General features: G+C 39.5%; 1 protein-coding gene and 1 non-coding gene across 3 annotated transcripts; one reads left to right on the top strand and one right to left on the bottom strand.

Annotated features, from left to right (window-relative positions):
- Window positions 1-7,957: 7,957 nt before the first annotated feature.
- On the bottom strand, window positions 7,958-120,033 carry SCP2 (sterol carrier protein 2). Of its 2 annotated transcripts, XM_004774435.1 has the most exons (16): window positions 119,853-120,032; window positions 110,397-110,454; window positions 109,694-109,765; window positions 106,485-106,616; window positions 103,759-103,823; window positions 77,981-78,107; window positions 64,142-64,205; window positions 59,116-59,202; window positions 57,530-57,680; window positions 55,786-55,933; window positions 51,795-51,902; window positions 37,188-37,341; window positions 27,012-27,114; window positions 18,454-18,583; window positions 12,109-12,188; window positions 7,958-8,936 (listed from the first exon to the last, which is right to left on the bottom strand). In XM_004774435.1, the coding sequence occupies exons 1-16, from the start codon at window positions 119,919-119,921 to the stop codon at window positions 8,841-8,843; spliced, it is 1,644 nt and encodes a 547-aa protein (XP_004774492.1). In that variant the 5' UTR covers window positions 119,922-120,032; the 3' UTR covers window positions 7,958-8,840. The 2 variants fall into 2 exon arrangements, with proteins under 2 accessions (XP_004774492.1, XP_044920469.1); XM_045064534.1 differs by lacking the exon at window positions 18,454-18,583 and having other exon boundaries at window positions 119,853-120,033.
- Window positions 71,564-71,695, top strand: LOC123387430. Its single transcript, XR_006601883.1, has one exon. It is a non-coding gene; the product is annotated as a small nucleolar RNA SNORA63 (small nucleolar RNA).
- Window positions 120,034-122,937: the final 2,904 nt, after the last annotated feature.

Raw genomic sequence — 122,937 nt, 5'->3', positions numbered from 1 at the left:
ATGAGGAAGGAGGGGAGATAAGATGTTGTTATACCTTCATCATTGGAGAAGAAAATGATTCCTCTTACTCTGAGCAGAGGGCTCAAGACCTTTCCTTATTAAACAGCAGAGTCCCAAATGCTGAGCTCTGGTAGCAGCTTGTTTTGGGGACATTTAGAGATCAAATCACATGGTGTTTTGTGTATATGGATTCCATCTGAAGGATCTTGAGAAAAGATGAAACACCAAAGATCAAGCAGGGTCTGACGGAAGAACCGCAGGCTGAGTCAGATACAGATAAGGTCTTCTGGACTCCTAGAATGTCCCATAGAAACTCTTTATTATTGGACTCTTTTTGCTGTATGTTTTTCATCTCTTTCCCCCACTGGATTATAAACCCTCCCGGGCAAGAACCCAGGAGTTCTTGTAGAATTTCGTGTTCTACAAGGGCCCTTTCCAGCCCTAAAGTACCATGACTGTAGTAGGCAGAATGAACCCCCAAAGACACCCACACTCTAATCCCTAGAGCCTGTGACTGCTACATTACGTAGCAAAAGGGACTTTGCAGATATAATTAAGGTTGTGGACTTTAAAATGGGAGAGATTATCAGATTATCCGGGGAGCCTAACCTAATCACATAGCTCTTGAAAACACAGAATATTCTCTGGCTGGAGGTAAGAGAGAGGAGGCAGAAGGGGAGATCAGAGAGATGTAAAATATGAAGACTCGACTAGCGTTAATGATGAGGGAAAGGCAGGCAGCCTCTACAAGTTGAGAACCCCGGGCTGCCAGAAAGCATATGGGGACTTCACTCCTACAGCAGCAAGTCACTGAATTCTGCCAATGTCCTGTGGGAGCAGGCAAGCAGATTCTCCCCTCGAGCTTCCAGATAAGAGCTCAGGGCAGCCAATGCCTTGATTTCAGCCCCATGAGACCTGGAGCAGAGAAACCAGCCAACCCCCAGCCCCCTCCCCCAGACTTCCAAGCTGCCCAACTGTCAGAGAAGTCAAGGTAAGCCACTACACTTACGGTAATCTGTTACAGCAGCAAGAGAAAACTAATACAAACATCAATAACTAAAACCAGTACATAGTACAACAGCATTTTCCCATACATCATTTCACTTAATCTTCAACAAGCATAATTGTATTATTGCCGCCCCATTTTAGGAAACTGATGCTCAGGGAGGATAAGTAACTTGCTCAGGTGACCAGCTAATGAGTGCTTGCGTCAGAATTCACGCTTAGGTTCCAGCGTTAGGGAGCGCGGTCACCTACACTGCAGCTGTTATTCTGTGGTTCTACTGTTTTCAGCTAAGTAAAAACGGACCTCAGAAAAGACAAAGACACAGACAGACTCGGGATCCTTTCCCACGATGAAAACTGAAAAACTTTCAATACTCATTTCTCTGTTTCTTTCAAAGATATCTAGTAAGTCATGGAGCAAGTCAAGTTAAAAAGTATAAATCAGGGCACCTGGGTGGCTCAGTGGGTTAAGCCTCTGCCTTCAGCCCAGGTCATGATTTCAGGGTCCAGGGATCGAGCCCCACATCGGGCTCTCTGCTTGGTGGAGAGCCTGCTTCCCCCCCCCCCCCCTCTGCCTGCCTCTCTGCCTACTTGTGATCTCTCTCTCTCTCTCTGTATCAAATAAATAAATAAAATTTTTAAAAAATACCAAGTCTTTCTGACACAGAGAAGAAAGAAGATTTTGATAAATGGCAAAAGGAGAAATCCTCGAGTGGCTGTCAGTGAAGTGTTTTCTGCCATTCAGATGCTCCACTAGCCACTGTTAAGGCCCATCTGCCACAGGTGCCCTGTGTTGCCAGCCTGGTTCAGGAGCATCTCTGTGTTGGAGCTCAGTTCACTCTTGACCAGTTTTTATTGTCGGGAAGTTCAGCGGATTTTTAGTCTGAAATTCCCCTTTTATAGTTCTTCCCATTAGTTCTAGTAACTAAGCAAAATAACCCCTCCCTCTCATTGGTCTTTCCATTTCTCAAACATCTGTGAACTGTTATCACACCCTGTCCTTGGGCATCACTTTGCCAAGCTGAAGGCTCTTGTCTGCTTGCCTAGTCAGTCTTTCCCTTGTACTGTTGTAGCTTCACATCTGAACTCTTCCATGTATTTCTGTTCAAACGAAGGGTCTAATCTTGAACAGTGTACTGCACACTCAGAAGGTGCTGTATTCTTAAAAGGTGAATTACATAATATTTTATGAAGAAAAAGGAAACGTATTGGTGTTGGTAGTTGGTTAGAAAACTGTAGCACTTACACTTCTCAGCCTGCAATTTAAAAGAATAGTGGACTACAATGAATTTTCCCCAGTTTTGCCTAAAAGTTTAAGGCCACAAATTCGGTAAATAAAAGGTCTATTGCTTACTACATGCTGCTGAAAACAGCGCTGTGAATATTTACAAAGTATTTAAATAACTATTAATAGAATAGGTTAAATGGACATCACTCTTTGCAATAAATTTTGGATATGATACATTAAAAGAAATATTTCTTCAAGAAGTCTGGCTAAAATTCCATGCCAGATTAAACTTCCTGCCAAACAGAATCAGACGCCACATTTCTTAAGGGCCAGAAATCTGGCTCTATATTCTTTGTTCTAACCAAGAACTAAAGAGCTGTTTGTTTGCAACAGTCTCCAGATAGATATTAATACTGGACGTTTCCAGTAGATTTTGTAACTCTCTATTGAGAAAAACTCTTAACGTTTGGCCAGACGCAGCTGTGGTTCCTGATAGCACATAATTCTTTCAGGGACCTTATTAGCTGTTTAGTACCATACCCCCAACTCCTAATTCATATCAGTGTGGTCTCTAAACAAACCCAGTCCCACAGAGTAATTTACCCAGTAATTTACAATCTGACTGATGACTGTTTTTTTTGGTCAATAACATCCGGCAAAGTCTTTGTGTTCAGAAAGCAGCTATGCCATGGGCAGCTAGAACTGTAATCTTGGCTGAAATGCAAATCTTCCATAAGTCAAACTCAACAATTCTATATCCATTCACTAAGTTACAGAGACTATTAAATTTTCATGAAAATGTAAGGATGTGGACAGTCCATAAAAATATGCAAACTGTCCCCAATCCTGAAGCTAGCATATTATCTGAACTCAAAAGATTGTCACAAAATGTCCCAAAGAATAAATTCCTTCCTGTTAAAAAAAAAATCCTCAAGTATCACTAGGAACCATCTACTGAGTACCTACTGTGTGGCTTGTCATTTTAAAGCTAAAATTGCTAATCCTCACAGCCAGCAAGGGAGAATTATTATTCCATTCTTACAAAGGGAGAAGGAAGCTCAGAGTCCTTACTTATTATTAGCTCAATGTCCCACAACTGTTTAAGTGCCAGAGCTAGAACCAAAACCCACATCTGATGGGTCCCAAGTTTTCTATACCAGGCTGCACTGAAGTGTTATTTTCTGAAACTGCTAGAGTTTCAGAAGATTAAGCTATTAATTATAGGATTTAATTTCATATTTCTTTTCATTAGGGTGACATGTATGGGGAAAACAGAACGGGTTTATATTTATATGTGATTGAAACTTTCAAAGGGATTTTCCATTTAAAAAGAACTTTAATGGGGTGCCTGGGTGGCTCAGTCTGTTAAGCGTCTGCCTCCAGCTCATGTCATGATTCCAGGGTCCTAGAAATGAGTCCCACATTGGGCTCCTTCCTAGTCGGGGAGCCCGCTTCTCCCTCTGCCTCTGCCCCTCCCCCCTGCTCATTCTCTCTCTCGCTCTGTGTGTGTGTCTTAAATGAATAAAATCTTTTATTTTCTTAAAAGATTTTATTTATTTATTTGACAGAGATAGAGATCACAAGTAAGCAGAGAGGAAGGCAGACGGAGAGAGGGAAGCAGGCTCCCCGATGGGCAGAGAGCCGATGTGGGGCTCGATCCCAGGACCCTGAGATCATGACCTAAGCCGATGGCAGAGGCTTAACCCACTGAGCCACCCAGGTGCCCCGAATAAAATCTTTAAAAATAAAAATAAAAATAAAAATAAAAAGAACTTTGATGATCACTGTCTAAAACTCCAGAAACTTGACTGATGCTCACTCTGGTGGACACTGTATTAAAGCAAGACACAGAGATGAATAACATAGTTTCTACCTTCAAGGAGTTCACAGTCTAATGAGACAATTAAAAAAGAATTAACAATGTCCCCCTTTTGCAAGAAACTAAAGACTGGTGAGGTCTAAGTGCCTTGCTCTGACTTAGCTTCCCAGAGGCAGACGGACCTGATCCGATTCTTCTGATCACACCTCAGTGACTCTTCCACACCCTGCCCTCCAAATTCACTTCCTAGTCATACTCTCCATTATTGTTTCTCTATAAATTCAACAAGGACTGCAGAAATTGGAGAGTCCGAATTCACTGTACAAGCACAGCAACAAGGCTGATGATTTCAATGCTCACAGAACCCACTGGGCCACTTTCTTTTTAAAACTGTAATAAACCCGCAAACTGACTTTTATTATTTGGGCTGCTTCAATCTTAAATGGAAAGACTGCTCTGAGAAGCTGTGAGTATTTCGAAGAAAGAGCAGGGTAAGTCAGGCTAAAAGGAGAACTCTTAATGTCCTCTTTCATCATTAGGGCAACTGAAGGTCATTGTAATAGAGAATGCATTTCTGTGACAGGATTCCTATACTCAGAAATGCCCTCTGTGAATTGTTTTTAAATTGTTAACTTCTTTCATTCGTTTATGTAATGACAGCAAGCCAAGACTTAGTGCTGGGGGGATCAAAATGGACACATGAGACACAGTCTCTGTTCAGGCGAAACAGAAACAAATTACTACAAGGGAATGATTAACTCCACTTATGGCAAACAGGGATAGCTTCCTGAAAGCTAAGTCAGGAAAAGGATGAAAAGGAATTTGCCAAGTGGATTGGGGTGGGAGTAGGGAGAGAATGGTGAGGGTAAGCACAGAGAACAGCAAGATGTTGTTGCAAAATGCATGATATGCAAGATGACCTAATTTAGGACTGAAAGTATTAGCTAATGTGCTTGCTCTGTGTTAATCATTTGGACACTGAGCATATCACTACCAAATGGAACTCTTCTGTTCTTATTATTCATAGCTCGTTATGAAACCAACTGCAATCTATGTTTTATCTCTACTACTCCACTGAAATTGATTTTGTAAGTGATCACCAGTGACTTCCTTGTTGCCAAATTTAATCCAGTACACACCTTCAGACATCATCCTACTTGACCTTATAGAGCAAAGGATACAGATGACAACTCCCACCTTTCGACTATATATACTCTCTTCTTGAGAAATGTCTCTCAACCTCTCTAGTCCTTCTTCCTCATCCCCTTTGCCAGATCCTCCTCCTCTATCTGATCTCTAAAGCGTAAGTTCCTCAAGGCTTACTCCACTCCACTTTGCCTCCCCAGATGACAGGAGCTATCCCTATAGTTTAATACCACCCAGATGCCCATGACCTCCAAATGTGTATCTCTAAGCTGACCTCACCTCTGAGCTTCAGTCTTTTTTTTTTTTAAGACTTTTTATTTACTTATTTGACAGACAGAGATCACAAGTAGGCAGAGAGACAGGCGGTGGTCAGTGGGGAAGCAGGCTCCCTGCTGAGCAGAGAGCCCGATGCGGGGCTCAATCCCAGGACACCAGGACCACGACCTGAGCCAAAGGCAGAGGCTTTAACCCACTGAGCCACACTGGTGCCCCTGAGCTCCAGTCTCGTAAATCCAACTGCCTCTCTGCTATCTCCTCATGCCGATCTCTCAGGCATCTCCAAGTTAACAAGTTCAAAAGTAGACCTTATTATTTCTCTCCCTAAAATCTGCTTGTCCCCTCATCATACCAGTCATGACATGTGGAAGTCATTCTTGCCCCTACTTCCAGTCATCAAATTCTGTCAGCTCTCCCTCTGCTGACTTTTCCATGTCCATATTTCTGCCACCAACACCCCAGTCCAGGACACCATCTTGTTGCACCTGGACATCCACTGTCCAGCCCCCTTCCCCGAGTAAAGGGGTACATTCCCCACACAGCCGCCACAGTGACAGTTTAAGTCATTTCACCCCCCTGCTTACAGCTGCTTCTGTAATGGTCATAGTTCTTTCACAAATATTTTAACTCTATCCTCTCATTCTGGTAAGATTCTGAAGTTGGGTGAGGCACGTGACTTTCTTTGGATGATGAAATGGGAGCAAAGGTGGTATGTATCACTTTGGGGTGGAAACTCTAAGAGCCAGAGAGAGGGTACGTCACCTTTTTCTCTTCCTCTGCCTTGACGATCACAATGCTCCAGGTAATAGCTGCTCCGTGAGCCTGGGGCCTAGACTTAGGATATACTGGCAAAGTGGATATGCAGCACAAGTGAGACATGAACGGATATAAAGCTCATCTTCAGCAGATCCCAAGTGCCTTACCACAATGAACAAATTCCAATACAGCTAGTTCCTCTATGCCTGCCTAGGCAACCTCATCTTGGACCGCCCTTCCAGCTCACTAGATTCCACTCACATTGGCCCCCTTCCCACCCTCTCACACACTGTTCTTTGCATGGTTCACTCCTCAACCTTCACACCTCACTTCTCAAAGGGGTCTCCCTTGATCACTTTCTCAAAGAAGACCCATCACTGTGATTCTGCATCCCAGCACCCTGACCATTTCCTTCATGGTACATCGGTCTGTAGGAATTACCCAGCTCTTTGGTGTGAACCATCTCTCCCGCTAGGCTGTAAGCACCACGAGAGGAAGAGCTCATCACCACCTCCAGTGCCTAACACTGAACCTTAAATATATTACCCTGTATCTGGTAGGCACTCAAGAACTACCTGTTAAGTAAGTGAACAAAGGAAAAAAGATTCAAAAAGTGGGACCTAAGAAAACAACATAGACGTATCACCTATCCCAGAGGTGAGAGGTGGCAGTTGTGGAACAGTAAGGGAACTCACATTTACTGAGTGACTATGTCGTACGTAACACTAATAGGTGCTTTGCTTATGCTCTCTCTCGAGATTCTCAATAATCCTAGGAGGTCAATATTAGTATCTTCACTTTATAGATCAGGCAACTGAGACTCAACCTGCTCAAGCAGCAAAACCAGTAGCAGCAGCAGTTTTAGCCCAGACCTGTTAACCTTTCCTTCAAACCTTGATGCTCCCTTCCCTAGAAATTAAACTGCTACTAACTAGATTTCATCATTAAGTTTCTAGTATATGTATAAACTGCACATACACAAATATATTTCTACCCCAAGAACCAGTTTTTTTCTGTTTATCTTTTTTTTTTTTAAGATTTTATTTATTTATTTGACAGAGATCACAAATAGGCAGAGAGGCAGGCAGAGAGAGAGAGAAAAAGAGGAGGAGCAAAATGCTGACTTGGGGCTCCATCCCAAGACCCTGGGATCACAATCTGAGCAAAGGCAGAGGCTTTAACCCACTGAGCCACCCAGGCACCCCTGTTTATCTTTCCACATGTTTCTTGTTATCTGGGACAAGTATAACAGGATGATAAAATAAAACCAAACTAAAGATAAATCAGATATTCTTTTGGACCTTTTTTCTCAAATCTTTTTCTTCTCAGAGTAAAGAAACAACTACAGTTGAGAAGGAGGTCTGAATTCTATTCTGAGTTCATTTTATAGAATTTGAGATTGGGACACCTGGGTGGCTCAGTCATTAAGTGTCTGCCTTCAGCTCAGGTCATGATCCCAGGGTCCTGGGATTGAGCCCTGAATCAGGCTCCCTGCTCAGCAGGAAGCTTGCTTCTCCCTCTCCTACTCCCCCTGCTTGTGTTCCCTCTCTTGCTGTCTGTCAAAACAAAACAAAACAAAACAACTTAGTGATTCTATGAGAGTAACCAGTAGATACCAGTAGATATACCTAGATAACACGGACTGTAAATCCCCCAGTGTTTCTTTTACTCTCTATCAGTGAGAAGACCCTGAACAAAAAGGACATACACAATAAACACAAAGGAGATCAGGAAGAGCTATTTTAATTTTCTATTAAACATTCTTCCAAAAGCATTATTTTACCCCGTATCTTACTAAGTTATAAGAAATAACATTAGCATTAGAAAAATCAGGAAGATAAATTAAATGTGGATAATTAATTAAACTAAATTTATATGAAATAGGAAAATGAGAACAAAGGACTGAGCACTTGAGATAGTTTAAAAGCTGTGCATCTCAAAGCGAGCTTTATTTGTTCAATTATTTTTAACAACAGCGTTTTATGACCAATACACTGATTTTTTTTTTCAAGAAGGAAAGTCATTTAAAAAATGTTTTTATTTTAAAAATAGGCCTGCATTCAGTTGTAGATTTTTTCCCCCAAACTCTGATCAGATTTATTTTGATTTGGGAAAAAATATCATTCGGTGGCATGAAATGCAAAATTTCAGTCTTTTTAAAAATATCTCTGAACAGAGTTTTAAAAACTATTAATGGAAAATAGATTAAGTGCTCAACACTAATTACTGGCTAGCTCCTGGCATTCAGTTTCTTCCTTAGTTCTCCAGAGGAAAACTTAAGTTGAATCTTCAGCAGAATGATCTTTAAATATACTTTATAAGCAAAATGAGAGTTTTTGTTTACATAGTTTTTAGATTTTACTGTTCCTAATTTTATTCCGAAACTCAATGTTACCCCAAACCATAATTACCATATTAACTTTGTAATGCACAGTTGTATGTAATTCAGCTAGCAGTAGTACATCATCAGGCTCTGTCCGCCCAGAGCTTTGGAAACAAATTTAAAAACAAATCTCACGCAATTTGCCAATGTGTAGTTTCCGTCTAAGTTCTGACAATGAAGTATATAGACAGATATCTATATATCTCATCTTAATTTGCAAAAGTTCTTCACAGCTTAGCTTTGCCCGGCTGAAGCTGAAGATTTTGTAACTTCATAGCCAGACCCATGTTGCCAGTGATTTTCAATTTGCCTTGAAAGAAGGCCTGTAAGAAGAAAGAAAATTTATTACTTGGTATTTTTTTGTTTTGTGATTGCTTATATTTCTAGACGATCCAGCCCTGAGATCATTTGACTTATCTAGGTTTTTTAAACTTTCTTCAAAATATGAAACTTGGCTTGCTGGGTCAGATTTGAAACTAGATTCCTCAAAAGGAAGGCTTTGTAAAAAGCATACTTTACAAAGAGCAGTCAAAAACCACATCTTTCCCAGATGTCTTCTCTTAGAAATTGAGGCTACCTTTATCTGCCTTTGTCACCGATGGTACATTCTCCAAATAGGAAGTGAAGTGGGTTCATACTAGATGGTTTGTTTAAAAATACTACATGTGTGGGGTGCCTGGGTGGCTCAGTGGGTTAAAGCCTCTGCCTTTGGCTTGGGTCATGATCTCAGGGTCCTGGGATCGAGCCCCGCATCGGGCTCTCTGCTAGGCAGGGAGCATGCTTCCCGTCCTCTCTGCCTGTTTCTCTGCCTACTTGTGATCTCTCTTTGTCAAATAAATAAATAAAATCTTTAAAAAAATAAAAATAAAAATACTACATGTGGATCAAGAATATGAACTAAGGGGTGCCTGGCTAGCTCAGTCAGTGTAGCATGTGATTCTCGATCTCTGGGTTGTGAACTCGAGCCCCACAGTGGATACAGAGATTACTTAAAAATATAATTTTAACAACAACAAAAATATGAACTGAAATTTTCAGTAGTCTGCTGGGAAAAAAAAGCACATGAATAACACACTTAGATACTCTTGGGATTCAGCACAATGTGGACGAAATGTCACCAATTTTGTTTCCTTTTTTGGTCTACATGATAAAGGACTGATCCCTACAGAGGGAGGACAGGCAGCCTGCTCAGACTGAGGGGCTGGTGTCAATCTTTGGCTTAAGAAGAAGAATCAAACCAATCCGAAGTGCAGAGCCACAATTTGTTCCATTTAACAAATGCCTGGGATTAAATCACTTGATGCTTGCTAAATTTATCATGTAATGAAATCCTGGGAAAACTTTAGAGAAATAATAGCAAATTTGGGAACAGAGGATGATTTCCCTGCTATGATCTCAGTCTTTTAACTCAACTGTTAAAATAAGGAAAAGCTAGATGAAAAAAGTTTCCAGTAGTCTCAGCTTTTTAAGCACATATATTAAGAAATTAGGAGCTCTTCTGCCTTATCCACGCAAATGCACGGAACTCTGCTTTTTCTACACCTTCTGGTAAGGGTGACTAATTCCTTTTTTTTTCCCCCTCCTCTGTCTGGACAAACTAAATATTTCCTTTCTATATGGCACAGAGCCTTCTGTCTGATGACTTAAAGGTCAGGTGTCTCAGAACACAATATATTTAACATATGTCCTTAAAAAAATATGGACCAGCAGTACCTAAAAGAGAAACTCACCATCTTTCCTTTTTTTTTTTTTTTAAATTAAAAGAGAAAATGACTTCTTATTTACTAATTATTATAGAGAAAACACAAGTCTTCTCCCTTTAGGGCATGCAAACATAAGGATCATTTTAATCTGGCCCCTAGGTGTTCTTCGTGTGTGCTTTACACTGGAGAGACACTGCTTTGTTTCAACTGTAGCCAAACACTGAAAATATAATTTCCAATGCATTTAATGGTTTCCAGTCAAATCCTCTAAGCAGAAGGGAAGACCATTAGCATAGTAACAGAAGTATCTGCCGATTTTTATCTTTAATTCCTTTGGGTGCCAACAGGTGTTCAAGAAAAATAAGCTGATTCTTCGCTCCCCCAAATGGGTGGTAAATAGATAAACTGGGAACGAGGGCAGCTGATGTGTGAAGTCTGATCACCCTGCCAAGGAAGTGCCTGGAGTGCACAGTGGAACGAGGAGCAGTGGGTGGGAAGGAGGAAGACAGCCAGCTCCTATACTGGTGGCCTCTGTTTTGTCCAGAATTTTGGAGCAGGCTCCGTGGGTGGAGATGTCCATGCCAGTGGTGTCAAGTAAGTTGAAACATCACAGATGCAAGTCTCTCACTTGTCAAAGCATCAACTGAAATAGGCTCAGTTGCTTAGAGAAAACATTTTAAAAAGGAATACTAGTGTGCGTCAGATTTAGTTATTTTATCCAGTCTTTTGGATTACCAGGCGGCTGTAAGAATGAGACCTAAAACAGATCAGGCTGAGGCAACAGAAAAATCAGTTCACAATGCAAAGCAGCATCTCAATTTCTTTCTGTTTTTTTTTTCTCTGGCTAAAGAAAGCTAAATGTATCAAGTCTGTTCAACACTGGGTGACTAACGAGTAGAAGACCCTCGATGACTGGGGACCAGGAAAACCCATACATCAGTACACTTCAAATACAACTTAATCCAGCAACTGATTAGTGAAAATCTAAAAATGTCAGGCACTGTGCTAAGTTCTGTAGACATGAGGACAAAAAAAGATGTGGTTTGTTCCTTTGAGACACTCATGATCTAATGTTAAGGAAATACGCGCATTGTGACTAATCTAATGTGACAAGCGCTAAGCTTGCTTCCAGTAGATGGCCCAGAAGGGACTGGCCACAGTTCTTCTCAACTGGTAAGGTGGTCTTTGGGGATAACATCTGAGCTAATTTTGAAAGAAAAGGAGTTTGTCAGGGAAGGCCGTTCAGACAAAAAGAGCACGGGCAAAGACAGGAAATGTAAAAGGTCATGCGTTTGTTCGCATCGCTCTACTCCGGACTGCTCCTGCTCTCCACCTGTGCACTGCTAACTTCTGGTCATTCTTACGAACTCAGTGTAAGTGTCACTTCCTCTGTGAGGCTTTCTCCGATGGTTCAGGGAGACACGGTGTCCCACCGCCCCACGCCACCGCCACCCACAAGCTAGGCACGGCACCCTGGACTGGATATTCGGATACACTCACTCTTTTACAGAATTGCCTCATACCACATGGTGAATGCCCTGTACAGGAGAACTCTTTCTTATTCATCTGGGTACTTCCGGCACACAAGACAGAGCCTGGCACACAGCCTGTACCACAAATGTTTGTCATTTGTTAAGCATCATTTGAACGTGTCATTTGAACGTTTTAGGGAACACTGAGTTTTGTGGGTTTGACCACTTTCCACTTTATGGTATGAAATGAAGCTGAGGCAGGACATGAAACAGTGGACTAAAAGACCCACCAACTAGGAAAGAATCTCCATCGTACTTACCGTCTGAGGATTCATTTTACCAGTCATCAAAGCCAGTAAGTCGGAGTCAGCCATAGTAATTGTGCAGTCAGCCTTCTTATCTAAAACAGAGATATGCAGGACAAGAAAAGAGAAAAGGGGAGTATTCAGTTTCATGTACACACTTCAGTCAAAAGCCACCAACTGCAACAGCTTGCCTCCAGCACCGGAGCAGTGTGGGGAAGAGGGTACTCACGAACTCTTCAATGGCAGACTGGTAAAATGTGACATAAATTACAAGCATCCTCAATATTTAACAAGAGGGAATCGATTAAGTTAATTACTGGGGCACCTGGGTGGCATAGTCGGTTAAGTGTCCGACTCTTGTTTTCGGCTCAGGTTGTGATCTCAGGGCCGTGAGATTAAGCCCTGTGTTGGGCTCCCTACTCAGCATGGAGTCTTCTCAAGATTCTCTCTCCCTCTGCCCCTCCCGCTTGTGCTCTGTCTCTAAAATAAATAAATCAATCTTTGAAAGAAATCAGTCATCATATTCACATAATGGGATGCAATGCAATCATTAGATGATGTGGAGCTACATTTACTGACCTGAAAAGAGGTTCATATTATACTGTATCATGCATGATACTGTTATACAAGCCAGTTATAAAACAAACTGTGAGCATGGTCCCACTTTTGCTTAAAAACAGATATTCATATGAAAAAACATCTATAAATACATAGACACCACTGTATTAATAGTAGTTATGGTGGTGCCCAGACTCTAAGGTGACCCCTGTGATGCCTGCCTCCTGTGTTCATGCCTTTGGATGTGCCCTTGAATATAGGAAGGACCTGTGACTTGTTCTAGCCAAGATAATCTGGTAAAGGAGATGGGATGTCATGCTTGTGGTTCTGTTATGCTATGTAAGAAGACTCTATCTTGCTAGCAGACTCACTCTCTCTCCTGCTGGCCTTGAATAAGCCTCACCAAAAGTGACCCAGCTGACACCCTAATCTTGGACTTAGGTTCCAGAACTGTGAGAAGTAAGTTTCTGTTGTTTATAAGACTGCTAGCAAGATAGAGTCTTCTTACATAGCATAACAGAACCACAAGCATGACATCCCATCTCCTTTACCAGATTATCTTGGCTAGAACAAGTCACAGGTCCTTCCTATATTCAAGGGCACATCCAAAGGCATGAACACAGGAGGCAGGCATCACAGGGGTCACCTTAGAGTCTGGGCACCACCATAACTTGTTACAGCAGCCCAAATGGACTAAGATAGCAGTAAGTTATTAAAGCACAGCATGCCCATATTATTAAATAGTTAAAACAAGACTGGAAGGTAAAAGTTTTTTTGGTTTTTTGAAGATTTTATTTATTTATTTGACAGAGATCACAAGTAGGCTGAGAGGAAGGCAGAGAGGGGGGAAGCAGGCTCCCTGTTGAGGAGAGCGCCGGATGCAGGGCTCAATCCTAGGACCCCGAGAACATGATCTGAGCTGAATGCAGAGGCCCAACCCACTGAACCACCCAGGCACTGCAAAAGCTAAAAGTTTTTATTGTATGTCTTCGAACTTAAGGACAGACCCTAAAAAGACTGAGATTCAATGGCTATTCCATCTTTGCTTCTAACAAAATTTTCTTATTACTAGGGGAAAAAAAATGTGTGAAGATTTGAAAATGAAGGGATTTATAGTCCAAAAAATTTAGTTCCCATGTAGATATATATCATTAAAGAGCAGGGTAGAAAAAAAGCTAGCAAACAGAGTGCTGGGCGTGATTTATAGTAGTATAGTAGTATTTTAAGAAAGGACTCTCAGTCATTGAAAAGTGAGTTTAGGGGCACCTGGGTGGCTCAGTCAGTTAAATGTCTGATTCTCCACTTCGACTCAGTTCATGATCTCAGGGTTGGGAAATCGAGCCTCACGGAGAGCTCCAGCGCTGGTCATGGAGCCTGCTTAAGGATTCTCTCTCTCTCCCTCTTCCTCTGCCTTCCCCTCATTCCCCCTCTCTTTAAAAAAAAAAAAAAAGGTTGTTTAGGAAAGTCTGCTACTTCTGTAATTATCAGTGCTTATTGCTCACTTGTCTTCCATGGACTCACTGGATCTTTGAACAACTTCTGAGGATGAGAGAGCTCAAAGAACTTGCTCGCAATCACAGAGCTGAAGAGTCGAGCTACATCTGAAAGCAGCTAAAGCCCATTACTCCCAAGCACTATGGCTTCTGATTTGTTACGGGAAGGATACAAAGATTGAACAGCTCAGTTTGTTGTTGTTAAGAAGGCTCCATGCCCCAAGTGGGGCTGAACTCACAGCCCTGAGATCAAGACCTGAGCTGAAATCAAGAGGAGGATGTTTAAACAAATGAGCCACCAGGTGCCCCAACAGCTCAGTTTTAACCAGGCCTTCACCAGTTCAATAGTATTTGATGAATCTAGATGCCTTCTCTGTTCCCCAAGCCCTTTTGCAGAGTTTCAAGACAAGTCTCACGTGTTCAAGCAAAATTAATGTTTAATATATGTACTGGGGAGAAATCAATGACTTACTAAGCACTTACTATGCTAAGGTGCTTTATGTATCTCATTTAATGCCCACAACAGCTCTATGGATAGATATTATTCTCACCATTTTCTAGATGAGACAAGTGGACTCAGAGAGGGTATATACCTAATAAGTGGCAGGGCTGTGGTCTGAGCCCAGTTTGGGTGTCTCCAAAGGCTATGCTCTTTCTACGATATCTTGGGGATACAAGATGCTGAGGCCTTCTATATCATGTTGCCCATAAAGGGGCAGGGTTGAGAACTCAAGTTGATGCAGGGCAGAATAAAGGAATGAAAGCTAATGTGTCATGTTAAGATTAATCAAAGTTGGCTTCCTAGAGATATGCTGTATGAGTTGTTTTAAAGGAGAGGAGGGAGGGGCAGAATTCATAGACAAAGACACCTAGGCAGGAGGAAAAGAGTATGAAAAATGCATATTAAATCTAAAAATCTTTAATCATCATTACCAAACTCTTAGAATATAAACAAATGAAATACTTGTAAGGAAATTTTACTTCGTCAGCAGTAAGTAAACCTCTCAACACTGTGCACATGCCAAAAGAACTAGCAATTCTCTTTAAGATGCTAGTTCAAACTAGGACAGGTTATTAATGGTTTAACATAGCTGATCTCTAACAAATGGGCATTTGTTGGCTGATGTAAACGGAGCTGGCTATTTCCAGTGGTGGCTTTCACTGGGTAAGTCCATATTTCAACGCCACTCCCAGCTGCCAACAAGTATCAGTTTCAGCAGAAATTACCTTGCTCCAGGATAAAATCCCTTCAGGTCTGGGATGGGGCACCTACTATGGGAAGAGCTCACGGCCAGATATACAGGGAATAAGGTTTTTTGAAATTATTTAATAGCTTTCCATAAGCTTATTATCTTTCATAACAAACAGTAATAAAAAAAATAGGAGAATTTTTTTTTAAATATCACCTTATCATCTGCCTGGGAGTATCAGAATATAATCCTAAAATAACTATTTTCTAAAAGTTCTTTTTATTTTTAAAAGCTTAACTCTAGATTAAGCTTCAGTTTTTCTTCCTACACCACATTAGAGTGGCAACTCATAAAGTGAAAATTTATAGTTATTGTTCTGCCTACTCATTTTGAGGGGAAAAAAAGCAACTATATGTACTTCAGGAACTTTCTACCACATTACCATCCTGCCCACACAAGATGTCCTTACTACTGTCTCTTCCTTCCTGAATCTCTAGTTGATTCCTTACTCAGCGCCACTCAACATTTTCTCGTGTCTCCAAGCTCTAAACTCTATTCCAAGAGCTCTGCCAACCTCCCTTCTACCTCAAAATGCCCCTGAATATGCCCAGAGATGCCCAGAGAAAGAAGTATCATCCCTCCTTGCTACTTGCTAAAGCCCCCCCTGTGCTCCTGACATCATCCACTCCTCCAGGACCTCCCTCAATAATGTATCAGTAACAAAACTCTCTCATCTTTAAGAGACTTCCTTCTCCTACATAGCTACTAGGTCCCATCAACTTTACCCTGAATACCCTGGTAACTACAATGTAACAGCATCTTCTTTTACTACTGCCAACATTCAGGTTATCCTTTCTGCTCACTCAGATGGTGGCAACATCCATCCTCCAAACTGCTCCCTCTGCATCTAATTTCTCCCTTTCCAATTCATCAGTTCTAATGCACCAACTTCATCCTCTAAAACACAGTCCTGACTTTCACTTTGCCACTTACAAAGCTTTAATTGGATTGATTATATATCAAATCACTTTCAAAGTTCATAGCATGATATTTTAAGCTTTCCAAAAAGGTGGTCCCAATACATCCTATTTTTTAACTGCCCCAGGCATGCAATCCAACAAGAGAAATGAACATAAAATACAACACACAAATGTAACCTGCTGAATACTTACTAAGCATCATTCATTCATTTTAGTTATTTATTTCACTGAAAGCCTACCATGTATCAGGTGCTACTGTGGGCAAGGGGAATGCAGCAGTGAACCTAACAGGCAAAAAGCTCTGTCTTCATGCAGTTTACAATTCAAGTGGAAGAGAACGACAAAAAGGAAACAAGTAAAATATAATAGAGTAGATCAGATGGCAGGAAGTGCTATAAAGAAAAATAAGGCAGCAAGGGATAATAGGGAGTAGTTAACAGGGCTGTGATTTAAAAGCATTAAGGCTGGGGCGCCTGGGTGGCTCAGTCAGTTAAGCATCTCGTCTTTGGCTCAGGCCATGATCCCAGGATCCTGGGATCAAGCCCCACACTGGGCTCCTTGCTCAGCGAGGAGCCTGCTTCTTCTCCCTATCCCTCTGCCTGCTGCCCCTCCACTTGTGCTCTATCTATAAAATAATTAAGTAAAATATTTTTTAAATAAACAAATAAAATAAAAGCATTAAGGGTAAGGAAGGGCTCACTGAGAAGGTGACATCTGGGCGAAGATCCAAAGGAAATAAGAGAACAAGCCATGAGAATATTAAGGGAAGACAATTGCAGGCAGAGCAAATATAGTAGAAAGCCCCTAAACTGGGAACACCCCATGTTTCAGCTATGGCAAAGAGGCCAGGGTGACTGGAGCAAAGTAAGGGAGAGAAGTAAAACAAAAAAGTGGGGCCAGATCACATAATGCCAATATAAGAACTCTGGCTTTTACTGAGTGAGCTAAAAGCTTTTGGATGGCTTTGAGCAGAGGAGAGTCACAGTCTGACTTAAGTTTCTAGATAGACAGATAGACAGACAGTAACTCCAGCTGGTGCATGGAGAAGAACCTGTAGGGGGCAAGTTTAGAAACAGGGAGACCAGGCAAAAAAATGATGGAGGCTTAGACCAAGGTGGTAGTAGTAGAGGGAAACAGAATTTGACTGTGAAAAGAGGAGTTGATGAGGACAAGGTTTTTGTACCAAGGAACTAGTAGGACGCAGAACCGATTTATGGAGATGGGGAAGATGATGGGAGGAATATATAATTAAAGGGGAGTAGGAGCAAATCAGGAATTCAGTTTTATACATATTAGCTTCAGGATACCTGTCAAGTATCCAAGTAAACTTGTCAGTTAAGCAATTGGTTATACATCTGGAGTTCAGTGGCTGAGTCCATGCTGAAGATACCCAGGAGTCAGCAGTGTAGGGATGGCTTTAAATCCCTAGAGGGATTTAGAGGGGATCCCCAGGGAGTGAATGGAGATAGAACTGAGCCTTGGAGCATGCCAACACTAAGAAATCTGGAGATGAGGAGTAAACAGTAAGGGAGGCCAGGAAGGAACGTCCAGTGGGTAAGAGGAAAGACTAGAAGCCTAATATGAAGGCTGAGAATGAGCCCCTGAATTTAGCATCATGGTGGTCACTGGGGATGTTGACAAGACAGTTTTGGAACAGGGATGCAGATCAAAGCTGCCTGGAGTGAGTTCAAGAAAGGCTGGGATGAGAGGAAGTGGAGACTGAGTATAGACAGGACGTCTGAGGCCCTGTAACCATGTCCTGGAAGCATGTGCTTTACAGGATACTTGAGAGAGAATTCTCTTAATCTTGGCATCAACCCTATGAAATAGATACCATTTATTATTCCCATCTCCAGTTCAGAAAACTGAGGCTGAGGGAAGTTAAATAATTTGTTCAAAGCCAGAATCGGTGAATGGCAAGGCCAGGACCCCAACCCAAGTTTGTCTAATCCTAAAGACTAAAATTGGCAACTCTATCATGGAGCTTCCCAATCTTTGGGAGGAGACAGCTGTAACACTAGTTTCTTTAACAAGGTCCTACACCTCTGAAGCCAGCCCTTTTAGGAAACACCAAAACAGACCCCCATCTTCCCTTGCGTACATCAGGGCTTCTATAAATGAAGGTGTCACTGCACTGACCTGAGTTAGGAAGCACTGACCCTTTGCCATTCTTCACATCCACCACCCAGGTGGCTTCTTTACCCTCAGGGCCATCCTTCACCTTGAAGGCAAAAATACCACCGATTTTCTTCACAAACTGTTCCCCTTCCTGGAAAGGAAAAACAAAACAAAACAAAAAACACTGGAATTATATTGTGTTTGTTTCTCTGGCTTTTTCTCTAAAGTTAATGTTTAAACAGACACATGATGTGGGCAGCAGGGCCAGCAGCAGTCCCTAAGCTCCCTCACGATCTTTTACCCAGAAAAATCTGAACCGCAAGAGGTGACAACCCCCTCGTCTGCCAAATCTTTTGTTAAATTCAGCTTTCCGGATACAACTGGTGGAAGAAAAGGGAGAATGCGGGTTGCACAGCAGTAGGTTCTGTAAGTAGTTTCCCTTATATGAGCAATTTCTTAAAGATTGACTCTGGACTGTCTAAATGTGGGAACCCCCCATTCTTTCTTTTTTAAAGCAGGTAAATTATTTTACATGTGTTTCTGGTTTCCCACAATCAAAACAAAGATAAGGAGTTCTGAGAGCCGTCTTTTATTCTGAGGGGGGTGAGGGAGCTGACAACGTTTTTTCTGGATTAGTATAAAGAATTATACAAGTAATACACCAACCACCAATTGCTTTTGAATCTTAAGGGAATGAAACTGAAAAGATAACTTCAGATCCATATCTCTGTAGGCTGGTTTCCTTTCTCCCTCCCTCTTCTCTTCATTCCTACTTTTTCTTTCATCGCTCCTTACAAAAATACTTATTGATCACAACAATGATTGGCACCAGACACTGATCTAGGTACTGAGAATACAGAAGTGGGAATTAGAAGGGTAAATGATCAATATGATCACTACAATCATTACGACAACACTGGGATAACTGGAAGCACAGGGGACTAACTAACGATGACAACAAGCTCACATATGTTTCCTTTTTTGTTTGTTTTTTTAGATTTTATTTATTTTTTGACAGAGAGAGATCACAAGTAGGCAGAGAGGCAGACAGAGAGAGAGAGAGAAAGAGAAGACTCCCTGCTGAGCAGAGATTTTTTTTCCCCCCAGGATCCTGAGATAACGACCAGAGCCAAAGCTGAACCCACTGAGCCACCCAGGCACCCCTCACATTATGTTTCTTAAAAAATAAATTGAAAATGGTAATTCTACTGAAATTACTTTCTTTTTTTTTTTTTTTAAAGATTTTATTTATTTATTTGACAGACAAGAGATCACAAGTAGGCAGAGAGGCGGGCAGAGACGGAGGAAGAAGCAGGATCCCTGCTGAGCAGAGCGCCCAATGTGGGGCTCAATCCCAGGACTCTGGGATCATGATCTGAGCCGAAGGCAGAGGCTTTAACCCACTGAGACACCCAGGCACCCCTGCAATTACTTTTCTTTAAAGAAACACATTTTTGGGGTGCCTGGGTGGCTCAATCAGTTAAGCAGCCAATTCTTGATTTCAGCTCAGGTCATGATCTCAGGATTGTGAGATGGAGCCCCATATCGGGCTCCGTGCTGGGCATGGAGCCTGCTTAAGATTCTCCCTCCCTCTCCCTCTGCTCGTCCCCTTGTCCCCTCTAAAATAAATAAGTAAATCTTGAAAGAAAACACACACACATTTTCTGTGGAAAAAATAGGGTATGTTGATAAGCAAAAAGAAAATACAAATCATTCATGATTTTATTACTCAGAGAAAATAATATATTGATATAAATCCCCTCCATCTTTTTTCTCTGCATGTTTTCATAAATGGGATCATATTTATTACATACATATTTTATAATCCACTTCTATGTTTCCTATCACTATCCTAATTTCTGTGTCATTAAATATTCTTCTACATAATTTTAAATAACATACAGTCTTCATTTGTGTAAATGAACTATACTTCATCTAACCAATACTCTTGCTTGATATATTTTTTTTTAAGATTTTATTTACTTATTTGACAGAGAGATCCCAAATAGGCAGAGAGGCAGGCAGAAAGAGAGGGAAGCAGGCTCTCCACAGAGCAGAGAACCCGATGTGGGACTCGATTGCAATACCCTGAGACCATGACCTGAGCTGAAGGCAGAGGCTTAACCCACTGAGCCACCCAGGCACCCCTCTTGCTTGGTATTAGATTCTTACTTCTGGGACTTGTAATAATGCAAAGAATAATATTCTTACATCTAAATATTTTTACATAGCCTCATTAATTGAAGCTTAAATTCCTAGAATTAAACACTACTAATTAATAACACTGCATCTGAAATCAACATTGGTTTGAATTCCTGCTCTGCCATGTCCTTCATAACCCAGAGCAAGTTACTAACCCTCTCTGAACCTCAGTTTTCTTCTTATCTGTGAAACTGAGAAGACAATAGCTATTGTCATAGAATTGTATGGTATTTAAAGACCCACAAAGCACAGCGTAACTTCTCAATGTTAGCATTTTGTTGTTGTTGCTGTTTTTATTTTACTGTATGATCTGTGTGCTATTCCTATGCCAATGTTATAGCTTTATAATGTACTTTATACTTTGGTAAAATAAATCCCTGTTAGAATTCCTTTCTTCCAAATATTTTTAGACTTGTTTTGGACATTTTTTCATACACGTACATTATAATAATTTAGTTAGTTCTTCTCCCCACCAAAATGCTGTTGGATTTACATGGGGTTACATAAATCTGTTAGATCAGTTTGGGGGAGAACGTATTTACAATATTAAGTCCTCCCATCCATGAATATGGTATATCTTCAAGTTTTTTTTGATGTCTGTTGGCAATATTTTGTCAATTTTTTCCCATACAGGCTTTTGTACATTTCTTACCAAGTTTATTCTTAGGTGTTTATATTTTATATGGCTCTTAATATTTTTATTCCATTTCATGAGTGGGTTATTGCAAATATATAAAAAACATATTAATCTTAGAATGTTTATTTTAGAACTATCTTTTATAATTTCTAATGGTTTTTATTCCCACCTTCTTTATTTCAGCCTTACATTCCTGCAATTAGACACAAGATTTTTGCTTTTAGTATAATATCCATTTATTTTTTTAACTTATTTTATTTAAATTCAATTACTTAACATATCATTAGTTAATAATTAGTTTAGTTAACATATCAATTTCAGATACAGAGTTCAGTTATTCATCCATTAGATATAATACCCAGTGCTCATTATATCACATGCCCTCCTTAATGCCCATCACCCAGTCACGCCATGCCTCCACCCTCCTCCCCTCAAGCAACCCTCAGTTTGTTTCCGAAGAGTTAAGAGCTTCCTATGGTTTGTCTAATATTCATTCTTTTTAAAAAGATTTAACTGTTTGATATGTTTAGGCACTATGTTATAAGTACCTGAAATACTCAAATAAGTATTATCGTCGAGAAACTTGCATAGACTGATTATCAGATACCAACCTCTGTTTCTATGTGAGGACAGAGACTGGCCTAAGCTCGTTCTTTCTTTTTGTTGTGTTTTGTATTTTAGTATATTCAAAGTTGTGCAACGACCACCACTATCTAATTTTAGAATGTTCTTATCACCCCTAAAAGAAACTCACAGCCACTGGTAGTCATCCCCCTTCTCCTCTCCTGCTAGCCTCTGGCAACCACCAATCTACTTTCTATCTCTGTGGATCTGCTTATTCTGGACATATCATATAAGTGGAATCACACAATACAAGGTCTTTTGTGATTTTACTTAGCATCTTTCAATTAACCAAATGTTTTTAAGGTTCACCCAATCCACGCTGAAATATGTATCAGTAATTCATTCCTTTTTCATGACCAAATAACACTCCATTCTGTGGATGTGGCATATTTCATTTAGTCATTCATCAGTTGCTGGCTGCTTTCCTTTTTAGCTATTATGAATAATACTCCATGGACATTTGTATACAAGTTTTTTACATGAACACAGGCTCCAATTTTTCTTAGGTATATATTTAGAAGTGAAATTTTCTGGGTCATAAGGTAATGTTTAACTTTATGAGAAACTACCAAACTAAAGTAGCTGCACCATGTTACAGTCCTACCAGCAATGAATGAAGGTTCCAATTTTTCTACATCCCACAGACTTTTGTCTTTTTATTTAATTTTCTATTTAATATTTTTAAATTTATTTAATTCTTTTTTAGTGACCTCTCCATCCAGTATGGGGCTCAAACTAATGACCCTGAGATCAACAGTCACATGCTCTTCTGACTGAACCAGCCAGGCACCCAGGCTTTTGTCTTTTTAATGTTAGTCACCCTAATGGATGTGTCAATCTTTTTCATATACTATATAACATACCTGAACCTACTCAGAAACAAGAAGCTATTCTAAAGCTATTCTAAAAATATTTACTCTAGGCCTACTTATCTCAACAATCACGGGGGCATTTCTTACATGTGGGTGTCCTGGAATTAACTCTCAATATTTTCCAGTTAAACCTAGAAAGCTAAACTTCTTGTGAGACTTTTTTTTTTTAAAGATTTTATTTATTCATTTCTCAGAGAGGGAGAGAGAATGCACAAAATGGGGGAGAGGCAGGCAGAGGGAAAGCAGGCTCCCTCCTGAGCAAGAAGCCTGATGTGGGACTCAATCCCAGGACCCTGGGATCATAACCTGAGCTGAAGTCAGACACTTAAGGACTGAGCTACCCAGGTGCCCCTCTTGTCAGATTTTTAAAGAGAAATTCTCTTATTTTGGCTTCCCTTAAAATATCTCACTCAAATTATTATAAGTTAGCTTTAGGAGAAATTATTAATGACAATAATAATCTTTTTAGGGCCATAAAGTTTTCAAATCTTTTTATATACATTATTTCTTTAATCTCCATAAAACCTTGTAAGTAGTTGGGCAGGTACTAATATTAGCTCACTGAGCAGAAAAAACAAGTGAGGCTCATAAAGGTTAAGAACCCTCTTTGGGCTATTCTTTATCCTGTTTCCAAGTAACCCATCTAATATAACCCATCTAACAATAACATAAGCCATCTAACACTTCCAGGTGTGAATTTCTTAAATGTGATTCCCAAGAGCCTACAGGAGGGAGGATTTTACACATCATTCAGGAGTCTTCATAATCTGAGGGGTATGTATCTGTTCCTATCCTCCCACTTTTTTCATCCTCCTCAGGCTTTATGTTCCAACAATACCGATCATCTTGAATTCCATAAACATATGTGTCTCCACGCCCTCACTTATGCCCTGTCCCAGCTCACTCACCTCCTCCTACTCACATTCCCACCCCAACTGCATCAAGTCCTCACTCACTTTCTAATTCTCCTGGGAAGGCTTTTCTACCTGTACTGGACAATTTCATAGCCCTCTGCCCATGCATCCATGTTTCTTATTAAAACAGTATTTTTATTTCCTGGGGATATCTCTCCCTGTCTATCTTCCCACTGAACTGTGTTCCCTGAAGGGCAGGGACATACAGTTAGTAAACAGTACAACCAAAACTCAGTCCCAGTTTGGTTTAACTTCAAATTCAGTGCTTATGTTGTTTGACCATACCACACTGCAACGTAGATTACATTAATACTTCCAATTTAAGCCCATGAAAACAGTGTATTTTCATAAATGAATTTTAAGTTCAAGTGTTCTCCACATTCCTTGAGATCTTTTATTCCTCAAGTTTCTTTGAAGATAATCTAGAAGAATAGGTTAATAATCCTGGTGTGGTGGGCCATCCAAAAGCCAGGTTCCTTTGAGGCCAGCAGCTCATGAATGACTATTTCTAGGTGTATCCATGCCATCTGCATGCATAATGCCTCAGAAACAGACACCAACAAGTCAGAGCAGGAAAACTCCAGCAAACATTCAGAAATTCTACTTGGCATACTTATGGAGAAATTCCTCCCACCTCCTTAAAACCGATGTAGATTAATTTTACACTTGCTGTTACTTTTAAGATCTGATCCTCTTATAATATTTTTCATCGAAGAAGTGAGACATGGTAAGGAAATGGACAGGGAGAGAGTTAAAACAGGAAAGAAAATACACATTTGTTACGAAACTAAAGATCATTAATACTAAGAAAGTTCTAAGTGCCTCCTTGAGTGAAAAAAAAAGTATTTCTTTCTGAGTAGGCAAAAGGTCAAGGAGTAGGTTCTGTCTCAAACTTAACTGGAACAAAAAGTTAAGGCAGAATTCAAAGAAGGGCAATGGGTATTGCTAACAGACAAAAGTGGAAATAAAATCTCTGGCCAGATTTCCTTTGCTAATGTAGAAAATGCATGAATTGACAAAAGATTTCAAGACTTTCACTTTCTAGTCTTCACAAACATTTAGGAACCTTACAGTCGTGGGAAGGAAACAAGCAGACAAGGTCCCCACCAAGTGAGGTTACAGAGGGAGGAGAAAAGAATTAAAACAGGAGCTGGAGGAATGAATTGCAAAGCTAAAAGAAGACTGTGAAATAAAAACAGCACTGCTTTGTTAATCTGAATAATGAAGTAGTCCATGATTGACTTATAGCTTACCAGATACTCTCTAATTTTTCTAATTTTTTTTTATTTTATTTTTTTGGACAGAATAAAGTTGGGGGGGAAAAAACAGGACAACTTGGCAGAAGCAATTATCCTATGGGTTGCTCTGCAGGCAAATATTGGTGGCGAGAAAAAAAAAATCAAGCCGAGCCCTGATAGAGTCCAACTTCAGTTCAGTGGACATGTATAAATAAGTAATTAAACAATAACAAGAGCGGCATCTGACTGGCTCAGTCAAGAGACCATGTGACTCTTGATCTCAGGGACAACTGTTTAAGCCCCATGTTGGGGGTAGAGATTATTTAAAACAAAAGCCCAATAATGAGAGGTTTTTTCTCCTATTAGATTGGCAAAGATTTTTACTTTTTAAATTTTTTTAATAGATTTTTATTTATTTGATGGAGAGAGAGAGCACATCAGGGGGAGCAGCAGGGGGAAAAGCAGGCTCTCTGCTGAGCAGGGAGTCCAAAGCAGGGCTCAATCTCAGGACCCTGGGATCACGACCAGAGCCTAACACAGATGCTTAAACAACTGAGCCACCCTGGCGCCCCAGACATTGGCAAAGATTTTTTTTTTTTATGGATTTTATTTATTTATTTGACAGAGATCACAAGTAGGCAGAGAGGCAGGCAGAGAGAGAGGAAGGGAAGCAGGCTCCCTGCTGAGCAGAGAGCCCAATGCCAGAATCGATCCCAGGACCCTGAGATCATGACCTGAGCAGAAGGCAGCAGCTTAACCCACTGAGCCACTCAGGTGCCCCTTGGCAAAGATTTTTAAAAGACCAGCCAATACACAGAAGGTATAAGGAAAAAACAATCACTCCTATGAATTGTTATTAAGTCTGTAAACTAGTACCCTCTTTTGGTGGAAGCTTGGCAATACATACCAAAATACAAAATACATGTATCCAACAACTCAATAATTTCCCTTTATTTATGCTATGATGATCATGGCATTAAGTACTTAAAGATGAGTAAAAAAGAACATTTACTATACCACTATTCAACTTGCAAAATTTAAATACAAGCAATGTTCATTATAGGAGGCTAGTATAGATGACACATAAATCAAAGTGTACTAGGTGGTCATTAAAAGCAATGGTAAAGGGACGCGTGGGTGGCTCAGTCAGTTAAGCTGCTGCCTTCAGCTCAGGTCATGATCCCAGGGTCTTGGGATCAAGTCCCACATCTGGCTCCTTGCTTGGCAGGGAGCCTGCTTCTCTCTCCACCTCTGCCTGCCACTCTGCCTGCTTGAGTGTGGTCACTCGCTTTCTCTTTCTCTGACAAATAAATAAATAAATAAAATCTTTTAAATAAAATAAAAGTGATGGTAAGGATTTATATTTATGTGGATGGAACACTGTCAAGAGAATAAAGCAGGTTCTAAAACCCCCATGGTATAAACCCCCATGTAGGTGTATCCCTACAAGATGGTGACAGGACAGATCTGTAGCTCCCGGACCAGTGCCTGCCTGCCCAGAACCCGCAAACCTGTTCCTCTCTACCACAGGAAGGTCACTGATCATGAAAATCCTAGAAATACAGGGTTCTTTGTGAAGACACATCAGTTGCACTGTTTTCCACTCACAATGCAACCACTCACCTTAGATGTTAATAAATTCTTTATGCTACAATGAAGGAGTTATGTCATATGCACAATGTATGCCTTTCACACTGTAGCACAGATGAAATACACAGCTCGACTGTTCTGAATTCTTTTACTTCAGCCCACTTTGGTCAGCTTAATAAATGTATAATTGGAATTGTGTGACTGTGGTTATTACACAAAAAAGGGAAAAGGACTAGTCTTTCCTCTAGTTCAGATTGTCACAGCATTTTACCAAAGTTCTTTTCAGAACTCAAGTGTGGAGATTAGTACATCCCTGAAATGCACTCTTATCAGAATTACAGAGAAACTATAAAAGACACTCAGAAATCTAAAATAAACTCAATACTTGACAATATCATATAAATTTTTAACTTGTATCATTTCATGACAACACCAGAAATCTATATCTACTTTCTCTAGCCTCAAGGTCCTCTTGACAGTATTTTGTATAAATCTCACTTACCTCTTCAAGCTTCTTCTCAATCTCCTTGAAGACAAAATTTGCCTTAAATCCATCAGCCGCAGAGCTGGTTGGAACAGCCTCAATTTGATGAGTTCTAAAAGAACTGGGGGAAAGAATCAATTTCAATCCATGGAGTCATACAGATACTAGGTTTTTCAACATTTAAGAGTAGTAATTTCAAGGGACGCCTGGGTGGCTCAGTTGGTTAAGCAGCTGCCTTCGGCTCAGGTCATGATCCCAGTGTCTTGGGATGGAGTCCCACATCGGGCTCCTTGCTCACCAGGGAGCCTGCTTCTCCCTCTGCCTCTGCCTGCCATTCTGTCTGCCTGTGCTTGCTCTCTCCCTCTCTCTCCCTCTGATAAATAAATTAAAAAAAAAAAAATCTTTAAAAAAAAAAAAAAGAGTAGTAATTTCCAAAACACTCTAAGAACAGAGGTGTTGTATTTCTTACCCAGAGAAAATCATAATGAAGTCCACAAAACAATTCAGCTTTTCTTCCCATTTTCTTCAACAAACACTGAATGCTCACTAGGTACAAGGCATTATCCTTAAAAATACAGAAAACCAGGGACACCTGGGTGGCTCAGTGGGTTAAGCCCCTACCTTCAGCTCAGGTCATGATCTCAGGGTCCTAAGATCGAGGCCCGCATTGAGCCCCACATCGGGCTCTCTGTTCAGGAGGGGGCCTGCTTCCCCCCCTCTCTCTGCCTACTTGTGATTTCTCTTTGTCAAATAAATAAATAAAATCTGAAAAAAAAAAATATATATATATATATATCAAACCAAAGAAACTTACCCTCATGAAGCCTATATGCTAGTTGGGGAGAGGGACAATGAAAAAGCTAAATAAATAAATAAATAAAGGATATAGGGGCACCTGGATGGCTCAGTTGGTCGAGTGTCTGACTCTTGGTTTCAACTCAGGTCATGATCTCATGGGTTTTGAGATCCAGCCCCTGTCAGGCTCCCAGCTCAGCGGGGAGTATACTTGAAGATTCTCTCCCCCTGCCCTTCTCCCTACTCCTGTAGGCACGCTTACTCTCTTTCTCTCAAATAAATAAATCTTAAAAAAATAAAGAAAGAATACAGTTACTATGAAAAAATAATGGGGCATCTAGGTGCCTCAGTCAACTAAGCGCTCAGCTCTTGATTTTGGCTCAGGTTATGATCTCATGGGTTATGAGATCCAGCCCCCACATCAGGCTCTGCACTCAGAGCACAGCCTGCTTGCTCCCCCTCCCTCTGCTCCCTTCCAGTCAGCACACACCCTCCCCCCCCAATTCTCTTTCTCTCCTTCTAAAACACTGTGAAGAAAATAAGGTAGGTTAAGAGGATACAAAGAGAGTATACGTGTATGTTGGGTATTCTATGTATTTTATTTAAATTAACATACAGTGTATTGTTAATTTCAGAGGCAGAGGTCAGTGATTGATCAGTTGTATGCATCATTATATCAGGTGCCCTCCTTAATGCCCATCATCCAGTTACCCCATCCTTCCACCCACTCTCCTCCAGCAACCCTCATCCTACAGGTAAGAGTATCCTATGGTTTGTCTCCCTCTGATTTCGTCTTATTTTCCCCCTCCCTTTCCCTATGGAGTTTGATTTTAGATAGCCTGGTCAGATAGGCCTCTCTGAGGAGGTGATATTTAAATTAGGTCTTCAATCCCATAAATGAGCTAGCCATGTAAAAATTTAGGTGGGGAAGCCAGTCCTCAAGTTCTAGTATGAAAAACTTGAGGAAAAAACTAGCTTTGCAGTTAAAGGAACTATAAGAAAGGCCAGTATGACTGGTACAGAGCAGAGACGTAGAAGGATCTAAGGTCACAGAAACATGCAGAACAAAATAATAAGGAGCTTTAGAGATTATGGTTAGGAATCTGCGTTTTAAATATAATGAGAAGAACCGTACAGTGTAAGATACAGAATATCAAGATACAATTTATATGTTTTAAAAAAACAAATCTGGCTGCCAGCTAGAAAACTTAAAGGCTGCAAAAGAGGGCAGCAGGAAGACTGGGGAATGGCTATGGCAGCAGCCCAGGCAAGAGATAACATGATTAGAACAGTTGCAAGAAGAGGCTGGACTCAAGATTTACATTTTACCTGTGACACAGAGAGGAATTTAGCAAACATCTGCCTATTGGTTGTCTGATAGTTAGGGAACAACTATAGATAAATGACCTGATATAACAAAAGTGATAAGGGAACAGAAGACTGGCTGATGAACCTTCCCCTACCCTCACCCCTACCCTTACCCCTCACTCCTGGGTGGGACATATGTGACATTCTTTAAAACCTTGCTAGAGGGAAAAACCTTGACAATGGCAAGGACTCGAGGCCTCACATTAAAGTTCTTTTGAAACCTCCCTTTTTCCTTACCGCCTCCAAGCCGGTAGTATAACCTGCCATTCCTCACAAGCCCATAGTATATAACCTGCCACCTCTCGCAATGTCGTCGGGGAACAACAGCTATTTCCTCCACGGGTCCTGTCCCAGGGCTTTAATAAACCACCACTTTGCACCAAAGATGTCTCAAGAAATCCTTCTTGGTCATTGACTCCAGACTCCACCCCACTGAACCTCTTCACCCATTATTCTAAAACTTCATCAGAAGGAACATAGTCTTTATAGCTACAAAGACCTACGTTTGAATCCCAAGCTGCCTCCACTCACTAGCTATGTGATTCTGAATAAATTACTTCAGCTCTATGCACCTCTGGTGGGGAGGGAGGGAAAAAGATAGAGAGGGCCAGTGACTTGGCATAATTAATTACCTGGGACAGGGGAGACACCTAGCAGAGCCCCTGGCCCATGGTAAAAAGCGACAGCATGACTGGTATGGGCTCCAAAGCCTCATGTGTTAGATACAGATAGATGAGGGGTCTGAGGAGGAGGAGGGTGTTAGGTAATTTCTCTGACAAACCACAGGCAGGCTGGTGGTAGCTGGCACCCAGATGGGGACAACACAGGAAGGATATATTTGAAGGAGTCAAGAGTACAGCGGTTTCTCGGTAAGTCTGTCTCTATTCTTTCTCCTTCCTTCTGTCTCTTTTTCTTATCTCCCCATCTGCCCCATCCATTTCTCCTTTCTCCTTCCTTTCCTTCCTTCTATCATTTCATAAATATCTAATAAGTGCCTGCTACATCCCAAGCATTGTTCAAGGTAGCGGGTATGTAAGGGTAAACAGGTCAGACTTAAGCCCTGTTCTGAGTTGATATTCTTCTAGTGAAGGAGAAAAAGAAATAAATAGACAAAATAACTCCAAGTATTAGGAAGCAAACAAAAAGAGGAACCGACTTCAGGGAAAGCAGTCAAGGAATGAAATCTCAGAGCAACTGAATTTAAGCTAAGACCTTATTTAAACAAGAAAAAGAGCTGGCTATTCAGAGGAAACTGCAAAGATCCTGAGAGAGAAAGGAGCTTAATATGTTAAAAGAAAGTAAAGCAAAACCAGTCACTAGAACACAGTAAGTTGGGGGGAGAGTGATAGGAAATGAAATTGGAGAACTGGGCAGGGGCCAGATCATAGAGGCTAAAGTAGGGAATTTGGGAAGCTACTGAAACGATTAAGGAAGTGAAATACAGTTGACTCGGGCGCCTGGGTGGCTCAGTGGGTTAAGCCGCTGCCTTCGGCTCAGGTCATGATCTCAGGGTCCTGGGAGAGTCCTGCATCGGGCTCTCTGCTCAGCGGGGAGCCTGCTTCCTCCTCTCTCTCTGCCTGCCTCTCCGCCTACTTGTGATCTCTCTCTGTCAAATAAATAAATAAAATCTTTAAAAAAAATACTTAAAAAAAAAAAAAGAAATACAGTTGACTCTTGAACAACACGGTTATTAACTGCATGGATCCACTTAGATGTGGATTTTTCCCATAAATATAGTACACTACTGTAGGTATATTTTCTCTTCCTTATGTTGTTCTTAGTATCACCTTCTTTTCTCTAACTCACCCTAAGAATACAATATATAACACATATAACATACAGTATGTGTTAACCAACTTTTCATGTTATCGGTAGGGCTTCCAACCAACAGTAGGCTCTTAGCAGTTAAATTTGTAGGGAGTCAACTGCTTCGGGGAATGTTCAATTGCACAATGGCTCAGCGCCCTTAACTCCCATAGTGTTCAAGGGTCAACTGTAGTTTGTTTAGTGTTTCTTAAAACAGAATAAAGAATGAACTGGCGAGAGGGGATGGGTAGATGTGAGAACAGAGGTGGAAATAATATTTAGGAGGCTGCTGGAATAGTCCAGATAAGAAGTGAGGGTGGTCTGGACTATAGTGGAGGTAGTCCACTAGTGGAAATGGAGAAAGGAAAGTAGATTCAAGTATATATATATATTTTTAAAGATTTTATTTATTTATTTGACAGAGATCACAAGTAGGCAGAGAGAGAAAGGAGGGGAAGCAAGCTCCCTGCTGAGCAGAGAGCCTGATGCAGGGCTTGATCCCAGGACCCTGAGATTATGACCTGAACTGAAGGCAGAGGCTTAACCCACTGAGCCACCCAGGTGCCCCTCAAGTATATTTTACAGATAGAATCCATAGCCTTTGTTACTGAGAAATGAGGGGGAACTAAAGGTGAAGGGAAAGGACAAGGATAATTCGGGTGTTCCTGAATAACTGAGGGAATGGCAGTACCATGCAATGACCAAAGGAAGAACGTAGTGGGAATAGAGGGGATCAAAGTTCCACTTTAGGTACTTTAAGATGTTTGTGAGACAAGAAGGCAGTTGGATATGAGACTGGAGCTCAGAGAAGAGGCTGGGGCTGGACTAAAGGGGTAACCAAGTATATGATTCAAGTATTTAAACCCATGGGAACTGATAAATTTGCCTTGAGGAAATTACAGAGAAAGAAGAGAAACCAGGACAACACCCTATGGAAGGAGGAAGCAGTAGCCAATGGATTCAAGTATTTAAACTCAAGGGAACTGATAAGTTTGCCTTGAGGAAATTAGATTAAGGAGAGAGCCCAGGACAACACCCGATGGAAGGAGGAAGCCCCAGCCAATAGATTCAAATATTTAAACTCAAGGGAACTGATAAGTTTGCCTTGAGGAAATTACAGAGAAAGAAGAGAGCCCAGGACAACACCCTATGGAAGGAGGAAGCAGCAGCCAATGATACAAAAGGAAAAACCAGAAGAGCGTGGTGTTGCGGAAGCTGAGGAGGGAGAAAAAATCTGGGAGAGAGGAATAAACTGTATCAGTTGCTGTCAACAGTCAAATACCCTCCTGGATTTGGCAGCAAGGAGAGTACAGGTGACTTTGACAAAAACAATTTGAAGAAGTGAGGGAAGGTAGAAGTCAAATTATATTGGAAGAGTGAAGACGAAAGAGAAATAGAGACATTTTGAGCTGATGACATGAGAAAGAAATGAATTTAGGGGGCCAAGGACAAATTTTGTTATAGCAACTTGAACAGACTCAATTTATGAGTCTCAGCAGGCCTCAATTTATCCAAGATACAGCTCAAAACCAAAAAGTTGTAGCAGAAAAAAAAAAAATACTGTTCAAAACTGATCTAAATTAAAGTTTAACTCTAAATTAAATGCAATTGGTCACAGCTCTTAAATACGACATCTCCTCATTTTCTCAGTTCCTACTACAGCTCTGAACATTTCTTATCCACACTGTTGCAACTGCCTCCTACGGATTCCTGGCCTCTGGTTTCTCCACCATTCAGTGCAAAGTTAATGCCAGACTGATCTGCTTAAAGGGCAATATAACCACATGATTTTTTGACAGAATTCATTCTGTGGGCTCCGGTCCAAACTCCCCAGTAGATGATTTGAAGGTTTCAAAACCATAATCCAATCTAGTTACAACTCTATCTCCTGTCACCAACACACTACTGACTCTGCCCATCTACCAAGGCACACACAAAATAATCTACTCCGTACCACACAGTACACCACTCACCCAACCCTGTACCTCAAATCTCTGTGCCTGAAGTACCCTTCCTTTACCTTTCTGCTAGGCAATCCAAGTCACCTGGTTTAAATTTACCTTCTTTGTAATAATTTTTCCTCTGGGTTTCTTCCCCCTCCCCCTGGGGTTTCAACAGCATTTTGAAGAAACTATGTCTGCTTTCCCCACATACACAGAGGACCGTTCTTGAGGGCCTAAGCATGTAGCAGTTGCTCCATCAAAGCTAGTTAATTAGAAGCTAAGTAAATCAGATCATATGCAAAGGTTACTGGCAATATAATGACTTATAAGAAATATTATTTGGTCATTCAGATGAATAAAATGTATTTCTCAGATTTATTTGGTCTTCATTCACAGTTCTGAAAATGCTCCAAAGCCATAAAGGTGAAATGAGTATCTTGTTATAACTGAAGGTGACTTATGGACCCCATCATACATCACTACCTCCAGGGAGGAGAGAGGAGCTGGAGACTGACCAACCAGCGGCCAATGGCTTGGTCAATCATAATTATATACTGAAGCCACAAAAACAAAAAAACCCAAAGAGGACAGATTTTCAGAGAGCTTCCGCACTTAGGAAACCAGAACCCTCCCTCATACCACCAGGCCGGGCCCCAACCTCTCTTGTTTGGGACCTCACCCTATGTATCTCTTCATCTTATTATTGATTTGTACCCTTTATCATGTCCTTTAATAAACTGGTAAAATATAAGTGTTTTTCTGAGTTCTGTGAGGCACTAGGAGTCGTCACTGGAATCTCCAACCTGTAGCCAGTTGGTCAGAAGCACTGGTAATAGTCTTGAGGTTTGTCACTCATGTGAAGTGGTGGGTGGGGGCCAGTCTTGTGGGACTGAACCCTTAACCTGTGGAACCCGATGCTATCTCTGGGTAGAAGGCGTCAGAACTGGGCTGAATTCAGACCCACAGGTGTCTGAGAATTCCTTGGTGTTTGGGGACAGTTAGTGGGAACTCCCATTCCCCATGATAGAACTGGATCTGGGAACCCTGAAAGAGTACCTTAAATTGACCTTGTGTAAAACAAAACCACAACCTTACTTTAAAATATTTGCACCATTAGATTCAGAATCATTTTCCCAACTTTGACCTTAGTAGTGAGTTATGTTGTATCATTAAGACTCTCAATAACACCTTCAGTATTTTCTTATTAGTCATTTGTACAGGTATCCCTGGCTTTTCAAAAGTTCATGTTACACCACTTTGCTTCTACAAAAGACCTACATTAGTATCTGTTTTTGCTAAACAAAAGAAATCCAAAGAGGATTTTGGTTTTTACAAAAAAAAAAAAAAAAAAGTAAGAAGAGGTAATAGGGCTCAATGTTAGTTTTGCAGGAGCCATTTTAGATGCAGTGTGTAGATGGAAAGTGGCACCTCCCCCAAGTTCTCTCCCCAAGAACTACACTCAGTAGGGAGCCACAGCTTTGAACTGTGCCTGTGAGCATCTGTGCTTTATCTCAATTTATTTTGTCCATCCATGCTTGAAGTATCAGAAAAGCACGAGAGAGGTTATTCCAGGGGTCTGGGAAACACTCAAGAATTTTTCCATTAAGTTAATGGTAACTGCTTCTTTGCTTTACACCATTTGGGCTTAAGAAAAATTTCATAGGGGGGCGCCTGGGTGGCTCAGCTGGTTAAAGCCTCTGCCTTCAGCCCAGGTCATGATCCCAGGGTCCTGGGATCGAGCCCCACATCGGGCACTCTGCTCGGTGCAGAGCCTGCTTCTCTCTCTCTCTCTCTCTCTCTGCCTGCCTCTCTGCCTACTTGTGTTCTCTGTCAAATAAATAAATAAAATCTTATAAAAAGAAAGAAAGAAAAATTTCATAAGAATGTTCTACTTTTGGATAGCAGGGGAAACCTGTGTATCATCTGGATTTTTTTCATACTTCTGCCTTCCCGCAAATATCACTGTAGCTATTTTGAACCAACTCAATCTCCTAATTATTTAGTCTCCTGAAATTAAAAAAAAACGATGAGAATTCCATGTTTAAAATAGAATGTATTGGGCGCCTGGGTGGCTCAGTGGGTTAAGCCGCTGCCTTCGGCTCAGGTCATGATCTCAGGGTCCTGGGATCGAGTCCCGCATCGGGCTCTCTGCTCAGCAGGGAGCCTGCTTCCTCCTCCCTCTCTCTCTGCCTGCCTCTCCATCTACTTGTGATTTCTCTCTGTCAAATAAATAAATAAATAATCTTTTTAAAAAAAAAGATTAAAAATAAATAAATAAAAATAAAAAATAAAATAGAATGTATTGCCCCAAATTCATAAACTTCTAATTTGGGCAAACTGGATACTATAGTAATATGCTGACTCCAGTCGCTCTTTATAGTTTGTGTTTTACTGAGGGTTTTCAACATCAAATATGAACTGGATGAAATTCTAGAAGACAGTATAGACTGATGATCACCGTTAGGAGGAAACTCGAAAATTCAACATTTTAACACCTTTTTATCTGATTCAGTTCAAGGAACATTCACTATGTCAGAGATTTTTGCAGGGGTGGAATGAAGTCACAATAGCCTTAGGCCTCAAGGATTTCATATAAGGGGAATAAAAATGTGGATATACTACAACTAAGCCAGGACTGGGTATGGGGTCCAGGAGGTACAAAGTGTTGTACCAGCAGAGATGGTACCAGCAGAGATGGGCCTTCAATGACAGAACTTTCACAACAGAAATGATATTCCAGGCAGAGAAAGAAAAGTGAAAGGGCAGAAAGAAAAGACTCATGAGCCTGTAAAACATAGAAATATAATGGATTCTGAAAAGAAGTGTGTCAACATATCCTTTGTGGAACCAAAAGTGTGAATAAATAAATAAATAAATAAATACCAAGAATTTCAGAAGGAAAAAGGAAGCCAATTAGTGTTGACAGATACAGCAAGGTTAAAGAGAACAAGAACAGAAAACAAAAGACAGGAACATTTCATAATCAGATCACTGTTAGCCTTACCTGACCTCTGTGGTGAGGTCAAAAACTAGATCCTAAGATAAATATTTTAGCATGGACAAAAAAAATAGTGGCCCAGTATAAAAGAATAATCATAAAAGAAAATAAGGCAATAAAATTTTGTCATATGTAAGACCTGACCATATTTGCTAACAGAAGGAAAGGCGTCAACAGAAAAGCAAAATTAAAAAGATTCAAAAGGGGGACGCCAGGGTGGCTCAGTTGGTTGGACGACTGCCTTCGGCTCAGGTCATGATCCTGGAGTCCCGGGATCGAGTCCCGCATCGGGCTCCCAGCTCCATGGGGAGTCTGCTTCTCTCTCTGACCTTCTCCTCGTTCATGCTCTCTCTCACTGTCTCTCTCTCAAGTAAATAAATAAAATCTTTAAAAAAAAATAATTAAAAAAAAAGATTCAAAAGGGAGAGGGTATACTTAATATTTGGAACAAAGTTACAGAACTTGGTTGGAAACAAAAGCAATCCAGGCCTTGGAAAGGAAGAGGGACATTTTGCCTATGGGAAGGATGAATGAGCACTTCTGAGACAAGAGCAAGGAAGTTCAGGGATTCTGAACAAGGCTTGGGCAGAAAGTGCTTGGAAATTTGAGGAGCACAGGCATTTGGTAAGGACAGGAAGAAAATGAGCAAGAGACAAAAGGTATTCTAGCAGCACTGAGGGCTTAGGGCCATTCAGAAACATAAACGTGCAGAGAGCCAATTAGCATATTTAATAACTTTCTCCAAACAACCTCAGAAGCTTAGGAGGCTATGCAGGGAGACAGCAGTTTTGAGAAAGGAAACCAAAAAGTGAACTTGCCTAACTTAGAATCACTCTGTCTGGCAGGTCTAAGAGAAGTAGTTTTAGGTCAGCAGCACTTTGTTTTGACTCTGCTCTCTCTGCTCTCTCCTTTTTTTTTTTTTTTTTTTTTTTACCCACCTTAAGTACACCTCTCAACCAACACGGAGCCCAGCGCGGGGCTTGAACTTAACACCCTGAAATCAAGACCTAAGCTGAGATCAAGATCAAGAGCCCCTCGCTTAAACCACTAAGACACCCAGGCGCTCCGATAGTACCTCGTTTTTGAACAAAAATTTCCTAAGGCTGGTTAAGTTTAAATGCTAATTGTCGGTTTAAAGGCTTTTTAAAGCCAGACTACCAAAGCAAAGTAATGAGATATTTACGGAGTACTAAAACAATAAAATCTGGACTATATACTTGTACAACGTCATCAGCTGTGAAAGGTCAGGATTCATCAACAGACAAAACCCAGAATGCCACTCACCTGGCAGCTTCAGGAAAGCCCATCCTGTAGATCGTCACAACCACAGCTCCTCCGATGCCTAAATTATGCTGCAGAGCAACCTTTGCACCGGGAACTTGCCTTTTTCCGGCTTCCCCTCTCAGCTGCCAGCAGAGTTCGGCGCACTGAGCCAGACCTAACAAATCGAACACAGAGCACTCAGGTTCCGCTGCTAACGAAAGCTGCCCCAACTGGCTTTCTCAACCCAGACAAGAGCTTACACTGAATCACTGAATCGTGACTTTAATTCAGCCAAAAGAATGTCTGCATAAATAATAACTTCTCTTAAAAGCCATGAGGGTTAAAAAAAAAAAAAAAAAAGCCATGAGGGTTTCTGCAGCCAGTTGTCTTTTTTCCCATCCCAACTCCATATTTAGACAATATAGAGGCTTAAGAAATTCCCTGCACTCTTTAAAAATCCAACCTGTCATTTTCTTGGTGATGTTAAAAAAAAGAACACTGAAGAACAGTTCTCTGGCTCAGGCAAAATGGCATAAAATACATTTTTAATGTATCTGTAAAGTTTTTTCCGGCGAGATAAACACAACACCAGGCAAAGTGGGTGCAAGGCAAGATTTATTAAAAACGCTCTCCGGCGAAGTTTCAGGGCTCAGGAGAAGGGGAGCCAGGAGAAAAAACCTTACAGTATCAAAAGAAAATCTAGGATTGGGGAGTTCACTTTCCATAAAAAGTTTAGCTAGCATGGGTAATTTTCCTATTATTTTCCCCAAATGGATCTCAACATGAATGGACCTTCATAAGAACAGCATATGTCCCCCTGGATAATAAAATCAAAGGTTTTTAGAGCTGGAAAGAATTTAATGATGTCAGACTGAGAAAGTGTAAGATTAAATAATTAAATATTAAGTAATAATAATAAAGTAGGCTAATCTAGAGTTGTCTCCTGATTTACACTTGTCTTTCTACCAGACCAGCTATTCCAGGATACCTGAGTTAAGAATCTTTAAACAGGATAGACTGGTTTCACCATTGTGAAGTCGGAGCTATGCGAGTCTACCTACAGTATCTGTTCTTCCACCTACAAGCCCAATCACAGCTTATGATTCCTGAGTACCTGTGACAATTTCCTACTTATGAACCTGTTAAGAAGAAAAAACACAGGTCCAAAATAGGTCATTTAGACTGAATTTCCAAATCAAGGCTTAGATCCTCACCTAATTGTAGTTTCAACCTCCCCCAGAAATGCAGTCTTAACTGGTCAGGAATTTTTTGGTCAATGCCACTGAGTCTACCACCTGTGCCGTCTGCACCCCCAGAAGATAAGGTAGCCGGCAGGATAACACCCCTTGCTTTTCCACCTAAAGGAAATCAGCTTTGCCTGGAACAATTTTTTTCTTTTGTTAACAACTTTTTATTTATTTATTCACTTACTTACTTACTTATTCTTTAAGATTTCATTTATTTATTTGACAGAGATTACAGGTAGGCAGAAAGGCAGGTAGAGAGAAAGGAGAAGCAGGCTCCCTGCTGAGCAGAGAGCCCAATGCCGAACTCGATCCCAGGACCCTGAGATCATGACCTGAGCCACGGGGGGGGGGGGCTCTAACAACTTTTTTTTTTTTAAGATTTTATTTATTTATTTCATAGAGAGAGAGGACAAGCAGGGGGAGAGGCAGAGGAGGAGGGAAAAGTAGGCTCCTGCAGAGCAGGGGAAGCCTGATATGGGACTCCATCCCAGGACTCTGAAACCATGACCTGAACTGAAGGCAGTGGCTTAACCCACTGAGCTACCCAGGTGCCCCACCTTCTATTTTGTACAATCCTACAGAGCCTCCCTCCACTTGCTAAATGGAATGCTGCCCAGTTCATGAATCATTTATTAAAGCCAATTAGGTCTTTAAAATTTACTCAGTTGAACTTTTGTTATTTAACAAACCCCAACCTCAAGAAATTTAACTGCCACTTCTTATTTCCAAGCAGTATGTACGTATTTACAGAATATATATCTTAAGCACTGTTTTAAAAATAGGTAATTCCACAACCTATTATGATTTTTTGAATTGTGAACATTCTGAGCATTAATGAAGAAGATCAAAGTGAAACTTTGGGGCAGTTAACTTTACTAGAAATCTGCCATATAGAAAGCTCAACCACTTAATGAATATATAAGAGGCAAAAAGTATTCACACCACTCTTACATACACATGGGAAAGACACTACAGCAATTTTCTTAACAAAACAATAAATAGACATAGTTCAAAATTTTTGAGAAAATACTCAACCTCACCTTGATTAAATAGAAAAAAAATGCCATTTTAAACCAAACTGGTAATGGTGCTTTTTTATTTGTTTTCATTTTGATTTGTTTTGGGTAAGGATGTTTAAAAACAGGACTAATCAATGCTGGGGAGAGTACAAAGACAGTCACCTCCATACAGTACTAGTGTAAGTTCAAATCAGTGCAACCTTTTTGGAAAGCAGTGTACAAAATTAAGAACCTTGAAAATGCCTGAAAACCATTCTATAGAAAAAAGCATAGGCAAAGGTTTACACAAAAAGCTATCTTCATCACATTGTAACAGTGAAAAACTAGATAATCTAGAAGTGAAATAACTGGGGAATGGTTATATCAATTGTGAATTATTCATACAACAAAGTACTATGTTTCTATTTAAAACATTTATAAAATGTTTAACAATCTAGGAAAACTATGATTATGATATATAATCTTAGTAAAACATACAAGGAACCAATATTTATCTACCCATCCACCCAACAAATAATTTATGGCCTATTATGTTCTAGACACTCCTCAAGGCTCAGAAGATCCGTCAGTAAACAAGGAAGGCATAGTTTTCCCTCATGAAGCTGACAGTCTTGCAATATAAAGAAGCAAGCATTTATAGTGCAGTCTGCTGGGGGTGGGTAGCCTTATGATAATGCTACCATGGAGTAGAGGTGGAGATAAGGAGGCAGGCAGAAAGAGGAAGAGAGCAGGAGAAAAAGAAGGTCTTGTCATTTATTTGCTTTTGATAAAAGATGAGTGTCAGTAAGAAAGCATACTGATTATTTAGCTTTCTGGTTGCCTACTTTCAGAATAAACTAGCATTTCTTTCTTGCATTTCTAGAATTTGGATCTGTGAAAGGTGGCAGTCAAAAGTTGGACTCAGAAATCTACCTGCCAAGAAGGCGCAGTAGTTATGAAAGCTTTAGCCTAGGACTTCACTACATATAGTCTGGCTGCTACTAGAAATAAACCATTCAAATATGTACCAAGGACTCCACTAAATACTAATATATAAAGAACTGACAGTGTAATGGAAAGTGCTGATAAAGATGAGTACTAAGTGCATTGGAAAACCTCAGAATGGAAAAAACTACAGGGAAAAACATCTTGAGATATTACCTGAACCTGCTTCCTTGAACCCATCACTCTTCCTTATACCGTTAAGACAGTAAAGTACAAAGAAGTTGTAATTGTTTTACATTAGACATCTAAAGGCCTTATCATAAACAGCATTAAAAAAAATCAGTACCCAGGTGGCTCAGTGGGTTAAAGCCTCTGCCTTCAGCTCAGGTCATGATCTCAGGGTTCTGAGATCAAGTCCCTCATCAGGCTCTCTGCTTGGCAGGGAGCCTGCTTCCCCCCATCCCTCTCTCTGCCTGCCTCTCTGCCTATTTGTGATCTCTCTCTGTCAAATAAATAAATAAAATCTTTTTTAAAAATCTACACATTCAAAAGTCCCCCCAAAATCCCAGGAGGGTTTTTTTTATTGGAAATCAACAAGCTGATTCTAAAATTCCTATGGAAATGCAAAGGAGCTAAAAGAGCCAAACAACTCCAAAAAAGAAGAATAAAGTTGAGAGCTAAGGCTACCTAATTTCCAGAAGTATTATAAAACTATAATAATCAAAACATGTAAAGACAGACAAATAGATTACTGAACGGAAAAGACAGTCCAGAGATAATGCCCACATATATATATGAACAATTGATTTTTGATAAAGGCAATCTATGGAGAAAATATAACTTTTCCAACAAATGGCACTATATCTGGAAATACATTAAGTAAAAAATGGACTTGGATTCATACTTTGTGCCATACACAAAAATTAATTCAAAATGGGTTATAAGTCTAAATATAAAAGTATAAAACGTCTATAAGAAAACACAGGAAAAGGTCTTGGTGACCCTGGATTAGACAGAGATTGCTTAGGTAAAAACCAGAAATAAACCCATAAAAGAACAAACAGATAAGTGGGAGTAAATAAAAATAAAAAACTTCTGCTCTTCAAAAGACACTACCAAAAGAATGATAAGGAAGTCACAGACTAGGAGAAAACTTATGCAAAACATACATATATCAAGAACTTTCAAAACTCAGTAAAAAACCAACCAGGGGCACCTGAGTGGCTCAGTCAGTTAAGCTTCTGCCTTTGGCCCAGGTCATGATCAAGAGCAAGGAGCAAGGACGGAGTCCCAAATAGGGCTCCCTGTTCAACAAAGAGTCTATTCTCCCTCTCCCTCTGTCCCTCCCCTCTGCTCGTGCTCTCTCTCTTTCAAATAAATAAAATCTTAAAAAAAAAAAAAAGTTATGTCCCCAAATAGGCAAAATACTTGAGAATAGACTCTTCAAAAGAAGGTATACAAATGGCAAATAAGCACTTGAAAAAATATTTAACATCATTCATTAGTCATTAAGAAAATATAAATTAAAACCACAAAGAGATGCCACCACACACTGGTTAGAATGGCTAAAACTGGGTGCCTGTGTGGCTCAGTGGGTTAAAGTCTCTGCCTTCAGCTCAGGTCATGATCCCAGGGTCCTGGTATCAAGACCCACATGGGGCTCTCTGCTCAGTGGGAAGCCTGCTTCCCCTCCTCTCTCTCTCTGCCTGCCTCTCTGCCTGCTTGTGATCTCTGTCTGTCTAATAAATAAATAAAATCTTGAAAAAAAAAAAAGAATTTCTAAAAAATAAATAAATAAATAAGTTTTTTTCAAAAATAATGACTAAAATTAAAGACTGACCATACCAACTGTTGATGAGGATGTGGAGAACTGAGAACTCTCATACACTGCTAGTGGGAATGTAAAATGGTATAACCACTTTGGAAGTCAACTTGACAGTTTCTCAAAAGTCAAATTATGGAAAGAGTCAAATGATCATTGACTGGTAAATGGATAAAGATAGATAGATACATATATACATATATACGATGGACTATGACTTGGCCAGGTACCTTAAATAAAATATCTTTAAAAAAAATAAATGCTATAGGAGATTCTGAATTAGTATATCAGTAGACACTATATTTGAGAACCAATTAAAGAGGCACCTGGGTGGCTCAGTGGGTTAAGTATTTGCCTTCAGCCCAGGTCATGATCCCAGAGTCCTGGGATCAAGCCCCACATCAGGGTCCCTGCTCAGTGAGGAGTTTGCTTCTCCCTCTGGCCTGCCCCCGCCCCTGCCCCCCATGCTCTCATTCTCACTCTTTCTCAAATAAATAAAATCTTTTTTAAGAATTAAAAAATAAAAATAAATTAAAAATAAAAAGGAACCAATTACTTAGATCACCTAATGATAAAGTGGGCACACAATAAGCATTTGTTAAAGTTTCATGGACTGAAAAAATGAAAGATCAGCACCTAAAACTAGGTTGAAGCCATACTAGAAAAGCACCAAATGCCAGGTTTAACTGGCACAGAAGGCCAAAGAAAATAACCAACATTTTAGCTTCAAAACAACAATCCCGGGCGCCTGGGTGGCTCAGTGGGTTAAGCCACTGCCTTCGGCTCAGGTCATGATCTCAGGATTCTGGGATCAAGTCCCGCATTGGGCTCTCTGCTCAGCAGGGAGCCTGCTTCCCTTCCTCTCTCTCTACCTGCCTCTCTGCCTACTTGTGATCTCTCTCTCTGTCAAATAAATAAATAAAATCTTTAAAAAAAAAAAAAAAAAAAAAAAAAAAAACAACAATCCCTTGTAAGAAGCTGTATCTCAAATCACTTTCGTGGTCTTTCAGATCACAAACATTAATAAGCATTTTCAAAAATCAGAGATAGCCAATAATAAGCTAAAGTCAAATTTTATTTATTCATTTTAAGTAAGTGTTCAGTAAGCATTAATGATTTATTATTAATAATTTATTTATTAACATATGAAAGCACATTAAAAATTGAAATAAAATATGATACTACTTGGGTGCTAAAAAATTTTTTTTAACATTCTTTTTTTTATTTTTTAAGATTTTATTTATTTATTTGTCAGAGAGCGAGAGAGAGAGCACAAGTGGAGGGAACAGCAGGCAGAGGGAGAAGCAGGCTCTCCGCTAAGCAGGGAGTCCGATGCGGGGCTCCATCCCAGGACCCTGGGATCATGACCTGCGCCAAAGGCAGAGGCTGAACCAACTGAGCCACCCAGGTGCCCTGGACATTAACAATTTAAAAATCTAAGTTTCAATGTGATTCTTCTAATTGAAAAATCTAAAAGGGAGGCGCCTGGGTGATACAGTCAGTTAAGCATCTGACTCTTGGTTTCAGCTCAGGTTATGATCTCAGGGTTGTGAGATCAAGCCCTGCAGGGGATCCACACTGAGTGCAGAACCTGTTTGAGATTCCCTCGTCCTCTCTCTCTGCCCCCACACAACTTTTCTGTTTCTCTCTCTCTCTCTCTCTCAAATAAATAATTTTTAAAAGATTTTAGTTATTTATTTATCAGAGAGAGAGAGAGAGAGTGTGTACACTAACAGGCAGAGGAGGACAGAGAGGTAGGCTCCCTGCCACAGGGAGCCTGATTCGGGACTCGATACCAGGACCCCAGGATCCTTACCTGAGCCGAAGGCATAGGCTTAACCGATTGAGTCACCCAGGCGTCCCTCAAATAAATAAATTTTTTAAAAAAGAAAGAAAAATAAAAGGAATTCATGATTTTAAACTAACAATAAAATATTCACTTCAAATGCTTAAATCTATCTTTCTATTACAGTTACTGTTATGGCAACTAGAAGCTTTTTTTCATCCAGATCTGGAAAGTTAAAATTGAAAACCATATCATGAAGCTTTAATTTTAAAGCTAATTTTCCAATACTGAGTTCCCACCAAAGCAGCAATATAAACTAACATCATTTGTAGAAGAGAACCTTACACTGTCCCCACTCCATCATAAGTTAGTATGTTTTGGAAGCACTTGACCATTTCTGATTTTCTAGAATCCTACTGCAATTTGTTATCCAAGTAACCAGGGAAAAATATTTAAACTACTCAGGGCTGTCACTCTGATATATTTTCCAGGAGTCTGAATTCTTTCTTGGACTACAGCTAAACGCCATGTGTCAGATTTACTTGAAGTATATCCAAATCCTTAGTATGTAGCAAGTAAACATTTACACTTCAAGAATTCCTCATTCCTATTCAGGCTACTAATCAAATCAGCAAGATCTGTAAGTTTTTCCCTGAAAATGCTACCCCACCACTAGACATTATCCTTAATGACTGATGATAACAGGAAAATATTATCAACAGTGTAGACTAAAATATTCGAAAGGGTGCCTGGGTGGCTCAGTTTCTTGAGCATCAAACTCATAATCTCAGCTCAGATCTTGATCTCAGGGTTGTGAGTTCAAGCCCCACATTGGGGTTCATGCTGGACATGTAGCCTACTTAAAAAACAAAAACAAAAATAAATAATAAGTAAAATATTGGAAAGGGTTTTCAAAAGATACTGCAGAAGGTGTGACACTCTTTGAAGTATTTAAAAATTGAGTAAATTCTATCTTCCCAGGGTGTTTTAAAACAGGTTAGCTTTTTTTTTTTTTAAGATTTTATTTATTTATTTGACAGACAGAGATCACAAGTAGATGGAGAGGCAGGCAGAGAGAGAGAGATAGAGGGAAGCAGGCTCCCTGCTGAGCAGAGAGCCGGATGCGGGACTTGATCCCAGGACCCTGAGATCATGACCTGAGCCGAAGGCAGTGGCTTAATCCACTGAGCCACCCATGCGCCCCAACAGGTTAGCTTTTTAGTGCCAGGGAAAGTAGATGACCTGCCAAGACTGACATAATTGTTTACATTTGATAAAAGAATCTAGGGTTGACAAAATTATTAAAAAAGAAGGATTCTGGGTGCCTGGGTGGCTCAGTTAGTTAACTGTCTGCCTTCAGCCCAGATCACAATCTCAGGGTCCTGGGATCAAGCCCTGCATTAGGTTTCCTGCTCAATGGGGAGTCTGATTCTCCCTCTCCTTCTGCCACTCTCTCTGCTCATGTTCAAGCTCACTCTCATTCTCTCAAATATATAAAATCTGAAAACAAAAACAAAAACAAAGCAAAACTTACTAAGTTGACTAATAAAATACTACACTGTTTTTTAAAAAGTACTCTTACACTCTGTTGTTGAGAATATGCATTGTATTATCTTTTTTGAAAAAAATCTGACGCCTACCAATTTTTAAAGATATACTGTCCTTTGACATAGTGAGTCCATTGTTTTGAACTCATTCTGAGTATACACACAGAGGTATGCAAACACACAAGGAGGCTTACCGCAGCATTGTTTATAATAGCAAAATTGACACCACATATATGTCAACTAGGTATGGCTAGGTAAATTTCTTATAATGAGAATACTGTGCAGGCATTAAAAAAGAATAAACAATATCTCTAAGTGATAACATAAAAAGATTTTTAAGATGTAAGTAAGGAAATCTGTCTACAAAGTGGTAAATATACATATATGACACATGCAACACATACACATAGAAACGTTGTATATAGCTAAGATATGGAAGCAACACATGTGTCCATCCACAAATGGAGAAAGAAGATGTGGTACATGTATATACAATAGAATATTACTCAGCCATAAAACAAGATGAGATATTGCCACTTGTAACAATACCTAAACAGTATTACACTAAGTGAAATAAGTCAGACAGAGAAATGCAAATACCATATGTATTCCTTATATAAGGGGAACAGAGGTTCCCCTTATGTAAGGAATCTAAAAAACAAAACAAATGAACACAAAAAGCAGAAACAGACCCATACACAGAGAGAACAAACTGATGGTGCCAGAGGGAGGGTGTGGGGAGATGTGCTACCTAGGTGAAGAAGAATGGATTCCAGTTACCAATGAACAAGTCATTGGGATAAAAGACACAGCATGGGGAATGCAGTCAATGATACCATAACAGCATTATATGGTGATAGATGGTAGCTACACTTGTGGTACGCATAGCAGAATGTATAGACTCATCCAATCACTATGTGGTACATCTGAAACTAATGTAACATTATGTGTTAACTATACTTCTTAACAAAAAAAAAAAAAGGAAAGAAAGATTATATAAACACACATATAAATATACATCTGTTAAAGCATAACAATTTGGGGGAAAATACCCCAAAAATACTAAAAGAGGTTGACTCTGAAGAATAGAACTAAGGGTAAGAAAGAAGAAAATAACCTGTTAAATGTTAAAATTTGTCATTCTACTATAATATTAAAAACCATATGACAAGCCTTTGGAGAACTATTTGGCACCTTCTTATAAATTTAAACATACATCTGCCCTCTGATTGAGCCATTTTGCTCTGAGTTATTAACCCAAGGAGAAATGCAAAAGGTATGTCTACAAATAGACTTGTACAAAAAAGGTTCATAGCATCCTTATTCATAATGACCTCAAACAAGAAGTAACTCAAATGTCCACCAACAGGAGAATGGACAACAAAGTGGTATATGGGATCCTATTTAGCAATAACAAAGGACAAACTACTGATACAAGAAAAATTCGGATCAGTCTTAGCCTGACTGAGGGAGAAGGATTTGGAGAATGGGGAAGATGTTTAAGGGAAGTCAAGATTCCTCTGTTTTGTAGCACCTGTCAGTACTTCATTTCTATTATGGCCTAAGAATACTCCGTTGTATGAATATATCACATATTATTTATCTATTCATCAGCTCATGATAGACATCTTGGTTGTTTTCACCTTTCTGGCTATTATAAACAAGCTGCCATAAACAATTGTATTTTGTGAGAACTGTGTATTTTATTATATGAAAATTATACCTCAATTTTAAGAAAGGATATGGATATGAAAAATCATATTGTTACTACAAAGCATGATTACTGAATGTTTCAGTGAATGGAAGAACACAAATACCTCAGAATGGCAAACAAGTTAATTATATTACAAATACATTCCTTCAGAGGAGAAAAAAGTTACTTGTCAATAAAAATAACCTGAAATGCCACATTCATCTCTTCATGAAGTTTTTTTTTTTTTTTTAAGATTTTATTTATTTATTTGACAGAGAGAGATCACAAGTAGGCAGAGAGGCAGGCAGAGAGAAGTGGAAGCAGGCTCCCCGACAAGCAGAGAGCTTTGCAAAAACTTGCCAACATTTGGTGTTGTCACCACTTTGGATTTTGGAGATTCTAATACATATGCAGAGGCATCCTGTGGTTTTAATTTGCAATTCCCTAATGACATATGATATTGAAGATCTTTCCATATGCATATTTGCCATTGTATTTCATCTTTGGGGAGTTTTCTGGGTTGTTTGTCCAATTTTTAATCACATTGTTCATTTTCTTATTGTTTAGTTTTAAGAGTTCTTTGTGTATTTTAGATAACAGTCCTTTAGCAGATATGTCTTCTGCAAATATTTTCTCTCAGTCTGTCTTCCCATTCTCTTAAAATTTTGTCTTTTTTAAACCCTCTATTTATTTTGCTGTTATTTCCTTCTTGTGTGTTACATGGGTATTTTCATTCTTTATCATTTTAGTATATATTTTTTCACTCTATATCTTTACTCTATATTTTAAAGTTATTTTTTAGCAGTTGTTCTAGGGATTACAATTAACAATTTACCACAACCTACTTTGGATTAATACCAACTTAATTTCAATGGTATACAAAAAAAGGTTAGCTTTGTTCCCTTTACCCTCCTTTGTGCTGGTGTTGTTTCTGTCATACAAATTATATCTTTATGCACTGTATGCCTATTGACTCAGATTATTGCTTCATGCAGTTTGATAGGAAGGGAGAAACATGACAAAGAAAAGTGCATTTATATTGTTCTTTAAGTTTATGAATATAATTACATTTATTAATGCTCTTTATTTCTTCATATGTCCTTTATTCTACTGTCTAGAGCTCTTTCATCTCAGTTTGAATCACTCTCTTTACAAAGAATTTCATATAGGTAAATTCTCTCAATTTTTATTTGGGAATGTTTCCATTTATCATTCATTTTTAAAGGGTGTTTCCCTGAACACAGAATTCTTGCTTAGCACTTTTTTTCACCACATTGCCCAATGGTTTCTGAAAAGAAATTTAAGCTTTACTGAGGAATGCTTCTACAGGATGAATTTTCTCTGTTGTTGTTTGCAGTATTCTTCCTTTTGCTTCCAACAGTTTGATGATGATGTGTCTAAGTATAAATCCCTTTGAGATATTCCTATTTGAAGTTTGTTGAACTTCTTGGACATGTATATAAATGTTTTTTTCCTCAAGTTTGGGGATTTATCAGTCATCATTTCTTCCAATATCCTCTCTGTCCTTTCTTTCCTCTCTTCTGGGGCCATTATTATGTGTATGTTGTTAGAGTTGCTGGGGTCACACAGGTCTCTGAGACTGTTCATTTTTCTTCTTCTCTCTCTCTCTCTCTTTTTTTTTTTTTTTTCCGGTTCCTCAGCCTGGATAATTTCAATTGACTTACCTTAAAGTTCACTGATGTTTTCTTCTACCTGCTCAGATTTGCTGTTGAGCCCTCTAGTGAACTTTTCATTCCAGTTACTATAATTCTCAATGCCAGAATTTATTTGGTTCTATCATTTCTACCTAGTAATTGATATTCTCTATTTGATGATATATTGTGATATTTTCCTTTAGTTCTTTATATATAGTTCCCTTTAATTCTTTGAACATACGTAAGTAGATGATTGTCTTTGTCTAGTAAATCCAATGTTTGAGCTACCTCAGTTTCTAACTGCTTTTCCCACCGCATATGGGCTATACTTTTTTCTTTGCATGTCTCACAGTTTTTTTTTGAAAACTGGGTATTTTAAATAATGTGGCAACTCTAGAAATCAGATTCTTCCCTTTTCCCACAGTTTGTTATTGTTGTTGACCTAGTGACTTTATCAAACTGATTCTGTAATTGACCACTAAATTTTCCTCTTGGTTAACTTAGTGGTTAGCTAATGGACAGAGATTTTCTTAAATGTTTGGAACCAGAAAGTCTCTCAGTCTTTGCTGAGGCTCTGCTAGGCAGTTCACTTTACCTTAGCCTCTACTTCCTGCTTGCACAAAGCCTCCAGGCTAGCCAGAGATAAAGGTTAGGACCTTCTCAGGTCTTTTCTGAACATGCAGGCAGCTTTGAACATACATACAGCCTTATGTATATACTTGGTGTTCCAGATTCCCAGGGATATGTCAGATCTTTTCAAAGACCCCTACAGACGTCTCATTCCTCAGTTTTTTCTTTCAAAGTTTTTGGTTGGGTTGTTTGCCCCAACTGTTATCAGTAGCTCAGGCAGGTATGTTGTTAAGCCAGTTGTTACTAATTGTTCTCAACAAATGACTCTGAAGAAAATGCTGTTTGCACTGGTGCAAGTTCTCTGTCAGGTTACATAATGATGAGCCTTTTAAGAATGGTTCACCAGGGAACTGTCAGGCATCAAATAATGACAATTCTCTGAGAATGGGGCTTTGAAAGAGCTCCAATTTTATTTTGACTCTTCCAGTGCTGGCTAGGCTGCTGGGTTTGGTTTGTTTGTTTTTTAAGGTCTCTTAAGATTTTATTTATTTATCTATATTTTATTTATTTATTTATTTATTTATTTATTATTTGACAGAGTGAAAGAGAGAGCACAAGTAGGGGGAGCAGCAGGCAGAGGGAGGAGGAGAAGCAGGTTCCCCACTGAGCAGGGAGCCAAATGCAGGGCTCAATCCCAGGACCCTTGGATCATGACCTGAGCCAAAGGCAACCGCTTAATTCATTGAGCCACTCAGGTGCCCCTAGGCTGCTGGTTTTCACCAGGATTGCAGGCTCTTGTTTTCAAGTCTACCATGGAGCAGGGGAAAGGGGGAGCGGCATTAGAGAAAATCAACATGCCATAAAGCTTAGTATTCTTATGGAGATTCACCTGAGTGTTTTTAAAAAAATGTTCCCCCTGGGCGCCTAGGTGGCTCAGTGGGTTAAAGCCTCCACCTTCGGCTCAGGTCTTGATCCCAGGGTCCTGGGATAGAGCTCCGCATTGGGTTCTCTGTTTAGTAGGGAGCCTGCTTTCCCCTCTCTGCCTGCCCCTCTGCCTACTTGTGATTTCTGTCTGTCAAATAAATAAATAAAATCTTTAAAAAAAAATGTTCCCCCAGATTGTTGTAGACTATTTGCCAGATGTTGTTATTCCATCACTCCTGATGACAGCACTCTCACTCTCCTCATTTTCAGATTACTTTGAAATATATTAAATTGTTTAGAGAAATAATAGCAATAGTATACTGTAAGGTTAACAATATATTCAGAAGTGTATGGATATATGCTGTTGTAAAAACCCCTTACATCACATGTGAAACAGCATACCATTAATTGAGGGTAGATTGTGGTTAATTTAAAGATGCATATTGTAGATCCTAGAGCAACCACTAAAAAACAAGAAAAAGAAATAATTCAACAGAAGAGAGAAAAGAAAATACTATAAAATACCCAGTTAATAAAAAGATAGTATGAAAAAAGAGAAAAGGCCCAAAGAACAAATAAGACAAAATCAGTAACAAGGTAGCACATTACACTACAACAATCTATGCATGCATATCTATCTACCTGTCTCTTTTTTGGGGGGGGTCTACCTATCTCTTACTCTTTATCTGTTTTCCCTACCAAATTATAAACTTACTAAATTTCACCATAAACAGAAAGAAACCAAAGTTAATTGCTGCGATGAATACACTGTTAATTCTAACATCTCTATTCTGGAATTTGCAATAATTTATAAAAATTTTCATTAATATCTAGGACAATATGAAAAAATATAAAACTCACCTATCTTCATAACAATAAATCCCAGATTTTAGTGCTAAGTTATTTTATAAACTTCTTTGTACAATTTCATCTTACAATTAAGGAAAATAAGAGTCAAAGTAATTAACTGACTAATTAATCAAGAATCACATGGCCAGTTAGCAGTAGAGCCACAGTAAAATTCTTATTTCATAACTTTTAGTCCAGCTCTCTCAAGAGAAAAAAATTTCCATGTAACACCAACAACATATACAACTATATAAATAATGTGCTCATTTCAAATTATTCTTATCCAGCAGATCTAGCAAGATCTCTATTTAGAAACATTTTAAGTTAAATTGTATACCTATTTGAAAATAATAAAACTTAAAATATATATATACTGTTGAATTTAGAGTTTCAACTAATCCAAATTCTCATCAGTTATCACTGAAGTACACTACACTCAAAGGAAAATTTAAAATATTGTGACTAAACAATCACTTACAGCACTGACTACCAGGTTCAGAGAATACAGTCTTTCACAAATCAATGACTAAACCATTCATACTTATGTAAAAAAGGATAACAAAAAAATTAAGAAATCTGTGTATAGTATTACCTGTAGCTCCCAGTGGATGTCCCTTTGAAATCAACCCGCCACTAGGATTTATGACCCACTTTCCTCCATAAGTATTATCTCCTCTATCAACCAGTTTTCCACCTTGTCCTAGAGAAGGAAAAATAATATTCATGAAGGTTAAAAGTAACACTGGACCAGGGGCACCTGGGTGGCTCAGTTAAGCATCTGACTCTTGTTCTTAGCTCAGATCTTAATCTCAGGGTTGTGAATTCAAGCCCCACACTGGGCTCTACACTGGGCGTGGAGCCTACTTAACACACACACACACACACACACACACACACACGACCAAATGATATGTTTTGGTTTTTTTAATTTCAAAATAGCCAAGATTTTCTTATAGCAAACATTTCTTAACAGCTCCAACATTAAATTGATATAAGCACTTCTAAAAGTTACATAATAGGGGCACCTGAGTGGTTCAGTGGGTTAAGCAGCCAAATCTTAATTTCAGCTCACATCATGATCCCAAGGTTATGAGATTGAGCCAGCAACAGGCTCCACACTGGGTATGGAGGCTGCTTAAGAGTCTCCCTTTCCCTCTTCCCCAGCCCCTCTCCCGTTGCTCATGCTCTCTCTCTAAAAAAGAAAAAAGTTACATAATAAATATTGAGTAATAAAGGTTTATATTTTCAGAAAATTTCATGTGTGGGGCGCCTGGATGGCTCAGTGGGTTAAGCCTCTGCTTTAGGCTCAGGTCATGATTCCAGGGTCCTGGGATTGACTCTCGCGTTGGACTTTCTGCTCAGGTGGGAGCCTGCTTTCTCCTCTCTCTCTGCCTGCTGCTCTGCCTACTTGTGATCTCTCTGTCAAATAAATAAATAAAATCTTTAAAAAAAAAAAAAAAAAAGAAAATTTCATGTGTGAAAGAAAACCCTTTTTTTTTTTTTAAAGGTTTTATTTATTTGTTAGAGAGAGAGAGAGAGATACAGAGCGCAAGCACAGGAAGACAGAGTGGCAGGCTAGAGGCAGAGGGAGAAGCAGGCTCCCTGCCGAGCAAGGAGCCCAATGTGGGACTTGATCCCAGAACGCTGGGATCATGACCTGAGCCGAAGGCAGCCGCTTAACCAACTGAGCCACCCAGGCGTCCCTGAAAGAGAACTCTTATTACTTCCTAAGAACTCTCTGTCTTCCAAAATTGCTACAACTATAACAGATTCAGATACCTAAAGAATGAAACTAAATACAATACTATAACTAAAATAATCATATCAGCTTTAAAACTCCGTAATATTGCCCAATATATTAATTTCCTTTTTCTTTAAGATTTTATTTATTTCCTTGAGAGATAGAGAGAAACAGAGAGAAAGAGCACAAGGGGCAGAGGGGCAGAGGGAGAAGCAAACTCAGATACCCCACTGAGCAGGGAGCCCTACAGATGTGCAGGGGAGCAGGGGGAGGTTTCAATCGTAGGACCCTGGGATCATGACCTGAGCCAAAGGCAGATGCTTAATGGACTGAGCCACCTAGGTGCCCCCATTTGCACTTTCGTTTTTTAAGATTTTATTTATTTATTTCACAGACAGAGATCACAAGTCAGACAGAGATCACAAGTAGGCAGAGAGTCGGGCGGGGGGGAGGGGGGTGGCGTGGGGGGACAGGGGTGGAGGGGAAGCAGGCCCCCCACCAAGCAGAGAGCCCGACGAGGGCCTCGATCCCAGGGCACTGGGACCATGACCTGAGAGGAAGGCAGAGGCTTTAACCCACTGAGCCACCCAGGCACCCCCACCATTTCAATTTTCAATTGTACTGTTATATGCTATATAAACATTCCTAGTAAACTAAACGGAGGGGAGAGTGTAGGGAGTGGGGGAAGGGCAGGGATCATGAAATGAAGGGAAGTGTCTGAAAATACTGTTCAGCCATAAATGTAAGCTTAAAAGAAAATGAAAATTATACACTGGGTGATTTCAACATTCCTATGAATTCTCTGGTGATTCTTCCAGGTGGTTAAGAAGTAAATTAAAATGCATGCATTGCATAAAATATTCTTCTCTCCATATAGTGAAATGGAATCTCCAAAGAAAGATGATAAAGGTGGTTGTGGTGCTGTTAGAGGTGGCTAGTAACTTCTAAGTACACACTCAGTGTCAGGCCTTGTTCTAATTATTTTCCATATATTTATATAATTTAATCCTCAACCCTGAGAAGTAGGTATTATCATTCCCATTTTATAGATAAGTAACGAGTCCAAGGCAACAGCAGTGGATTGATCTAGGATTAATTACCAGGCAGCCTGCCTCCACAGCCTATGTTCTTAATCAAATATTTTACTGCCTTTAAAAACAAGAAGTTCTCCATTCATAAACTAAAGCACACTAATCACAGAATTTTTTGTGAATGATACTTCTTTTTATTTTGTGGGTTTTTTTTTTTTAAGATTTTATTTATTTGACAAAGAGAGAGCAAGAGCAGGAACACGAGCGGCGGGAGTGGGAGAGGGAGAAGCAGGCTTCCTGCCAAGCAGGGAGCCAGATGTGGGACTTGATCCCAGGACCCTGGGATCATGACCTGAGCTGAAAGCAGACACTTAACCACTGAGCCACCCAGGTGCCCTAAAGATTTTATTTTTAAGTAGCCTCTCTACACCCTATGTAGGGCTCAAACTCACAAACCCATGATCAAGGGTCACACGCTCCTCTGACTGAGCCAGCCAGGCGTCCCTGTGACTATCACTTCTAATTTTACTTTAAATCTAGGTTGTAGGTTAAAAACTATCGTGGGATGCCTGGTGGCTCAGTGAGTTAAAGCCTCTGCCTTCAGCTCAGATTATGATCCCAGGGTCCTGGGAGCAAGCCCCGAATTGGGCTCTCTGCTCAGCAGGGAGCCTGCTTCCTCCTCTCTCTCTGCCTGCCTCTCTGCCTACTTGTGATCTCTGTCTGTCAAATAAATAAAATAAATAAATAAATAATGAGAAATAAAATATTTAAATAATCCAAAAGAAAGCAGGAGAGGGAGAATAGAAGAACAGGTTCAAGAAGAGAAGACAACAAATAACAGATAATAGTCAACCCAAGTCATAGTTTATCAATAATTACATTAAATGTTAATGATCTAAATAACACTGTCAAATAAATATAAAGCAAATTACACATGCACTTTGAAATTTTTCAAACATATATTTTGTTTAATGTATTATTTTATTTAACACTATATCCAAACCATTTTCAACATGTAAACAGTGAAAAAATTATAAAATACCTTAATTCTATTTTTCATATTAAGTATTCAAAACCCAATATGTATTTCATATAGCACATCTCAATTTGGACTAGCCTCCTTTGAAGGATTCAGTGATCACATATAGTTAATAGCTAATATATTAGCACAGGTTCAAAGACTCCAGTTAAAAGGCAGAAATTAACAAAGGATAGAAAACAATATAGTACTCCTTACAAAAGACACACCTTATGCAGGTAGATAAATAACATATACAGGTTAAGAGCAAAGGAACAGAAAAGAATATATCATGCAAACAGTAAGCAGAAGAAGATTGGAGTGGCTATTTTATTTATTTATTTATATATTTATTTGAGAGAGAGTGTTTTAATGATATTAATGAAAAATAACAACCATTTTGGAAATGAAAAGAAAAAAATCCTGCAGATCTCAACAACCAGTTTTTCCATTTTCCTTTCTATAAGTCTATATTCAAACACAATATGAAATATTTGGAAGTACCTATGTAATTTTTATCTCCCCCCTTTTTTTTACTTAGCAATTCGTTCTAAGTACTCCTGACTTACATAATACAGTTTATTTGTATAATCTGTGATCTCAGTGTCAGTATTGTCCAAGACTACATGTTCTAGAAAGTCTTGTATCAAGATAGCTTACATTTCACTTTGCACAGTACAGCAGAGCCAACATGGAGGTAAAGATGATTAGTGAATTCCTCTTTTTAGTGGCAAAAATGAAATTTCCTCAGCGAAATTTACTAAATTAATCTGCATCTCACCAAAGATATTACCTTCTGGACAGAGTCCCAGTGCTTCGTAAGTAAGGAGTTCATTGACAGAAAAGCAATCATGAAGTTCTATAACATCAATATCACTTGGTCTCAGGCCAGATTTCTCATAGCACTTTCTGGCAGCTTCTTTACTCATATCAAAGCCAACCTAAAACCAAAACCACACATAAATAAATTAAGGGCATCAAAACTGGGACTTTTATATAAGATTTATAAAAGATTAATATGGATAACCTTTACAGCTAAAAATTGAGTGCAAGTATTGAGATCTCAGTTCATTCTATATCACATAGAAAGTCCAAATAAAAGAATATTCAGGATGGAGAATGTACATATAAAATTCTGTACTACAAAGAACAGAATTTTATTTTTTTTTAATTTTTTAAAAGATTTTATTTATCCATTTGACAGACAGAGATCACAAGTAGGCAGAGAGGCAGGCAGAGAGAGAGAGGGGAGGAAGCAGGCTCCCTGCTGAGCAGAGAGCCCCATGCCGGGCTGGATGCCAGGACCCTGGGAACATGACCTGAGCCGAAAGCAGAGGCTTTAACCCACTGTGCCACTCAGGCACCCAAGAACAGAATTTTAAATAATATATATAAAAAGGACTTACAATTCCTCAGGCCATGTCTTGTGCATTTATAAAAACTCTTTCAACCCACAATATGTTGTTGTAGTAAATAGGTGGGAAAAGAGATTGATCAAGAGATCATTATGACTCAGATACACTAAAAACTATGAGGAATTTCTATCTGGAAATAAACCAATCTTCACTTTAAAAACCCTTGCTCTTAACACCCCTTTGATCTCAGATAATAGCAAGTTAACTTTTCTCCAAGGAAAAAAAATGTGATGTAAATACTATAATCAGAAAATCTGAGACACACATCCCAGCTTTGTCATTTTAGGCAAGTTAGAGAGACATTTTCAAATTCAAAGCATTCTTGTAGTATCATTTGTAAACTCTAATTACCTTATGATTGTTATATATGTGTGCATATATGCACCTTTGCATTTCTTTAATATATATGTGTGTATCTTCAAATATTCAACTAACTCTAGGTCTGAATTCTCAATTTTTTAACTTCTTCCATATACACTCAATCTTTTATCAGGATTTTTAAAGTGCTAAGCATCAAGAAAGATCTCTGAAAATATCTTTGTTTTTCCCTTAACTGTGTAACAAAGGACCTCTGGGCATATCCAGTCAATTCAGACAGAAAAAGCCCACCAAAATAGCATGTTTTAGTAAGTTAAAAATGCATTCATGGCTCTATTACAAGAAGCATATGTTCTCATTGTTTTTTCCCCTTAACAGATTCTTAAGGGTGGGTTATAATATTAAATTTTCTGGATTGATTTTTTTTTCAAGTAAATAACTTCTAGAGTGAATGACAACATGAGGTCACCTTGAAATTTTCAAACAGAAATTTCTCAACTGATAAATAAAATAATAATGATAAATAATGATAAATAATCTCAGACATACCCTATATGTTGGCTAATTGAACTTCATTTAAAAAAATCTCATACATACCATTTTTTTAAAAAGGTTTTATTTATTTATTTGACAGAGAGAAATCACAAGTAGATGGAGAGGCAGGCAGAGAGAAAGAGAGGGAAGCAGGCTCCCTGCTGAGCAGAGAGCCTGACGCGGGACTCGATCCCAGGACCCTGAGACCATGACCCGAGCCTAAGGCAGCGGCTTAACCCACTGAGCTACCCAGGCGCCCCTCACACATACCATTTTAATAATGCTGTTCTCTTTAAATGAGCTTGGCAAATCAGTTACCATCTCTTGTGCCAAAATTTCCACAGCTTTGGATTCCAGGCCATGCTTCCGTACAAACAGTTCACTAGCCAAAACTGCCGCTGCAGCACCATCGGAAGTGGGACTAAGAGAAGGTAAAAACAATTATTTACACCCAGTCCACCTCTATCCTAGGATTACAGACTAGTTGTTCTTTCTATGTGGAAAGAAAAACTAAGGATGCTTGCTAGTCATTGCACTCTCTTCACTGTAAAATCCACAGTTAAAAATTATACATGCTTCCCACTTGAGGACTGAACCTCCATCAAGAACTTAAATGCACAGGAAGAGGGTGCCAAAGCTCAGCTCACTGCTTGGTCTCCACGAGTCTCTCCCCTAAACTTCATTTGCAAAGAATCCTGGATTAGCCTCTGCAGATGCATAAGGCATCTTATAGTGACTTCTGAGGAGTCCACAATGTTCTTCCTATCCCAGTATAATAAAAATTCTACTCTAGGCCTAACTAGTCCAGCTTTGCTATCTCCCAAATAACCAGTCATGGAATACTTTTGAAAACTGGAAAAGGATGGAATAAAGAGACCACAAAGTCCAAACCAGAAAGTGGTTTAGTTAAGACTTGGGTGATCCCCTCAACGAGGAGATCTCCTCTTTTCCTTATAGCAAGCTATGAAGGAAAGTGGCAAACTCAAAAAGCCTTCTCTGAGTTCAGCTGGACTTTATAAATGGACAGACCTTTTTACTGCAACAGATAAAAGCTGGCCCCATTTGTTCACTTGCATCCTAGCCAGTATCTTCCAGGTGACAACTGGGCACAGGCAGGAGCTCTGAAGTACTAATTTCATTTTGGGGGAGACAGATATTAACAAGCAATTTTCAAGATGTAACTGTTACCATTATTAGAGCTATTTTTTTCTTGTTTTTCTTGTTTTTCATTTTTCTTATTTCACATTTCCTCTAAGTTACTGTAATTGAGTAATGTTTCCTAAGGTAGAAGCATGGAGCAGAGAAAACAAAATGCTTAAGAGAAAAACTCTGGACTCCACTGGCCTCCTGAGCCACATTTACATGAATAAAATATAAGTTTTTAAAAGTAGGTAGAACTCATGAAAGAAGGAAATAAAATACAGAATTTTCCAAGAGAAAAGATAGTCTCTAGATATGAATAGGAAATATGGGTTCTCCCTCCAGAATGAGGACATTAGCAGGAGTGCTACAGAAGCAAACATAAATACAGATTTACCCAGACACAAAGCCTAAGGTTTACCTAAGGTGGTGGGAGGGAGCAATTATTTTTTCCTATTAAATATTAAAATGTGGGGGCGCAGAGGTGGCTCAGTCAGTTCAGCATCCGACTCTTGGTTTTGGCTCAGGTCATGACCTCATGGGTCTGGGATCTAGCCCCACATCATTGGGCTCTGCACTCAGCAGGGAGCCTGCTTGAAGATTCTCTTTGCTCCTCCCTTCTCACTCCCACTCTTTCTCTCTCTCTCAAATAAAGAAATAAATCTTTTTAAAAAATAAATAAATGAATGAATAAATATTAAATGAGGTTTTCATACCAACATTGTAAGACAGTCAAATAATCAAAAACTTCTCGAGATGTCATCACTTCATCCAAACTGTATTCCTGCTGGAACTGGGAATTCCTAAACACAAAATAAGTAGTTACAGAATACTCGAGGTAGCAATTACAATTTTGTTGAAAATATTCTGATCCAGAAGTCAGAGAATAATATGTAAATTTAACAACCAAAAGACAGTCTTTTATGAACAGTTTCAACCTTAATATAAATTGTTTGTCTGAACTGAAGTTTTTAATTAAGGCAAGAAATGATCATTACTGTCTTTGTTATGCTAATAGGGTGACTCATAGTGGGCCCTTGTTAAGGGGGAGTGCAGGAAGAGGGGCAGCAGGGGGCTGGTCATCAGAAACATCAACCATGTGAATACAGAGTTAGGACTTTTGAACCACTTTGACCCCTGAAAAGAAGGGAGGGGCTGGAGATGGAGTTCAGTTATGTGGCCAATGATTTAATCAAGTGTGCCTGCCTAATAAAGCCCCAGTAAAAACTATGGACACTGAAGCTTGCTGGAGCTACCTGATTGGTGAGTACCTTCATTTATCCAGAGGGTGATGTGTCCTGACTCCATGGGAAGAGGGTGCCAAAGCTCAGCTTTAGGAACTCTCACAGATTTTACCCTATGTGCCTCCTTATTTGCTGTTTCTGAGTTGTGTCCTTCATAATAGTACTGTAATCATAAGTACAACACTTTCCTGAATTCTGGGAATAAGTCTAGTGAATTATCAAACACAAATGATCATGGAAACCCCTGAATTTATAGTCAGTTGTTCGGAACTGCAGGTGGCCTAGAGACCCTACTTGCGGTTAGCTTCTTAAGTGAGGGCAGTCTTGTGGAGGACTAAATCCTTAATTCAGGGGGTCTGCATCAACTCAAGTGATTAGCGACAGAATTGAATTGCAGTACACCTAGCAAGTATGTCAGATCAGTTGGGGGTCAAAATAAAATACCATTTTTTCCCCCCGAAGAATTATTTAATACTAGCTCCTTGGAAGCAAAACAAGGGTGCCTGGGTGGCTCAGTTGGTTAAGCAACTGCCTTCAGCTCAGGTCATGATCTCAGAGTCCTGACATCGAGCCTCATGTCAGGGAGTCTGCCTCTCCCTCTGCCCCTCTATCCCATTCATGTTCTCTCTCTTGCTCTCAAATAAATAAATAAAATATTTTTTAAAATAAAAAATAAAAAAATAAAAATAAAATCAGATGGTTTCAGAACCTGCTCTGACAGAAATAGCAGAAACATTAGACACCACAAAGGAGATTCTAAAAGCAAACTTCAACTGGTATAGAAATTAATGAGCAATTCAAATGTTTAGAAATAAAGCCCATGTAACTTAGAGCTGATACTAGTATGTGCACCTCTGCTTCTAAAGTTAATGTTGACCACCACCAACTTCCAAAAAAATACCTAATTTATGCCAGATTCTGTGCAAGGCAAGTAGGACAAGGGTATGTCCTTGAGGGTCCTTACCCTCAAAGAATTCAGTCTGAATCTGTGGCAAACAAATACAATATGATAAATACCATTACAGAAATGTTATACAGGGGAGCACCTGGGTGGCTCAGTCAGTTAAACATGTGACTTTTGGATTTGGCTCAGGTCATGATCTCAGGGTCGTGAGATTCTCTCCCTCTCCCCCAGGCTCACACATGTGAGCCTGTGTGCCCCCCCAAATACATGAATAAATAAAATATTTTTAGAAAAAATGTTACACAGTATGGCATGGGAGCACACAGAATTGGCAAGAGACCCAGGTACCAAAGGGAGCTTCCTCTGTGGGGTTAGCAAATAAGAGAAAGTAGGAGATAGAGAATTCCTGGCAAAAAGATCAGTACACCAAAGCCTCTTGAGTTAAAGTAGTTCACTGAAGCCAGGCCATGAAGTTTGGGAGGAAATGTGGACTCAAGGTGAAGAAGAGAGAATGAGAGAAATAAACAAAGATCAGATCATAAAAGGCCAGTATATGGTATTTACATTTTATACTAAAAACAGGGGTGCCTGGGTGGCTCAGTCATTAAGCATCTGCCTTTGGCTCAGTCATGATCCCAGGGTCCTAGGATTGAGCCCCAGATCAGGCTCCCTACTCAGTGGGAAGCTGGCTTCTCCCTCTCCTGCTGCCCCTGCTTGTGTCTCTCTCTGCCAAATAAATAAATAAAATCTTTAAAAATATATATATATGTATATATATGTGTGTGTATATATATACTAAAAACAATGAAGAACTACCAAAGGATATTAAGCTGGGGTAAGACAATCAGACTTTCAATTATTTTTTTCAAAGATTTTATTTATCTATTTGAGAGAAAAAGTGTATGACAGAGAGCGCAAGTGGAGGAGAGGGCTGAGAGAGAGGGAGAAGCAGACTCCTCGCTAAGCAGAGAACCCGATGTGGGGCTCAATCCCAGGACCCTGGGATCACGACCTGAGCCAAAGGCAGATGCTTAATTGACTGAGCCACCAGGCACCAACACACTTGTATTTAAACAAGAAGCCTAGGATATGGAAAAGAGATGGTAAAGGGAATTACCAAAAGCAACTAAACTGAGAGATTATGACAACAATTAAGGCAGGAAATGATAAGGGCCTATAGTAGGGAACTGGAAGTGAAATATGGAGAGAAGAAATGATTTCAAGATACAGTCACTAGGCTTCTGTTCATCCTCTACTCATCTGCAACTCATATGGGACACTGAGGAAGAAGGCAGAGTTAAGAATGACTTCTAACTGGGGTGCCTGGGTGTCTCAGTCAGTTAAGCATCCAACTCTAAATCTCAGCTCAAGTCCTGATCTCTGGGTTGTGAGTTCAAGCCCCACATTGGCTCTACTCCCAGTGCTGGGCTCCACACCTGCACTGGGCTCCACATCCTGCACTGGGCTCCACATGAGGTATGGACCCTACGTTAAAAAAAAAAAAAAAATAGAAGAAGAATGACTCCATGATGTCATTCATGGAGAATACTAAAGGAAAAATAGGGTTGTCCAAATTCTATATGGACATGTTGACTCTGAGGCACTTGTGGAACATCTAAGTAGAGACAACCAGGAGAAAGTTATAACTTTCATACATAAAATTATATACAGGTCTGATGACTCAAGAGGCATGAGCTATCCCTCATTCTACTTATCACAGATTCTCAGATTCACAGATTCTCACTGCCTTTAAATATCTTTATAATTTGTGAGAAAATATTTAAGAATAGTTTTGTAATTCAACCTTCTTAGAAATATGTAACAGGGTATCTATAATGACTGGTCAGCAAGCACAGGATTCTCTTTCTTCCTTAACCAAGCAAAACCTAGTGCAAGAAGTTGGCATCTGAAATTTCTGAACAAAACCTAGAAGGCTATTCTTCAGTGTTTTAAAGAGGTTTATACGATGAAACTGACATCCAGAAATAACATCTGCCTAGTCAACATAATTGAGTACTTATACTATGCAATAGAAGATTCATGGGGCAAGGAACTTAACTGCCTTGTTCACTGCTGTATCACTAGTAGCTAAAGAAATGTCTTGCACATAGTAGGCTACTGAATACCTAGCTGTTGAGTGAATGAAATTCCTTTAGAAGAATGCCTATATGATGAATATATGATGAATATATGATGCCTATTTAGGCACAGTGATAAGTAAGAGAAAGACTAAGAAGATTTGAATCTCAAGGAAAGTTAAGAACTACTCCTTGGGGGCACCTGGGTGGCTCAGTCTATTAAGCATCTGCCTTTGGCTAGGTTCATGATCCCGGAATCCTGGGATCGAGTCCTACATTAGGTTCCCTGCCGGTGGAAAGTCTGCTTCTCCCTCTGACCCTTCCCCCATCATGCTTTATCTCTCTCACTTTCTTCTCAAATAAATAAATAAAATCCTACTCAAAACAAAACTACTCCTTGGCGCCTCAAAGCCAAGAGACTGCAATGCTGTCAATTCCTCAATATGTTGGTATAGCTCCTTACTATTCAGGAAATCACAACTATTTTTAATGGTTTTCTAAGTTCTAAGGACAAAGAATTCAGTTTTAGACCATTTTTATGGACTTAAGACTACTCATCCAAACTTTACTATTCAGTAACAGCAAAGTTTTATTGAACATATACTATGTTCCAATACCATCATCAAAGAAGAAAGACTTATAAAGAACTAGGTACGATAGTGTGATGTGTTACAATATAAGTATAGAGACAGGGCAACAAAACTCATGAGGAAAAAAAATAGGCCCAGGAAGCTTTAAGAAGGCATTAAGAGAGGGCCCCTGGGTGGTATAGTCAGTTGAGTATCCAACTCTTGATTTCAGTTCAGGTTATGATCTCAGAGTCATAGGATCAAGCCCTGCATTGGGCTCTGAGCTCAGCAAGAAGTCTGCTAAAGTTTCTCCCTCTCCCTCCACCCCTCCCTGTACTTGTTTTCCCTCTCTCTCTCAAATAAGTAAATAAATCTTTAAAAAAAAAATAAATAAAAAGATGTTAAGAGAAGCAATGACATTTGGATTGGGGATTGATGGGTAAGTAGATATTCACCAAACAAAAGAAAGGCAAAAAGATATTCCAAGGAGAACTAACAGCCTAACTAAAAACACAAAAGTGAGTGCTATATACTATACTTGGGAAAAAACATGTAATCTGGTGAGGCTAGAGATTGGGAATAGCCAGAAAGTGGCAGGAAATAAAACTGGCAAAGAAGGGGCACTTTGATGGCTAAGTGGGTTGAGCCTCTGCCTTCAGCTCAGGTCGTGGTCTCAGGGTCCTGGGATCGAGCCCCACATCAGGCTCTCTGCTCAGTGGGGAGCCTGCTTCTCCCTCCCCTTCTGTCTGCCTCTCTGCCTACTTGTGATCTCTCTCTCTCTCTCTCTCTCTGTCAAATAAATGAATAATTTAAAAAAAAAATAGGGGTGCCTGGGTGGCTCAGTGGGTTAAAGCCCCTGAGGTCTTTACATTTTCTTTTTAAGTATAAAGGATAAAGTATAAAGGATATCCCAGATTTTCACTATTTCATATTTCCTAAGTACTTACGGGTTGTTAACTGAATGTTTATGATTTTTCCATCCAATTTTTGCGAACTGTTCAACTGTTGTTCCTGTTGAGAAAACAAACATCTATTAGCAGGTCAATGCCTTCCTATTGCTTATTAACAAACATGACAATGGTACTCAGTGCCCCGCCAAATATTTCTACCTTTTCCCTGGTATAAATGATCAATTTCAATGACCTTTTCCCTGGTATAAATGAACAACTTCAACACTGATCCCTCACATAAAAGTTATTATTGAATCCACTAATAAGCATATGACATGGAAACAGTTCAAACTGGCCAATTCTACCTAGTATAACTAGAGTCCAATTTTAAAAACCAGAAAATATAGCCTGAGATTAACAGTGGATGTAAGGCAGGAAAGCACTGCCAGAAATCTTTCAAGGAATATACCAAAGCTACCCAATACCCATAGATTAAATGAATTTTACAACTCACAGCCTCTAGGACCTGATCCTTCTCCTTCCTTATGATAAAGCAAAAGGGTCTTCAGAAAAGTTACAGCTTAACAAGAAATATTTGTTTTTAAATTCCTTAACAGAGGGCTTAAAGATTAGTGTCAAAAAAACAAAAGCATACATTAAGAAAGTAAAATATGAAAAAAAATTTTACTACTTTTTTAAAAAGATATTTTATTTATTCATTTGAGAGAGAAAGAGAGCACGAGCAAGAGAGCAAGAGTATGAGCAAGGAAGAGGGAGAAGGAAAAGCAGACCTACCCAGGGTTCATCCCAAGACCTCAGGATCATGACCTGAGCTGAAGGCAGATGCTTACCATGAGCCAACCAAGTGCTCCCCCAACACATTTTTTTTTCTACTTTCAAAAAGATAAAGCAGCATATGATAGATTTTGAATCCCACTTCAGGGCCAGAAAGGCCAAGGAAGGAGAAAGTCCACTGTAGGAGCTGATAAAGTTATGTTAATGTATGGCACAGGAAAATGAAGAGTCCCCATTTCTGCTTCATCTCTATCTTCTCTGGCAGGAGGATGATATTCAGAGCAGAAATAACATACATACAACTCAGCAAATCTTGAAGAAAGTAGAGTCCATACTAGTGATCTCATACCCATAAGAGTGATGATCAGGAGGAAGCCAATATGGATTTAGTAAGAATAAGCCATAGCAGAGTTATGTCTTGTTTTGATTGGTTTGACTAGTAGATCAGATGAAACACAGTATCTGTATATCAGTAAAACAATTAAAATTTTTAGGACATCTTTTGGGACAAGGTAAGGAAATACTACGGTGTGGGTTTGGGTTTTTCTTTTGTTTGGGGGGAGCAAACTTTGATGTCACTAAAAAAATGAGGGGGGACACCCAGGTGGCTCAGTTGATTAAGCTTCTGGCTTCAGCTCAGGTCATGCTCAGGTCATGATCCCAGGGTCATGACCCTGCTCAGCAGGGAGCCTGGTTTCCCTTTGCTTGCTGCACCCCCTGCTTGTGCTCTCTCTCTCTCTCTGACAAATAAATAAATAAAATCTTTAAAAAATAATAAAATTTTAAATAAAAATTTTAAAATGAGGGTCCTTTTGTCTAATAAGTTTAGATAATACTGGGTTAAACAAAGTTAAACATATTTCTTTATAGCAAGACATTCAGAGCCTTTACTATTATTACATGTATATTATGACTGTTTAAAAAGGGATTGACGGAAGACACCTGGGTGGCTCAGTTTGTTAAGCATCTGTCCTCGGCTCAGGTCATGATCCCAGAGTCCTGGGATCAAGTCCCACATCAGCCTCCTTGCTCAACGGAGAGCCTGCTTCTCCCTTTCCTTCTGCCTGCTGCTCCCCATGCTTATGTGTTCTCTCTCTCTCTCTGACAAACAAAATCTTTTAAAAAATAAATAAAAATAAAAATAGAAAGTGGTTAAAAGATGATGTATCTCCCAACTTATCTGACCCATGTCACTGTCACAGAGAATGTTATAAGGTTAACATCCCACAGAACACACTTGTGAAACCACCAGCATTGACTAATGTGCTGTAACCTGGAGAAAAGTCTCTAGTGCTAACCTCTAGCCTCAGCCATGCTCTGGCTAGTATATCTACCAAAAATTGGATCAGAAAATTAAAGGTATGCTCATCAAACCTGAAGCTGGGAAGGACTGCTAGAATGTTGAATCCAAATAGATTTCAACAAGGTTTATTAATGGGTTGGAGAGGAATGTAATTAGTTAAAGGACCCAATTCTATGTCTAGAACTCCAAAACAACCTGGGAAAGGAAGAGCAATTATGAGAAAGGCTCTTGAGGTTCTATTTGACTACAAGCTCAATATGATTTAACAGTGTGTTGCAACTACCAGAAAAGCTTACAGTATCCTCAATGAGACCGGTTATAACGGCTCATGAAACAAGTAAAATGAGAAACAGTTAAAGAGAAGAGAAGTTAAGCACAACATCTCGCTGGCTCAAATATTTGAAGAGCTATAAGGTGAAAGAGGCTCCCGTCTTACGAGCCTCAGGAGACAGAAACAGGAGCATGGATGGAAACTACAGGGAGAGAGATCTGATTTCAACAATTGGAATCACCCAAAAAATGGAATGAGTGGCCTCTGTTGGTGGCAAGTTTCTTGTCACAAGAAGTACAAATGCTCTGTTGTCACATATTAGAAGATTTACAAGTAATTCATGCATGGATTGGTAGGAAGAGAGGCAACTGAACTGTACAAAAGCACTTGGCATAGTGTCTGATATAAGAGATATTCAATAAGTGTTGATGTCTTTTCTTTTTTTCCTTACCCTGGAATCTAATTAATCTATATCCAATTAATCTATAACCCTTTAAAAAATATTCTGCCAGTGACTTACCATATCTTTATTAAACCTATGTACTAATGATGGGCTTGGTGACCACTGATCCTGAACTGCTAATTCAGATGTTTGGCTATTCAAAGGATACTCCTAGTATAAAAATAGTTCAACCTTCTTGAATCAAATTTTGAAGCCACAAAATACTGCTGATTTAACAGCAGAATGTGAGCTACTACAAACATTTGTATCCATTCATGTTTAGTATACATTCACAAAGAACAATTTCAAATGACAATTTCAGAGCCCATAATATTTTACAGTTTATTAAAAATCTACTGGATGAAGAATAACATTTCAACTAAAGTACGGTACATTTATAACTCAAAGTTTGGGCTAGAAAATTATCCAAGTATTCTGAACAATATAAAACTTGAGGAAAGATATAAGCTTATAAACACACCAGGCACAGGATTTCCAGGTAGCTGAGGACAATGAAGGCTGCCTAAATCTCTTCTCTCTCCATATCCTCCAAAAACAACATAGAATGACAAGAACTGCACAAAACCATACCTTCCACAAAACTAGACAAGAGACTACTCATGCTCACTCTTTCTCTGGCTCTCAGAAATAAATAAAATTTTTAAAAATAAAATAAAATAAATAAAACCACCACTGGGAAGAGAAAGACTCCCCCACGAATGTAAAAAGAGTGAACAATGTTACTACAGATCAAAGCATGACTACAGGGAAGGGTCTGAAAAGTACAGAGATTCAAGGTGGTAATCTTTGAAAAGCATAGCTATGGAAGAAAAAAAGGGGAGGGCGTGCAAAAAGAAAGGGAAAGGTATCCTTTGGCAGCTGGATAGTGAAAGAGGAAAGAGGCAAAGAGGGAAACCTTTAGGGTCCTGCAAGACAAAAAAGAAAGAGAGAGAAATCAGAGGACACACAACTCATTTTTCAAAAAAATCCACTACAGATATAAGACATTACTACCCTGATATAAGAGGGAGCCAAAGAACCAGGAATCACCCCATATCACAATGCAATAAAACTAAAAAGCATTTTTTTAAAGATTGTATTTATTTATTTGACAGAGGGAAAAAGACAGCAAGAGAGGGAACACAAGCAGGGGGAGGGGGAGGGGGAGAAGCAGGCTCCCCACTGATAGGGGAACTGGATGAGGGGCTTGATCCCAACATCCTAGGATCATGACCTGAGCCAAAGGCAGACACTTAACAACTGAGCCACCCAGGCACCTCAAAACTAAAAATTATTAATAAATTTTAAAAATTAAGAGGTGTGTGGGTGGCTCAGTCAGTTAAGCATCTGACTTGATTTTGGCTGAGGTCATGATCTCAGTGTTGTGACACTGAGCCTCACATTGGGCTCCAAGCTGGCCATGGAGTCTGCTTAAGATTCTCTCTCCCCATCTTCCTCTGCCCCTCCCCACTGCCACCACTGGCCCATATGCACACACATGCTCTCTCTAAATAAATAAATAAAGTAAAATAAGATAAAAGCACAATTAGCAATTTAAAAAATATTTCCATGAAACAACTCCTAGGTAAAAAATAAATTATTAAAGAAATGCAAATGGAAATTATAAAATTCACTGTAAACAATTCATATCACAATCAATGTGATATGTTTAAAGCAGCAATCAGGAAAACACACAGCACTAAACACAAGAAAGAAAGAGTGATAAAATATAATATTATTTGGCAATGAAAAGAAATAATGTCCTTGTACATGCTATGTATGAATGAACTGGGAAGACATTATACTAAGTGAAAGAATCCAGTCACAAAGGCCACATATTATGATTCCATTTAAATAAAATGTCCAGGATATGCAAATCCATAATAACAGAAGGAAGACTAGTGGCTGCCAAGTGCCTGAGAGGAGTAGATAATGGAGAGGACCACTAATGGGTATGAGGCTTCCTTTTGGGGTGATGAAAATGTTCTGAGATTAGGTAGCGGTAATGGTTGCACAACTCTGAATATAATAAAAATCACTGAGTTGTACACTTCAAAAGAGTGACTTTAATGGGATGTGAATTATATCTCAATGAAGTTGTCATTAAAAAGAAAGAAAATGTATTAGATTTCCAACTCAAAAACTAGAAAAACAACTGAAGTAAACTAAAAGAAAGTACAAGGAAGATATAAGCAGAAATTAATTTGGTAAAGAATAAAAAGAGTAGACATAATCAAGATCTTGTTATTTTAAAAATTTACAAATAGGCAAACTACTACTAATTTAATTTTTAAAAGGAGAAAACATGAATACACAAAAAATAAAAAGTAACAAGAGAAGGGCACCTGGGTGGCTCAGATGATTGAGCCTTGGTTGGTTTGGTTTCAGCTGGTTGACTTTGGTTGACTTGATTTCAGCTCAGGTCCTAATCTCGGAGTCTTGGGATAGAGCTCTGAGATATGCTCACCACTCAGTGGGGAGTCTGCTTGAGATTCTCTCCCTCCTCCTCTCCCTCTACCCTTCCCCTGCTCATGCTTGCACACTCTCTCTCTCTCAAATAAATAAATCAATCTTAAAAAAAAATAGCAAGAGGAAAATACCATTGAAATAGAAACAAGTTTTAAAATTGTAAAAGACTACTTTTCTGACTTCTGTATAAAGATTTGGAAATCTAAGTGAAATGGATAATTTCCTAGAGATATACAGACTGCCCCAAATGACCTCACTAAAGATAAGATATTTAAACATAAAGAAATATATAGGGGCGCTTGGGTGGCACAGTCATTAAGTGGCTGCCTTCAACTCAGGTCATGATTCCAGGGTCCTAGGATCGAGGCCTGCATCAGGCTCCCTGCTCAGAGGGGAAACTGCTTCTCCCTCTCCCACTCTGCCTGCTTGTGTTCCCTCTCTCGCTGTGTCTTTCTCTGTCAAATAAACAAAATCCTTAAAAATAAATAAAAATTGAAAATAAAAGCAATACTAAAAGCAACTAAAAATTGGGTCTGCTTTAAACAGAAACATAAATAGATAGATATTAATTACCAAGCAACTACCAAAAAGAAAAAGAGAAAAATAGGCCAAGATGGTTTCACAGGGAATTCTACCAAACCTACAAAGTATTGTAGTCCCAAGACTCTACAAATTGTATCAGAGCATGAAAAGTAAAGAAAGTCTTCCTATTTCTTTTTATAAGGGAAGTATAAAATTAATACAACTTGGTATTAAAACAAGGGAAAAAGATAAAGACAAAGGAAAAAAAGAAAATTGTACATCAATATCACTTACAAATATTGATTTAAAGTACTACATAAAATAAAATAGTGACAGAATCTAATCCCCCACACAAAAAATCAATACATCATGACCAAGTGTCATTCATTTCAGATATGCAAAGTTGGTTCAATATCAGCAATCCATTAATAAAATATTCTAATAATATATCTAAATGAGGGACATAATGCAATTAATTCAACAGGTGCTGGAAAAAGCCTTTAACAAAATATAATTTCCCATTCCTAAAAAATAGGAAAACAACTAAAAAAAATAACTGATGAATACTTTCTGAACACAACAAAATTATATATGTATATATATATACACACACATATATTTATGAGCCTGAAGCCAGCAGCCAGAATCTTATTTAGCCAGCAGCCAGAATCTTATTTAATGGGGTAATAACATCTCCCATAATGGATTGTTATAAGGATTGTTTAAGATAATAAGACAATATAGGTATGGAAATTCATCCATTCATTCAACAAATATTTATTTACATATGCTAGGGACTATAGAAGAGAAAGGAAAAAACAAACAAACCAACTTTCTTCTGTCCAGATTACATGCCAAGCACTGTACTAAGCTGGGTATATTGAAAGTAAACAAAATGGACAGGGATCCTGCTTTCATGGAGTTTACAGAATAATGAGGAAGACAAAAATTAAACAAATAAAAACACACAACATATATATGAATGTAAATATTGCCAGATGCTATGAAAGAAAGCAATACGGGGCTATCTATGAGCAAGAATAACAGGAAGACCTACTTCAATTTGAATGGTCTAGGACAGTCTTTCTTTGAAGATTACTTAATTACAGAACACCTGTTTTGTGCCAAGCACTGATCTTAGTAACAGTCACTGAATAGGGAATAAAACAAAATTCAGTGGCCTTATAGAACTTAGATTCTGGCTAGAAGAGACGGTCAATGGAGAAAAAATACATGTACCAAATTTTTGTAAGTGTTCTATAAAATAGTAAAGCAGGAGACAGAGGATAGGGAGTTCTGGGAAAGAGGGTGATGAAAGAAGCAGATGACAATGTTGAAGCAAAGACCTGATGGAGTAAGCACTGATGGGATCTTAGGGTAGAGAATTCCAGAAGTGGAAACAGCAAGGCTGCCTGAAGTAGGAATGTGCTTACTGTTCTCAAAAACAGAAAGGATAATGTGGCTAGAGTACAATGGTGAAAGAACAAAATGGTAAGAGATGAGGTCAGAAAGCTACAGAGGGTGGGAGACCAGAGAGTGTAGAAGGTTGTAGTTGTAAGTTTCAATGTTTGTAGCTAAGTTTGTAGCTAAATTTCAATCTGAGTGCGATGAGAACACATGGAGAATTTTGAGCAAAGGAGTGAAATGATCTGGCTTTTATTTTAAACACACCATCTGAAGGAGGATTTAGATTATAATACAGCTATTAAGAACTGTGTTGTCCTTCCCACTGCTCAAAATAAAGTTGTTTCTTAACTACACCTCTCTGTTATACTCCTATAGCAGCCAGGGATGGTTGGTCACATACATGTCAATAAAATTAAATATTGAGGGGTGCCTGGGTGGCTCAGTGGGTTAAAGCCTCTGCCTTCGCCTCAAGTCATGATCCCAGGTCCTGGGATCGAGCCCCGCATAGGGCTCTCTGCTAAGCGGGAAGCCTGCTTCCTCCTCTCTCTCTGTGCCTACTTGTGATTTCTGTCAAATAAATAAATAAAATCTTTTTAAAAAAATTAAATATTGATTTGACTGGTGATTTTTGAATTAAAAAACAAAACAAACAAAACACTGCTCGGGCTATAAAGTACAGATTTGCCTACAGAGATACACAAGCAAAAGCAGAAAAACCAATTAGGACTTCTACAAGCCAGGTAAGAAATGATAGTGGCATGCACTGTAGTATAAGTGAGTATAAGTGAGAAACAGATACTGAAAAATGAGTGAAAAGGTTTGCCAATACAGTGAATGTCAAGTTCAAGTAGAATCAAAAACAGCTTCAAGGTTTTTGGACAAAGGTCCTAGAAAGATGGAATTACCATTTACTGAATGGGGAAAACTTCAGGAAGAATAGAGGGAAAAGGGGGAGTTCAGGGAAAGAATTAGGACTTCAGTTTTAGACATACTAAATTTGAGATGCCAATTAGACATCCAAGTAGAGATACTTTTGTAAAGTGTTGGAGATATGAGACAAGTTGTTGTGTTGTTTTTTTTTTTAAGACCTAAAAGATGGGGGTGCCTAGGTGGCTTAGTCAGTTAAGCATCTGACTCTTGATCTCAGCTCAGTTCTTGATCTTGGGGCTGTGAATTCAAGCCCCATCTTGGGCTCCATGCTGGGCATGGAACCTACTTTAAAAAAAAAAAAAAAAAGGAGAGGGGCATCTGGGTAGCTCAGTGCGTTAAGCCTCTGCTTTTGACTCAGGTCATGATCTCAGGGTCCTGAGCTCTCTGCTCTCTGCTCAGTGAGGAGCCTGCTTCCCTTTCACTCTCTGCCTGCCTCTCTGCCTACTTATGATTGGTCTCTGTCAAATAAATAAACAAAATCTTGGGGGGGGGGGAGGATGAGGACAGATGACCGTGAAAGAATGGAGTAAAGAGCAGTGTAGCCAAAGGGAAGGGAATATGAGACTCTAAGGCAGAAAAATGTTTGGCTTACTGAAGAGACAGAAAAAAGGCCAGTGTGCTTAAACCCAGGAGACTATACAACCAGGATGAAAACAATAAGAAATTATTTTTTTTAAATACAGAGTCTCCTTATTCTACAATAACAAATGATACATATTTTGGTACCTAAATGGTACAGACTATGTCCCTGACGAAACTCATATGTTGAAGCCCTAACCCTCAATGTAATGGTATTTGGAAATGGGACTCCTTGGAGGTAATTAGAGTAGATGAGGTCATGAGGGTGAGGACTTCCTGATGGGTTAGTGCCCTTCTCTTTTTAAAAAGGGGAAGAGAGGGGCGCCTGGGTGGCTCAGTGGGTTAAGCCTCTGCCTTCAGCTCAGGTCATGATCTCAGGGTCCTGGGATCGAGCCCCATGTCGGGTTCACTGCTCAGCAAGGAGCCTGCTTCCCCAATTCTCTCTCTGCCTGCCTCTCTGCCTACTTGTCTCTCTCTGTCAAATAAATAAATAAAATCTTAAAATAAAATAAAAGGGGGAAGAGAAAGATGTTTCCTTCTCTCACTCTGTCTCTCTCATTCTCTCTCTCTGCACCCACACAAAAAAAGAGGTCATTTAAGTATACATGAGAGGGCAGCAAACCAAAAAAGCTATCTTGCACCTTGATCTTGGACTTCTCAGCCTCTAGAATTGTGAGAAATGAATTTTTGTTATTTGAGCTACCCAGTCTGTGGTATTTTGCTAGAGCAGCCTGAGCAGAACTAATATACTGGAATTGGGGTTACACTAAACAAAAATGTAAAATATGTGAATGGCTTTGGAACAGAAGATGGTTATAAGGAAACTGCTAGTGATAGCCTAAAGTGCCTTAAATAAACTATTAATAGAAGCCTCCAGATCCTTTGAGGATACTAGTGGTGAAGGTTTGTTTGCAAAATGATAAAACCTTACTGAGGACGGGAGGAAAGGAGAGCCTTGCCACAATAGGAGCAGAAATTATAATAACTATTATCTGCAGTTATGTGAAAATTAGATAAGGAAAATATTGAAGGTGCCACATGGTTTATTCTTGCGTTTATAGGAAAAAATCTATATTGCTATATTGAGGAAAGGGCTATTAAATAAAAAAAAACTCAGGACTTGATGGTCTTGAAAATTCAAGTTTCTCAAAATGGGAAAAGATGCTAAAATTAAGAAGTAGCATTTGAGCAAAGATCAAATCCAGGGCACTGCCAGGAAAAAATGATCCAAAGATGAGGCCCAGGGTATGACAAATCTTTTGTTAAAGATCTCAGATCAGAAGTGATGCCTCAGGGGCGCCTGGGTGGCTCAGTGGGTTAAAGCCTCTGCCTTCAGCTCAGGTCATGATGCCAGGGTCCTGGGATGGAGCCCCATGTCAGTCTCTCTGCTCAGCAGGGAGCCTGCTTCCTCTGTCTCTCTCTGCCTGCCTCTCTGCCTACTTGTGATCTCTGTCTGTCAAATAAAGAAAATCTTAAAAAAAAAAAAAAAAAGTGATTCCTCAGAATATAGTTTGAATAGAAAAAAGCCCTCTAAAGAGGAAAAGCCTCTGCCTCACAAATCCCCTATCAAAGAACTACAAGGAAGCTTAAGAATGCTGTCCCTCAGCCATCTCAGAAAGGACCCAAGGAAGAGAGCTTATCTCAAAGGCATTTGCAGGTGTAGCTTTTTGTTTAATGGAGTGACCCAAGGAGATTCACATGAGACCCACAAAATTCTTAAGATAAAAATAATCTACATAGAGGATTCTTGGGTATTAACATTCTATTTTTCACCTGGTAGGTGGTTTTGGTCACAGTGAGGAGCTGAGAATTCAGTAGGCTGTATATTTATGTTTTGTGCACTTCTCTGTATTGAGTTTTAACGCTCAGCAATGAGAAAATGTTTTAAAAACTTTGTATTTATTTGACAGAGATCAAAAGTAGGCAGAAAGGCAGGCAGAGAGAGAGGAAGAGAAGCAGGCTCCCTGCTGAGCAGACCCTGGGGTCATGACCTGAGCCAAAGGCAGAGGCTTAACCCACTGAGCCACCCAGGCACCCAACAATGAAAAAAAAAAATTTTTTTTAAAGATATTTTTTATTTATTTGACAGAGAGAGAGAGATCACAAGTAGACAGAGAGAAAGGAGGAAACGGGCTCCCTGCTGAGCAGAGAGCCCAATGCAGGGCTCAATTCCAAGACCCTGGGATCATGACCTGAGCCAAAGGCAGAGGCTTTAACCCACTGAGCCACCCAGGTGGCTCAACAATGAAAATTTTTAACTTAAAAAAAAAAATGCTGGGTTCAACCCACTAACTCAATTACATTATTTCCTAGCAGGTCACAATCCACAGTTTGAAAAATTATGGTCTAGGTAAGAACTGTGGTAGTGAAAGGAACTAGAAGGAGAAACACTTCTAGTCTGCAGGTAGGACTAACAGGACGTAACGAGGGACTAGAACAGGGGAAAAGGAGGGAGAAATGTCAAAGATGATTCATGTTACGTTTTTTTAAAATATTTTATTTATTTATTTGACAGAGAGAGATCACAAGTAGGCAGAGAGGCAGGCAGAGAGAGAGGAAGGGAAGCAGGCTGCCTGCTGAGCAGAGAGCCCGACATGGGGCTCCATCCCAGGACCCTGGGATCATGACCTGAGCCGAAGGCAGAGGCTTTAACCCACTGAGCCACCCAGGTGCCCTGATGATTCATGTTTCTGCTTTGATTATCTAAATGGATAGAAGTGCCACTTACTGAGATGAGAAAAACTAGAAAATGAACAAGTTTAAAATTACGGGAGAACACAATTAAGAGTCTGCATCTGAACATATTAAATTTGGGACACCTGAGTAGCTCTGTCAGTTAAGTGCCTTTGACTCAGGTCATGATCCCAGGGTCCTGGGATCGAGCCCTGGTACCGGGCTCCTTGTTCAGTGGTGAGCCTGCTCCTCCCTCTGCCTGCAGCACCCCCTGCTTGTGCTCTGTCTCTCGCTCTCTCTGACAAAAAAAAAAAAAACTTAAAAAAAATGAAAAACAAAAATGAACATGTTAAATTTGAGATGCCTATTAAAGCAGAGATCCAAGATGCCAACTAGATATGTGAGTACAGAGGCCATCACTGGCCCCCCTCTCCCTGCAAGTATATTACTTTGGGTATTTTTTCCTCATAGGACTAATAACTACCTGAAGTTATCTTCATTTTTTTCATGTGTTATTGTCTGACTCAAACTAGAAATTTAAGCAAAAATTTCACATCTCATCTGCTTGTGAATGAATCTGCTTGACAGCTTGTGAATGAATGCATTAATCCACTTAATTATTTTTCCCTCTTAAATGTCCTTTTAGGTCTATCTTTGTAGTTTCCTACCACAAAAGAAATGAAATATATTTCCCTATCCCTTGATTCCAAGTTTGCCATTAACTTGCTTTGGTCAACAGCCTAAGTTTCAAAAGGCTTTACATGTTGCAGATAACACCCTTGTCCTTCTGCTGTCACCATGAAAAGGACATGCCTGGGCCAGCCTTCTGGTCCCAGGAAGAGGAGAGACATATGACCCTGCCAAACAAGAGTAGAACAGAGTTTCCAACCAATCAATAGTCATATGATTAACCCAAACAAGATTTGAGCTCAGCTTAGATGAGCTGATTCCCAATCTACTAATTTGTAAACTCTAATAATAAATAATTATTTTTTAAAATCACTGAGTTTTGGCATGCTTTATTACAAAGCAATAGCAAACTGATATACTGCTATAGTCCAATGCCTAGAACAGTGCCTAGAATATAATGAGAGCTCAAAAAATATTTTAATTGAAAAGGAAATGGACAAGGAATAGCCAAAGAGGTAAGAAAACCAGGAGAATGAAATGTCATGAAAGCCAAGAGAAGAGTAAGTTTTAAAGAAGTAAGTGGTCAAAGGGATTAACAGTGCTGAAGTTTGTTAAATTAGGATTGAAATGTACGTACTAGATGTGGCAACATGGTGTTCAGTGGTAGCCTTGAGAATGGAGGGAAGCCAGATTGGAATGGACTGAGTTTAAAAATCTAGGAAATAGCTATAGGAAAGAAAATTCTCATGGCCAAAAACTAGCAATGCTCCTCCCACCATTCTTCCTTGAAGATTTTTTTTCCTTTCTAATTATTTGATCTATCAAACAACCTGGGATATTTTTCCTAGAGAGATCAGGAATATTGATGTTCGAGTATGATCATTTCCTTTCTTATCTAATAGTACACAGCAAGGCACTGATTCAGGGTCATACAATTAAAAAAAAAATCCTAGGGGTGCCTGGGTGGCTCAGTGGGTTAAGCGGCTGCCTTCAGCTCGGGTCATGATCTCAGGGTCCTGGGATCGAATCCCACATCAGGCTCTCTGCTCAGCAGGGAGCCTGCTTCCTTCTCTCTCTCTCTACCTGCCTCTCCATCTACTTGTGATCTCTGTCAAATAAATAAATAAAATCTTTAAAAAAAAAAAATCCTATCTGCACCATCCCATGCTTTAACTAACTGCTAAGGCAAGCCAATTATTGATCATCAGTCAAAAATTTAGGATGCAAATCAAAATGCAAATCAACTATGAAATTTAAATCTAAGAAAACATTGTGAAATGACAGATGATGGATTCTTGGTGAATTCAAGTACTAAGAATTAAATTTGGCTATATAAACATTACCAAAAGCATGCTTTAAGTGTCATCATATTCAGAACTGATGAACCTCAATTTATAGTTCATGATTAAAGGGGACAAGATTGGGCGCCTGGGTGGCTCAGTGGGTTAAGCCTCTGCCTTCGGCTCAGGTCATGATCTCAGGGTCCTCGGATCGAGTCCCGCATCAGGCTCTCTGCTCAGCAGGGAGCCTGCTTCCTCCTGTCTCTCTCTCTCTGTCTGCCTCTCTGCCCACTTGTGATCTCTCTCTGTCAAATAAATAAATAGAATCTTAAAAAAAAGGGGGGGGCAAGATTTATGTTATTTTTCCTATTTCAATTTCTTGGTGTGGAACACTCCACGTATTTCCCATATGCTGTCCTATATATAAATATTTTCTCTGAAACTAAATCCTAGGTGGACTATTTCTCCAATTTAATTCAAAAACCATTTTATATCTTATATATCCTGGCATTGTCCACAGATCCTGAATAAATTCCTATTGTTTCTCATCACATGCATACAACTACCAATAGGCCTTAAATTTTTTTTAACATACCATATTTTTCCATGTGCTCTTTTCCAGCAAATGCAAACATCTGAGGAGCAATTGGTTTGGCAGACAATCCATATTTATTGATCAGGACCTCAAGATGTTTATCAACTGGGTTGGTCCTATGTGAAGACTAAGAGAGAGGGGAAAAAATTAGTAAGTACGTGATATGATAATTGTCTCTTTTGACTATTACAGTATTACTAAAAGATATACATATTCTAAGTACACAGTCAAGCAAAAATAAACAATGTGAATAAAATCAGTCAGGAAATGCTTTGCAGGGAAACATGGAAAGGAAAAACAATCAAGTGAGGAATTAATTTTTCATGAAATATCTATAAAGAATCCAGTGGGGAGTGGGGAGATGCCTGGATAGCTCAGTCAGTTAAGTGCCCAACTCTTGGTTTCAGCTCAGGTCATGATCTCATCTCGTGGGATTGAGCCCCTCGTTGGGCTCTGCACTCAACGTGGAGTCTGTTTTGGATTCTCTCTCCCTCTCCGTCTCCCTCTTGCTCTCTCTCTCTCGCTCTCTCAAATAAATAAATAAAATCCTTAAAAAATAATAAGAAAATAAAAATAAAGACTCCAGTAGGTACCCATAACTACTCAAGATGCTGGGGATCCAATGTGAATAAAATAGGTAAAGCCTCTGCTCATCTGGCATTTACATCTGTGGCAGAGAGGGGCAAAGATAGAAGATAAAAATAAATTAAAATGTAAGTAGGGGTGCCTGGGTGGCTCAGTCAGTTGAGCATCTTACTCTTGCTTTGAGCACAGGTCATGATCTCAGGGTTGTGGGATCAAGCTCTGCCTCAGTTCTGTGCTCAGTGCTGAGTCTGCTTGTCCTTCTCCTTCTGCTCCTCCCCCACTCACTTGCTCTCTCACTTTCAAATACATAAATATTTTTTAAAAATGTAAATAATATTATTTTCCTACCCCCCAACCCCCCACATTGCATCTCCGCAAGATGGGATTGGGAGGGAGGCAAAACATAAGAGACTCTTACTATCACAAAACAAACTGAGAGTTAAAAAACAACAAACAAACAAAAAGAACTGAGGTGACGGGGTTAAGGGGGTAGGGAGAGGGTGGTGGGGTTATGGACATTAGGAAGGGTACGTGATATGGTGAGTGCTGTGAAGTGTGTAAACCTGGCGATTCACAGACCTGTACTCCTGGGGCTAATAAGACATTATATGTTAATATAAATAAATAAATAATCTTTAAAAATGTAAATAATAATGTTATAAAGAAGAATAAATCTAAGTAAGGGAATAAAGACTGGAGATAGGAAGTGTTACTTTTTTTTTTTTTTTAAAGATTTTGTTTATTTATCCGAGAGAGAGAGGGAGGGAGCGAGCACAGGCAGACAGAATGACAGGCAGAGGCAGAGGGAGAAGCAGGCTCCCTGCTGAGCAAGGAGCCTGATGTGGGACTCGATCTCAGGACGCAGAGATCATGACCTGAGCCAAAGGCAGCTGCTTAACCAACTGAGCCACCCAGGCATCCCAGGAAGTGTTACTTTAAACACAACTGTCAGGGAAGTTCTCACTGACCAACGGTATTTGAGCAGGAATGTGAAGCAGTAAGGAGTAAGTCATTTGGGTAATCATGGGAGAGAAGAATTCCAGGCAAAGGGAACAGCAACAAAAAGGATCCTAAGGCAGGAGCATGCTTGGGTGTTTGAGAAAAGAAGTGAATTAGATTAGAATAAAGCGATACTCAGAAAGTATAATCACCTTTGTTTCTATGGTGCTAGAGTGCAAGAACATATTTCCTAATACTAATATTCCACAAAGGGAAAGCTAACAGTTTCTTCTCAGTTTACCTACTAGATTATGGACTCCCTGAAGTCATGAATTCTTTTTTATATTTGTACCTTTGTACAAATATAAAAGTACAAATATAAAATGCCTAGCATATGGACTGAAACATAGAAAACATTCTATAGGGGAACCTGGGTGGCTCAGTGGGTTAAACCTCTGCCTTCAGCTCAGGTCATGATCCCAGGGTCCTGGGATGGAGCCCAGCATCGGGCTCTCTGCTCCACAGGAAGCCTGCTTCCCCCTCTCTCTCTGCCTGCCTCTCTGCCTACTTGTGATCCCTCTCTCTCTATCAAATAAATAAAATCTTTTAAAAAGAGGGAGAAAAAGAATAAGAAAACATTCTATAAATAACTGTTGAATGAATAAATGAAGATTATTTTTTGATCCACAAGGCCTTCCAGAGGGTATACTGTTCAGCCATTCTCTTTGAAGAAGAGAAAATAGTCTTTTTATTTATCTATCTATTTATTTGTTTGTTTGTTTGTTTGTTTGTTTTTGGTAGGCTCCATGCCCAGCATGGAGCTCAATGTGAGACTTGAACTCGTGACCATGAGATCAAGACCTGAACTGAGATCAAGAATCAGATGCTCAGGGCACCTGGGTGGCTCAGTGGGTTAAGCCTCTGCCTTTGGCTCAGGTCATGATCTCAGGGTCCTAAGATCCTGCTCTCTGCTCAGCAGGGAGCCTACCTCCCCCTTTCTCTCTGCCTCCCTCTCTGCCTACTTGTAATTTCTCTGTCTGTCAAATAAACAAGTAAAATCTTAAAAAAAAAGAATCAGATGCTCAACCAACTGAGCTACCCAGGCACCACAAGAAAAAATAATCTTAAAGGAAGAAAATAAGTTTCAGATATGATAAAGAGCTTGACAATCCAAAGTATACTTTAATATAAATAGGTCTTGTATAGTCTCTGAACACAGAAATCTAAAAAATAAGTACCTATAATTATGTGTTTGGATGGCTACAGATGGAAATTTTTTTCCGCCAAAAGAAATTTTGAAAAACAAAGAAAAAAATGTTCATTGTTAAGTTAAAAAAAGGATGCTAATTAAAACAATGTGGACTACAACATGATGAATTGCAGAAAACAGATTTATCCTTCTACATTAAACAACTAAAAACCTGGACAAAATATACAAAGCAATCGTTTTCAGACAATGTACAAGTAGAAAGCATTGTATAGTGCTTTCCTTAACCTCTGAGTTAAGGAAAATAAGTAAGATGAGCATTATGATTGCCCCCAGATTGCTACTTGTAAAGAATAGGGAAGAGTAACACAGAGTCCAGCAGTCTTCCTAAGCTGAAGAAACAGAGTTCAGAGAAACCAAGGCATCTAGAATTCACAGAAAAAAGAAAGATAGAGGGGTGGGGGCAAGCATATGCACATGCTCTGAACATGCAAATAGTGTTGAGTCTTCAGTGAGTCTGATCAATACATGAATATGAGGAAACTACTAAGATAAGGGGGGAAAAAATCACTGAACAAGAGAAAACAGAACAATTCCCAAAACTCACACAGGGCCAGAAATAGTTTTTATTCTCAACAACTATAATAGAAAGATCTCCTAACATAAGGGGTATCAATAGAATCCTAAGGTTATTGCCTGAAAGGCCAGGTCAGATTAGCCTACAAATAAAGACTGTTCTGATTCTATCTAACAGAGCTTAAAAGCAAATCTCAAAAAGGATCAAACCGTTTCTAAAAGAAACTTGCCCAGAACACATCCCCACATAGTTAAAAGAATATAAAAATTTAACACCCAACAAAGTAAAATGTCTAGCATCCAATCACAGATCATAAGGTATTCAATGAAATAGAAAAATACGACCTGCAAAGAGTAGACTACCATCCAATAGAAAGACTTAGAAATGACACACAGTAGATTTAATAGATACCATTAAGAGGGTTCATAAATATACTCCAATTGTTCAAGAAGGCAGAAGCATAAGCATGACAATGAAAAATATGGAAGAAATAAAAGAAGACCCACACAGAACCTTTAGAGATTTTAAAAAATACAGTATCTGAAATGGAAAGTACAATGAATGCAATTAACAGCAGACTAGACAATATAGCAGATTCGTGAACTTAGGTACATATCAAAAAATACATGAAGAGTTTGGGAGAAGGGGGTGGGATTATGGACATTGGGGAGGGTATGTGATTTGGTGAGTGCTGTGAAGTGTGTAAACCTGGTGATTCACAGACCTGTACCCCTGGGGATAAAAATATATGTTTATAAAAATAAAAAAATTAAAAAAAAAAAAAATACATGAAGAGAAAAAAAAACTCTAGAAAAAAATTAAGAAAGCATCAGTGAGTCATAGAACAATCAAATTTAGTAAGTGTATCACTGGAGTTCCAGAAAAAGAGAAAATGGGGAGAAAGAGAAGTGAGAAGAAAGATATTTAAGATATAATGACTGGGGACACTGGATGGCTCAGTCAGTTAAACATCCAACTCTTGATTTTACCTCAGGTCATGATCTCAGGGTTGTGATATCGAGCCCTGCATTAGCTCCATGCTCAGCACTGAGTCTGTTCCTCTCCCTCTCCATCTCCTCCCACTCATGCTTTCTCTATCTCTCTCTAATAAATAAAAAAATAAAATCAAAGACGTAAAGGCTGAAATTTTTCCAAATCTGATGAAAACTATAACTTACAAATCCAAGAACATCAAGAAACACCGAGCACAAAAAAAAAATGATAAAACTTCACCAAAGTACATCATAATAAAATTGGTTAAAAATCAGTGATAAAGATAAAATCTCAAAAGCAACCAGATAAAAAGGCATGTTAAGAATATAGGAACAGAGGCAAGATAGCAGAGGTGTAGGGAACCTCGTTGCTGCCACCAGTCCCCTGAATTGAACTGGATATCTACCAAACCCAAGAAAACAGTGTGAGATGTAAGAATATCCTTCTGGATCGCTACACTCAGAAAAACACCACCAGGGTGAGTGGTGGCTTCCAATGCTCCAGATTTTCCTCAGGTTCATCTTGCCTGAGTCGTGGTTGATATTTCAGACTCTGTATATTCCCTCAACCATCCCTCAAGAGAATGACTAGGAGGAGGAATTACCAACAAAGGAAAGAACCGGAGACAATGGCCTCTGCCACAGACTTAATGGATATGGATCTAAGGAAAATGTCTGAAAAAGACTTCACAGTAACATTTATAAAGTTGCTATTTAGGTTTGAGAAAAGCATTAGTGACAGTATAGAATCTCTAAGGGCAGAATGTAGAGCTACTGTCGCTGAAATTAAAAATGCTGTGAAGGAGATGCCATCTAAACTGGATACTCTGAATGCCAGGGTAAATGAGAAAGAAGAGCGAATTAGTGATCTAGAAGATAAACTGATAGAAAGGAAGGAAGTCAAGAATGATAAAGATAAACAACTCCAAGCTCATGAGATCAGAAGTAGAGACATCAATGACACCATGAAACATTCCAAAGTCAGAATTATTAGGGTCCCTAAGGGGGTGGAGAGAGAGAGAGGACAAGGATATATACTTGAGCAAACCATAGCTGAGAATTTACCTAATCTGGGGAAGAAAAGAAGGATCCATGTCCTAGAGGCAGAGAGGACCCTTCCCAAGATCAATAAAAAAAGACCAATACTCCAGTATATAATAGTAAAACTTGCTTATCTTAGAGCCAAGGCAGCTATCCTAAGAGAAGCTAGGGGGAAGAGATGTCTTACCTACGGAGGGAGGAACATCAGAATAACATTAGACCTTTCCACAGAGACCTGGCAAGCCGGAAGGGGTTGGCAAGACATAATCAGGGTACTAAATGAGATGAACATAAAACCAGGAATACTTTATCGAGCAAGGCTGTCATCCAGAATGGATGGAGAGACAAAGAGCTTCCAGGACAGGCAGAAAGTGAAAGGATATGTGACCACCAAGCCAGTGCCCGGCACGCAGTGGAGGAGGGCTGTTGTTCTATAGACGAAAAAAGACCCCAAGAGTAATACAGACCAGAAAGTAACAGAGATAATCTACAGAAACACGAACTTCACAGGCAATAAATGGCACTAAATTCATATCTTTCAATAGTTACTCTGAACATGAAGAGCCTGAAAAATGAAATGGCACAGGGTTTCAGATTGGATAAAAAGACAGGGCCCACCCATATGCTGCCTACAAGAGACTCATTCAGAACCTAAATACACTTCCAGATTGAAAGTAGGAGATGGAGAACCATTTATCATGCAGATGGACATTGAAAGAAAGCTGGATTAGCAATTCTCATATCAGACAAACTGAATTTTTAAACCAAAGACTGTAGTAAGAGATGTAAAAGAACACTATTATCATACTTAAAAGGTCTATCCCACAGAAAAATCTAAAAATTTTAAGTATCTATGCCCCCAACATGACAGCAGCCAACTACATAAGCCAACTGTTAGCCAAAGTAAAGAATCATATTGGTAATAATACATTAATAGTAGAAGACCTCTCAGCATTGGACAGGTCATCTAAGCAGAAGATTAACAAAGAAACAAGAGCTTTGAATGACACTTTGTACCAGATGGACTTTGTAAATACATACAGAACATTCCACCCTAAAACAACATAATACTCATTCTTCTTGAATACACATGGAACTTCCTCCAAAATAGATAACATATTTGGTCACAAATCAGGTTTGAACCGATACCAAAAGATTGAGATTATTCCCTGCATGTTGTCAGACCACAATGCCTTGAAACTGGAACCCAATCACAAGAAAAAAATTGGAAGGAATTCAAACATGTGCAAGTTAAAGACAATCTTACTAAAGAATGACTGGGTCAACCAAGAAATTAAGGAAGAACTTAAACAAGTCATGGAAACTAATGAGAATGAAATCACATCGGTCCAGAATCTATGGGATACAGCAAAGGCTGTCCTTTCAACAATGTGGAAGGATACAAATAAAAACCACAATGAGATATCACCTTACACCAGTTAAAATGGCAAAAATTAACAAGACAACAAACAACAAGTGTTGACGAGGATGTGTAGAAAGGGAAGCTCTTTTACACTGTTGGTGGGAATGCAAGTTGGTACAGCCACTCTGGAAAACAATATGGAGGTTCCTTAAGACATTAAAAAGAGAGCTACCCTATCACCCAGAAATTGCACTACTAGGTATTTACCCCAAAGATACAGATGTAGTGAGAAGAAGGGGCACATGCACTCCAGTGTTCATAGCAGCAATATGCACAATAGGAGCTGACAGGCCCTTCAACAAATGAATGGATAAAAAAAGATGTGATTCATATATACAATGGAATATTACTCAGCCATCAGAAAGAATGACTACCTACCATTTGCATTGACATAGATGGAACTGGAGGGGATTATGCTAAGTCAAATAAGTCAAGCAGAGAAACAATTATATGGTTTCACTCATATGTGGACTATAAGGAATAGTGCAGAGAATCATAGGGGAAGGGATGGAAAAATGAAGGGGGAGAAATTGGAGAGGGAGATGAACCATAAAAGACTATGGACTCTGGGAAATAAACTGAAGTTTTTAGAGGGGAGGGGGGTGAGGAGATGGGGTTACCTGGTAATGGGCACTAAGGAGGGCATGTTTTGTGATGAACTCTGGGTGTTATACCCAACTAGTGAATCATTGAACACTACATCAAAAACTAATGACGTACTATACAGTGGCTAACTGAACATAATTAAAAAAAAGTGAAAAAAAAAAAAAGAATATAGGACCAACTGAGGCACCTGAATGGCTCAGTGGGTTAAGCCTCTGCCTTTGGCTCAGGTCTTGATCTCAGGGTCCTGGGATGGAGTCCCGCATCGGGTTCTCTGCTTAGAGGGGAGACTGCTTCCTCCTGCCTCTCTGCCTACTTGTGATCTCTCTCTCTCTCTGTGTCAAATAAATAAAATAAAAATGTGTTCTTTAAAAAAAAAAAAGAATATAGGAAAAATGAAAGCCAAAGATAGTGAACCAATATCCTTAAAGCACTATATTGTTTTTAAAAAACTGATGCTAGAGGTGCCTGGGTAGCTCAGCTGTTAAGCGTCTGCCTTCGGCTCAGGTCATGATCCCAGGGTCCTGGGATCGAGTCTTACATTGGGCACCCTTCTCAGCAGGAAGCCTGCTTCTCCCTCTCCCAACACCCCGCTTGTCATCCCTCTATTGATGTCTCTCTCTGTCAAGTAAATAAATAAAATCTTTAAAAAAAAGATAAAAATTTGATGCTAAACTAGAATTCTGCACCCAGCAAATATATCTTCCAAAAAACAAGGTAAATAAAGACTTATTAAAACAGGGGCACCTGGGTGGCATTGGTTAAGTCTCTGCCTTCGGCTCAGGTCATGATCTCAGAGTCCTGGAACCAAGCCCCACATCAGGCTCCCTTCAGGGAGCCTGCTTCCCCCTCTAACTCTGCCTGCTGTTCTGCCTACTTGTGATCTCTCTCTGTCAAATATATAAAATCTTTTAAAAAATTCTTAAAAAAAAAAACATAGAAAAGCTGAAGAGAATTTATCACCAGCAGATCAGCACTATACAAAATCTTAAGGAAAAGTCTTCAGGCAAATGGAAAATAATCCTAGAAGGAAATGTGAATCAATATAAAAGAATAAAGAGCTCAAAATAAAGAATAAAGAAAAAAGAAAAATGTCAAATATATGGATAAATACAAATTATCTTTAAAATTACTTCTAGGGGCGCCTGGGTGGCTCAGTTGGTTGGGCAGCTGCCTTCGGCTCAGGTCATGATCCCAGCGTCCTGGGATCGAGTCCCACATCGGGCTCCTTGCTCCACAGGGAGCCTGCTTCTCCCTCTGACTCTGCCTTCCACTCTGTCTGCCTGTGCTCGCTCTCACTCTCTCTCTCTTACAAATAAATAAATAAAATCTTTAAAAAAAAAAAAAAAAAAAAATAAAGAAAAAAGAAAAATGTCAAATATATGGATAAATACAAATTATCTTTAAAATTACTTCTAGGGGCGCCTGGGTGGCTCAGTGGGTTAGGCCACTGCCTTTGGCTCGGGTCATGATCCCAGAGTCCTGGGATCAAGTCCCACATCGGGCTCTCTGCTTAGCGGGGAGCCTGCTTCCTCCTCTCTCTCTCTCTGCCTGCCTCTCTTCCTACTTGTGATCTCTGTCTGTCAAATAAATAAATAAATTCTTTAAAAAAATTTTTTTAATTACTTCTAAATAATCTTTAAAAACTAAAATTATCTCTTTTTTTAAGATTTTATTTATTTATTTGACAGAGAGAGACACAGTGAGAGAGTGAACACAAGTGGGAGAGGATGAAGCAGGCTCCCCGCAGAGCAGGGAGCACAATGCAGACCTTGATCTCAGGACCCCAGGATCCTGACCCAAGGCAAAGGCAGACACTTAACAACTGAACCTCCCAGGTGACCCCGAAATAAAATTATCTTTTGTCAAAATTGATTATTTAAATAAATTCAGAGGATTCCTCTCAGGTCCTCTCTCTCTTCAGGAGCTTTATACTATCCCTCAATAAACTTTGCTTTGCTGTCCACAAAAAATAAATAAATAAATAAATAAATAATAAATTCAATAACTGTTGTAGGGTTTATTATATATATAGATAGATAGATAGATAGTTGTAAAATGTGCTTCTGTGCTGTTGTTTGAGGCAAACAAAAAAAAATACTTTGTAAGGTTCTTATAATACTATAGTGTACAGTCACAATACTACTCAAAGGTCATCTGTGAGTAAGTTAAGAATACTTACTATGGGGGCACCTAAATGGATCAGTGGGTTAAGGCCTCTGCCTTCAGCTCAGGTTGTGATCCCAGGGTCCTGGGATTGAGCCCTGCATTAGGCTCTCTGTTCAGCAGGGAGCCTGCTCCCCTCTTCTCTCTCTGACTACCTGTGATCTGTCAAATAAATAAATAAAATCTTAAAAAAAAAAAAAAGAATACATACTATGCTCCACAATACCAAAAAAAAAAGTCATTTACCACAATCAATGGGGATTTATTCCTGGGTTACAAGGATGGTTCAATATCCACAAATCAATCAACATGATATATCACATCAGTAAGAGAAGGGATAAGAATGATATGAACATTTCAATAGATGCAGAGAAAACATCTGACAAGGTACAACAACCATTCATGACAAAAACCTTCAACAAAGTAGTGTAAGAGGGAACATACCTCAACTTAATAAAGCCATATATGAAAAACCCACAGCTAACATCATCCTCACTGGGGAAAAACTGAAAACCTTTCCCCTAAGGTCAAGAACAAGACACTGATGTCCACACTCACTACTTCTACTCAACATAGTACTGTAAAGTGCTAGTCACAGCAATGAGATAACAAAAAGAAATAAAAGGAATACATATCAATAAGGCAAAAGTAAAACTTTCACTATTTGCAGATGAGATGACACTATATATATATATATATATATAGATATATATATATATATTTTAAAGATTTTATTTATTTATTTGAGAGAGAGACAGTGAGAGAGAACATGAGCGAGAAGGTCAGAGAGAGAAGCAGACTCCCTGTGGAGCTGGGAGACCGATGCGGGACTCGATCCCGGGACTCCGGGATCATGACCTGAGCCGAAGGCAGTCGTCCAACCAACTGAGCCACCCAGGCGTCCCAAGATGACACTATATATTAAAAACGCAAAAGACTCCATTGAAAAACTGCTAGAACTGATAAATGAACTCAGTAAAGTCACAGGATACATTATCAACACACAGAAATCTATTGCATTTGTTTATACCAATAAAGAAGCAACAGAAAGAGAAACTGAGAAAACAATCCCATTTACAATTGCACCAAAAATAATAAGATACCTAGGAATAAACCTAATGAAAGAGGTGAAAGACCTGTACTCTAAAAAGCATAAAACACTGATGAAAGGAAGTTAAGATGACATAAAGAAATGGAAAGACGTGGGCCACCAGGATGACTCAGTTGGTTAAGCACCCAAATCTTGATTTCAGCTCATGATCATGAGATCAAGCCCTGCATCAGGCTCCACACTCAGAGCTGAGTCTGCTTGTCCTTCTCCCTCTGCTCCTCCTCTCTCTCTCTCTCAAATAAAATCGTAAAAAGAAAGAAAGAAAGAGAGAGAGAGAGAGGGAGGGAGGGAGGAAGGAAGGAAGAAAGGGAGGAAGAAATGGGAAGAGAGGGGCACCTGGGTGGCTCAGTGGGTTAATCCTCTGCCTTCGGCTCGGGTCATGATCTCAGGGTCCTGGGATCGAGCCCCAAGTCGGGCTCTCTGCTCAGCAGGGAGCCTGCTTTCCCCTCTCTCTGCCTGCATCTCTGCCTACCTGTGATCTCTGTCAAATAAATAAATAAAATCTTTAAAAAAAAAAAAAAAGAAATGGGAAGACATTCCATGCTCATGGGTCGGAAGAACAAATATTATTAAAATGTCTATACTAGGGGCGCCTGGGTGGCTCAGTGGGTTAAAGCCTCTGCCTTCGGCTCAGGTCATGATCCCAGGGTCCTGGGATCGAGCTCCGCATCTGGCTCTCTGCTCAGTGGGGAGCCTGCTTCCTCCTCTCTCTCTGCCTGCTTCTCTGCCTACTTAGGATCTCTGTCTGTCAAATAAATAAATAAAAATCTTTTTTAAAAAAATGTCTATACTACCCAAAGCAATCTACACATTTTATGCGATCCTTTTCAAAATACCAATAGCATTTTTCATAGAGCTAGAAAAAAACAATCCTAAAATTTGTATGGAACCATAAAAGACCCTGAGTAGCCAAAGCAATCTTGAAAAATAAAAGCAAAACTGGATGCACCACAATTCTGGACTTAAGGTTATATTACAAAGCTGTAGCTATCAAAACAGTATGATACTGCCACAAAAATAGACACATAGATCAACAGAGTAGAATAGAAAATCCATAAATAAACCCACAATTATATGGTCAATTAATCTTTGACAAATCAGGAAAGAATAGCCAATGGGAAAAAGACAGTCTCTTCAAAAAATAGTGTTGGGAAAACTGGTCAGCAACATGCAAAAGAATGGAACTATACCACTATCTTATACCACGCACAAAAATAAATTCAAAGTAGATTAAAGGCCTAAATGTGTGACCTCAAACCATAAGAATCCTAGGAAAGAGCCTTCTCTGACATCAGTTGTAGCAACGTTTTTTCTAGAAAGGTCCCCTGAGACATGGGAAACAAAAGCACAAGAAAAGAATCAACAAAACTAAAAAGAAACCCATGGAATGGAAGATATTTGCAAATATCATTTGGATAAAGGGTAAATATCCAAAACATATAAAGAATTTATAAAACTCAACACCCAAAAAACAAATAATCCAATTAAAAAATGGGCAAAGACAAAGAGATGTTTCTCCAAGGAAGACATACAGATGGTCAACAGACAGATGAAAAGACAATCATCACTTATCATCAGGGAAATGCAAATCAAAACTACAATGAAATATCACCTCATACGTGTCAGAATGGCTAAAATCAAAAACACAAGAAACAGGGGAGTCTGGGTGGCTTAGTGGGTTAAAACCTCTGCCTTCAGGTCATGCATAGCCTTGACCCCAGGGTCCTGGGATCGAGCCCTGCACCAGGCTCTTTGCTCAGAGAGGGGGAGTCTGTTTCCCCCTCTCTCTCTGCCTGCCTCTCTGTCTACTTGTGATCTCTGTCTGTAAAATAAATAAATAAAATCTTACACACACACACACACACACACAAGAAACAACAGGTGTTGGTGAGGATGTGGAAAAAGGGAATCCTCCACTGTTGGTGGGAATGCAAACTGGTACAGTCACTATGGAAAACAGTAGAGAGGTTCCTCAAAACTTTAAAAATAAAACCTACCTTATAATCCAACGTTACTGTGAATTTACCCCAAGAATACAAAAACACTAATCCAAAGGAATACATATACCCCTATGTTTATAGCAGCACTGTTTACAATAGCCAAGATATGGAAAGAGCCCAAGTATCCATCAACTGATGAATGAATAAAGAAAATTTGATATACACAGATACACACACACCGGAATATCATTTGGCGATAAAAAAGGATGAAATCTTGCCATCTGCAATGACATGGATGGAGATAGAAAGCATAATCCTAAGTGAAATAAGTTAGAGAAAGACAAATGCCATAGGATTTTACTCTTGTGGAATTTAAGAAACAAAACAAAGGAATAAAGGGAAAAAGAGAGAGAGACAGAGACAAATCAAGGAACAGATTCTTTTTTTTTTTTTTTAAGATTTTATTTATTTATTTGATAGGCAGAGATCTCAAGTAGACAGAGAGAGAGAGGAGGAAGCAGGCTCCCTGCTGAGCAGAGAGCCCGATTCGGGGCTCGATCCCAGGACTCTGAGATCATGACCTGAGCCGAAGGCAGAGGCTTTAACCCACTAAGCCACCCAGGCACCCCCAAGGAACAGATTCTTAACTGTAGAGAACAAACTGATGGTTACCACAAGGGAAGTGGCGGGGGGGGATTGTGAAACAGGTGATAAGGCTTAAGGAGTCATGATAAACATCACATGATTAAAACAAAAAAAAAAATCGGGGCACCTGGGTGGCTCAGTGGGTTGAGCCTCTGCCTTCAGCTCAGGTCATGATCACAGGGTCCTGGGATCGAGTCCCACATCAGGCTCTCTGCTCAGTGGGGAGCTTGCTTCCCTTGCTCTCTCTGCCTGCCTCTCTGCCTACTTGTGATCTCTGTCAAATAAATAAATAAAATCTTTAAAAAAAAAAATCTTGGGGCACCTGGGTGGCTCAGTGGGTTAAGCCTCTGCCTTCAGTTCAGGTCATGATCTCAGGGTCCTGGGATCCAGCCCCACATTGGGCTCTCTGCTCAGCAGGGAGCCAGCTTCCTCCTCTCTCTCTGTCTGCCTCTCTGTTCCTTCCTCCTGTTCTCTCTCTGTCAAATAAATAAAATATTTAAAAAATAAATAAATAAGTAAAATAAAATAATCTTTTTAAAAGTTAAATTATTGTATTTACTATGTTTTGAGACTAAAAATATTCTGCTTGAGAAAAGAATGATACATGTATTAATAAAACATGTATGTATATATATACATATATATGTATATATATATTTTAAAGATTTTATTTATTTATTTGACAGACAGAGATCACAAGTAGGCAGAGAGGCAGGCAGAGAGAGAGGGTAAGCAGGCTCCCTGCTGAGCAGAGAGCCTGATGCGGGCCTCAAACCCAGGACCCTGGGATCATGACCTGAGCTGAAGGCAGAGGCTTTAACCCACTGAGCCACCCAGGCACCCCAAAAAAGATATATACTATAAATCCTGAAAGCAAGACAAAACACCAGAGATAGAGTTAATGGGCTTATAAAATAACTGAAGTGAAATAACAACAACAACAAAAAAAAACTGAACAGAAGACAAAGAGAAAAAAGGAACAAAGAAGATATTGAACAAAAAGAAAATAAGTAGCAATGGGGCACCTGGGTGGCTCAGTTGGTTAAGCATCTGCCTTCAGCTCAGGTCAGATCCTGGGATCCTGGGATCGAGCCCCACATCAGGGTCCCTGCTTGGCGGGGTGTCTGTTTGTCCTTCTCTCTCTGTCCCTCCCCCTACTTGCTCTTTGTCTCTCGGATAAATAAATAAAATCTTAAAAAAAGAAAGAAAATAAGTAGCAAGATAGTAGATTTAAAACAGTGCTATCCTAGTAAATGCTTAATAACAGGGTCACAAGGGTGGAAGAGACCTAACTGACATATTTACCAACTGATATATTTTGTTGTGTAAATACTCCCACCACAGGGGCGCCTGGGTGGCTCAGTGGATTAAGCCGCTGCCTTTGGCTCAGGTCATGATCTCAGGGTCCTGGGATCGAGTTCCGCATCGGGCTCTCTGCTCGGCAGGGAGCCTGCTTCCCTCTCTCTCTCTCTCTCTGCCTGCCTCTCCATCTACTTGTGATTTCTCTCTGTCAAATAAATAAATAAAATCTTTAAAAAAAAAAATACTCCCACCACAGCTAATTTAAATCACTGAAAGCAAGGATGAGAAGAGATATGCACAATAAAATCTTGCAAGCTGGTATGAACCAGTAGGTAACAGTTGCAGCTAGCCGATTTAAAACTTATATATCAATAACTGTATTATATGAAAATACATAAAAAGCCTAGTTAAAAGGCAGAGATTGATATATTGCTAAAAAGAAAGACTCAACTATATGTTACCTACAAAGATTTAATTCAAAAATCTCAGTGAAATATCACCTAATACCTGTTAGAATGGCTATAATCAAAAAGATAAGACATAACAAGTGTAGGGGAGGTTGTGGAGGAAAGGGAACCTTTGTGCTCTATTGGTGCTCACGTAAATCTCAGCCACTATGAAAAATAGTATGGAAGTTCCTCAAAAATTAAAAAAAAAATACTACCATATGATTCAGCAATCCTACTTCTGTGTATTTATCTAGAGAAAAGAAAAACACTAACTCTAAAAAATATATGCATTCCCCATGTCATTTACTGCAGCATTATTTACGACAGCCAAGATACAGGAATAACCTAAATGCCCACCAATGGATGAATGGACAAAGAAAATGCAGGGTAGGGGCACCAGGGTGGTATAGTTAGTTAAGTGTCTGACTCTTGGTTTCCATTCAGGTCATGACCTCGGGGTCCTGATCTTGGGGATCATGAGATCAAGTCCCACAGTGGGCTCCGTGTTTAGCAGAGAGTCTGCTTAAGATTCACTCCCCTTGGAGTGCCTGGGTAGCTCAGTTGTTAAGCTTCTGCCTTCGGTTCAGGTCATGATCCCAGGGTCCTAGAATCCAGCCCCATATCTGGCTCCCTTCTTGGTGGGAAGCTTGCTTCTCCCTCTCCCACTCCGCCTGCTTGTGTTCCCACTCTCACTGTGTCTCTTTCTGTCAAATAAATAAAAATCTCAAAAAAAAAAAACCCAACACTGTAACTTAAAAAAAAATCTCTTCCCTTTCCCTTTGCCCCTTCTCCTGTTCTCTCTCTCTCAAATAAATTTTTAAAAATAAATAAATAAAATAAAATACAGGGGGGTGTATATATTATATATATATTGGGATATTATTTGGCCATGAAAAAGAGTGAAATCTTGGGACACCTGGCTGGCTCAGTTAGTAGAGCATGCAACTTGTAATCTCAGGGTTGTGAATTCAAACCCCATATTGGATGTAGAGATAACTTAGAAAAAAATAAGAAGAGGAATCAAATTTTGTCATTTATGATAACAAGGATGGAACCTGAGACATGGTAAGTGCAATAAGTTAGAGAATGATGATACCATATGATATCACTTATACATAGAATCCAAAAAAATAAATAAGGGGCACCTGAGTGGCTCAGTGTGTTAAGCATCTTACTCTTAATTTCAGCTTGGGTCATTATCTCAGGATCATGAGACTGGGCTCTGTGTTGGGCTCCACACTCAGAAGGGAGTCTGCTTGAGATTCTCTGTCTCTCCCTCTGCCCCTCCCCACCATTTGCACATGTATGCATGCTTTCTCTCTCTCAAATAACTATTTTTTAATTAATTAGTTAACTAATTAATTAAGCTCATAGATACAGAGAACAGATTGGTAGCTGTCAGAAGCAGGGGGCAAAAGGTCGGCCCCAAATAGACGGTCTAATAAAGGTCTTCAAATAGATGAAGAGAGTCAAAAGATACAACTTACAGTTATAATATAAAAAGTCATAGGCGATGCCTGGCTGGTTTAGTCAGTACAGCACCCAACTCTTGATCTCAGGGTTGTGAGTTTGGGTCCCACATTTGTTATAGAGGTTACTTAAAAATAAAATCTTTTAAAAAGTCATGGAGATATAATGTGCAACATGGTGACTATAGTCAATAATACTGCATTGTATATTCTAAAACTACTAAGACTGTAAATCTTAAAAGTTCTTAAAAATTCTCATCATAAGAAAATAAGTCTAGGGTGCCTAGATGGCTCAGTCAGTGAAGCATCTGCCTTCAGCTCAGGTCATGATCCCAGGATCCTGGGATCAAGCCCTGCATCAGGCTCCCTGCTCCACAGAGAGCCTGCTTTTCCCTCTCCCTCTGCCTGCTGCTCTGCCTACTTGCACTCTCTATCTCTCTGTCAAATAAATAAATAAATAAAATCTTGGAAGGAAAGTAGGAAGGAAGAAAGAAAGAAAATAAGTCTACTTGCCTCATCATCTTGTGGAAAACTGACAGGACTAGAGCCATTTTAAAACAGAGTTAGAACAGCCATTGTAGAGAAACTGCCTTTGTTTGAACTAGCTAAAACCTTCTGGACAAAACAGCAATTATGTTAAGCAATTACTTGAGAAGTGAACAGGAGAACAGACACCCTGATTACAAGACTGATGGTTATGGACTTTTGGGGGGGGGTGCGGGGGGTTGGGTGGGCAGCCAACAGTTAATGTATAACCAGGAGTAGTTTGGCTTGTAAACATAAATAAAAAACCTTTTTTCCCCTTCTATTCAACTCAGGTAATTGCCCCCTTCTTCTTCCTCTAAAAACCTGTTGCTTTCACCCTACAAGTGAGAATCCTATTTGGGTATTTAATTGAATCTGTCCTCCCCATACTGCAAGTCTTTAATTCCAAAAAAATGCTCATTTTCCTCTCAAAAAAAAAAATCTATATTTGGTGACAAACCTTACCCAGACTTATTGTGGTGATCATCTCACAATATATGCAAACACTGAATCATTATATTGTATACCTGAAACTAATATAATTGTGTATGCCATTTATACTGCAATTTTTTTATTATTTATTTTTTTATTTTTTAAAGATTTTTATTTATTTATTTGACAGATGGAGATCACAAGTAGGCAGAGAAGCAGGCAGAGAGCGGGGGGAAGCAGGCTCCCCACTGAGCAGAGAGCCTGATGCAGGGCCCAATCCCAGGACCCTGGGATCATTACCTGAGCCAAAGGCAGAGGCTTTAACCCACTGAGACACCCAGGCACCCCAATACTACAATTTAAAAAAAAAAAAAAACTAATTCAAGCATAAAGACAGAAATAAGCAAAAGGATGGTAAAAGACATACTATTCTAATTCTGTTTAAGGAAAGCTGAAATGCCTATGTTAATATCAGACAAAACATATCTAAGATCAACAAACACTACAAAGGATAGAAGAGGTTATCCCACAATGATGAAAGGTTCAATTTATCAAGTACCTAACAATCCTAAATGCTACTATGCCTAATACCAGAACTTTAAAATACATGAAACAAAAACTGATAGAACTGAAAGAAATAGACAAACCGTCAGATTTAGCAGATCTCAATACCCCCCCCAAAAACTGACAGAACAAGTAGACAGAAATATCATTAAGGATATAGAAGACTTGATCAATATTAACAATCAATGTGATTTACCATTTATAGAATACTACCCAAAAACATCAGAGTACATATTCACCTCAAGCACAGAGACTATTTATCAAAACAGACCATATCCTGAGACAAAAAGTAAGTCTCAGTAAACTAAAAAGTATTCATATCAGGGATGCCTGGGTGGCTCAGTGGGTTAAAGCCTCTGCCTTTGGCTTGGGTCATGATCCCAGGGTTCTGGGATGGAGCCCCGCATCAGGCTCTCTGCTCAGCGGGGAGCCTGCTCCCCCCCTCCTCTGCCTGCCTCTCTACCTACTTGTGATCTCTGTCTGTCAAATAAATACATAAAATCTTTAAAAAAAAAAAAAAAGAAGAAAGTATTCACATCATACAAAGTATATTCCCTGACCACAGAGATTTAAAATGGAAACAAATAACAGAAAGATACCTGAAAATGCCCAAATATTTAAAAATTAAGCAACACGCTTCTAACACATGGATAAGAGAAATATCACAATGGAATTTTTTTTCACCCGTTTTTTAGATTCCAGTTAATTAACATACAGTGTGATACTAGTTTCAGGTGCAGAATTTAGTGATTTGTCACTACATACAACACCCAGTGCTCATCACAAGTGCCTTCCTTAATATCCATCACCCATTAAATCTATCCTCCCCCAGCTCCCCTCTGGTAACCATCAGTTTGTTCTCTATATTTAAGAGACTGTTTTCTGGTTTACCTCTCTTTCTTTTTTATTTTTATTTTTTGGAATTTTTTTTTTTAAGATTTCATTAATTTATTGGAGAGAGAGAGAGAGCACAAGCAATGGAGAGGGACAGAGGGAGAAGGAGAAGCATGCTCCCCGCTAAGCAGGGAGCCCAACACAGGGCTCATTCACAGGAGCCCAGGTTTTTGACCTGAGCCAAAGGCAGGCGATTAACCTACTGAGCCACCAAGGCATCCCTTTTTTTGGAAATTTAAATAATTTGAACTAAATGAAAATAAAAGCCTGACATAAGAAAATTTGTGGTATGCTGCTTAAGAGTGTTAAGGGTTTTTTTTAAAGATTTATTTTATGTATTTGAGAGAGAGAAAATGGTATGGGGAGGGGCAGAGAGAGAGGGAGAGACAATCTTAAGCAGACTCCACAGTGAGTGCGGACCCTGATGCTGTGCTCAAACCCATGACCCTGAGATTACGTCTTGAGCTGAGAATGAGAGTTGGGAGCTTAACTGACTGCGCCACCTGCTCAAGCAGTGTTTTTAAAGAATCTACAGCATCAAATACCTACATTTGAAAAAAGGACAGATTTAAAAGCAATGCAACTTAATAGACTATAAAAATAAAGAGCAAATTAAACCCAATGTAAGAAAAGGGAAATATTAAGGATCACAGCTGATCTAACTAAAAAATTAACAGAATGAAATAGAATGAATATAAATTAGCAGAATGAAATAGAAAAGAGAAAAATAAGGAAAATCAATAAAAATAAAAGCTGGTTACTCTGACAAGATCAATAAAATTGGTAAACGCCTTTTATTTTACTGATCATGGGAAAAAGAAGACAAAGATTAACAACATCAAAGGAAGAGCAAGGACATGTCCAAAGATTCTACTCTAGAGGTATACTATGGGAATAATATGATCAACTTCTTGTCAGTAAATTCAACAATTTTTTTTTAAGATTTTATTTATTTATTTGACAGAGAGAGATCACAAGTAGGCAGAGAGAGAGAGGAGGAAGCAGGCTCCCCGCCAAGCAGAGAGCCCGAAACGGGACTCGATCCCAGGACCCTGAGATCATGACCTGAGCTGAAGGCAAAGGCTCAACCCACTGAGCCACCCAGGCACCCAATAAATTCAACAATTTAAATGAAATGGATAAATTCCTTAAAGGGTGTTATCAAAGCTCACCCAAAGTAATAATAATAATAATAATAATAACCTAAATAGTAATATATTTACTTTAGAAACTGACCTATTGAACTTTAAAGGTTAAAAACCTTCCATAGGGGTGTCTGGGTAACTCAGTGGGTTAAAGCCTCTGCCTTCAGCTCGGGTCGTGATCCCAGGTTCCTGGGCTCGAGCCCGGCATCGGGCTCTCTGCTCAGCAGGGAGCCTGCTTCCTCCTCTGTTTCTCTCTCTGTCTACTTGTGAACTCTATCTGTCGAATAAATAAATAAAATCTTTAAAAAAAAGATAAAAAATAAAAATCTTCCCATAAAGAAAATGCCAGACCTAGATGTGGTTTTTAGTAATTTTCAAACAAAAGTTACCAAGGTATTTATCATTCATTACCTAAGAAAAATACCTATTTTTCATGTGTCATAAATCTTAGGTACTCCCATTATGGACTCATCTAATAATCTTATTTTGTACTCTTCTCCAGCTGCCACCTGCCAATCCCATTTTTCAAACTATCCCCTGAACATATTAACTTTTTTTTTAGTAGTTTCCATGCCCGATGTGGAACATGAATTCACAATCCTGAGATCAAGAGTCCAATGCTCTATTGACTAAGCCAGTGAGGTGTCCCTGAACATATTATATTGTGCTCATTCCAACATCTACAACTTGACTCATGATGTTTTCTCCCAAACCCAGGAAGAGCTCACCTTTCCCTATCTTTAATTATCTTTGTTTTATTATAATAATTATCCTTTTTTATATAATAATTTCATATAATTATTTCTCTTATTGTCTTTAAGACTCAACCTAACATTTCCCCCTTTCCGAAAAAGTTCTCTAAGGGAAAAAGGGAAATAGCTCTTGTTGATTTGAATGCCTATTATGTACCAGACACTCTCACGATTAGTAAGAGATACTATCACATGCATTTAATTTAATTTGACATAGAGGTCCTTAATGTTTGAACAGAGAGAACTGAATCAGATTGATCTCATAAGTTAAATAATAGTATAATCTTAGATGAACAGGCTAAAAGTTATCTTCAACTCATTTTCTAACAATGATCCTAGTTTTAGGGGCACCTGGCTGGCTCAGTCAGAAGAGCATGTGACTTTTTTTTTTTTTTAAGATTTTATTTATTTATTTGACAGAGATCATAAGTAGGCAGAGAGGCACGCAGAGAGAAAGAGGAGGAGGCAGGCTTCCCACTGAGCAGAGAGCCCGATGCCGGGCTCGATCCCAGGACCCTGAGATCATGACCTGAGCCGAAGGCAGAGTCTTAACCCACTAAGCCACCCAGGCGCCCCGAGCATGTGACTCCTGATCTCAAGGTCATGAGTTTGAGCCCCACTTGCATATCATGATTACTTTAATGAATAAAACTTAAAAAAAAAAAAAAAACCAGGGGTGCCTGGGTGATGCAATTAGCTGAGCAACCAACTCTTGGTTTCAACTCAGGTCATGGGATCAAGCCCCTCATGGGGCTTCTGTCTCAGTGTAGAATCTGATTGAGATTTTCTTTCCCTCTCCCTTTGCCCCTGCTCCCCTCTAAAATAAACCAATAAATCTTTTTTTAAAACACACATACACACAATGATTCTAGTTTTATACTGTAGTGCCTTCTATAGAAAAATCCATATTTACCAGAGATCAATTCCTACATACTCAAATTTTAAACAGTCATCAAGTATATAACTTAAGAAGAAATTTCCCTTGAAAAAAATACATATATATTAGAAATTGCCTACTTGCCCCTAAACAAAACTAAAAAGTAGGAACTATTATTAAATGATTATTACTAAAATGAAGATTACTTTTAAAATGAAGAAAATAGGATTAAACTAAAGTAGAAATCTTTAAAATCATGTTGATCATCAACTCAAAAGCCCTCAATTTCTAAATTGTCAAAAACTGCTTTAAAAGTCACTTACACTTGCTTTAAAACTGCTTTGAAACATTTTAAAAACTGGGGCACCTGGCTGGCTAAGTTGGTGGGGCATGTGACTCTTGATCTTGGGGTCTTGAGTTCAAGCCCCATGTTAGGCCTACAGCTTACTTTAAAAAAAAAAAAAATCTTTTAAAATTGTTTTTTACAAACAGAATATAAGACTATTCTAAAGGTGGCATAAGCCCAAAACTCATTACCCATAAATACACACAAAAAATATCTATAACCTTCTTTTCTAGTAATATTCTTCATATAAAGACAATACGAGGGCCAACTCTTGGTTTCAGATCAGGTCATGATCTCAGGGTTGTGAGATCAGCCTCACATTGGGCTCCATACTCAGCATGGAGTCTGCTTGGGATTCTCTCTCCCTCTGCCCCTCCTGCTCATGCTCTCTCTCTCTTTCAAATAAATCTTAAAAAAAAAAAAAAAAAGACAACACTAATACTCACCCCACTATTCCCTTTGCTTTTGTTTTATTTTGTTTTGTTTTGTTTTGCAGTTTCACTGTGGGGTTTCTTTTTTTATTTATCATAATTTGGATTGACTGGGATTTTTCAATCTGTAGATTTGTGTCTTTTGCCTGTTCAAGAAAATTAGTAGTCATTTTCTCTTCAAATAATGCCTATGCCCTATAAAACAGCCAGAAAACAATTAACAAAATGTCAGTAAGTCTCTATCAATAATTACTTTAAATGTAAACAAACCAAATTCTCCAATCAAGAGACAGAGTGGCTGAATGGATTAAAAAAAAAATCCATTAATATGCTGCCTATAACAGACTCACTTTCAGATGTAAGACACACAGATTAAAAGTAAAGTAATGGAAAAAGACATTCTATGCAAATGAAAATTAAAAGAAAGCTGAAGTTGCTATAGTTACATCAGATAAAACAGATTTTAAGACAAAGACTGTAATAAGAGACAAAGGTCATTATATAGGATAAACTAAAACCTACTTTGTTTGTTACACATAAGATTCAAATATTCACTCTAAAGAAAAACACTTCATTATTCTGGCTTTCCTCTATAGTCACATGTTGATATATATACTAAAGCATAATTATGTTTGGTCTTATTATTTTAAGTCAAGTTTAAAACCTCAAAATCAGCTATCTAATAATAAAGGGGTCAATCCAACAAGATGACATAACATTTATAATTACTCACAGGAGCACCTAAATGTATAAACCAAATGCCAACAGACCTACTGGGAGAAAGAGGCAGCAACACAATAATTAATACTCTACTTTCATCAATAGATAGATTATTCAGACAGAAAATCAATAAGGAAACATTGAACCAGACAGATGGACTTAACCAATATATACAAAACATACCATACAAAAGCAATAGAATATACATTCTTCTGTGGCACACATGGAACATTCTAAATAAATGATGTGGGAGTCCACAAAACAAGTCTTAATAAATTTAAGACTGAAATCATCAAGCATCTTTTCCAACCACAATGGTATAAAACTAGAAATCACCTACAAGAAGAAAGCTAGAAAATTCACAAATATGTGGAAATTAAACAACATGCTAGTGAACAATCAATGGGTCAAAGAAATAAAAAAACAAAAAATCTTAAAATGAATGAAAATGGAAATACAACATACCAAAATTTACAGGAGCAGCAAAAGCAGTTCTAAGAGAGAAGTTCATAGTGATAAACTCCTACACTGAGAAACAAGATCTCAATAAAAACCACACAAAAACAATAAAACAAAAACATTTAACTTTACACCTCAAGGAACAAGAAAAGACACACAAACTAGGCCCAAAGTTACTAGTGAGAAGAAAATAACAAAGATCAGAGTGGAAATAAATGAGAGAGTAAAAAGCAAACAGAAAAGATCAGTGAAACTCAAGGCTAGTTTTTAAAGATAAACAAAATGCCCATGACTTATTTTCTCTCTCACTACTTCTTATCAATTAATTCAATTAAACATAATTATATCTTATCACACTATTCTCCATTTATCTTAAATTTCTGCCAATTTCTCATCTCTTTTCTAAAAGATAAGACTACTGTTTAGAGTGTATTCTAAATAATTATTTCTAATCTAGTCCAGTTTCACTAATTCTCCTTTTAGTTATGTATAGTCTATCAAACCTATCTTCTGATTTCTTGATTTTAATTATTTTATTTTTCTTTTCTATAAACTATTTTTTTCATGCCAATAATGTTCGTTTTCACAGTTTCCTATATCCTTGGGATATTTCCAAGCATGTCTTTTACTTCTTCAAACATGGCTAAGTATGCCTCAATCTGTGTTCAATAAATCCAGTTTCTGAGGTCTTCAGAGATCACTTTTTTTTTTTTAAGATTTTATTTATTTATTTGACAGAGATCACAAGTAGGCAGAGAAAGAAGAGGAAGAAGGCTCCCTGCTGAGCAGAGAGCATGTGATCCCAGGACCCTGGGATCATGACCTGTGCCACCCAGGCACCCCTTCAGAGATCATTATTTACTGTGCCTTCTTTCTCCTGGCTCTCAGTTACGGTGTCCTGTTTCTTTAATGCCTGGTTATCTTTACCTGCTTAGAAAGTTACTTGAAGAGTTCTCAAAGTCTCCAAAAGAAAACGCTTACCTCCAAAAGCAAATTCACACTTCTGTCTGTTTAGTGCCTAGGTAACTACCATTCTGGAAGCAATTTAGACTCAATTCAAGGTTTGAGGTTTCTTTGCCATGTAATGAGAATTTTGGTAGCAATTTCAATGATGAATAGCTTGTGATTTATTAATTATCAATGAAAGGTTTTTCTGGGGGATTTCTTTCCTTCTCTTTTTTCTTCTTTGTTCTGCTCAGTGCCAAGTCAAGTCTCCTTGTGATCTCATGAAAGTGGGGGAAAAGGGACACAGAGGAGGATCACAGTTTTTCTTTAGGTTCACCCTTATGCAAAGGGTTTATCCCCACAGAGCCCCCATTTTATTGTGGGGAGTGGTTACTAAATTTCTGATCATGGGAGGACCTGAATTTTTTTTTTTAAGATTTTATTTGTTTATTTGGCAGACAGAGATCACAAATAGGCAGAGAGGCAGGCAGAGAGAGAGGAGGAAGCAGGCCTCCAGCTGAGCAGAGAGCCCAATGCGGGGCTTGATCCCAGGACCTTGGATCATGACCTGAGCCGAAGGCAGAGGCTTTAACCCACTAAGCCACTCAGGCACCCCAGGACCTGAATTTTGAGTACTTTCTTCTTCATTCTAGGGGCAATCAAAATTGAATCTCACAGCTTTCTGATGAAAGGCATTCAAGGCAAAAGCAGCTTCAAATACTAATCTTAATTCTCCGGCATTCACCTGCAATTCCTCTTCTCTCTTTAACACTTTAGTGCCTTTAGGATTTTTGCTTATACTCTATACAAATATTTTAGCTGTCATCAGTAGGAGAACTGGTTCAAATAACCTGGCTTCCAACTACCAGAATTAAAAGTCCCATACTTTAGTAATCCTCTTAAATTTGTTAAATGGAATTAATTTAATGACTCTCAAATTAAATAGGGAGGTCACCTCAAATTTAATTATTTGACCTCTCTGAATATCAGTTTCATCACTGACAATGCAAAGAAGCTAAACCAAATCATCTCTGTGAATCTTTACTGTTCTAACATACCAGAATTTATGCATATATACGCAATGTCACTTTTCCGATTATGAATTATATCAGCTCATTTAATAATTATGCCAAGTTATGCTTTGTGTTGCTTATTAACAGGCTCTATTCAAAGTAGTCAAATGGGCAAAGTTTTCTCACATATTATAAAAACTCCAGAATAATAGTACATAAGACTCACACTTGTTACAAGGGATCCCTTCTCCATCTTCTCAAACCCAAGAGCCAAGACACAATCTGCCATACCTTGAAAGAAGATATAATTATGAAAAATTAAATTTTCAGACACCTAACAAAATAGCATTAAATACTTTAAGTAATATATATAAAATGGAAAAAGATGCTATAATGCTACAAAATGTTTAATAAGTGAAAAATTAGGGGAAATTCTAACATGATTCTATTTCTTTAAAGATTTTATTTATTTACTTGAGAGAAGGAGAGAGAGAGAGAGAGCACAAGCCATGTGGAGGGGCAGCAGGAGAGGGAGAAGCAGACACCCCACCCAGCAGGGAGCCTGGCGTGGGCTTAATCCCAGAGTCCTGAGTGGAAGGCACATGCCTAACTGACTGAGCCACCCAGGTAGCCCTACATGATCCTAGATAAGAAGAAAAATTAGGAAAGTATTGAATTCTTCTTTTGATTCTCAATATGCTAATAAAACTTTTTAGAAAAATGGAAATATGGTTCAGTGAAAAACAAATATAAACAGCTAATTTTGAATTCTAAAACACTAAATAAAATTTTTAAAAAAGGATCCTAAACAAAAGCTTAACAGAATTTTTTAAAAATCTTAATAGAATTATTTCTGGAGGGAGGAAATGCCTAAAAAATGATGTTAAATGATGTTAACAAATGATGTCAACTGAACATCAAAACAGGAATTACTAATTTTTTTCTTTAAGAAAGGAAAAGAAAGGGGTGCCTGAGTAGCTCAATCAGTAAAGAACCTGACTCTTGATCTCAGCTCAGGTCTTGATCTCAGGGCTGTGAGTTCAAGCCCCACCTTCTTCTCCATGTTGGGCATGGAGCCCACTGAAAGAAAGAGGGGAAGGGAGAAGAGATGAGGGCAGGGAAGAGGAAGGGAGGAGAAGGAAAAGAAAGAAAAATAACAAAGTGAGAAGGGCAGAAGACACCAGCATTATCAAACAACAAGACATTATAAAGTTCTAACAATTAAAACACTGAGTAGTCCGGCAATGAGCCTGCTTCCCCCTCTCTCTGCCTGCCTCTCTACCTACTTGTGATCTCTCTCTCTCTCTCTATCAAATAAATAAATAAAATCTTTAAAAAAAAAAAAAAAAAAACACTGAGCAGTAGAGTAATGATCAACAATCAATCAGGAGACAGAATACAGGGCCTAAAAAAAAAACCCTGGAATATTTGGAAATACAGAATATGCTACCTACTCAAGAGAACTGAAAAACATATGGCCACAGAAAATCTACATAAATATTTATGGTAGCATTATTCATAATAGCCAAGAAAGTAGAAATAATCCAATGCCCATTGATAATTCTTTAAACAAAATATGATCTATCCATACAACTGAATATTATTTGACCATAAAAAAGAAAGAAATGGTGATACATGCTACAACATGAACAGTGAAAACATTATGTTAAGTGAGAGAAGCCACAAAAGGCTTCTATGATTCTATTCACTTAATGTTTAGAATAGGTAAATCCTGGGACAGAAAGTAGGTTAGTAGTTACCAGGGGCTTAGGAGAGGGGAAAATGGGGAGTGACCCATTTAATAGGCTTAAGGTTTCTTTATGTGGTGATAAAAATGTTCTAAAACTAGATAGGGGAAGGGCGCCTGGGTGGCTCATTAGGTTTAGCACCTGCCTTCAGCTCAGGTCATGATCCCAGGGTCCTGGGTTTGAGCCCCACATCAGGCTCCCTGCTCAGTAGGGAGTCTGCTTCTAACTCCCCCCTGCTGCTCCACCTGTTTGTGCTCCCTCATTCTGTCTGTCAAATAAATAACAAAATCTTTAAAAAGTAATAATAAAAAGGGACACCTGGGTGGCTCAGTCAGTTAAACCGCTGCCTTCGGCTTAGGTCATGATCCCAGGGTCGTGGGATTGAGTCCCACATTGGGCTCCTTGCTCGGGAGGGAGCCTGCCTCTCTCTCTGCCTCTGCCTGCCACTCTGCCTGCTTGTGCACACAGTCTCTCTCTCTCTCACAAATAAATAAATAAAATCTTTTTAAAAAATAACAATAAAATAAAATTAGATAGTAGTGACGGTTCATAAAATCTGCAAATCTACTAAAAAAGACTGAATCATATAGTTTCAAAAGGTGAATGTTGGGGCGCCTGGGTGGCTCAGTGGGTTAAAGCCTCTGCCTTCAGCTCCGGTCATGATCCCAGGGTCCTGGGATGGAGCCCCACATCGGGCTCTCTGCTCAGCGGGGAGCCTGCTTCCCTCTCTCTCTCTCTCTGCCTGCCTCTCTGCCTACTTGTGATCTCTGTCTTTCAAATGAATAAATAAAATCTTTAAAAAAAAAAAAAAGGTGAATGTTATGGTGCATAAATGAGATCTCAATAAAGTTATTTTTTAAAAAGATATACAGCACAGGGGTACCTAGGTGGCTCAGTGGGTTAAGCCTCTGCCTTCGGCTCGGGTCATGATCTCAGGGTCCTGGGGTGGAGCCCTGCATCAGGCTCTGCTCAGCAGAGAGCCTGCTTCCTCCTCTCTCTCTCTCTCCCTCTGTGTCTGCTCTTTGCCTACTTGTGATCTCAATCTCTCTGTCAAGTAAACAAATAAAATCTTTAAAAAAAATTTTTTTAAAAAAGATATACAGTACAAAGCAAACCCTCTGATGGTCATGTGGAGAACTGATAAATGAGAGGGGCAATAACCCCGTATGTGTTTCAGTCTACTCGAGAAATAAGCGATCCTTACCACCCTGAATCAGCTGTCGGGCCATAAACAAAGCAGTAGAACCAGTTGCACAGTTATTGTTGACATTTATTATAGGAATTCCAGTCAGTCCCAAACTGTGATAGATAGACCTCTGCCCGCAGGTAGAGTCACCTGTATAGAAAAAGAAACAAAACTGTAAAATCTGCAACACGGGAATTTATGAAACTGTTATGCAACATGACACCCCAGTACAGGGTTTTTTTCCTTCAGTATTGTGCCCGTGTGCATCCAACACAGGCACAGCAATAAACCACTGACATCTTATTCAGAAACAGTTTTTGCATTAAGCATTATTTATACTCCATATAGGAAAAAATCCTCAAAACATGTATATGTGTACTTTCTTTACATGTCACAGATGTAGGAAAGTAGAGAAATGACCAAGTAGTAGCAAACAATTCAATCTGGCTAGGACTACATGATAAAGGAAGCCATGTTTCATTTCTACTTCAGATATAAATCTTTAAAACTATATCAATGGATTAAAAGGCTATGATTTTTTTCTTCATAGAAAGGCTCTATAGGGGCGCCTGGGTGGCTCAGTGGGTTAAAGCCTCTGCCTTCGGCTCAGGGCATGATCCCAGGATCTTGGGATCAAGCCCCACATTGCATTGGCTCTCTGCTCAGCAGGGAGTCTGTTTCCCCCTCTCTCTCTGCCTGCCTCCCTGCCTACGTGTGATCTCTCTCTCTGTCAAATAAATATATAAAATTTAAAAAAAAGAAAAGAAAAGCTCTACAACTTCAAAAAGTTTAAAAGATCCTGTGTGGCAGGGTGTTCCAGAAAAACAGTGATCCAAGCTGAAAACACTTTGACTCCCTTTCCCCAGTAACAGGGGCATCAAGGCAGACAAACATGCTAGAGATAAATTAAATTAAAGATAAGATAAATTAAAGATAAATTAAATAGGATGGGAATATCCAAAGGGACAGACTCTCCAGAAGTCTTCAGGGAACACAGCAAGGTTCAGGACCTTCTTTTCAATAAATACATTATGTATCTCTTTGACCTAGTAAATTTCTCTTTGAGGATGCTCTTGATATACTAAAATCTCAAAAAAAAAAAAAAATCACAGATAAGCATGAAGATTCATCTATAGTAATGCTTACTATAGTCTTTTATGATAAACAGTAGATTATATATCTATTCAATGGAATTTTATCATTAAAAAAAAAGACCAAAGAAACTCTTTTTCATATAATTTGGAACAGTAGCCAAGAACTACTAAGTAAAGAAGAAAAAAAAATCAAGATACAAAACAGTGTGTTTATTATGTTACCAGGTGTGTAACAAAAGAAAGGGGGACAAAGAACTTACACAGTCATACACACTTATGTACAAATCACCTCTGCAAAGATACACTAGAAATTAGTGAAATTGACTAAGGGAAGGGAACCATGAGACAGGGAGATAGGAATAAGAGTGAAACTCTCCATCACATAATCATTCACCTTTGGTATTTTTGTACCATGTAAATATTTAATCTAATCCAGAAAAAAAATTTTAATTTAAAAAATGGTAATGATAATATAAGAGAAGACTTTATAGGGAACATGAATTATCCTAAATTGAGAAAACTACGTTACCAAAAAGTACTAGGATCCTTGTTCTCGTTTTTTAAGTTTTATTTATTAACAATTTTTTTTAAAGATTTCAATAATTTATTTATTTGACAGACAGAGATCACAAGTAGGCAGAGAGGCAGGCAGAGAGAGGGGGAAGCAGGCTCCCCCGCTGAGCAGAGAGCCTGATGCGGGGCTCCATCCCAGGGCTCTGAGAAAGTTTTATTTATTTAAGTAATCTCTACACCCAACATGGGGGTCAAACTCACAACCCAAATATCAAGACGCTCATACTCCTCCAACTGAGCCAGCCAAGCACCCCAGGATCTTATTTATTTCTTTAAGAGAAAATTCTATGTGCATGCATACTCACATGCATTCATATTCACTGAAAGATAATATCAAAAAATTAATGGTAATTACTTCTATACTGGACAATGGGATTAGAGGGGACTTTTTTCTTGTGTTTTCCTGTTTCTTTTATTCTTTTTTTCTTTTTTTACAATTAGCATATTCTCTTTTCCTAGTTAGGAAAAAGTTTAATGAAAAAAATTTATTGGGGGTGCCTGCGTGGTCAATGGTTGAGCATCTACCTTCAGCTCAGGTCATGATCCTGGGGTCCTGGGACAGAGCCTGGCATCAGGCTCAGTGGGGAGCCTGCTTCTCCATCTCCTGCTCCCCCTGCTTGTGCACACGAGCGTGTGTGCTCTCTCTCTCTCTCTCTCTCTGTGCCAAACAATAAGTAAAATCTTTTAAGAAAATGTATTGGATACAAAAAAGTCAACAAATACAGATTTTAAGATAACAAAGAACAAAAATTTATCTTCTGAATAGTAATTATCTTTAATGGTAGAACAATGGGTAATTTTTTCTTCTTTAAAGATAAGCAATTTTGGGACGCCTGGGTGGCTCAGTTGGTTGGACGACTGCCTTCAGCTCAGATCATGATCCCGGAGTCCCGGGATCGAGTCCCGCATCGGGCTCCCAGCTCCATGGGGAGTCTGCTTCTTCCTCTGACCTTCTCCTCGCTCATGCTCCCTCTCTCACTGTCTCTCTCTCAAATGAATAAATAAAATCTTTAAAAAAAAAAAAAATAAAAATAAAGATAAGCAATTTAAAGATAAGTAATTTATCTTCTTTAAAGATAAGCAATTTAAAGATAAGCAATTTATCTCCTGTTCTGGCAATAAACAATGGCAAAAAACATATATTACAGTAGGCTGACACATAAGGGAAATCTAGAGATGATGGAAATAAGACTCTAAATCCTGAGTTTGGAGGGTTAAAATTCACAAGTGCCTCTGCATTGGTTATGAAATTGCAGCTAGATTAGGTTAAACAGTTTTAAAATATATAGTTTAGGGGCGCCTGGGTGGCTCAGTGGGTTAAGCCTCTGCCTTCGGCTCAGGTCATGATCTCAGGGTCCTGGGATGGAGTCCCGCATCGGGCTCTCTGCTTGACAGGGAGCCTGCTTCCTCCTCTCTCTCTCTCTCTCTGCCTGCCTCTCTGCCTACTTGTGATCTCTGTCTATCAAATAAATAAATAAAATATTTTTTTTAAATTATATATATATATATATATAAAATAAAATATATAGTTTATTACATACCATATAGTTTATTACATACCATAAACGTAGCCAACACATGCCTGTTCCACTAATGAATAAGGGATCTGGGCATCAGCTAAAGCCTTCTGGGCTATAAAAACAAAAGAGTTTTATCAGACAGTGCATTGAGTATTTGCTTTAGGTAGGTCAAATTAAGTTTAGAGTCTTCCCAGAGTAGATTGACCTTTAAATAGTCTGTGTCCAAATCAAAGGACAAATCTTTCATCAAGTCATCTTAGATCTCTCCATTCAGAAGTAACCATTTCTCCCTCTAAGCTACTACTTTTCACACCTCCTTTTTGATACTTAACATTTTCTGTCCTAACTGTGTATCTAACTATAAATATATTAAATCCCGAAGTCTTAAAGCTCCTTAACCTCAAGATCCTTACTCATCTCTGTGGCTCCACAGCACATCTAAAAGACAAAATTGGAAAGAATATCATTATTGTTGGGGAAAGGGGGAGACTCCCACAGAGCCCTTTGGTGTCCCAGCAAACAGCTGGACAGTACATAAAATTATAGGCCACTGTTTGCCCTGGCTGCTTAGCTAAGAATGCCCAAGCTCTTTTTTCTTTGTCCTTTCTAAAGAGTCACTAGGCAACTGTCTGCATAGGTTCTTCTCCCTTGACCCAGGTTTCTTTTTATGGTTGCAAGGCTCCACAATCAAGACAGATGATACAGTAACTCCAATGTCCAAAGATCTAAATTTCCTCTATTACCTGCTTCTTTTGCCAAGTCAGGGTAGTCTCTTGAATTCTCAAGTCCAGGCTTCAAGAACTAGAAATATAGAAGGAGATAAATAAATAGAAGCAAATATAGTTAGATTTTTCTCACAACAGAGGACTGCAAAAATTCATTTATCAATTAATTTAAACAAAAACATACTGAGCACCTATATACAGGCCTTGCCCTTGGGGAGCTTCTAGTCCAGTGGAAAACGGGCAATTATACTATAGTGCCCTTAAGTACTGAATAATTTGGGGGAGAAAACTACCTAGCCTCAGAAGGAGGACTAGAAAGGCTTCCCAGAGGAACTAACATTCAAATTAATCTTTAAGAATGAGTAGGAGTAGGGTACCTGCGTGGCTCAGTGGGTTAAAGCCTCTGCCTTCGGCTCAGGTCATGATCCCAGGGTCCTGGGATTAAGCCCCACATCAGGCTCTCTGCTCAGCAGGGAGCCTGCTTCCTCCTCTCTCTCTCTGCCTGCCTCTCTGCCTACTTGTGATCTGTCTGTCAAATAAATAAAATCTTTAAAAAAAAGAATGAGTAGGAGTGGGGCGCCTGGGTGGCTCAGTGGGTTGAGCCTCTCTCTGCCTTCCGCTCAGGTCATGATCCCAGGGTCCTTCAATGGAGCCCCACATCGGGCTCTCTGCTCAGCAGGGAGCCTGCTTCCCCTCCTCTCTCTCTGCCTGCCTCTCTGCCTACTTGTAATCTCTCTCTCTTCAAATAACTAAATAAAATCTTAAAAAAAAAAAAAAAAAAAGAATGAGTAGGAGTTAGCCAAATAAGAGAAAAAAAAGTTCTAGGGCAAAGACCTAGAAGTGAGAGAATATGGCTCAATCTAGGTACTGTAAACAATTTTATGTTGCAGAAGTTGAAGCACAAATAAGATTCAGCAAGTGACAGGGACAGAAGAGTAACTTAAGACCAAATGATAACTACTAACACTTATTGGGTACTTACTTTGTTTTGCATTATGCTAAACCCTTTTCATGTATCAATTTATTTAATTCTCACAATAATCCCAAAAGGTAGGTACTATTATTAATATCATCACTTTACAACAAGAAAACTAGGGTACAGAGAGATTAAGTAATTTGCCCAAGGACACGTAGCTAATTAAGTAACGAAGCTGAAGTTTCAGACAGTCTGGTTCTAGAGCCACCTCAAAAGGGACCTTATATGCCTTCCTATGACATCTGGGCTTTATTCTAAAAACAATGGATTTTTCTTTTTTATAAAGAAACTTCAGTGGGTGGGGGCCTGAATGGCTCAGTGGGTTAAGCCTCTGCCTTCAGCTCAGGTCATGATCCCAGGGTCCTGGGATCAAGCCCTGCATTGGGCTCCCTGCTCATAATGGGGCCTGCTCCCACCCTCTCACTCTCTGCCTGTCTCTCTGCCTACTTGTGATCTCTGTCTGTCAAATAAATAAGTAAAATCTTTAAAAAAAAAAAAAAAAGAAAAGAAAAGAAACTGGGGGTACCTGGGTGGCTCAGTCAATTAAGCATCTGCCTTTAGCTCTGGTCCTGATCCCAGAGTCCCAGGATGGAGCCCCGAATCAGACTCCCTGCTTAGTCTCCCTGCTTTCCCTGAAGCAAAGAGCCTGCTTTTTCCTCGGCCTCCACCACTTGTTTTCTCTCTCTCTCTCAAATAAAAAAAATAAATAATCTTTAAAAAAGAGAGAGAGGCTGGGGGGGGGAGGGAATGAGATACTGCTACACACCCATTAGAATGGTCAAAATCCAAATACCGACAATACCAAATGCTTAAAAAGACGGGAAGTAACAGGAAGTCTCACTCATTGCTGGTGGCAATGCAAAATAGTACAGCCACTTTCAGAGACAGTTTGGCAGTTCCTTATAAAGTTAAATATCCTCAGGAGCCAAGGTGGCTCAGTTGTTAAGCAGCTGCTTTCAGCTCAGGTCATGATCCTGGAGTCCTGGCATCAAGTCCTGTGTTGGGCTCCCTGCTCAGCGGGGAGTCTGCTTCTCCCTCTGACCCTCACCCCATTGCGCACTCTCTCCCTCTTAAATAAGTAAACAAAATCTTAAAACAACAACAACAACAACTAAACATTCTCTTAACATATGATCCAGCCACTGTGCTCCTTGGGATTTATGCAAATGAGTTGAAAACTTATGCCCACACAAAACCCTACACAGGGATATTTATAATAATATTTTTAAAGATTTTATTTATTTATTTATTTGACAGAGAGACAGCAAGAGAGGGAACACAATCAGGAAGGGTGGGAGAGGGAGAAGCAGGCCTCCTGCTGAGCAGGGAGCCCAATGCAGGACTTGATCCCAGGACCCCGGGATCACAATCTGAGCTGAAGGCAGATGCCCAATGACTGAGCCACCCAGGCACCCTTAGTAATTTTTAAATAACTGCCAAAACTTGTAAGTAACCAAAATGTCTTTAATAGGTGAATAAATAAACTGTGGTAATACAAACAATGGAATATTACTCAGCACCAAAAAGATATGAGCTGTTAAGCCATGCAAAGACATAGAGGAATTTTAAATTCATGTTATTAAGTGAAGAAGCTAATCTGAAAAGCCTATATGTTACTGTATGATTCCAACTATATGACATTCTGGAAAAGGCAAAACTATGGAGACAGTAAAAAGATCAGTGGTTGTCAAGGGTTGAGGGAAGGGAGGGACGAACAGGCAGAGCACAGAGGATTTTTAGGGTAATGAAACTATTCCATATGATACTACCGTGGATATATGGCATTATGCATTTGTCCAAACCTAAAATATACAACACCAAGAGTGAACCCTAATATGAACTATGGACTTTGAGTGATAATGATATGTCAGTGTAGTTTCACTGATTTTAACAAATGCCCCATTCTGGTCCAGATTACTGAGTGAGGCTGGGCATGCATGGGGGCAGGGAGCACATGGGAACTCTTATTTTCTGTTCAATTTTGCTATAACCTAAAGCTGCTTTGAAAAATAAAGACCTACTTTTTAAGGGAAACAGAGACTGGGGGGGTGCCTGGATGGCTTGGTCAGCTAAGCATCTGCCTTCCACTCAGGTCATGATCCCAGGGTCCTGGGATTGAGCCCCCAATCAGGCTCCCAGCTCAAGGAGGAGTCTGCTTCTCCCTCTGCCCCTCCCCCACCACTCATGCACTCTGTCTCTCCCCCTCTCTCTCAAATAAATAAATAAAATCTTTTAAAAGAGAGAGAGATTGGGATGAAAAGACCTGCATCTTTTTTTCTTTTTGCTTATTTTTTTTCTTCTTTCTTTTTTTATTAACATATAATGTATTATTTATTTCAGGAGTACAGGTTTGTGATTCATCAGTCTTTTTTTTTTAAGATTTTATTTATTTATTTGTCAGAGAGAGAGAGCACAAGCAGGCAGAGGCAGAGAGAGAGAGAGAGAGAAGCAGGGTCCCCGCTGAGCAAGGAGCCCAATGTGGGACTTGATGCCAGGACCCTGGGATCATGACCTGAGCCAAAGGCAGTGGCTTAACTGGCTGAGTCACCCAGGCATCCTGTGATTCATCAGTCCTACACAAGTCACAGCACTCACCATAGCACATACCCTCCCCAATGTCCCTAACCCAGCCACCCTATAGCTCTCTGCCACCCCTGCCCCAGCAACCCTCAGTTTGTTTCCTGAGTTTAAGAGTGTCTTACATTTGTCTCCCTCTCTGGCTTCACCTTGTTTCATTTTTCCCTCCCTTCCCCTATGATCTTCTGTTTTGTTTCTCAGATTTCTCATATCAGTGAGCTCATATGATAACTGTCTTTCTCTGATTGACTTATTTCACTTAGCATAATACCCTCTAGTTTCATCCATCATTCATCATTGCAAATGGCAAGATTTCAGGTTTTTTGATGGCTTTATAATGTTCCATTGTGTATATACATACCACTTCTTCTTTATCCATTCATTCTGTTGATGGACATCTAGGCTCTTTCCATAGTTTAGCTATTGTGGACACTGCTGCTATAAGCATTGGGGTGCACGTGCCCCTTCAGATCACTACATTTGTATCTTTAGGGTAAATATCCAGTAGTACAATTGCTGGGTCATAGGGTAGCTCTATTTTCAACTTTTTGAGGAACCTCCATGCTGTTTTCCAGAGTGGCTGCACTAGCTTGCATTCCCACCAACATCTTAGATCATTCTAGATGTAATGTGGAGAATGAATGAAGGAAAAAGTTTCAGGCAACGAGGCCAAATGATTCTGGAACAGTCCAAGTGAGAGTTGACTAAGATAGCAGCAGAAAGGATAGAAAAAGCAGACAGACTTAAAAACATAAAGGAAGGGGCGCCTGGGTGGCTCAGTGGGTTAAGCCGCTGCCTTCGGCTCAGGTCATGATCTCAGAGTCCTGGGATCGAGTCCCGCATCGGGCTCTCTGCTCAGCAGAGAGCCTGCTTCCCTCTCCTCTCTCTCTGGCTGCCTCTCTGCCTACTTGTGATCTCTCTCTCTGTCAAATTAATAAATAAAAAAAAATCTTTAAAAAAAAAAAAAAAACATAAAGGAAGAGGAGCCTGGGTGGCTCTGTCAGTTGGGTATCTGCCTTCAGCTTAGGTCATGATCCCAGGCTCCTGGGATCACATCTGGCTCCCTGCTCAGTGGAGAACCTGCTTCTCCCTTTGCCCACTGCTAGTTTTCTCTTTCTCACTATCTCAAATAAATAAAAAAAAATCTTTTTTAAAAAAAGAAAGAGAGAGAGAGAAAGAAAGAAAAAATGAAATGAAAAAAGAAAAAAGAAAAGAAGCAAAATGTAAAGGAAGTAAAATCCAAGCTGGGTGACTGATTAGATAAAGTATACTTGTTGGAATGGTCAGTGGAGGTGCTAACAAAAAATGGCTTTCAAAAGATTTTGACTGTAAACCACTGTAAGATATATTATGACAAAACCCAGTAGACACACACATACATACATAATTGTAATTTCCCTTTAAAACATTCGGTCACCTCTGTATAAATCGAAATTTAGTTGAAGTCACAGCTAGGTGGCTCAGTGGGTTAATCCTCTGCCTTTGGCTCAGGTCCTGGGATTGAACCATGCATTGGGCTCCCCTGAGCAAGGGAGCCTGCTTCTCCCCCTCTCTCTGCCTACCTGTGATCTCTATCCATCAAACAAATAAATAAAATCTTTAAAAAAATAATTGAGTTCACACTGCACTTTTCCCTTTCCCAATAATACTGATTAAAATCTGTCCTAATGCTTTATCCAGTGTGTGCCTTTCCTTATCTTTGATACCACCACTCACACGAAAAAAACTGAACTTTGCCCCTACTGCAGAAACTCCTCCAAGCACTGTCTCAATCACAATCTTCACTCCATCCCCACAGTAGTAACTATCTTTACTCCCACTGTAACCACTTTCTGTAATATTTCATAATTTTATCATCCAAGTGTGTATCTATAGACACTACAGTTTAGTCTTGCCCATTTATCAAAATTTTATGGGTTGGGATGCCAGTTGGTTAGGCGGCTGCCTTCGGCTCAGGTCATGATCCCAGGGCCCTGGGATCAGAGTCCCACATCAGGCTCCTTGCTCAGCTGGGAGCCTGTTTCTCTCTCTCCCTCTGCGTGCTGCTTGTGCTCTTTCTCTCTCTCTGTCAAATAAAAAAAAAAAAATCTTTAAAAAAATTGTATGGGTCTTTTAATTCTTTGTTAACCTACAGGTCCTCCTCCACTACTTTCTTTTCCTCTCAATGTATCTGTTTAAGAACCTAGAACATTTGACCTAGAGTTTCCCCAAGTAAGTGTTGCTTTAGCAAACTTTTGTGTATGCGGTTGTCATGTAAAATGTATTTCTTCTGTGGGTCGTGAAATTATCACACATAAAATTATTAGAAAAATTAAGTGCTTAATTATTTGGCCCTAACTACAAGGGAACCAGGATAACTTAGAGCAATTTGAAGAAATAGAAATAAGAAAATATAGGACTTGGACTGCACTATAGACTGAATGTCTGTGTCCTCCTAAAATTCATATATTGATATCTAATCCCCAATATGACTGAATGATTGAGGTGGGCCTTTGGGAGGTCATAATGATGGAGACTTCACAAATGGTATTAATATGCTTATAAAAGAGATGCCAGAGAGTTCCCTCACCCCTTCTGCCATATGAGGACACAGCAAGAACACAGCTATCTATGAACCAGAAAGCAAGATCTCAAAAGACAATGAATCTGGCTCAGTGGGTTGAGCCTCTGCTTTCGGCTCAGGTCATGATCTCAGGGTCCTGGGATGGAGGCCCACTTTGGGCTCTCTGCTCAGCAGGGAGCCTGCTTCCCACTCTCTCTGCCTGCCTCTCTGCCTACTTGTGATCTCTCTCTCTGTGTCAGATAAATAAATAAAATCTTAAAAAAAAAAAAAAAGCAATGAATCTGCCAGTGCCTTAATCTCTTGATCTCAGACTTCCCAGCCTCCAGAATTGTGAGAAAGAAATATTTGCTTTTTAAGCTGCCCCACTCTGTTTTTATTGCTGTTATTTTGCAACCAAAACAGATCAAGTCAGATCAGTTCTTGAAATAGGTAGAACATAAAACTATGAACAAAGGGCAAATCAGAAGGTAGGCAGCATAAGCAAAGGGACTTGGCCTGCTGTCAGCCTGATGGTAGTGATGATTTAGTTGTATTAAAACCTGTTGACATCCACCAAAGAAATCTTAACTTACTTCCTACACTAATAATAAAACTCATTAAAGGAACTTCAACTTGTATCAGGAACTCAGCTATTCAAATTAAGAACCATAACACAGGAATCTGACCATTACAAATTTACCAACAGAGCTTAAAGTATTATCTAGTAAGTTTTTCCCTCCTCATCAAATCCTGCCCCAAGTTCCAAAATATCTAACCTAGAAGAAACTGGCCCAATAAGTACATTAATAAAGCTGTTCTTCACAGTCCCAGTCTCTTCCCTCAATACTGTAACTAATACTGCCTACACCTCCATCTCCTAACTTAGAAAAAGAAACAAATTACTTCCCAAAGGGTTATAAAGTTCTACGCTTTCCTACACAGCCAATATAATCACATATTCAACAGCCAATGGAGGATCTGATTGCATTAATGTCATACTTAAAAAGCTTTTACTGTCCACCTCTATTAGAAGTCCCCCCTCCTGGGGCACATAGGTGGCTCAATGGGTTAAAGCCTCTGCCTTCGGCTCAGGTCATGATCTCAGGGTCCTGGGATTGAGCCCCACATCAAGCCCCACATGAGGCTCTCTGCTCAGCAGGGAGCCTGCTTCCTCCTCTCTCTCTCTCTCTGCCTGCCTCTCTGCCTACTCATAATCTCTATCTATCAAATAAATAAATAAAGTCTTAAAAAAAAAAAAGTCCTCCTTCCCATGAAACAATAGGATGAACTCCAAGTACCTGCTCTATTATGATTAACTGACTTTTCTACTCAAATGTTTTGATCAAATTATGTACTCTCACCGCATTTGGTAAGATAATAAAAATTTTAAGGCTGTTTTCTCAGGAAGAGAACTTCCCCCTGGCAACTCTCTTTCCTTAAGTATATCCATTTAGTACCTTCCAACTAACCTTCATTAGGATCTTATTCTCAGGCACCAGGCATTTTCAAGGTGTTACAGATACAGCAATGAATTGGACATGGTACTCACCCTGGGAGGAGCTTACATTCTAAGGAAGAATATGAACATATAAACAGAGAACTTCAGTATAACATAAGTATGGGTTTCCCCTGCTGTCAAAAATATTGTGTTCTGGGCACCTGAGTGGCTCAGATGGTTAATCGACTGCCTTCAGCTCAGGTCATGATCTCGGAGTCCGGGGATCGAGTCCGGCTTCGGGCTCCCAGCTCCATGGGGAGTCTGCTTCTCCCTCTGACCTTCTCAGCTCTCATGCTCTCTCTCACTAAATAAATAAAATCTTTAAAAAAAAATATTGCATTCCTATGAAAACTTTCATAAACTGAAATGGCATAAGGTGAAGAAGAAATTGCCATTAACTTATATGGAAATTTTTCTGAGTGTTCTTGGACCCAAACTATAACCCCTTCGGCTTTTCTGATACCTTAGGCCACATCTTGATAATGAATGCACAAAATAAATCAAGATAAAGCACAGATGCTCACAAGCACAGTTCAAAGCTATGGCAGTTTAATGCTGAGACGCTGAGTGTATTTTCAGGGAAGGAGCTGGGCAGTCACACTCTGACTGCTGCTTGCTGCTTGGGGTGCTCACCGCCTCTGTTAACCAGCAACTCCCTGCAGAACAAATGCTGGATGTTATTTTCACTTTTTGCCTTTTTTCTTTTCTTTTTTTTTTTTAAAAGATTTTATTTATTTATTGGACAGAGAGAGATCACAAGTAGGCAGACAGGCAGGCAGAAAGAGAAGGGGTAGGAAACAGATTCCCTCCCCCACTCAGCAGAGAGCCCAATGTGGGGTTCGATCCCAAGACCCTGAGATCATGACCTGAGCCAAAGGCAGAGGCCTGAGCCACCCAGGCACCCCACTTTTTGACTTTTTCTAAAAGCAAAAATCCTCTTTGAATTTCAGTTAACAAATATAGATAGTAACGTAGGTCTTTTGTCAAAGTGAGTGGTATAACTTGAACTTTCCAAAAGTGGGGGATATCTGGAATGAAGCAAAGGTAAGTAGTGGGCTCTGCAGGAAAATCAAGAGGATCAAGAGACTTCTTGGAGAAGATGAACTGGTCTTTTAAAAACGAAAAGAAAAAAAAACTGCAAAGAAGTCAAGTACAAGTAGTTAGAACAAGAGAGGCATAAAACAGTGTGGGGTGAAACTGACAGCAGTTTGGCTTTACCAGAACGTAGGAGTGGTGAGGGTGACAAGAAATGAGAGCGGAGGACCCTGGCTTCCTAAGAATCAGCAGATACCACATGAGGAACAGAAAGGAGGTCAGAGGATCCAGAAAACATGCCACTTGTGCTGAGACACTTAACATCACGAATGTTTCTCCTCCTCATCCTCGCTTCTAACTGTAAAGGGATCCTACAGGAGAGTATTCCTGGGTGTGCAGAGCGGGGACAGTCCCCACCTGATTTCCTTTCCATGGCAAGGAAGATGTTGCCTCGTCAAAGGTCCAAATACCTTGGGATTCCACTCAAAATCAAAGGAAGTGTGGACTCTGTTGGGGCGTCCGTCACCAACTCTGACCCAGGGAGAAAAAGGAAGGAGGAACGGGAAAGAAACGACCGCAGGTATAACCCCCAGACGAGACCACACTTCAAAGACAACCCTAAATGACAACCCCTCCGAGTCGCCAACGTCGAAGAAGCCGTGGCTGAGCAATGGGATGCCCGGGACCCCCCGCCCCGTAGAAGGACAAACCACTGGACGGCGCCTGGCCCTGACCTGGGCCCCCGTTTCCCGGTCACCTCGGGGCTCCCCTACATCTCGGCCTCTCCCGGACAGAGCCGAACAGGGAGCCGGCCTGCGGGCTCCGCGGCTCCGCGGCTCCGTTTACCTTGGTCATCCCAACCCCCACCACGAACACCATGCGCTGGGGCAAATTCTTTGAGGCGACCGGAAGCATGACGCTGGTCGTGCAGGGCGGCCGCGGGTGCAGAAAGTCCTGAAGCAGCTGACCCGAGCGCGCACAGTCTGAAGCAGCGGCGGCGCCGGCTGTCTCTCAGAGCCAGGGGCGGGACAGGAGGGGGGAGGGGGCGTGGCAGGAGGCGGGGAGGGGCGGGGCACCCAAAGAGAGGAGGATGGTGGAGAGACTGAGACAGAATGCGAGAGAAAAAGGAACGGCGCTTGCGCGTGCGCAGAGACACCGCCAGGGCGCGTTCTTTGGGGGCGGGTAGGGGGCGGGTAGGGGGCGGGTAGGGGGCGGGTGTTGAGTTCTTGTTTGTCCGCGAAGTTCTGGTTCCTGGCTCACGAGCGAGTCGGAGAGGAAGTCCACATCAAACAACGGAAAAAAGGTTTTATAACCTAGTACAGCCATTCAGGTTTAAGTCCTCTGTGATGAGAGGGAGTGTGGTCTGCTCTAGGGCCTAATGAGAGCAGGGGTTGGCCGGAAACTAGATGGACAAAACTGTACCCTAAGAAAAATTCGTGGAGTGTTGTGTTTGTTCTGTATCCTGTTAGTGTTGGTAAGAGTCAGCCCTAGAGCTGTACACCAAAAGCGTGGGTAGTATTTTACTGTATGTCTAAAACAACCAAAATTGACTTAATAACCATGTGACTGCCTTTTTTAATCCCTGAAACTCACTCTTGTTTCGCTCCAGCAAATAATGCCCAGAAACTGAGATATGTCTTTGCCAATAGTTTGTGTAGCACAGGTTCCCTGTAGGGATTCTAATTTATAGCTAATACTTCACAAGCGTGTAGCATACAGGTTAATGTCTCTCTCTCTCTTTTTTTTTTTTTTTTAAGATTTTATTTATTTATTTGACAGAGAGAGATCACAAATAGGCAGACAGGCAGGCAGAGAGAGGGAGAGGAGGAAGCAGGCTCCCTGCAGAGCAGAGAGCCCGATGTGGGACTCAATCCCAGGACCCCGAGATCATGACCGGAGCCAAAGGCAGCGGCTTAACCCACTGAGCCACCCAGGCGCCCCAGATTAATGTCTCTTAATAAGCTAATAAATAACATACTCCAGGGGTGCATAGGAGGCTCCCAGGGTTAGGAGTCTGCCTGGTTAGGCCTCTGCCTTCGGCTTGAGTCCTGATCCCAGGATCCTGGGACTGAGGCCCCGCATGGGGCTCTCTACTCTGTGGGGAGCCTGCTTCTCCTGCGCTCTCTGACAGCCCCTCTCCCTGCTTGTGCTTTCCTCCTCCCCTCAAATAAATAATCTTAAAAAAAAGGAAAGAAAGAAAGAAAGAACATACGCCAAACCAAAGATTAATTACATTATAGTTCCAGGCAAAAAGGAGATGAAATAAAGTCCAAGTTTAGTTGTGATGTGCTGTCTACCAGTTGGCCCTCTGTGAATCAGTCCTTCCAACTAAGCTGGGAATCAGCTGCCAGTTTAGGTTCCTTGCTGCTGAGGCACACAGCTACCTGGCATTGTGTTGACCACTGCCTAGAAAGACTAGCCTTACCAAGGCAGGGAAAGATGTCTTTCTCTTCCTCAGACCGTTGTGCCTTTAACACGGCTGAGGCCCAAGAGAGTAGTTGGCCACCACGGGAACAAGTGTATCAAGATCAAGATCTTAGAGATCTGTTCAGATCAGCAAAGAGTAACCTTACCCAGACTGAACATTCCAGTAAGTCCTCATAAATTCTTGGTATTTAAAGTTTAAATGTCCATTATGTCATAGTTGCTTCTCCGTATGTTCCTATCTATAAGCACACAGTAGCACAACACTTTGGTTACTCTCAATCTCATATGGCCTCCCAAATTCACTTTTAGATCAAACCAAGTGCTTAGAACCCCAAAATCAATACTTAAAGAGCTGTTGTGGTGGGGAAAAAAAAAAAAAGAAAGAAAAGAAAGAGAAAAAGAAAAAGAAAAATTGAGTTGCCCCAGGTATCTGTTCCCAGCTGAGGACTAACAATACCAAGCCCCATCTGCCTTCTTGTTTCAACTCCCACGCTGCAAATGTCTGTCTCATGATCTATTTAGTGCCACGTTTTTCATGTTTTTGTGCTTGTTTGTGCTTTTGCTGTTCAAAATGGCACAAAGCATAGTGCCTGAAGTGCTATCTAGAGTTTCTAAGTGCAAGAAGGGCATGATAGGGGCCAATACTCTGATCTCTGCTGGCGTCCCTGCGGCAGGCACCCCCCAGGAAGAAGGGAAGCTTGGGAGAGGAGACCAGGTTGCCTGTCACCCAGGTCCTCCAGCTGCATTGCCTTGCATAAGACGGTCATTTGCATCAAGCTCACCTGCACTCCCACTCTCATCCGAGCTGGATCTAAAATTGCATCAGACCAGTTACTTTATCAATGTTAATCTTCCGCAGAGGCTAGGACTGGAGAGGTAATAGCAGTGACAGACATTAAGTAAGCTCACAAAGGCTCTACAGTATTTAATGGGGCCCAGAATGGTGTGTCTCAATAATCTAAAGGGCATTTAAGACTAATTTCAGATCAGCAGAAACTTTGATACTGCTGCCAAATTTATTGATGCAGGTGCTGCAACAGTGGAGTGTCTGTTTCTGGTGCTGGTATTCTTTGGCAGCCTAGTCATCGGTTATGCCAGAAAACTTTCACTGAAGTAGCAGCTGTTGTCACATGCTATCCTCGAATTTGCCTTGTCTGAAGCTATGGGTCTCTTTTTTGTTTGATGGTTGCTTTCTTGATTTTGTTTGCCATGTAGCAAATTATTGCTCGAAATGTTGGCATTCATATTAATTACAGATGTAATTCTCCATATCTTACTGTGACACTGAAAACTGTAGTATTGGTGTCATGGAAATAGATGTTATTTTGAAAGTCATTTCATTAAAGATGAAACTTTAATTTTTGCTGTGATTTGTACTTACCTAAATTTAGATCGTCACAAAGAAGAATATGCATTCAGACAGATGCTGTATAAGTCAGAGGAAATTACAGTTGTTGCCCCATGAAGAAAAAGAGCCAGTTTTAAAATTTTATTTTATTTATTT

The sequence above is a fragment of the Mustela putorius genome, unplaced genomic scaffold (assembly GCF_011764305.1).
Source record: "Mustela putorius furo isolate JIRA1106 unplaced genomic scaffold, ASM1176430v1.1 tig00003853_pilon_pilon_pilon, whole genome shotgun sequence".
In the NCBI taxonomy this organism is placed as follows: Eukaryota; Metazoa; Chordata; class Mammalia; order Carnivora; family Mustelidae; genus Mustela; species Mustela putorius.
This window is presented reverse-complemented; position numbering and strand designations above follow the sequence as displayed.

Coding starts and splice junctions, on each gene's coding strand:
- SCP2 (XM_004774435.1), bottom strand. CDS start 119,921: ATGCTTCCGGTCGCCTCAAAGAATTTGCCCCAGCGCATGGTGTTCGTG. Junction 59,203..64,141: donor AAACATTCAGTTAACAACCC/GTAAGTACTTAG, acceptor TTTTGTGTTTAG/GAATTCCCAGTTCCAGCAGG. Junction 27,115..37,187: donor GGCTTTCCTGAAGCTGCCAG/GTGAGTGGCATT, acceptor TCTTTCCCCCAG/TTCTTTTAGAACTCATCAAA.